Genomic DNA, 144,179 nt, shown 5'->3' with positions numbered 1-144,179 from the left:
ATAAAAACAAATTGTACTAATCAGACAGACTGCTGGGAGACTAATGCTGAAAGACTGCTCCTCTTCCACCTATATTTCTTCTATAAGTTCAGTCTTGTTCCTCTTGCTTTTTAGGACCCATAGATTCTATCTGAAATTATTGGAAGTCATCTAGAGTGAGGTTTTGACATTTATGATTGCTCTGTTTCTCCTTTTGTCAGCAGAAATGTGCTGTAAGTCTCAATGTTCAATGAACTCCATGGCTGATTCCGCATGGGCCAAAAACAGCAGTGTGAAAACAGTGTGAAAATGGTGTAAAAGGGTTTAAAATGGTGTAAAAGGGTTTATACTGTTGTCACACCATTTTCACACCACTTTTTTTTTGGCCCATGCGGAATCAGCTCATGAGTGAATAAAAGGAAGTGAGGTCTCTATTCAAGCCACATGTTAGCAGTGGGAAGTCTGGTTGTTTTGGATGGTGATAATTCTCCTGTGTATTGTGTGGCAGAATTTCACCTTAAAAACCATTTGTATCGCTTGGGGTGTTTCAGATTCTGTCATTAGTCCTAGAAAAGCAGGAAGCAGACCTGGTCACCATATTGAATACCTTGGTGTCAGTAGTCCAGTTGGCAGCTACTCTTACTTTTCAGAACTGCTGGGAAATGTCATTTCAAAATGCAACATTCTTTGTGTCAGCAGCATGGAGTCTCTGCTTACATATAACAAAACAAAGGAAAGGCAGTGACTATTGGATCAGCTCATGGCAGCTATTCAAATTGTCATTCTTAACTATCAGACCCCTAAGTGAAAATGAAGATATCAGACTATCTGAACAAGTGTGTGGCTGTATAACCTCCTCCCACAAATGCCTTAAGAAACTTGGACGTCATGCTCTGATGTGTCTGCATCTTATCTTTTCTGGACATTAGATTAACAGGATTTTCTCAGCACAAGGGTCCTTCTATGGAATTTCCTGCCCAAGGATGCTTAACAGCTCAGCTTATTCCTTGTTTGTTTTTTAAAAAAGGTAAAACCTGGTTGATTCTACAAGGTATTTGGGGGTGAAGTAAGGAGAATTTTAATTACATCAGTTTGCTTTTAATGTTTTAATTTTGTGGTTAATAATGTTTTATTGTGAGTTCTGTTTAGCTGTTTTGATATTGTCATTAGCTACACAAAGAGCTCTGTAATGCCTATATGTATGTATGTGTGTGTGTGTGTGTGTGTGTGTGTGTTTTTTGTAGGGCAAAACAAAATGATGCTGATCAGATTGATCTTATTTTGTGTGCAGCAATAAACATCTGGTTTTCATATAACTTAGGATGTTTCAACAGGGAAAGTGGGACCAACACCTATGAAATAAAAGCAATTGGTAGTAATTTAAAAGCTTCCAGGAGTTCTAAGGTCTTATAAAACATTATATTCAATATAAAAATATTTTATAGCATGAAAACTCACTAGGCATCCAGATTCAGATTTTAGTATCTGAATCCCTTCATCAGGCGTGTTTTAATCAAATTTCCTTCAGAATCATGAGGACTAGCGTCTTGATGTTTACAGGGCTCCCTGATAACATTCAGTAATACGACAAATGATGCTACCTAGCAAATTTCCCCTGGCTTTAAAGCTGCAACTGTATCCTTCCTCTGATGTCACCCTATGTTTAAAGGCCTCCTTACAGCCACAAAGCATTGCTCCCATTCTCAATTCTACCTGATTAAAAGAAAAATAGCAACTTAATCATTTCATTACTACAAACAAAAATCTGCTTGAACAACTCTGAAAACTGGTTACAATATGGAAACAGTGGTGCAAGAACATATCCCTGTTTAATACTGAGAGACTGTGACTGTTCCTGGATAGGGTGTAGGCAGACAATCTCTGCCATGGAGACTGGCTGCCAAAAGCGATTTACCCAACTCTGATGTTCCACATCTCATTCTCAAAAAGCCCTGGCCTTTGCCCCTGAAGAGAGTCATTGGGCCTCTCTTCTTCTTTCCTCTTCTATGTCACATTTCAGCTGGAAGGACTCCTCCTTGTTGTGATCATCAGAGAGTTCACATAATACAAAAGCAACAGAAGGGTGAGAACAATCTTGAGAAAGCATCTCTTGCTTCATTATCTTTTATTGTAAATCCCCATATTTCCTAAACACTTTACATATCCATTGCATCACACACAGTTTTGTTTCTGGAATTCCAGCTGTGAGTTTCATGTTCAGAATATGGATGCAGCTGAAACTGGCAATGGATTTAGACTTTTCAACTGTGCATGGCCTGGAAACTTCTCACAACATGGATACAATTTTTGTGTGTGTAAAGTGCTGCCCAGTCAAAGCTAACTTAAGGAGACCCTGTAGGATTTTCAAGGCGAGACTAACAGAGGTGGTTTGCCATTGCTTTCCTCTGAACAACAACCATGGAATTCCTTGGTGGTCTCCCATTCAAGTACTAATTATGGCTAATCAGTCATGAGATTGGGCTAGCCTGGGCCATCCAAGTCAGGGCATACAAACATCTGCTAATACTTGAAGACTAACTGGAGTAAATCATACAGTGACTGATTAAGAAGTTGGAAACCATTATTCAGACACTCAACGCTTATTTTATCCCCAGAGTTCAGCACTCTTAAATAATTACACAATGGAAAATGTTCCAAATGTTTATCCTAATCATTGCAATTCCTCTTAGATTCCAACTTGTCTTTAAAGAGTTTCTCACATTACGTAGAGTGCTAGTTTTCAAGTGATGAGGAAACAGATTACAGTTCCATTTGAATCTCATTGTTTCAGATTCAGCAAAAAAAAGTATTGTGACAAAGAGTTGTGGACAAGCTGGAATTAGGAAATCAGTCATGCAGCGGAAGTCTCATAGTAAAGAGGCGAAGATACTAAAAAAAAAACCAGCCTCGGAATATTCTTAGGTTTACCTGTCCCTGGGGGAATTTGCCAAACACAAGGACCTGTGTATAAAAGGAATACCATCTGGATGACTGTAGAGTAAGGGCTATTGAAGGTTGCTGTGGACAATTCAGGACACAAGTCTTTGCTCAGCAATAATCTTTTCAATAAGAGTTTGGATTTATCTCTCACCTTTCCCTTCCTCTCCCCACAACAGACACCGTGTGAAGTAGGTGGGTGAGAAATATGACTATCACTAATCAAATTTACTAGACTGGACAGATTGCAGATTCAAGCTAATATTTACATTATTCCACTTATTAACCATCTAATTCAGACTACTTCTGCCACAGGGTCAGGAATCAATGAGGCACAAAAGCTAAAGCATACAAAGTGCATGGCAGGAATTTATTCTAGCGCATTTGTATTCTGAGTAGGGGAAATGAATGTTGTACAGATACTTTTCCTGAGTGTTTCCAGAGACTGTAAGATTGCACCAATTCAATTTGTGATGTGGTAGCAAATAATAAACAAAGCAGACAAAATAATATTTCAGAGGATAGCTCTGTTGATCTGCAGTAGAACAGCAGATTCGACTCTAGTAGCACCTTAAGAGACCAATAAGATTTTCAAGGTATCTAAGAAAAAGAACTTGACTCTCAAAAGTTCATACTCCAAAAGTCTTGCTCTGTTAAGTGCTATTGGACTCAAATCTAGCTAAGCAAAAGAAGACCCTTTTTATAATATTACGGGAGAAGTCTAAGAATGACAATCTCTGGCAAGAGTGAATCTAATTAAAAAGTTGCCTTCAAATTTATTCTATAAGAGAAGCACAGTATAAAATGATTTATTGATGGTATCTCACCTCAAACATGGATTGAAGAAAATGTACCACGTAAGTGGATTTAAAAACTGGAAGTGCATAGGAGAGAATTTCAACCATTTTCATCTGTAGCAGAACAGCAGTCAAGTCCAGACTGCTGGTCCTTCTGTAATCTATATAACAAATTAATGTAAGACTTGATCCATAATTATCCTTTTGAATTGTTGGTTTGTGCATGCAAGGAAAGTTTCAGATTATGGACAGCAAATCTCTTATGAGCCTTGTGCTGTTATAGTTAAGAATGTCTGTTTAGGACTGAGAAAATGTAGGTTCAAACACATTCAGTTATGTAGCTCACTAGGTGGCCTTGAGCCAGCCACTCCTTTGTTCTGGGGCTGCAGTGTATGGAACTGCATGAGTTTAATAGCTGCTTCCAGACACTTTGGCTAATACTAAGTGGAGCTGTGCTGTTTTTGTATTGTCAAAGGCTTTCATGGTCAGAATCACTGGGGTGCTGTGTGATTTCCGGGTTGTATGGCCGTGTTCTAGCAGCATTCTCTCCTGAGGATCTGAAGGATGGATGCCAGCCACAGATGCAGGCGAAACGTCAGGAGAGAATGCTGCTAGAACACGGCCATGCAACCCGGATGTGAGGATTCATACCTCCGGGTTTGTAATTTTGTGTTTTGTAGATTCATCGGAAAATTCATTAGCCCAGGCATCCATCATGAGACAGATTCAGTTTAAAAAGTCATGGTCCTCAGTTGGAATAAGATATTGTAAGATATTTTGGAGGTTGCTAATGCACATAATGCACATTGTCGCCATCCCTTTCCCAGGGTATAAAATCAGACTCTTCAGGGTAGGCCAAGGGGACAGATGAGGGGACAGGTCTATGGCCTTTGGCAAAGTCAGGCACAACACAGCTCCCAGTTTTAGAGTTGGGTGTGGGGAGAAAAGTGCCCAACCTCTTCCCCTCCATTCAATTTGACCAGGCCACTCCAGAGCTTGCAGCACCTCAGGAGAACACAAGATAGGGGCCAGGAAAGAGTGGTGCATCAGGCACTCTCAGCCATCAATCATCACTAGCCCCCAAAACTCTTCTCTCCTTGTGAATGCTTAGAACACGCCCTAAAGACCCCCTCCCCCCAAAAAAAGTCTCACACAACCAAAACCTATACTAGGCCACTGTCAATGGGCAGTCCTTGAAAAGGGTGGCAGGGTGAGAAGAGAAAGAACTGGAAGGTCCTGCAGGTGAAGAAGTGGTCTGTGCTTTGGCCAGGGGAAAGAGGGAGATTAACAAGGCCAAGGACAGTCACCTGGGAGTCTCTCACTGCATAGAACTTGGCATCTTTCAACTTCTCCTTAGCACTCATTAGCTCAACCTCTTCTCTGTTCTCCATAATCTTGCCCAACTAAGAGCTGCAGCTTCCTCCTTACCAAGGGCTGAGGCTCCACTCTGAGGCCTGGGGTCTCCCACTCCCACCCCTCCTAGCAGCAGCCTAATCAAGGGAACAGGGCATGCAGCTGCAGAACAAACCATCTCTTCTGGGCAATTGAGTAACCACTGCTTCAACATCTTATCTGTCTGCCAGCACTCCACTCTGCCCACTGCCCAGGGCACCTGATCTCCCTGTTCCCCCCAGATCTGGGTACTTAAGGAGTATGACCCACTGGACCTTTCAGTACCATCAGTCATAGAATCCCTGTGGCCCAGGGGTAGGGAACCTGCGGCTCTCCAGATGTTCAGGAACTACAATTCCCATCAGCCCCTACCAGCATGGCCAATTGGCCATGCTGACAGAGGCTGATGGGAATTGTAGTTCCTGAACATCTGGAGATCCGCAGGTTCCCTACCCCTGCTCTATACACAGACACAGATCCTGACTACACCAAAGGTAGTAATCAAGGCTTATGTTATCATTCCAGCATACATACCTGTGCCTTTTGCTGCCTTCAATTAGTTTAATTTTCCTTCCATTGATTTCTTTCCCAGAAAGTTTTTCAATGGCATTCTTTAAATCACTATAAGAGGCGAACTCAACCACCCTAATTAAGAAAGGATACACAAATCAGCTTGACACAGGAATAAAAAACATTCTACACATCAGCTTAATTGCAGCACATATTAAGATCTACGCTGAGACACTCACCCTTCATTTAATTTAGGTCTATGTGCATCTGCAAAGGTTACCTCCCCAGCTTGCCTCATGAAGTCTTTGAGGTCCTAACATGAGATCAAATATATTACACAAAGAAACAGACAGTACTGATGTATAATATTAAAAATTACTACTGTAAGAGAAGATGTTAAGAATTAAAATGTGGCAGATGCCACACTTGTAGATAAGTCTATATTTGACAGAATTCATCAGGGCACGAAATAAATGAAAACAGCAAATTGCTTTAAGCAACATGCTCCATTTTAACATTAAGTTATTTTTCTATGCACTTTACTGAATAGAATGAAAGACAGCTTATTGTAACAAAGCATTCTGAAACAATGTTTTATGATTAAATATTACATTTACAAAAGCACCAATTATTTTGTGCCCCATATGCCATTAAAAATATAGTTTACTTTACCTTCATTAAAATTTCCCTAGGCTAGCCAAGCAGCAAACTGCATTAAGCGACCGAAGATACCGTCATGATATATGCCCGACTGGCTCTTCGCCAACCATTTGTAGAACACTACCCAGTCGATGGAAGCCTTTAATCGCACAGCCCTCCCTATTAGCAGACTACTTGCAGATCCAGACATTTTCTACTCTTGAGCAGTTACACCAAGGACCACTTTACTGCGATCAGGATTCCAACGACCACCTAATGCGTATCTTTCAACTCTCTTGATCAGGATCTCTTATTTCGAAGCGTTACAGGAGGAACAGTTCTCAACTTAGGAATCAGATCTCGTTAACTCTCGGGGATCGCCGCAACCCGGCACTTTAAGGAAGTGCATCGATTACGTCTAGACCGGCAAACACAGATCTAGAGGTGGCCAACTGATACACTGGAGGAGCTGACTGGATAAGTCAACCAGGCCCAACCAAGAGTGACCAAGACAGAACGATTAGGATAACCCACAGGCACTCCTCGTCATAAGGCCAACGACACAGATAGGCTGGCAAATAAAATGGATTTTTAAAGTGGTTAAAATGGATTTTGAAAACAAGATAAAATTACATTAAAATATTATTATTAAAACTACTTTTGAAAATATATTCAAGAATTTAAATATTAATAATTTTGATTAAAATTTTAACTTAAGATAAATTTAACTTTAGTAAAATATTGCATATATTACATACCCGTTAATCGAAGTCTAAAGAGAGATAACAAACCTGCCAGCTGACTCTGGATGACAAAATTTACTTTCTGGCTAATAAAGTCGATTTTTCTGTCACCGCTACAGGTGGAGCATTTTACCTTTGAGTGGGATAAAATTATAATTACATGAATCGATTGCGTAACTTCCTCTAAACAAGCCTCCATTCAGACAAAGGAAGATGACAAACTTTTGTTCATTTTGGTACAAATGCCTCGCACACCACTTTCTGCACAGAATGTGACTGAAGCCAGTCTCCTAGTTTCGCAGACTCAAGATCCAGATTCTGCTGCAAATACATCCATCCCCTACCCCAAAATCCATTCTGAATCTGAATTAAGCCATGGTTTAGAAAGCAAGTTTGTGTCTGAATAAACAAAATCTTGGTCTGACCTCTAGGCACATGCATTAAGGCCCTTACCAGAACTTGAGCTTGAAAAAAGAGGCACATCCTAAGGAAAGGCAACTAGTCATGGAGCGGACTAGCAGAGATTGCACAAGAATGAGAGCAAGCTAAGCTTGTATCTGTCACAGACCCCAAAGTGCTGAAGCACCTGAATGCAGCCACGCTACTAAATCTAGCAACAGGCACATACCTTCTATCATTTCGTGGTCGGCGGCTACTAAAACGGTCAGAGTATCGCCCTCTGCCTCGTCCACCTCTAGAACGGGCCCTGGCATGTTCAATCGTAACTCTAGAGAGGAAAAAAATCAGTAACTGAATTTCATTGCTCAAACTTCAATGAATAGTGGATACGAAACCTATCCACAAAATTTAGAACAAATACAAGTTACTTGGCTGGTAAGGCTTCATTTTGAAGAGTCCTTCTTGAATGTGCTTGTATATGCTAAACATTTTCTGCAGCAGAGAAAAAATAGTCTCAAGGTTTACCGTTCACTACAAAGTTCTTTTCCATCCAACTCATACACTGCATCTTCAGCATCCCTTGGATCTTCAAACTCCTGTGCAACAGAAAAAAAATGCATTCCGATTATATTGAACTGCAACTTAAATACAATTTTATATAAACAAATTAATACAGCATTGACTACATTTAACAGTAAAGAAAGCGCACTGGCTCTTGAAAAGAGCAATTTTCTTCTTGAAACTTAGCCATAACCATATCCCACAAAACATTTATGTTAAAAGAAAAATTATTTGAAGCACTCAAACACCGCTTGTGCTTTCCACCCACAGCCAGGCACTTCCACTTACCACAAATCCAAAGCCTCTTTTCAGGTCAATGTCTCGAATCCGTCCATAACCCTTGAAAAACCTTTCCACGTCCTTCTCTCTGGCTGCTGGATTCAACCTCCCGATGAACACACGGCAGCCGCTCATGGTCACTTAGGATCGATCCAGCTGCAGAAAACGGCAAAGGGTTGAGAAAGCTACACGGACACGCTCTCCGCCTCCGCCAGGCAAAGGGAGGAAACAAGATGGCCGCCGCAAAAATAGGTCAGCGCCGCTCCTGGCATCGCCCACTAGCCTGACTTTGCCGCAGTCCCGGCTCCGCCTTTCCTGCCGCAATTTGACATTAACGCAGGCTGAGCGCCAGGCAACCCCGCCCCCCTACAGTTCCAATTGGAACTGGGGACGAAGGACCACCCCTCTCTCAGCCAATCGGAGACCACACGGACCGAGCCTCCTTTTGTGATAACACGCCAACAGCCATATTTGCACCGCTACGCTGGCAACGGGTTACGCATGCGCCCTCACTTCCTCGCCCTTGGAAAACTCAGTCGACGCCATTCCCTTCACAAAATGGCGGCTGAGCCGCACCCATGGCTGCCGGTATAGCGCTCACAGTATGCCTCTCCGAGCATAAAACCGGCCATAAGTTACAGTCCGACTGATAGGCTCCCACGGACAGAGTGCGCCTTCAAACCCGCTCTAATATGGACTTTCACTGTCGTTCCCCCGCCCATCTGACCTCGCTCTCGTAGCAGAGTCCAAATCTGCCCAGCAATCTACCAAAAGTTTTACAAACCTGCACTGCGACTGCGAAATGTTGATCAAGATCGCTGGCTGCGCAGAAGTCTACCGACACTCGGCGAGGAAAAGCCTCGAATATCACCGCACGACGGCCGACTCTCGACTAACCCACCCAGTCGCTAACTGCGACACAAAATGGAAGCTCGTCCCACGTGACTCAGTTGACGTTCAACGATTGGCGGAAAACCTGGAAAACTCTAGGCGGGCCACGAAGGCGGGTGCTCGACTCCGCCTAAGTGACGGAAACAAACGAAGATAATCGGGTCAGATCGGCATGTGCGCGTGCGCAGTTGCAACCGTCAGGAGAGTGTGGCGGAGGTCACATGTCGGGCTGGGCGGGTCATGTTTTCATAAAGCGCAGCAGGCGGCTCCGAGTTAGGAGGGTCAATATCGCAGTGTGAAGCTATAATTCATGTCAATGGTGCACGTGTGGTTCCTTAAATGCTATTAACTGTCACTTAGGCCCCTTGGGCAAGTGAAGAATAAAGTACTTTCAATGCACTTTAACAATTGTTCGCAATTGGATTTTGCTGCAAAGTGCATTGAAATTGCATTATTCTGCATATGCAGAGGGGGCCTTAGTGTCTCACATATTCAGCGTTATATGAGCCACCTTCTAGCCCACTTGCTTAGTTCAGTTTCTTCACAAGTCTTCTTTTCACTTTGCAGTTGACCCATCAATCCTTACAGAGACGTTAATATTGTCCAAACTGCACCCTGGAGCTTTACAAACATTTGAACATGTCTAAATATTTAATGTGTTGCTTTAGCAAACATGTATGCTGTTAGCAAATATGTATCTGCCCAAACTGTTATCTCAGTGCATATGACACAATGCTCTTGGGCTTCTGGCCTGTAATGGGATAAGAAGAAGAAGAAGAAGAGTTTGGATTTATGTCCCCCCTTTCTCTCCTGAAGGAGACTCAAAGGGGCTTACAATCTCCTTGTCCTTCCCCCCTCACAACAAACACCCTGTAAGGTAGGTGGGGCTAAGAGAGCTCCGAGAAGCTGTGACTAGCCCAAGGTTACCCAGCTGGCTTGTGTGGGAGTGTACAGGCTAATCTGAATTCCCCAGATAAGCCTCCACAGCTCAGGCGGCAGAGAGGAGAATCAAACCCAGTTCCTCCAGATTAGATACACAAGCTCTTAACCGCCTACGTCACTGCTGCACAATTCCAGTTCTCCATGCAGGACAGGAAAAAGATTGTGTTATAATTTTATAAAATTTACATATTGAGACTTCCACATTGCCACAAGTTGTACATACTCCCCTTTTCCCTGAAACATCTATCTGAGGCCCAGTTTACTGTGCCTGAATAAATGTGGGAGAAAGTGGCTTTCAAAATGTGTTGGGGCCTGGTGCAGCTTAGGACCACAGCATGTGTTGGGGCGGGGGTGGTGGTGGTGCAATATCCTAGGCATGTGTATGTTGAAATGGGGCATATAATGCTCTTTCAAGGGCAGTTTCAACTTAGGACAACAGAGTGGGGCAAAGCTGAAGCCGCTTTCCTCCATACCACAATCCTAACCTGAATTGGGCCCCTGCAATGCCCTGCAGTGGATCCCTGTATCTGTGATGTGTCTAGGGATTCACATCAATTGAGTTATTCTGAGCCCCGGGAACCCACGTGATACATTGTTTTTGACAACATGATATATGGTTCTCATCCTTCAAGTGATGATCAAAGCAACATTGGCATTATTATACCATTGGGGAGGGGGGTGGAGACACAGGCAACCAGAGGCGTAGCTAAGGAAAATGGAGCCCGGGGCAAAATCTGAGCTTTGCGCCCCCCCCCCACATGGACAGCCACCCTTTCCCACCATGACCAAAGGCCACCCTCCCCCACTACAACCAAAGAACAATTTTTTGAACCAGGTCATCTCAACATCACCATCACATTATAGAACATGTCTCAACTCACAAATCTGAACACAGCAATGGGCCATGGTACACAGCAGAGATAAAAAAATGTTGACAACATTTTCAAAATGCTTTCAAAATGTTTAACAACTGTTATAACACTTAAAAGTATTTTAAAAGTATTTTAAGTGTCATAAGTATTTAAAAGTATTTTAAGTGTCATAAGTATCATCCAACTTAAAATGCTTTCCAAATGTTTTATTACCCTCCACTCATTCCTTTACATTTCTCCCAAGCATTGCCAGAAATAATAGCCAATTTGGATTAATATCAAACCTGCCCAACTAAGGCACAGTACCAGCAAGCCTGAATTTCCATCTCTTCCTCTGAATGCCTATTTCACACCTGTATCTACAAGAACTCCAAGCACTGCAGATTCATCCTCTAATTGCTAAGGGTCCTGCCCAAAGTAACCCCTGGAATAGCAAGCGGGAAGACTGGAAGGTTTAAAGATAGATCTTGTTCAAGTAGAATCAAGTATGCAGTGCTTACATCATATACATGTATATGCACAATTTTTTAAACTATATGACTTATGCATAATATTAAAAAACTACTAATTAAAACTTTGCAGGTTCAATTGTTCAAGTTTCATGGCTGGATGCATTCTAGCATTTATGAGATTATTTTGTAAACTCTTCAGATTCTGCATCTCCAAAGCTGTTTGCTGTTTGCATAATGCAATTTTATAGTGCTAAACCATTACCTAGAAAGGGATTATTTTCATATTCAATGCATTAAAGATCTCATGCAAATGCAATTCACAGATACCATACTGTGCTTATGCTGGAAGATAACAGGTAAAAACCAAAAACTAGCTTTTGTTTTGATTAGCCCCCTAGTGAAGCCCCCTGTAAAACTGAAACTAAAAGATCGTCTTTTCTTTTAAAACTTACCAATGCAATTTTCAGAAGGGCATGCATGATCTCTTCTCTACTCTCCTGACTCGGCTGGCTCTATCCCATCCATTTCTCATTCCTCTCCCTCATGAGGCAAAATCAAAAATGAGAGCAAATGAGAAGAAGGCTCACTTGCATGCAGGCTTTGAGGATGCTGGGGGATAGTTTGGGGAAAATATATTTTTGGAGAGGCAGAAAAGGATGAGGGTAAATTACAAAATCATGATTTTCAGATGCCCTGAGGATGCTGGGAAACTGTGTAAAATGAAATTGGGACTCACCATAACTGGAAAGGTTCACTGATAGTGGAGACATAAATACCCAGCTGAGTGAGTTTTTTTCAATATAGAGGGCAACGGAGAAGGAAGACGAGCAGGCAAGGAGGAGGAGACTGGAGAGGGGGCACGAGCAGGCAGAGGAGGGGGTGGGGCACAATAGGATGATTTTGCACCCCCAACTTGACTCCCAGGGGGAGCGCCTGGATCAATTGTCCCCAGATGTCCCTGTGGGAGCTACACCTGTGCAGGCAACAAGATGTCTGTGTAAGTTACTCAGGGCTTGAGTATGAATTCCAACACCTGTCTTTCCTGACATCTCTAACATAACAGTTTTGTTATGTTAACCACATGTTTTCTTTGAAAATATCTTTACCACAGGGCCCAATAAGCCGTTAGCTCTGGAGAAAACCAGACAAGGGAATAACTTTAAAACGTAGACATTATTGTTTAAGGCTAATACTTTCACCCATAAGCATTTCAACCAACAGAACAATAAAACATTTACACACATAGCAGAATGCAAAGGATGTTTACAGGAGAGGGGGCTATTGTTTATTTTGAGAAAAACTGAAATCCACATTATGGAAAAAATAAAGCAGTGCATTTGTAGTTGTCATTTTCTTTCCTCAAAGATGACACCACATCTGCTGTGAGGAAAGCAAACCAGGACCCAGAAACCTGGACCCAACTTAACAGCCTGGTTCATTATATGAGAGTTTTTTATATTCAATTCTTTCAAAGGCCGTTTCCGCACGGGCGTTTAATGGCGACCTGGGGATGGCAAAAACGCCGTCCCCAGGCCGCCATTCGCACAGGGGGCGCAGCTGCTTCGCAGCCGCGCCGCCCTCGCACTGCCCGCCTGGCCCGAAGCCGGCAATTCCACAGTGCACTTGGAAGCGCACTTGTTGTGGAAACGCTGGCTGGAAGCCGCTGCCGTGCGAACGGCAGCGGCTTCCAGGCGCCCCCCCCCACTCCCTCCCTGCACTTACCTTGTCCCCGGCCCTCCGGCGCGTCGCCGAGGCCTGGGGACACGCCCCCCCCGCCCGGTGACGCTGGAACAGTTAAGCGGGGCGGTCTCATCTCAGGCCTCAACGAGCGGCCAGAGGGCCGATGTCTGGATCGGCCGGGCGACAGCGCTCCACACCGCCGTCATCCCTGCTCTTTCTGGGACCGTTCGCATGAACTCTTTCTGGGACCGTTCGCATCGACCCAGCGTCGACCCAGCCGCTTCCGCCTCCGTGCGGAGACGGCCAAACACAAATTTCAGTACTATAAGTGCTCTGTTGGAACACTCTGGCCTTTAAAGCAGGGATGTTTGAGGAAATTCCCATTTGTTCACCCTGCATTCATACCTTATGCCTGAAGCTTAGTATTTTTGTCTTTAGTCATATCCCTTCCTATTTTAATAATTTATATTTACATCTTTGGTAGTATTTTGAGTTATTATAATTTGAGACAGGCAGCAGCGTCTGTACTTTTAAAAACCGAACAGAAGGAAGAATCCTATTGGTTCACTGTTAAAACAAAACAAAACCCTATGCTGGTAGAAATGTTCCTTTCTGTGAAAAGGGACATTTGATGCTCCAAACACTGGGAATTTTTTAGTCTGGCTATTATGCTATTTTTGCAGGGATTCAGATGTGTTTCTTCAAAATAGTTGTGTTGTGAGAGAAATCATACTTTCTCAGCAATAAAATCTAGAAAGGCAGTTAAAGAAAACTATACAAAAAATTTCTATGGCTGAACTTTATTGTTTCTGGCAGTTGATGAGGTCTTCTTTAAAATACACATGATTGTTGACAAGCTGTGGGTCACATCTATAAGCCTTGTTGAGAATGAAACCTGAGCTTCATTATTTGTAACATTGCTTAGAATTGCACTGTGTATTCCTAGAGTTAAGCCCTTTTCGTTCTCTCAAAATTAATGGCATTAGGGCCAAACTAAATGTGATGGCATCCTTGTGGCCACCATAAGGACATGACCACCATTTTAAAGTAATTGAAAATGCTGTGAGAGCCGATTCTGATTTGCCCTCAGCATGGCGGGTTGAGGCACTCTTGTATCATTGTCGACCTCCCACCCCCACCCAGTGACTTACCAAGTGCTAAAATAGCTGCACTCCACCCCCACAGCTATTTCAACGCTTGAAAAAGTGTGGGGGTGGGGAAGAGCTCCACAGCCCCCTTGGGCATTTTAAAATTACTTTAAAATGTCAGCAGTGTCCTTGTGACAGCTATGAGAGCACCTTCATGTTTCGCATGGCACTTAGGAAGGTCAGTGCAATCTTAAATAATTATGATAAATGTTTATGAAATATTTTGAGTTCATTAGATGCAAGATATTTCATGATGTTGTAGAAGTTTTAGATTACAATAATCAGGAATGGGATTAAATCCATCCAGAGCAGCAGTGAAATGATGTATCCAAATGTTATGCTTTGTATGTTAATATAGCTTTTATAACCAACTCTCTGAAGTAGATTGCCTCCAGGTACAGGCCTTCAACAAATCTGAGGAGATTGAGCCTTTTCTTCCTTATATGGAAAAATCTGAGCTCTTTAGCTCCCCCTAATGGACTCTGAGTTACACAGAGTCTGAGAAAGTGAGTAGAGCTTGACTTTTTAGAAATTACAAGTTTTGAGGGGACTTCAGCATTCATGCCAAGAATTCCTTGCTGGGAGCAGCTCAGGACAGAGGCAGAGAGCTCACGGGGACATGTGGGGGTCACATGTTCCCAGGCGCACCCCAGCTGGTCATGTCGGGGGGTGGAGAATTGCCCCCCACACCCCTCCCCTCAGCCCTGCCCCGCCAGGCTGCTCCTCCAACCGGCAGAGGCTCCACCGGCCAAAGGAATACAGCCTGGCTGGACCACCACCAGGCGCCCCTCAGCCCCAACAATTTGCTCCTTCAGCTGGCAGAGCCTTTGCTGGCCAAAGGAACAGCCTGATAGGGCTGGGCCAAGGGGCGGCCCACAGCAGGCACCCACTGGCTAAAGTAAGTGGGGCGCAGGGGGTGAGTGGGCGCAGCCAGGGGGGAGTGCAGGTGGTGGTGGGGCGCCTGGGGCAGGTGTTGCCCCAGGCGCCATCCCCCCCCCTCCACGCTTCTGGCCCAGGAGATAATAGATTACTGCTTTGGGTTGCTTTCAAATTATGACTAGCTCAACACACAAAAATCATACCCTGTTACTTAATTTCCTGCACTGAGCCTTTGATGGACAGTTTGGGCCCTAGGCTGGAGATTCACTTTGAACCACAGTTAAAGACAAGATGAACAGGGCTGCCACGCCCCACATGAAAGGGGCCCTTGTCAAAAGGTTAAACCCACAAAGGTTCATGAATCCTAATGGATTCCAGAATGCTTTGGGAGATTTTTGGTTCCAAACATATTCTCTGTTGAACCCATAGTGGAAGTTCTTTGGAGATACTGACAAGATTGCCCTTTATCGACCTCTCCTGTCCCTGTGACAACCCCTTCCCCTGGTTTACCACAGAGCAGGGTGATCTGAAAAAGGTTAGATGTCTAGAACAATGCTAGCCAAGAAATTGTACAGAATTTGACAGATCATGCTATAGAGCTCCTTATAAGATCTATGAAGCATCACTGCCAGTGGCAAAGAAAGGCCTAATACAACACCTGATTTTATTTGACTCGGGTTCTGTAATGGATGTTGGCAAGATTCTAGGATCTGTGAAGATCCTACTTGTACACTGGATTCTTGCCTATCCAGGCTGCTAAAATTGTGTAAGTACCACATCAACAACCCTTTAGAATCTATTATAAATCAGTCACTAAGAGCACCTGTTACCGCCAGGAAAATAGCCAAAATATTTTCCTGATTCGAGTCACCTGACTACACTGGCTCCAGGTCAGGACACAGAGACCTGTGTGGTTCAGAAACCTCCATAAGGCTTGCAAAGGACATATATATGTGACTATGTTTTGCATGGTTTCCCTCTTGCCTTTGCCCCTTTTAGGATATAATGAAAGCCCTTTAGTGTTGAATTTACTATTTGCCCATTGTCGAGGCTTATATTTTAGCTAGGTTTTCCAGTTGATTTAAGGTTTTGTTATTGTTAATTTAGGATATTCTTGCCTATAAGTATATGTGCTTGTACTCTTTAAGGTTTTTCTCTAATGTTTAAGTTTAGAAATATTGTTTTTGATATTTATGTTTGTTAGTAAAAGCAATAGCCTGTAGAAGCTGACATTAAGGGACAAGGAAGTTAGCCTTGGAGTTCAGCTTAGACCAACACCCAGCCGACTCCTCAGCAAAGACAAAGACCCCTTTGGTTTTGCAAATCAAATCTGATGACAGCACCCAGATGTCCCAGCCGTTGGAAAACATGTCGGGACCACCATTGGACAGTTTGAACTTTCTTTTGTTGCGGAACTGAGGCGCGGGAGCCTCCGGTCATAACTGAAGGAAATAGCCCGTCTGATAACAGAAATAACTGGGTGCGGTAGCAGGCCCACCCAGTTCTATGAATGGACTTTCTCCACTCTCCTTTCAGCACCATGGTAACGTCTCGTGGGACGCTTGACAGCGAGATTTAGTGGTCCCATTTACAAAAATTGTAACTGTATCTTTCTTTGTATTGATGTTTCTTTATTGGTGTTCGGTAAGGGACCTGCCCCCTTACCTGCCCCTTTGCCCCTTTTGATGTGTGTGTATAAAAGTTCTTGCGCTTGGTTACGAGGGTGCGATTCTCCTGCCCGAGCTGTCGCCACCACTTCTGAATAAAATACTTTGCTTTGAAGAACACCAGCTTCCTGCGCCTCACTACGTTGCCTGAGCTGAAATCACTTAATGTTACCCGAGCAGCAGCGGTAACACACCTTCCCTCAGTCACTCCATGACTTAAATAAAAATATCCCTACAGAAAAATGTGGCCAATTATTACCCAATCTATAATCTGCCCTTTCTGAGATGTTTGAGGGAACACAAAAGAGAGTGGTTGAGTTCTGCCTCAGGGAGAGAGCAATGATTGCTTAGGTCAGGAAAAGGAGCAAACAGAGTGAAGGGTAGCTCTGCCTGTTAGTGTGGCAGAGTGGTTTAGCTCCATCTGTGGGAGAGAAGAGTGGCAGGCCTGTCTCTGGTGATCAGCAGATCTTGTACAATTTAGTCTGACTGCAGAAAGGGCAGGCTAGTGTGAGTGGAAGCCTGTGTGTGAGAGAGAATCCAACCAAGGGGGTAGTCAGTAAAACTCTGCTTATGCCTGAAAACATTATAGAAAAGTCTGATGACTTGCTGACCTTTTTCAATTTTTATGCCTTAGCCTGGTTTCTGCTTTTTCTGCCTAGAAACCTGTGCTTCTGTTTTGTTCCTTTAAAACCAACCTGTAAATAAATAAATCTTAGGTATTTATATATTAATCCAACCTCAGTGATTTCAATAATCTCCTTGTGCACCACAAAACTTATCTCACAGCAGCAAACCCAAAGCCTATACGCTCACCACCTGAAGAACACCTGGAAACTGATGGGAAAGTTTATTGTTCAAAATGAGACATGATTCCCCAAACCTTAAGAGATTGTGTATGTCCTTTCTGCAGGAAAAAAGGACTTTTGACAACATGCTTTCTCCATTGTGGCCCTTACTGTATGGAATGGTCTGCACGAGAAGGTCAGGAAAGCTTCCACTTACTGCAAACTATGAAAACTGAATTTTTCGAGAGGGCTTTCTTACACAGGCACTGTACTAAATGATTCACAAGGTTATGTGCATAAATTATTAGGGATTCTGGCCTGTAACTTGCTGAAACTATAATCCTACTATGTAATTTTTGTACTGTGAATGTCATATGAATAGTTATGCTTTGCTTCAGTTGTGCTGTTTAGATTTCTGATTGGTTCCAGATTTGTACAATCCTAATCCCATTCCATTGTTCATTCACTGTCTTTTACTTATTGTATTGACTCACTCTGTATAATCCACCTTAAATTCCTGTCAAATAGGCAGACTCTTAATAATGTAAATAAAAATAAAGTTTTTTTTACATCAAGACACTAAAATTAATGACAGAGGGAGGAGCTGTAGTTCAACTGTAGATTTCATTTTTGCCTGGCAGATGTTTCCAGGTACAGATCTTGACATCTCTCAGAGACCAACTGTTACTTAAAGGACTTATCCAGCCTGCGATCCCAGAGAACTTCTGCCAATCTGAATATTCAGTGCAGAGGTAGATGGACCAATGGCCTGATGAAGTGTAATGCAATTTTATATGTACATACATATTTGGATCATTCATGGAATAAGGATTTCCCAGATGTCTTTATATCTGCCTACATTAGGAGTATACTATGATCAGTCTGTTACATCCTTTGCTCTGATTCATCAGAAACCACATACAAAGAACAGGTGAAATTTTTCCATTAAGCTTTTGATTAGATAATTTAATTAAACAAAGCTGCAGCCTCATGCAGGCTGTAAGAACTAAGCCCAGAATCACAGAAATTCTGTATTTATAATGACATGGTGCAGAGTTTGTTGCTTCCATAGTTACATTTCCAAAAGGATACGTAAGTATTCTCTGCAGTGCTCTTTGGAGAAGAGTTTTAACCAACAATCTGAACAGTGACGTTACATATTCATGTGTTATAAGGGTTAGTTTTAAAGGTGCTTTTTGGTAGCATAGTATTCCCTCGTGGAATTACCCATTCTCTAGTCCCTATGATGGAGAAAACAGTATCAGCAAATGTGATTGATTTTCAACACCTCAAATCCCTTTCCTGTATTGACTTTAATGAGATGACTGCTGGGATGGGTCTGTATGGACAGCAACCACTCTGTTCATGGAGGCAGGTGACACTTAGGCCCCTTCCGCACATGCAGAATAATGTTCTTTCAATCCACTTTCAATGATATTTGAAGCTGTGTGGAGACACCTCAGTGAAATAAAATACCACAGAGTCCACTTTCCAAAGTAGTCATTTGCTCAGCTGAAAAGATCTCTATCACTCGCCACCAGCTGAGGAAATAAATCTTTTTGTTATTAGGAAGATAGAAAGTCATTTTTTTCAACAGGACAAATGTTCAATGAAGATTTCAAATGGAGGCACGGCACATCCACATGTTAAACTCAGTAGTCCCACAAGGTTTAAACTTCTCACATGATCCTTCCTGCTTTGTATAAATTAGTAACAGCTGTTACCTTAGTATTTTCAAGATAAGAATGGGAGACCTAACGTAACCTCTTTGAGGAATCTTGGCAACAGAAGCCTTACATTTCAAACTCACTGATTCCCAGATGAGGCATGTGAGACAGTGTACTAATTTGTCTATTAACCTCTTTATTAGTCTGTTTATTCATTTTTCTCTATGTACTCTAACAGAATTAATGAATAAGCATTTGGGTAAAACGCGGAAGTAACCGGCTTGTGTCATAACCCAGGAGACCTATACCACTACAACTCAAGAAATTGACAGCAAACCTTATCCTTATACATAATTTCTTAAGGGATGGAGTTTTATTTTATTTTTTTATCATCATATTTATATACCGCCCCATCCCCTGAGGGGATGTCCAACAAACCCCCAGGCAATGGGCATGCAGGACTCCCAAAGTGAGTCCTGTGCACCCATTGGTGGGTGACATTCTGTCCCACCAGTCTCTCCATTCCCCCGCCCACTCCCAAGCCTCAATCCACCCACCCCCAGCTCAATCAGCAAGCCCGGCTCCAGGGCCACCAACCTTCCCTTTCTCTCACCCTCTCCCAGTTCCTGAACACCTACACAGCCCAGTGGGAGAGGGCCCACCATGCCAAGCTTGGCAGCAGCTGTTCCATCTCTACCCCAGCCCTCATCCACACACCAATCCTCTACCCAACCCATCAGGAGAGCTTCAGGCCTGCCAATAGCCATCTCATTCCCACCCCCCATCCCCGCCCTCTCCCATGCCCCAAACACCTACCCCGCCTGGCAGGAGAGCACCCTACACACCAAGCCCGCCAGTGGCTTTCCCTCCCCTTCAGCCCCCATACACCTACTTGGCTTGGTGGGACAGCACCCTCCATGGTGGGCCGGCAGTGGCCTTCCCTTCCCATCTCCCAGCCCCTATACATCTCCCACCCATAAAATGACCTTAAACTTGAATACATACACACACACACACACACACACACAAAATTTAGTACACACACACACAATTTAGAAAGGTATCAATTTTACCCATCTTGTGTCTCTTTTTCTACAGGTTGTTCTCTCATTTTTGAGCTTCACTTCACTGCCACAAGAACTAAAAGTCTAGAGTTGTTACTTTTTTCCCTTTTTAATGAAAGCAAATAAAAACAGCCCTTGGGAATTCCATGCTGCCAGGCCAACTGGCCATCTGTTGCCCTCTCGGTCATGTGCCAAACAAATGAACAATGGTGCTTTGTAAACAAAAGAGAAAGGACCTCCTCTATCCTTGTTTTGAGGCTGGTAAATACCCTTATATTTCTGCATTTAAAGTATGGATTGAAGTATGTCAATCAGTCTCAGTATTCGATAAACTGTTTCATCTATACTATGAAGAAAATTATCAGGCCCATTATGTATAATGAAAACGGTGTGGTGGTGGAGATGTTTTATATTAGTTTTCCAGAGCTATCCATGCATCTTTTTAATAACCTTTAGATCAGTGGTTCTCAACCTTCCTAATGCCGTGACCCTTTAATACAGTTCCTCATGTTGTGGTGACCCCCAACCCTAACTTTTATCCATTTTACAGATGGAGAACACCGATGCAGAGAGTCTTAGGCAACCCCTGTGAAAGGGTAATTCCACCCCCAAAGGGGTCTTGATCCCCAAATTGAGAACCGCTGCTTTAGATAGTAAGAAACAGCAGATACACCCGCCTTCTCTCCCCCCACCCCACCCCCCCGCCATGCTAGAGGAATATATTTACAGTCTGAATGAGAGGTTTTTTTTCCCAATTTAAATATCCCTGCTCAAGAACATATCACAGCAGTTTTGTAGCACCTTATTAACACACTGGGGAGCAATCACCTTTTGCCAACTATAGGTAAACTGAAGAGAAGGAGGGGAAATTTGGATTTACACCCTAGTTTTCTCAATCATAAGAAGTTTCAAAGTGGCTTACAAACTCCTTTCCTTCCTCTTCCCATAACAGACACCTTGTGAGGTTGGTGTGGCTGAGGGCCAAAGGTCACCCAGTGTGATGAAGTGGTTAAGAGCAGGTGGTCTCTAATCTGGAGAACCAGGTTTGATTCTACACTCCACATCAGCAGTGGAGTCTTATCTGGTGAATCAGATTTGTTTTTACACTCCTACATTTCTGCTGGGTGCCCTTGGGCTATTCACAGTTCTTCGGAACTCTTCCAGCCCAGCCTACCTCACAAGATGTCTGTTGTGAGGAGAGGAAGGGAAAGTAGTTTGTAAGCCATCTTGAAGCTACTTACAGGAGCAAAAGGCGGGGGGGGGGGAGTGTAAATCCAAACTCCTCCTTAACCACTACACCATGCTGAAAATGTTAAGTACTTCATCAAGAAGAAGCAGAGCATTCTCTGTAATCCAGAAGATCTTAAGGATAGTGCAGGATGAGGATGCATGTGTGAGTGCTGGGAAGTTGGATAGGGCAACTCAGGGAGACTTTAGTTGGTTTTAGTTCAGTAAGGCTCAGTTTTTGCAGGCTTCAACCAGCAACTGTCACAGTTGCAATCTGCTGCAGAATTTATGAATGTTGGCTGTGGCCCCCAGCCACATATTTGAGGGGGGGGGAGTTGCCTACTCTGTTGAATTTTCAGCTACTGTCCTGACCATTGTGCAGCTCATTGATGATTAAATACTTTCACATTTCTCTATATGCTGGCACTTTTCCTTTACAACACTAGATGGTGATATTTAATCACAGTAGCCTCAATACCTACCTTAGGCATGAGCAAAAAAATGCTGGTAAAATTCAGATTCCGGGTGGCTGCCTTTGAGTCCCACATGGAGTCCAGAGGCTGGGGCAGTTATATTCTGCCGGGCTTGCAGTTCTGTGCCTGCTGTGACCTCCCAGTCCACATGGAACCCAGACAGCACAGCAGTAGAGGGATTTGAGGAAAGGGGATTCTTTTTTAAAAAAATGGTGGCAGGGCTGAAGCAGCCTGAATCATGCTGGGAAAAGAATTCTTTTGTGCTTCCTTTACATTGCTGTCTTTTTTTGATGGAAAAAAACCCTGAAAAGTACTGTTAAGGTACTGGGGTGGGGGAGTATTTTAGTTTGGCTTTGCTGACTGGAACTCCTTCCCCCTATTTTAATATTTTGAAATGGCACAAAAGTTACACTGGGCATAGTTAAAATCCTCCACATCTTAGTGCATGCCTGCCTACCAACTTCTTCAGTAACAATCTGTGACCATTACTCTGATTACCTGGTTATATTTTTATTTACCCACTTTAGGTTTCTTAGCAATCACAATTCTCAGCAGTATTCCAAATAGAAGGGATCAAACTATTTACCAGACCTATTTATGCTGTTAAAAGTACATAAAATTGTTATAAATGTTATACTTTATCTTCAGTGAAATTCAGAAGCATGGATACTTTTCACCATTATTTGGCCTGGTATCCTCCTGACTCACTATGCAGCACATACATTCTCACACCTGTATTTGCTATAATAATCTGATTTTTGGGCAAGCTACAGTAGTATTGACTCAATAAGCAAGCAACCTCTTCATCTGGTTCTGAAATGGTTTATTGCCAGACTGGAACCTCAACTCTGCCTCATGAGGACATTTTCACTCTCTTGAGCCAGGGTCAAACTGTAGCACTAAAGCTGTCCTGATTTGGGCATTTTGGAGCCATTTGTTGGCAAACTGTGTGCACTCATTGGGATAGAGACACAAATCTCCTTCATTTTTTCGTTTCCACAGAGGATTGCAGAAAGTTCCTCTTTTTTAAAATGATGGACCTGCCCAATTGTCAAAATATTTTTGAAATTGAATGGTTGGCAGGATCAAGGTTTGCCATGTAGTCTCTGTGTTTCCATTATGCTACACACTAGTCTTTGTAGTATGCAACAGATTGTGGCTGCATAAAAGAACCATGATTTTTAACAGTTGCTTGCAGCAAGAAGAAACGGCCTTGCTATGTGACAATAGAGCGCGTGAAAGATAGCAGCTGTTAGGGATGAGTGCAGGGACTGAAAGAAAGCAGCTACCATCTGAAAGAGCGGAACAAGAGATTCGGTTCTAACTTCCAGGGTTTCTAATTTGCTCTGTTGCTTGCATTCCAAACATATGTGCTCAAAATTGTTTCTTTCCTGAAAGCCAGATAAAGGTTTTCGACATTGTGGGGGGAAACCTACAGGTACACATAAACAACATTTGGCAAAAGATCTCATAATTCAGCCAATGCAGCCCTAAGAACAGCTATATTTTAATGAGGCAGGAGAGGCAGGGGGGTCATGCATCTGACAGCTGGAAAACTAAGTGGGAAGAAATCTCAGAAGATCAGGAATGGGGTAGACAGACTGAAAAAAACATAACAGGAGCCAAAGGGAAGTGGAAGAGATGCAGTTTTGATAAAGAGGAATCAGGAAAGTAGGGGTTAACATGGAAAGATGCCAGAAAAAACAGCAAAAACTCTGAACATATGAAGCTGCCTTATATCACTGGTACTAGCTCTGTACTGCCATTTCTGCCTGGATCCTAGAGAGCCAGTGCCACTCAGGGAGAGGCCTCTTGGTATCTTCTACCTGGGATACTTTAATTGGAAATGCAGGAATTACACCTGTGAGGGCATTAAAGTCCTGCACCTTTAAAAGTTACACAGAATGAAGGACTCAACACTTTCCGTATAGGTTGGAGCCCTACTGTGTGACACGCCTTTGCTTATATACCAAAACGCCCTTGGTCTTTGGATCGTTTCTCTATGAAAATCCCCAAATACCAATAAGCTGAAGAGCAGCCTTTTCAAGGACATGCCTGCCCTTGGGGCCAGTGAGTAGGAGCAATTCTCATCTGGCAGCAGCATGCCTGTGAGCAAGAAAAACAAGCTCAGTGTGACCCCTTCTATAATGCAGGTCTTACTTGGCCAGCATTTCCACAATCTCCAGTTCAGACATGAAAGAAAAATTACAGCCAGCATACTGCCCTCCTCACCAAGTCTTCAAAGCCACGCGAACAGGCCAGTATGGATTGGTTTGATCAGGGATTATACAAATTCATGGCTCATCAATGACCACTAGCTGTGGCAACAAAATACAAGTTCAACTTCTTTATGGATGTTTAGTGATCTCTGGTTCAGTTCTACATTTCCACTTCAAAGTATCAGGCAGTAGGTGATGAGAAAAACCTTGTTTGAGATCCTGGAGAGCTGTGGCCAGGCAGTCAGCATACAGGCAATACTGACCTTTACAGACCAATAGTCTTACAGCATAAGGCATAGGGTTGCCAACCTCCAGGGAGTAGCTGGAGATCTCCAATAAAGATCAGTTGAGATGGAGCAAGTGGCTTGTTTGGAAAATGCACTTTATGGCATTACACTCCAGTGAAGTCACCCCCTTTTCAAACCCTACCCTCCTCAGGCTCCAGCCCAAAAATCTTCCAGCCCAGAGGTGGCAACCCTTATAAGGCTAAATAGAGCTTGTTTTAACAAGAAAACTCCTTATCCAAGTGAAAAAAATAAGATGCTACTGACCATCCTGTATCCTGCTATTTCCTTCCATACAAATATGTACCCAGATGAAATTTTCCACATGCAGAAAGTGCTTCCATCAGCAGAACAGAACCATACTACTTCTCCTCCTCCCCCTGCAGCCCCCTGATTTCCCTGAAGTGCGGTGTCTGGTTGACAGGGGACCCTCATCAATGGCATGAGGGCAGGATTTCTAACAATGCCTAGGCAAATACTAGGGGTACAGGCAGTAGTGTCAGGGAAGGATAGAGTCTGAGGAAAATGCAATGTCATTTCCAAGTGATGTTCTAGGAATTTTTCCTTTTCTCTATGGGAAAGAAAAGAGAGATTAAGGGAAATGCCTAGAATGCACAAAGCCCACCCCCAGTTTCTCAAAGGCAGGAGACTGGGTCTGATCAAATGGGTAGACTATATGAGGGGCAAATTAAGGGTCTGCCACAGGAAAGAGGAACTGGCAGAAGTTATACCTCTCCTTCCATTAGCTCAAAATGTAGTATGTTTTACGCATGTACGTAGAGACTGCTTTGTATCCTGCCTCATACTTTTAAGATTCGGACCTGAATTTTGAAAGGGCTTCTAGAGGACAGGTCTAGCTCATGGCAGGAATGGTGGTGAATCAGGCTTCATCAGCTTTGCTCACTAAGATTGGTTCCTATAGCAACAGGCCCATCTCATCTGCCAACCCATGAACATGAAGCTGTCTGAATGACCCATTCCGGTAGAATTCTCTCACTGTCTCATGTTCTTAGGTTCCTTGTTCCCTGGCAAAACCATGTTCCTTGGCAACACATCTTCCTCAGAATCTTGCCCTTATATGATCCACAGGATACTGCTTGCATTGGTGTTGCATGCACAACCCAGCCCTTTCATACTTGTATTCAGTTGTTGGAATGTGAAATCTGTTCTTTTATTGTGCAGCTGCTGAAAGCTGCTGATAGCTTTGGCCTCAGTGGGAGGATGGGGTTATATCTTGCAGGTGTTGGGCTTCTGCAGATGTACATCATAAGTTCTCTTGGGGTTCTGTCCTCTTCTTGGGGGGCTTTAAGCTTGAACTTTTAAGTGTCACTATCAACAACAGTAGTGAAATAACTGTCATCAGAGTCCTGTGTGGTCTTGTGCCATGGTTCATTGATTAGAGTAGGAAAACATTGCAATGTATGATAGCAGACATTTATTGCAATTTCTAGCTCAGAAGATTAACAACTGGATTTCAGTTACAGAGCAGACTTAGGCACTGATAAGTCTACACAGTTTTTTTAAAAAAAATTATTGATATTTTGGATTGTTACAGATTTATGTTATACATCTTTATATTTCATCCTCCATATCCTTTTACCCCCTTTCCCCCCCTCCCCCTTCTTTTCTTCTTTAATTGTGCAGCAGCAGGTCCATTCTTTCTAACCTTCTTTTCCAGTTTTCTTCTGTTATTCCAATTTCGTTTAACCAGTCTTTGAATTCAGTCCAGATCCACTTCATATCTTTTTGTTTTTCTTGCCATATTTGGTTTCTTGACATTATGTCAAAAATTTCTAATTGTATTTGTTCCCATATATATTCCAACCATTTCTGTATTGTCCAGATTCTTTTGTCTTTCCACCCTAATGCTATTACTGCATGGGCCGCTCTGATCATAAGTTTAAATGGCATTCTCTTTCTTTGTTCTATTATTGTATATTCCAATATACCTAAAAATAATAGATCTTTGTTTATCTTTATTTTTACTTTCACATATTTTTCCATATACATTGTAACATTTTCCCACAGGTGTTTTACCTCTGGACATTCTAACCACATATGGGTATAAATTGCATTTTTATCGCCACAATGCCAACATTTCGGGCTGAGTCCACTTATCATATATGCCAACTGTTTCGGAGTCTACACAGTTTTCCATCTACACAAGCAGTTCTCAGACTGTGGATCAAGACCCGAAAGTGGGTCACAATGCTCTCAGTTGCAAGGCTGGGAGAACAGGAAGAACAGGAAAAATTGACTCTGGGAAACTTCATGGCAAATTTGTATTTGCCTCTCTGTATAAAATGAGGAATATTTACAGATTCTAATAATTAAAAGATTTATAAATGTATTCAATGTGAGGAGAGATGTTGGAAAGGGAGAAAATAGCAAGTAGTTACTTTGCAGATTGTCATCTGAAAACAACAATGGTTTGTTTAGAAGTGGGTTCCACTTCAAGAAGTTGAAGCACACTGTTCTGGATTTAGGTTTGAGTTTTTCCTTAACAAATCCTTCCTTCCTTCCTTCCTTCCTTCCTTCCTTCCTTCCTTCCTTCCTTCCTTCCTTCCTTCCTTCCTTCCTTCCTTCCTTCCTTCCTTCCTTCCCTTCCTTCCTTCCTTCCTTCCTTCCTTCCTTCCTTCCTTCCGACCCTGAATCAGACAGACACAATTATCAGTTTCATCGAAATCATTAAGAGGCTTTCTGATGGGGTCGGGGTCAGGGAACAAGTTTGAAAGAAGAGTTCTGCTTCCTGAGGCTGTCCTCCATGAGAAGAACAAGGGAAAAAGAACAGCCTGGCTCTTCCTTGTACAGTTAGCAAGTTAACAGTTGCTCTCCTGCTCAATTTCATGAGATTACAGCAAACTCATTACTTAACTGAGAGAAGGGCAGATTACAGTTCCCTGCAAAAGTGACAGTGATAAATATCAACGAATATCAATGATATCAATGATTTCCATGACTTATTCCTGTAATGATCAACAAGTTGTGCCACAGCGAAGTTACTGTCTTTTATATTTATTTATTTCCCTGAGCAAACTTTGAGTAAAGAGTTTGTGCCTTTGACTGCCTGTGAAATCAGAATGCCCTGCTCTGACTACAGCTTCTGATTTCTTTTGCTATATAGACAGTTTCACTCTTCTCCTCAAACCAACTCATTAAAGCACCCCACCTTCCTGTTATAGATTGACAAATTGTCTTCAAGGCATGATTTGGCAGATAAAATCTGGATAATGACAAAATATTCCAACTGCATGTACTGCAGGAAACCCTGACTATGCACCAAATAAAGAGCTATAAAATAACCAAGTTTCCCTGAAACCACCCACACTACTTAAACGAAACTCGCTTATGCAGGAAGGAAGATCTCACAAACATAGTTACATATTATGAAAGAGTTGCATCAAAGGCTTTGGGGTGAAGAGAAGAAGCAAGGTTAAAAGGCTGTTTAGTGATTAGCCCTTGAGAAAGGTCTTAAGGGTCAATACCATAGGTATGTCACTATAGTGGCTTTATGACATCAGAAACATTTGTTTTTAAAGGAACCACAATATTCCTTTGTGTTTTCACAGCAACAAACCTACCCGCTTACCACTTTAGTAAGAATCACCTTGTCAATGCCACTCAGCATAATATTCATAAATTCATATGCATTTTGAGATTGAAAATAGGTCTAAAGGTACAAACATGAATATATAAAGTGGCTGCTAACATGCGGTGAAAAATATAGAAACATATAATGCTATATGCAAGTACAGAACATGGACAACTTGACCTCTCTGAGCAAATCTGGCTACTACAACTCCCTTCACAGCTTGTAGAGATTCATATTCACATTTGCCATCAAAGAGCCCTTAGATTCCATTAGAATCACCCATTCTCTTCCATTCCACATTGGACCATCCTGGTAGACAGAATCCCTTCTGGACAATCCAGTTCAGACCAGATTACCTATTTGCCATGGAACTTCAGAGCCATCACCAGGTGCTTGATGGAGCTGGGACTATATTGTGTGTGGCTTTGATCAGTAAAAGTAGACATTGTATATACCAGTGATGGCGAACCTTTTTGAGACCGAGTGCCCAAACTGCAACCCAAAACCCACTTATTTATCGCAAAGTGCCAACATGGCAATTTAACCTGAATACTGAGGTTTTAGTATAGAAAAAACAGTTGGCTCAGGAGTAAGCTTGGTGGTAGTCGGTGGCTTTACGTTGAAGCAACTGTGCAACGCTTCGAACGGGTGAATCACGACCCTAGGAGGGTTTACTCAGAAGCAAACCCCATTGCCAGCAACCGAGCTTACTCCCAGGTAAAGGATCATGCTTTCGTTCTTCCCATGAAAATCAGTGGGGTTTAACAGCGCTTAACAGGGTTACCTACACTGCTTCCCCAAAACTAGGTCTTAGGTTTAATGCTAATAATCTCCCTGAAATAATTACACTATCATCACATGACGAACTCTGTGCACTTGTGCCCACAGAGAGGGCTCTGAGTGCCACCTCTGATACCCGTGGTATATACCACCAACCCACATATATCTGCCTGTACCATTTTCAGCTTTCCCTCCATGAGACAACTCTGACCAAGTGGTGCAGGGTCAAATAAGGTGGATTCAAGTGTACAGTGGGTGATTACAAGAACTTGGAATTACCTCACTTTCACCTGTAGCGCCTTCCCTACGCTTTTTCCTCTATCCCTCCTCTTGGGAGCTACCCATATCCTCCCTTTTCCCTGTTTCCTTCTCTCCTTTCTACCCCTCTACCTTTTATTTCCCCCATCTCCAGCTATTTTACTTCATTTTATAGCACACCTTTCTCCTCAAAGGGAACCCAAAGCAGCTTACATCATTCTTTTCTCTATTTTATTCTCACGACGACCCTGTGAAGTAGGTTATTCTGAAAATGTATGGCTAACCCAAAGTCACCCAGTGACCTTCCACAGCAGAGTAGTGATTTGATTGTGGGTCTTCCAGATCCTAGTGAAACTCTAACCACTCCCATCACACTGTGAGCAGTGGCAAGTCACTGGGCCTTGGTGAATCACACAGATCACATGGTAACAAGTCACCTGGTGACTGCTGTCAGGCCTGATCCTGATGTGTCTTCCCTCTAAGGCCAAAATTGCGTTGGGAAGCGTCCTGATCTTTCTGGTGTCTTTTCCTTACAGAGACCAATGTTTGACAATACTGCTATGGCTGCTTGGCAATGACCACAGAGGGGATCAGTCTGTTAAAAAGCTACAGGTACTCTTTTTATTTTAAAACTACATATTTCAAGGTATCATTTTTTCCCTGCATGTAGTTCATCTTGTGTCTTAACAAGAAAAGCATACTGTAAATGGCACAAATAGTGGAAGGAGAAATACAGGACCGTACAGTTGGTCTTGACCCAGCCCATGATTTAAGTGCCCCTTATAGGGCAGCCCTTTAGCACACTCATTGCTTGTAACTTATATGTCAACCTCACCATTCCACTTTGCTTTCTGCCTAAGGATTAGGCAACTCTTCAGCGTACGGTGCACACCCTGAACCACCATTCACAGCCACTTTTAATCTTCTGTGGATTTGTGGTGTTTTTAAAAAATAGTTTTATCACCTAAACATCTTTGGTTGTGACCCCCCCTCTCCCAATCTACCTGTATAAGATAGGATTGAGTTCAATTTTTACTTGAAATCTATATGTCTCATTCTCATCGGGACCCCTTTAGCTGTAAAACTGAGACGTACTTCAGGGAAAACTACAGGAAAAGATCTAATGATGCAACATAACTCTTTCATGCATGATCTGCACCAAGGGTAAAGCCATGCCTGTAATCCGCTGGCAAAATTACATTTCCTAAAGAACCTTTGATACTCAACAGGAAGAAGAATATTAGGCGTGATTGGTCACTTTGGCTCTTGAGTTTTCTGTAGGAGCCAGGGATGCCAATTCCCACAGAATAGTCTGATGGATTTCTGTTCTAAAATCTCTGGATATGGCCATTATTCAGCTGAGAACGTTCAAGGTGGAAACACTCCTGTAGTCTAACAGATATTTTAAAAATAAGACAATTCACTTCAAAAGATTTTTTTAATTTAGAAATGCAGTTATATACATAGAACAATTGAAATTAAATTAAACTTTATACAAATATTAAAATACTATCTTCACACCCACCGCAATGTACAGGATACCAGAAAATATATATATATAAAATAAAGCAAAATAAAACTGATTGACATCCTGCACAGCATTAATTATGTATTTTTAAATCCCACATATATAAGAGTACCATTCTGCAAATAATCCCAAAGTGGTGCAACTCAAATTACAAACAAATAAAGAGCACTGAAGGCAACCAGGTTCTCCCCCGTGCATCTGCATCTCTACCAACCAGCAGCCTGCCCACTGTGTAATTGTGTGCGTGCATCTATTTCAATGGGATGTTTGGTCTGTACGGCATGAGCTTCCAAACAAAAGGGTAGAAAAGCAAACCATGACATTTCCAGCAGAACAAAATCCTCATCAGCTTCTAATGAGAAGTCTCATTCTCATTAGGAAAGAAGTCAATGGCAAGCTCTCAAGATACGTACATACGTATATATAAACACAGAAATGCCTGATTTTTCTACACACATCTCCTTGGAGCAAGAACTGACACTGTAATAAAGTGACAAAGGTGGCCAAGTTCAAAATCAAAGAACAAAACACACCCAGGCAAAGAGGAATGAAGCCCTGGAAAAAATCCATATGAAGCAGGATTCATACAAAATTACCCATGAAGAACTTGAGTATGCAGGGCCCTTTATGGGCATGTTATGTGTTGCTACTATAAAGCAAGAAAGAGAATAAAAGCTAATCCATGCTTTGACAAGGCATTGTGATTACAGTAAATGATGTAAAGCGTGTGAAGGGTAGACACTGCACCTCCCACTTGGTACATCCAGTACACAAGAGTTCGAGAGCTGCTGTTGTTCACAGCATCTGGCAGGTATCCACTACATGCTTACAGACACATCACAGCCCTTTACATTTTGTGTCACTACACACAGCTCCAAGAAAAATGCAAATTGGCCCAGACTCTTGGCCAGATTGATTAACTCTGAACAATGCGAGTCTTCTGTGGGTGCATCTCATCTCTGAAAGACAATTAAAACTTTAACAAACCTATAATGTCCTTATTCAGCTATCTGCTCCCAGGGTCTGCCAACTCCATCTGACACTGAGCAGCAAGGGTCATCAACGATAAACAGTAGCCTTTGTTGTGGACACACTCCCCAACAGGAATTCGATACTGTGTGATGCTAACATGAATTGTGCATGTGCTATTCTTTTACTGCAATTACTATGAGTGTCTTTGGCCTTAGGAATGCTCTCCCACATACCAAAGTAGATTTAAATATTACGACAAATACTGTGCAGCAAAGTAGTTGTACTTCTGACATGTTAGTCACTGGTGTCAACAAACAGTCACTTATTGTGGTATGAAGCATCCACAAAGACTGCCACAGAAAGCGTACGAAAAGTTGAATCAAGCTGTATGTTTTGTGCTCCTTACCCCCAGCAATTGAGGGACAATTCTCACATGGTATCTATGTACACATTTCCTGTGTTTATCATCAAAGTGGGCAGGATGGAATAATAGACACTTTTAAAGCGACACAAGCAGCTTATAACATGCATCAATACCTCCTGTTACATACAGAAAGTCTTAAAAGAGCTTAAAGCTGTATTGTGGAAAGTCACTCTAGTCAGGAATTTAGTGATGCAGCCTGCATCCAGACATCTAGCATGCTCCAGTTACACCTCCGTCTGTGGTTTGTTTTGTGTATTCTTTTCAGATTTTCAAAGAGATATATGCAATTTAAAAATGAAAAAGGTCCTCAGAGAGTCCTCTTCCCCATCCTAGCTTATTGTACATGAATGTTAACTTCAAAGCTGGACACTAAAGTGGGGAACATGAAAATCTTGCTTTGTTTGAGTCGCATAGACTCTCAAGTGTCAAGCTGTAGATTTTCCTGCCTCACAGATTCTCTCATGCGGTACTCCAGTTTAATCATCAGCTGTTCCAGAAGACACTGTTGCAATACTGGGGTTGTACATAAAACAGTAAGTATGGAGCATTCCAGTAACTATTTGTCATATGGTATCTTATCATGGGTTCACTAAAAGACATGGTAAGCAAGGTAATTGACTAAGGAGTGAGGGGAATCTTATTATTTCATATATTTTATAGATTTCTCTGGTACAAGAAGAATGATTACATTCTCACCCTTTGGCAGCACAATATGTACAGCTGGCTGATGAAGTAGTTGCTCGCTCACTGTGGTAAGTTTCCTTATGGTAAATGAATAGTCAATTCATGGAAAGGAAGCACTGTTTTTTTTCTTTTTTCAAAGCTACCATGTTTACTTCTAAATGAGCTGATTAACAGAGGGTCTACAGCTAAATGGTAGTTGACATGTTCTGCATGCAGAAGACACCAAGTTCAATATCTGGCATGTCCGGTCTAAAGGGGAAGGAAGATTTCAAGAAGGAGGGCTAGGAAAGACCTCTTCTAGTCAAAGATGACAGTACTGGGCTAGATGTACCAATGGCCTGACTCAGCATAAAGACAACTTCATATGATCAAACACCCTGGTACAGTAATGGAAAGACCAAAAAGACATTTGAGGTATTGTCCTAGCATTTAAGAGTCAAGGCCAGCCTGCAGAAACCAAAGACCACCCTTTTTTCAAATCACAGAGAAGACAGGATGCTTCCAGCACCCAGCCTTCTGTACACAAGGCTGGAAGATGAATTATTAGGCACTAACACAGCCAAATTCAGTAGCTCTCATATGCTTCAACAAATTATCACAGAATATTCCACTCACTTCTAGTCTAAGCAATAAGCACAGAAAACCTGAGCACTGTACCCAGTGGCTAATGCTATCCCTGCCTTCCATAAATTAACTTAAGAACTAGAGAATACTAAACAACCAGGAGCTCACATTCTTAGCCAGAATAGGAATCAGCCCATATTTTCATTCCTCAATCTTCCAGTTTATATTTTAAAAGGCAAATTGCTTAGAAATGCTCAGTCTCAACTATTCTAAAACATTTATTTTTAAAATTTATATCCCGCTTTTCTCACTAATCTGGACCCAAAGTAGCTTCCTGCATCATTCTTCCCTCCCAAACCTGATTGTGATGATAAACTTCCATGGCAGAGTAGGCATTCAAACCCAGTCATCCTAGCTCCTAGTCTGACATGCTCACAACTGTTTTTCAAGCCAACTACTTTTCAAGCAGGTCAGCTAATATGTCAATGCCAGAATTAGGGCCCAAGTCAAAGTGAATGGCTTCACATAGGTGTTTAATGACTAAGCTGTCCAAGGAATTCCCAGTGGTGCAGAGCATAAAACACAGACGGCTTATGCTAATGACCACATCATGGAGGAAATCCATACTACAGATTCAGCTGCCAAAGTATAATTTCAAGGATTTTAATATAGCACAACAATTTATGAACCATCCCATCTGAATGAAGAATGCAAATTAAGAGTGGTGTGACCATTGGAATGAAGTTACATTCCATGGTATGTATTTAGACACTGCACCCTATCCTTTAGGACTACCTCAACCATGCCACCAGAAGCTAGAGAGGGTTTACAGCTACCAAAAAGTTCATTCAGGAAGGCTGAGAATTCATAATCCTGAATATCATTAGAACCTGCAGTGATTTGTCCATTGTCCACAGAGGCCAAACAAAAAGAGAACAGCATGCTTGGGTCAAAAGAGGAGACAGCCAGCAATCATGCTCCCTGCATAGGGAAGCAGAAGCAGTGTGCAATGCTAAAAAGGGAGTGAGGTGGTTCTTCCATCAGGCAAGGCAGCAGCATGGCTCTTTCCATTCAAAATTATTAAGGCAGACTATAACTAATTTATTCAAGGCAATCAGGCACACCAGTTACAAGCACACTAGATTTCCCCCCCGTCAACTTGGTTTCTGATAGGTTAGAGAGAGACACACACAAAAGCCCATACTAAAAAATATGAGACGGGACAACAGAAATGCAAAATGACTTTCCGATTAATGTGGCTTGAAGCAAAAGGTGCAGCTACAGCACTGAACGCAATACAAGGTGGCACAGCACACTGACGGGACTCTACACAAATGGAAAGATGGAAGGCTTTGGATTAGCTAGGGTTCTGCCATAGTATTGCTGATGGGGAGGCTCCCCTAAAAGAAGGGCAATCATTCTGTTCTCCACATGAGCTCACACACACAGGTGCTCCTATGTTTTATGCAGGATAAATAAATTGCTCCAAGTTCTGTGTATTGACAAAGCTCCAAATTTTAGTCCTCAATGACGTTCAGAGATTAATATAATGAATGAACAAAGAACTTTTTTGTTTTAAAAAAGGGAAACTTGCAGAGGTACAGATATTTCGTCCTAGCAGGGGTGCTCTATTCTCTTTTCACTGGGAAATAAAGAAAAAGTAGCAGCCCAAGCTTGTCAGTTCTGGGTCTTGCCCTTAAGTTGGCTAGTTGTGAATCCTTTTCAACCAAGCCCATGTTGATGTGCAGCTATAATATGGGGTAGTTATATAATTCAGAAAAGACCTCAAGAGCTGTGGCAGGCTCTCTTCTCTCTCAGCCCATCCACACAAGTTCTGTCTTGCCTTCTATAAGATAAATGGAAGGACACTATTTGCACCCAACAAAGCAAGCAATTTTTGGCCTCCGCGTTTCTGTGCAGAAGTCCAGAAGCTAAGTAAGGCCTATGAGAAGCCGCCATAAGCCATTGTGAGAAGGAGCAAGGCACAAGTGAACAGCAGCTCTCCAGAGACTACACAAACATCTGGCTGAGGACAGGGAAGAGGCAGCAGGTGCTCAAGTCCATGAACCTTTGCCTCCTCATTTTAGGCCGATGGAACTGGGAGGAGGTGGAGGATGAAAGATGGCACCTTGCACATCCCCGTGGTGCTTCAAGGAGACATCCTGGTGGCACCCTTTGGATCTTCAGCTAAGGAGCGTTTTCTTGGAGGTTTTCAAAGCACAGCATGGGAGGGTAGGGGGAGCTAGCACTGAGTGCTCACCATCCCAAGGAGGAGCGTAGAAATGGAGAGAAAAGGCTAGACAAATCCAACAGACCTCATGCTTCTTTCAACAACGGAATATCTGTTAAAGAGGAACAAAAAATACAAGTTGAACTATACATCATGTTTGTCTTCACATTTCCAAATGCCACATAGAACAGCCTAAAGGTGCCTTTGGATTGTCTGTAAAGCCAGCTATCTCATGCTTATGTAACGAAGTTCAGCTTTTGGAAAAGCTAAATATACTTTCAAAAAGTCATCACCTTCCCTAGCAAGGCCTTCACAGATGGACTAGCAACAAAAACTTGAAGCACCCAACATACATCATACACGTGGCCTGTGGAGGCATGATCTGCGGCCCCATCATCTCCCCCAATCCCACTGTCTATTCCCACCATAGCACCCTGTTATCCCATTGAAATCAAAGGGCGAGTGCCACCAATTTTCATGTGACTGACTTGCAGAAGGAGGGCATCTCCCCCATTCTCTGCAATTTTACATTGGGAATTGCAGCACTTCAGATCATCTGAGAGGTGACATTTTATGCCCCAAAGAGAAAAACTGCTGCCTCCTGTGAGACAACCAGGCCTCCTTCTCTTGTTAGTCATCTGGGATACTGCCTCATAAAGTCAATGCAGATTTTCCTTTTGATGTCAGTGGAATAAACATTCATCAGCATTAAGGGATAAAACAAGCAGCACTGGGATTAGTTTGACTGCAGCAGAAGTCACCAAGAGTGCCCCATGGCACTTCAGAAGACTAGCATTACTTTGGAATAAATTGTACTGTACTGTACTGTAGAAGTTAGTAAAAACTGGTATTGAAATGGGCTTCAATCCTATGTATTCTTACTTGGAAGTAATCCTACTGAAGACAGTGAAATTACCAAAGCTTATTTATTCATCTTGGTCCAGAAACCTGTTTCTAATGCTCACCATGAAGCAGTAACCTGCTTACCTCAGGCAAGGAGCTCAGAATTTGAACAAATACAAAATGGGGATATTCTTCCCATATACTTCCTGCAGGAAGGGTCAGCAGGTTTAGAGGAAGGGACAGACAAAAGTCCTCTGCAGCCATGAAGGAAAAATGCAAAATTCTACACTTTGTTGACACTATCACTTTGCTGAAAGTTCACAACCATGAATATTTTCCACTGGGAATTCTACACACAGTTTATCCATTCTACAATCTTCTTTGAGAAGCTACATTTGTGTTGCAGGAAAGAGAAATAAGGTCCTTAACATTTTTATCCTTTCATAATGTTCTTCCTTGTAACTTTCCTGCTGAAGCAGCTTAGGACACTCTAAAATAAGGATGAGTTTTGAATTCTTATTCCAACTTGCAGAAGTTCATATATGATAGGCTTAATTGCTTACCATCTGTGTAGTCCTCTGAGGAAGTGAGCGATAGAAGGCTTTGTACATCACTGCTTTCTGAATCCGGAGCTCCTTTGTGCCCTGATCTACTACTAGTCATACCAGCTACCCAGGAGGAGGAGGTGGCTTGATGCACTAGAACAGCCTCGGAGCGGTGAGAACTGCCTGCTTCACATAGTCCAGAGTGTCCAGGGACTTCATCCTCCCCAGCAAAGCAGTCACAATCGGCTTGGTCCAGTGGGGGCTGCTGCATCTCACTTGCTCCACTCTGCCCAGCTCCCTCTGACAGTACAATCTGTACCCGTGAATCTGAGGGAGGGATGCAGTTCCCAGCGCTGCCATAAACTGCTTCTTCATAGGATGGCAAAGCCACCTGAACACCATCCACCATGATGGAAACCTGGTCTCCAGAAACACCTGGATCACGCCTGCATTCAAATTTCAAAGACATGCATCATGGTTAGCATTTTCAGAATGCTTTGCTGGTACCATTCCTAGAGTTAATGCTCTTTCAGACATGCAAACTTCCCCGCACCCTGCTCATTTCACAGCTGGAGCACCTTTAATTCAGTCAGTAGCAATTACACCAATATTTGCTGTGCACTGCCATGCAACTGTAACTCTCTTGCTATAGTAGGAAGATTTGCTGAAAAGTCTATTTAGTTCTCTTTCTTCTTGTTATTTCACAGAACACCTAGACAGGAATTACACAGAGACTGAAGCTGATTGACATGGAACACACTCAAGCCATTGCCTGAAGGACAAGACGATCATGTCAAACAAGTCACGAGCTGGGACCTTGAGAAGTAACCTCCAAGTCATCTGCACTGCAAAGAGAGCCTTATGCATTAGATGGCCAGCTCAAGTAGGAATATAGTGGGGCAGGGAAACAAGGGACAGCAAACGAGCTGTGCCTCATGCAGGGCTGAGTTGAAATTTTGAATCTTAATCTTTCCAACACAAAACAGGAGCTGATCTATTTTGTTCCTTCCAATGGGAACAGAGATCCTGCTTGCCACCATTACCATATACCCTTTTCTTCTCCCCTTTAGATACCAGAGGGCTGGAAGCGCACTGTGCTCTCTGTTAGGTTTTATAACAGTAGTCAGTGACATTTGGCTCTTTCTTACTGACTGATATTTTGCAGAACCCATGTAGGGAGAGCCCTGACCAGGATGACTGAGGCTAGCCTGGTCTCATCAGATCTCAGAAGCTAAGGAGGGTTGGCCTTGTTTAGTAATTGGATGGGAGACCATTGAGGAATGCCAGGGTCACAATACGGAGGAAGATAATGGCAGAGGAAGATAATGGTTAGCCTATTGCTTTGAAAACCTACTGGGTTACCTTTGTTTACCTGGTAAGTTGCTGGTCCTGCATCAGCCTTCCCTCAGCCCCTGAAAAGCTGCTGCTGAGAGTCAGGGATTTGAGACAAACTGTGTGACTGCAGCAAAAAGGGGCATTCAACTGTTGACATTGACAACTTTCACTGTGTGTGTGTGTGTGTGTGTGTATTACATGCCACCAAGTCGCTTCCAATACATAGCAACCCTATGAATCAATGTCCTCCAAAACGTTCTATTGTTAACTGCCTTACTCAGGTCTTGCAAACTGAAGGCCACGAGTTCCTTTATAGAGTCAATCCATCTCATGTTGGGTCTTCCTCTTTTCCTGCTGCCTTCAACTTTTCCGAGCATTACTGTCTTGTACAGTCATTTTAGCTTCTAACCTTATATTTATTCTACCGTTTGATTGCTGCAAGCCACCCTGATCCTGGTCACATCCAGGAAAGAGCAGGATGAAATAAATAATTAAATTAATAAATTATTGCTACCATAGTTCACTAGCTCTGCAAACTGTACACTTTGGGTGAGGGGACCACTTGTGTCACTATGATACTACACTGGAAGGCCTCGGCTTGTCACATCTATAGCCTATAATTTATAACACCAGCTATCTAGGCTGGTACCACACAACTAATCAGGACTCTGTGAACCCAGCCATGTAGATAAACATTTGAGTCTCAAATTTTCTCCCTCTACATGAGGCATAGTATGTAATTTTCATCCTGCCCTTTTGTCAAGGGGCTTAGAATGAAATACATGGTCCTCCTTTTTTCACCTCACAGCCGCCCTGAGAGAGAGGCCCAGCTGAGCAAGCAAGACAGGCTTCAGGTCATCCAATGAGCTTCACTGCCAAGTAGGAATCTGAACCCGGGTTCCCCCAGTTTAGTCCAGTGTACTAACCCCTCAGTTGCATTCAGTTAGAACACCTAGGCCTGAACACTAGAGAGAGTGCTGTTACATACAAAGGGTTTAAAGCACATCAACTAGAAAAATGGTGATGAAGCACAGAGTACAATCTTTGTAGGACAGTAGTAGAAGGCAGAATTCTCATCATTTCCAGACATTTGTCTGGGCCTCCTCCCATCCCACACACTTCTTTGAATGGAGGGGGAAAAAACCTCAGGAGGAATAAACTGACTTGAGAACTGAATGTTATTTTAAATGTTCAAGTCAAGCAGGAACATCAGCTTCAGTGACTCTGCATTTCATAGCTTATGGTAACTATCAGAATTCCTGGAACAAGCCAGGAAGTTGGGGTGGGGGGAGAGAAGAAGCCCACACACATGCTGATTCCTTTTTCAGGCATTAATCCAAAAGCAAAAGAAGAAAGACACTAGAGGACTACCAGGTCTGAACACAAGTTTAAGATCTCTGTACATGTAAGTGTACCATAGCCATGAGGTAACAAAGCAGTGCCTGCTACCCTGCTACCCTGGACTCACTGCCCACATTAAAAAACAACAACAACACAGATCTTTCCAGCACTCTTCACAATGGATTTCTGTGTTGTATCATGTGTATGCAACCCTAGCTTCACTTCCTCACTAATAAAGGAGTTGTTCTTGACCCACATATTGGACATGGGGAATAACTGTGCCCTGAACATGTATCTTAGACACTTGCTGTTTGCTTAAAAGATGGATTATTCAAGATGGCAAAGAACTGTTACCTTCTCTCCAGTCATGCCTTTTTTTCTCCAGCCCATCAAGAGATATGCTTCACAAGGAATAAGTCCCACAGACACGATTCAAAGTCTTACTCTAGCGCCACTACTGAAGTGACAGAAACTTCCATGGTGCAACTGCTGCTTTTACTAGCAATATTAATGAAGATACTGACACCCAATCCCTACAGCTGAGTCCATATCAGAGAACGGAAGTGAGAACAGTACACATGAAGAACGCTTTCTCAACAACCAACAAGACTGAACCTTCCCCATATATGACAAGAATGCAATCAGCATGATGAACCTCCACAACTTGAGGATTCTAAAACCAAATACAGACTTGAGAGCCCTAGATTTTTACAGCCTCTTCAGGCAACAAGGATGGGAGGCTTATCAAGCCACTTCCAGCCATAAAACATAGCTAGCAGGGTCTTGTTATCTGGTAGAGGACAGGTTCAGGTTCCATAGCCAACACTGTTTCTAGGAAAAATGTAGCCTAAGATTGAAGAGTAAGATTGTAAGAAGAAAATAAATAAATAGACACATAAATAAATGGTGGCTGGAAAAGAAAGTGAGAATGTAAAGTTACAGGATCCCCTGTTAAGTGACTACAATCACAAGCATCTGCCTTCCAGTGAAGGTCATCTCCCAAAACTCACCTGCTGTGATGAAAGGACTTCAGCTTTGGCTGCAGCAAAACAAACAGTACAACTAGGAGAAGAATGAGGGCCACTGAACTTGCTGTGGAAGCCACTATGGACAGAGTGGGCACGCCTATACTTGGAGGAGAATCTTTATCTGTAAAGCCAAAGCAAAAGATTTTTAAAGTGGATTCTTTTCAGGAAGCAGCTGTTTGCCACAAACATCACACACAAGTCTGCAAACTGGGCAAGCCAGCTGAATGAAAACCATGGTCCTGCTTTCACATGGCCAAGTTTAACTTCAGTTCTGGCCAGTCTAAGATGCATTCAAACAACCATGGGCAGAGTTGCATTCACTAGTCCAGCAACACTCATCACAGCACCATTTCATTGACATCACCTGGTCCCTTTTTCCATGTTGAGCCACCATGGCCATGTGAGCACCGGGTCTGGGTGACTGAACTGCTTCTTACGAAGCAGACTGGTGAAATAGTTTGAGAAAAAACCATAGACTCCAGTTACTCAGAGCTGCAATTCCAATATGTTGAATGCATTTTACTTTTCAAAAAGCTTAATGCTCTGTACCCTAAACATTCCTTTTAAATATCCAATTAGTATCAACACACTCTCCAGCTTGCAGGGTATTTTTGCTCTTTTTCCATGGACTTCTATTCACACTCTTCCCCTCTCCCTGCCCCAATACCTCGTGGTCAATTAAAACAACATGACAAATATTTTCCTGCAGACTTCTTGGCTTTCCTTCATGGGAAAGGAATTCCTATCCAACGCAGAAAAATCTTGCATGCCATAACTGTCAACTTCCTTTTGGAAAAGACAGCAAATAGTACAACAATACAACCTTTTCAGGACAGGCAAAGCAAAGAATTAACTGTTTTGCAGCACAAGGCAATCCAGAAGCGTCGGAATTTGCCCCAACATGTTAGTGACCTATTAATCACAATCTTCCTTTGGTATTTACACTACTAATTTAAAATGGCTTTAAGAGTACTTTGCTTCCCCAGAGACCATGAGAATTTTTGGGAGGGTATGAGAACCTAGAGATTGCTAGCAAAATTCTCACCAAAATACAGTTATTTGGAATCTTTGGGTAAAGCCAAGAAAAAAAGTGTATTAAACAAAAGTAAAAAAAAAAAGACAAAAACACTTATATATTAGTATTCAGGTTTACTCTAGGCACCTTTACTTGAAAAGTCTAGATGAGAACATAAAAAATTCATGTACACCGATGCTTAACTAACCTTGGCTGAGCCTGCAAGTCACCTCCATTACTGGATCCCATTTTCCATCCTTGCAGGTCAGGTATTTGTAGTCTCCTTTCAGCATGAAACCTTCTTCACAGAGATACTCTATGACACTGCCAGATGTCAGTGGATCTTTGCAGGGTGTTGGATGGCATATATAACCTCCATTCTCCGGTGCTGGTGGCTGTGGACAAGCTGCAAACAAAGAAAATACAATGTAAGCAGTGAGTACAAAGTACATCTGAAAGTCAGCAGGAAATAACTGCTCCTCAGTCAACACTGCCCTCAGACACTTTGGCCCTTTCTGCATGGGCCAAAAACAGAAGCTGTTTGCATGGGGGGCGCTGCTGCATCGCAGCAGCGCCGCCCTTGCCCCCCCCCCCCCCCGGCGCAAAGCTGCTGTTTCCCAACCTCGCTCCCCGAGCGAGGTTTTCCAGAAACAGTGGCTTCCAAACGCTGAATGGCAGCGGCTGGAAGTGTGAATGGCAGCGGCTGGAAGGCGCCATGTCCCCCGCACCATCCCTGAAAGCTTACCTTGTCTCCTGGCTTCCGGCTCGTCGCAGAGGCCAGGGGACACCCCCCCTGGCCTGCGACTCTAGAGCCATCGCTCCAGCCTGGGGGGGGATGTCCCCTGGCCTCTGCGATGAGCCGGAAGCCAGGGGATGAGGTAAGCTTTCAGGGACAGCGCAGCCTGTGCAAAGGATGCGCCACCACCTGCCGCCCTCCTGGGACCATCCATGTGAACGGTCCCGGGTGTGTGTGTCAGCGTCTTTTATGCCGACGCACCCCTGCACCGTTGCGGTGTGGAAAGGGCCAGAGTGCTGGTGGATGATCGCTGGGTTATAGATAATTCCCACCTGTCACTTGGGAACACCGCTGTTGCAAGTCCCATATAAAAATGCCCTCCTCAGAGTGTGAATGGAACCTTCTACATTTTTCTTGCCTCACTCAGAAAAAGAGGCAGAAAGAAAGAGAAGAGCAACATCTACAGGAAGTGGAATCCTGAGTTTGATCAGTCCTATGTGATCAAGGTGCAGGGTGATGAAGATGCTTGCCAGGAGGGGTGGGAAGACATACAGGAGGCCCTTGGACCAAAGATAAACCAACCACTTGTTATGGCTGAGCAATGGTATCTGGAGAAGAATCTCTGTACTTGCTGAATAAATGCTGAGGCAAACAGATCTTACTCTACAGTCCCGGATCTGTCTGCATTTTGTATGAACATTGACCATTCCTTTTTGTCAACCGTCTGTTTGCTCAGTCAGTCTGCTTGGATGTTCATGGAATCTTGGATGTGTTCTACTGAAATGGACCAAAAATGTATTTCTTCCCAAGAATGGATGAATTTGGCCATACTAGCTATTTGAAGGGTGCAGCTTTTGAGATAGGCTGAGTTGGAAGAAAGCCTTTTTGCAGCTACTTTAACTTGCATCTCCAGTAATAATATTGGGTCCAATATAACGTCAAATCTTTTAACTGAGTCAGTAAAGGTCAGCTGAATTCCATCAAAGATGAGGAGCACAATGTTCTTCAAGATTTCTGTCTTCCCAACCAGCCTTAACCTCTGTCTTTTCAGAGTTGAATTTCAACTGGCTCATTTTTAACCAGTTTACCACAGCAGCCAGGTAGTTATTTAGAACATTTACCACATCCCCAGGGATATGGATAAGGATATACAGAGTTGGGTATCATCATGAGTTGTGCCCATCACAATTTGATAGAGGTCCAAGGCAGTCAAGGAGACCATAAAATCCTGAGTTGGTGCTGGCAGCAAGATATCCGTGGCATGGATATGGACATCTCCCAGAACAATCGATTCAGGAGTCACCACTATCACATGTTAACTGATAGCTTCTTAAGAAAATTAGTTTTGGGTACCAGTAAAGCTGGTACCAGTAAATTGAAGAGATAGAAAAAGTGGAGAGAAGGGCAACGAGGATGATTGAGGGACTGGAGCACCTTCCTTATGAGGAGAGGCTGCAGCGTTTGGGACTCTTTAGTTTGGAGAGGAGATGTCTGAGGGGGGATATGATTGAAGTCTATGAAATTATGCATGGGGTAGAAAATGTTGACAGAGAGAAATTTTTCTCTCTTTCTCACAATACTAGAACCAGGGGGCATTCACTGAAAATGCTGAGGGGAAGAATTAGGACTAATAAAAGGAAACACTTCTTCACGCAACGTGTGATTGGTGTTTGGAATATGCTGCCACAGGAGGTGGTGATGGCCACTAACCTGGATAGCTTTAAAAAGGGCTTGGACAGATTTATGGAGGAGAAGTCGATCTATGGCTACCAATCTTGCTCCTCCTTGATCTGAGATTGCAAATGCCTTAGCAGACCAGGTGCTCAGGAGCAGCAGCAGCAGCAGCAGGCCATTGCTTTCACCTCCTGCATGTGAGCTCCCAAAGGCACCTGGTGGGCCACTGCAAGTAGCAGAGTGCTGGACTAGATGGACTCTGGTCTGATCCAGCAGGCTAGTTCGTATGTTCTTATGGCTAGCTTCTAGTCACACTTCAGTTGCCAAGAATTACAGATACTTTAACTAGGGCATCAGATTTCTCTTTCTTCCTGAAGTCCAAACACAAGCTTCCAAGCCTGCTATACATCAAGATGTCTTTAAATAAGTCCAGTCCCTAACACTACTAGTCTCTTTCTGCCCACTTATCTACTACTAGTGGTACCCAGCTGCATTGCTGTGGCAACTGTCCTTCTCATCACAGTCCGCAACCCACACAGATGTCCATGCAGGTCCAATGATCCCCAGCATAGCCTTTTGGGAGCAGCAGTAGCATAGTGGCTAAGAGCAGATGCACTCTGATCTGGAGGAACTGAGTTTGATTTCCAGCTCTGCAGCTTTGAGTTGTGGAGGCTTATCTGGGGAATTCAGATTAGCCTGTGCACTCCCACACACACCAGCTGTGTGACCTTGGGATAGTCACAGATTTTCGGAACTCTCTCAGCCCCACCCACCTCACAGGGTGTTTGTTGTGAGGGGTGAAGGGCAAGGAGGTTGTAAGCCCCTTTGAGTCTCCTACAGGAGAGAAAGGGGGGGATATAAATCCAAACTCCCTCTCCTCCTTTTCCTCCTCCTCCTCCTCTTCTTCTTCTTTTGGGGTGGTCAAATGGAATCCCTCTTTTCCTTTTCAGTTCACATTATTATATGGTGCTGTCTTGGTTTTTAGTATAAGGTAACCCTTTCCATTCCACAACGGAACTGTCCAGAGTGCGAATCTCGCTGTCCATGAGGCTGGTTGACACGCACAGTCCTGGCTTGGGTAAGGCAGAACTGGGGCAAGGAGGCTATCCCAGTCAGGCAGCAGAGGCAGGGTGGTAAGGCGCTCAGATCGAGGCCAGCTTCCTGGGTTTTTAAAGGGCCACATGCAAAAGAAGCAGAGGCAGTAGCATTGGTTCGCCCCCACCCCGCGGATTTTCTTAGAAGAAAAAGGCAAACTCCAGCTTGCTTTTAGTAAAAGAGAGCTGTGGCAAATATGGGTGAGGAAGTGGGTAAGTGGTAGCTGCATGTGAGAGAGGGCAGAGTGAGGTGTGTGAGGATGAGCTGGATGTGGATGAGAGTATGTGTGTTGTGTGGTAGTAGTGGGTGAGGCACAGAGAGTGAAAGTTACCTGCATGTGTGTGTGGGGGGGGGGGGGAACCTCACCTGACGTCTCACACGGCAAATTGTGTATGTGTTTCACTTCCACTCATATTACCTAACAGTGTTACCTATTTACTGTTTTCACTGCTCATCTCTGGCCATCTCTGCGAACATTCTAAGCCCTCATACCAATCCCTCAGGCCACAGACAGGCTGCACGAGCATTCTAAGGGTGACAGTTAAACAGAGCCAGCTTTATGGCCTGGTGCACCAGGAAAAAAACGTTTTACCTGGCTCAGGTATGGCAATTTGGCAATTTGAAGGTTCGATTACCTGCCTGCAACAGGGAGGGACATCATGTGAAAATTTGGGGGCGATCCGTCCAGCCATTTTGGCATGAGGGAGTCACCAACAAACGGATGGTTAGCTTTTTATATATATAGTCCTTATAAATGTGATACTCTCTAGATAATCTGGGACTGGTAAGACAAAATACCTGGTGGCACCCTCCCAAAGCATTCAAAATCATCTGTTACAAATTAGTGGTAAATTTAATTTACATTGAGAAGGTGTTACTTGGAACTCAAGTTCAAGTGTAGCTGTTCAAACTCAACAGCCCAAAATTCAACTATAAGGGCTTTCCCCTGGTTCTTCATTTCCTGCCCCCATACTTGGGAGACATCATCATGTTTCTTCTCTGAACAAGGTCAGATTTCTCTACCGTAGGAACAGATGGCTTCTGAAACCCCAGAAGGGCAAAACTGCAACAAAAAACTTTCTGCCTGAACTTGTCATAGTAGCTGGTGTTGATAAAGCTCAGATGGTTTTGTAGATGACTTTGCAAAGACTGTTAAGCTAAACACAGAGGTCAAGACAGATGTTTGCCTGTAACAGGAAAGACACAGTATGTTGCTGTGGTTGTGCACAAGACATTCTCTACAGTCAAGCAGTATGAATGTTTTACACAAAGACCATATTCATCTACATGTTACTACTTATTCCCATTCCCCTTTTGTAAAGAACCATTTTATTTTAAACAAAGCTTTTTTAAAAACTTCAGCCTACATTTTACTGAATTCATAGCCCAATCAAAATAAGAAATTTTTACTCCATCCCAGGTTTTTCTTCACATTAAGTCATGATTGGGAAATTACTGTTTCCCTGTCAGGGATACAGTTTGAAGACTATTTTTATATTTTTATATGCTAAAGTGGATAAACGAGATCACACTTAAGAAAAGGGATTTATCTATGTAATCACAGCTGCACATTTATATAATTAGACACAAGCATTTATATGGTGTAATATATTACATGCCTCGTCATTTCAGTCTTTTCAATTTTAATAAAAGCGTTTTAATAAAAGACACCAAAATAGGAAATAAAGTCTAATTACAGTCTTGCACCAAGACAGTCACCAGCTGGTGACTCACAAGCAGCACAGAGTTGAATTATCTTAATTGACATGCTGCAACACTAGAAATACTGTGTGCTTATTAACACTCTGCCATGACTAGCCTACCATGCAGAAAGCTTGCCAGCTCTGCCATAATTTGGAATACTGGATAGTTTTAAGACACTATTTTATAACATGCCATAAAATTTTCCAGTTAAAAGTCACATGATAATGGTAACAATTCCATTTTGTGAAGAACTGAGAAGCAGATTAGGACCTTCTTCTATGCCTGCAAGCAGTGCTAGCCTACAAAGTTAACACCTGCATTAAAGAAAAGGTTCAAAAGGTTCAAAATTTGTCTTTAGGCAAAAGGCAGATTAGATTATAATTATGACCTAACTGTGCTGCAGACCTGAAAGCACAATATGCCAGAGAAGTAAAACCTGCAATATTTTCCTCAAAGACCATTTGCTGACAAGTCTTCAAAAGCCCATTCAATTCTCCCCAGACATTTCACAAGGGAAAATGCTGTGCTTTCTTTCCAGAATACCAGTCACATCCAATCCATGTACTAAAACGTATTAAAACATCAAAAGTTGTTTTAGAAATTATATAGGCAAAAAATTCACAAGGGCCCATTATGCATGGAATGCTTGCCTTGGGGCTCTTTGCTGTGCAGTGGGGTTGTAGTGGGGTCTCCTCATGGTTCTGTTTACACATGAGGAGGCATTCCACTGCTACTGAGCAGCTTGCTTGCTGAGGTCTCTAGAAGGCTACTAGAATTCAAGGACTTTCAGTGAAACTGATAGGTAGTAGATTCAGATGGACAAAAGGAAATGCTTCTTTACACAGTGAGTAATTAAAATGTGAAATTTGCTGCGAGAGGGTGTAGCCATGGGAACAGGCATAGGTGGTTTTAAAAGGGGATGAGATAATTGAATGAAGAATAGGTCTAACGGTGGCTACTAGGTATGGGGACTAAATGGAATGTCAACATTCAGAGGCAGCAAATAGGAGGTGGCAACATCAGGAGGCCTCAGCATCTATGCCCTGTTGTTGGACTTCCAGAGGAACTGGTTGACCACTGTGTGAGAACATAAGAATGTAAGAACAAGTCAGCTGGATGGATCAGACCAGAGTCTATCTCAGTGATGGTGAACCTTTTCGAGACCGAGTGCCCAAACTGCAACCCCAAACCCACTTATTTATCGCAAAGTGCCAACACGGCAATTGAACCTGAATACTGAGGTTTTAGTTTAGAAAAAAAAAGTTGGCTCAGAGGCGTGCGTCACTCAGAAGTAAGCTTGGTGGTAGTGGGTGGATTTGCTTTGAAGCAACCATGCAACTCTTCCAATGGGTGAATCACGACCCTAGGAGGATTTACTCAGAAGCAAGCCCCATTGCCAGCAACCGAGCTTACTCCCAGGTAAATGATCGCGCTTTAGTTCTTTATATGAAAATCAGTGGGGTTCAACAGCGCTTAACAGCGTTACTTACACTGCTTTCCCAAAACTAGGTCTTAGGTTTAATGCTAATAATCGAGCCCAGATGCCAGGCCAGCCTAGATGTGTGGGGGGGCACTTTGTTTGCGCGTGCCCACAGAGAGGGCTCTGAGTGCCACCTCTGGCACTCGTGCCATAGGTTCGCCACCACTGGTCTATCTAGTCCAGCACTCTGCTACTCACAGTGGCCCACCAGTGAGACTTAATGCTAGACTAGATAGACCACTGGTCTGGTCCAGCAGGGCTCTTCTTAAACTCTTAAGCTGCCTCTGACCTTCGAGTTTATGTTAATGGTACATTTCCAAAATGATAAGCAACAAAACCAGCTTCCCCAAAAGTAGCTAAAGTACTTCTCAGGCCAAGTTCTCCAAAGTGAGGAGAACTCCAGAACATAAGGGCACAGGACACCCTGCATTCTACATTATCAAAATGACATTAAAAAATTAAGTTCATTCAGCTGTATGACTGGAACATTTATATTCTTCATATATAAGCTCTGACAATTAAATAGCAGAAACCTAACAGTCGCATCAATGCAATTAACATTATCCCAGAGTTTCCAAGTGAACTCATTACAGCGTAGTGTGTTGATAACACTCAGACCTAACAAACTCATCCACTCTCTTCCTGGCTATCAGGAATCCCTTTAGTCCTCTTTAAAGATTTAAACAAGCTTCCCACATGATTTCATATTGTTTCTTTGAAGTCACTAGGCCTAGATGCTTCTCTTACTACAAGAAGTGCACATTTTTATGATTCTACATGATCCATATCAGAAAACTGAATGCTAAAGATTGTGGACACAACAAAAATTCAGAGGTATTTTCAGGACAGTTGTCCTCAGACAACCCTTACCCCCCCACCTATTCTTACATGGCCTAAAGCATTTCAGCCATACAACTTTGCATAAAACAACTCACAGAAATTAGCCTTCTACTAATCATGAACTCTCCCTTTATGTACCTGAACATGAAAACAGATTAGACATCAAAGTTCAGTAGTTTATTCCAGAATAATGTGCACAACGCCTCAAGGCTGTTTCCTTGAAATAATCTACTGAACAAATTAAGAATTTTAGTCTGTTTTAAGATACACTCCTTGGATGATTATCTGGGGAGGGAGGTCACAGGTCACGCACTCTCTGGGGAACTCTAAATCTCTATAGCAGATGTGCTACCCTGCTATTATGACTCACCTCAGTCTGAGCTGTTCTTGCTCTTTTTTTAAAGAATAAATCTAACTGCAAAAAGAAACATACTCAATGCAAGCTGAATTTTCAATTAAAAACAGGCATACTTTAAGAATGCTGCACACTACCCTTCCCCCACCAGCCAGACCTTCACAAGCATTAAATAAACAAAATTACAAGCAAATAGTAATTTTAAGTACATTAACAAAAACAAAGGATGGAATTAAATATTTCAAAAGTAGTCCTTATTTAAGTATTAGGAACAAAAACTCAAACAAGAGTGGGATAACACAAACTTACACTAACAAACCTCTTGACTATTTCTTCCATCTGCTCAATGATTTCCTGTAACAGCTTCTCATGCATTTTAGCAGATATTTCAGTTTTAGATGCTTGAAATGTGAGGTTCGGGGTAGATTTCTTTGCCAGCTGTTTTTCTCTCTCTAAAACAACTTCTCAACTCTCCCTTTCATATCTGCTATGCCATGTTGATCAATAGGACAATAGACACAAAGCAGCTTTTCAATTAAGAGAGAGATAGCTTCCCTTTTAGAACCTGGGTTTTATGGTAATTCTCCTATTGAAATGCTAATGTTATTACAAGCATAGTACCAGAAGACAAGTGGCAAAGCCTGGGTGACAGAAGTTCTGGCTGTATACTTACACAGATGGTTTAATCAGGGCCTTTTATAAACCCTCTCCCCCCCACCTCATAACAGTGTCCCCTCTGGGTCAAGCTTGACTGGCTGGCCTTAGAAAGGGCAGAAAAGTGAGGAGGGTCTTCTAGGCATAATGAACACAAATGGGCCAATGGCCTGTAGTGTAAGAACAGTGGTTTCCAGTGCTTAGAGGGGTTCACATACAGGTCAGTACCGTATCCTGGCTTAGGTTATAGAGGGAAGCTTAGGTTGAGAGAGTAACTGTTTAAGAGCTACCTAATACATTTATGGCAAAAAGAAGCATTTGAACTAGAAGTCTCTTCACACTTTGCCCTATACGGTCGCAAAAATGCTGTTCAAAACTCTATTCTGAAATACAACAAGGATTAGGAAGGATTTGAGAATAATGTCATGAAGATTTTTCTCTTGCACTGTCCTTTCCTCTGTATTTGTACAGAGCCATGGCATGCTGCCCTAGAGCATTTTCAGAGCAGGACACTAGCAAGGCTGTTTCGATCGGAGATGCTTACAAGTTTTGCTGTGTCTAAATATGCTGTTCACTGAGAATGGGGCTTTAGCGGATAGCCCTGAAAGCTGCCACCAGGAGAATACCACTCCAGGATCTTGCAAAACAACACTGACATTAACCAAGAAACAAACACTTGTGCTTTCACCATCAGGTTAAATTTTAAAAGGGCTAACACCATCAAATGTGGCTGCTACAATTTCCCTGCCTAAAGCATTAAAAGTATTTCAAGTTATCTTCAAAAACACAGCAAACAAAGCCTCATGCTGAGTCTTCAGTCAAGTGGAAACTAGACTAACATTTATGAACATTTAAACAGACGAAAAAACACATTAATTGGCACTGTAACATGACGATCAAGCAACTGCACCCAGTGGATGAATATTTCAGTGTTCCAAAGTGGTTTCTATTCCACTGGTACATCCTGGCTGGACTTTGAGATGAGTGTTGAACAACATCTTGCCAAAAGCAAAAACAGTAAATAAAGGACTCAAAGAAACCATTTATCACAGATTAGTATTGCTGCAATGTTTGCTGCTGCTTCATATAAACTTCATATAAAGCAATACAGACCATTTGTGGTGCACCAATCATGAGAGGAAATAAATTCAAACAATTGTGAAAACTACTACACCTTATTTTCTATAATATTTTAGCTTTATTTACACCGTGAATTCCAAAACATTTGGATATAAGATTCCTGAGTTCAAATCTATCAGTTCATATGAATGAATGTGGAAGAGTCACTGGCTCACTTGTTTCCATGGCATTGATGCCAATGTGTTATTTGAGAGCCAGCATGGAGTAGTGGTAAAGGTGTTGAATTAGGTTCTGAGCAACTCCAGTTCAAATCCCCACTCACGCCATGGAAGCTTGTTGGGTGACCTTGGGCCATTTACACACTCTCAGCCCTGACCCTGGCTAATAATTGGATGAGAGACCAGGAACGTGATGTGGCGGCAGCCTATAGCAAACCACTTCCAGACAGCTCTTGCCATCTCACTATAAGTCAGCTGTGACTTGATGTCAAAAAATGTATTGTTTTGTGCTCTCTAAAAGGAAGGTCAGCACATGAACTGCCCATTGCAGTATCTTGCTATATTTACATCATTAAACCCTGCTATTCTCTCCTCTGGAAAGTTTTAAAGATCTGCCATTTTCTGCGTTACAAATGCCTGAACTCCATATCTATATTCTGTCACCTCCTTTGGCTTCTTTCAACAATCTGTAAGTTTCACATTTGCTGAAATTCATACAGCATTCCTGTCTATGTCACAAACCTAGTGTCTTAGATACACAAGGACACAGAGGTAAGTTTCATTCTTTTGGCTATTTCCATCTGGTGAATGTCTTCTACTAATGATTTTTTTCAAAGACACACACACCTTACATAATATGCATAGTTTGACTTTAAAGGGGTATTAGATATGTAGAACGCAGATCAATCATTAAGGATACCAGTCACAGTGACCACAGAGAACTTCCATATTCCAAAGAACTTCCAGAGGTAGTAAACTTCTGAATACCAGTGCTACAGGGCAACATCAGGAAACGCTCTAAGCCTATATGCCCTGTTAGTTGGTGCTCCATGGTAACTGATTGACTGCTGTGTGAAACAAATTTCTGCACTACATGAACCACTGGCATGATCCAGAAAGGGTCTTTCTATATTTCAATTGCTTACTAAAACAGAACTGGTATATGCTCCATAAGGACAACAGTACTATGGGGGAAAGGCTTTAACACCAATCACTTCCAGTAACTCTGTTGCTCTACCACCAAGAGATAACAACATTTGATTGGTATGCAGAAGGTACCAGGTTCAACCCCCTCGCATTTTCAGTTTTAAAAAAAGGTGGTAGGTGACATGAAATACACCTCCACTTGAGGTCCTATGGAGCCACTGCCAGTCTAAGACGACAATACTGGCTTTGAGGCACTGATGATCTAATTTAGTATAAGGTAGTTTCATGTGTCCAAGTGTACATTTATTTGCATCTCATGTGCCAGTCAAATGTCTTATTTTATTTCATTTTTAACTGTTGTGGATCTTTTACTTTCTGATGTGGTATGTAGAAACAGAAGCAAAAGTGGTCTGTATCTCTTGTAATTCACATGCAGTATACTTTGCTAGTTTCCAGGCTTTAAAGTTACTGGATACCAAGAACTGTAGCATGAATATGGGAACAAGGCAAATTATAGAGACCAGAAGTGCAACACTATGAAACAGCCCCAAGCAGAGGCGTAGCTACAATGGGGATATCCGGGGGGAAATGTTCCGGGCACCCACCATTGGGGGCGCAGAAAAAAATTGGGGCTCATTTCTAATTTTTTGGGTATTTTAGTGTTTTTACGTTGTCGGCCAGCAGGGGGCGCAGTGTTTAGGCTAGTGGCACCAAAATTTCAGGCTATCGTCAAGTGACACTCCTGATGATACCACCCAGGTTTGGTGAAGGTTGTTCAGGAGGTCCAAGGTTATGGACCCCCAAAAGGGGTGCCCCCATTGTTTCCAGTGGAAAGTGCCATCAAGTTGCAGTCCTCTTACAGAAACCCTGTAGGGTGTTCAAGGCAAGAGTCCACCAGAGGTAGTCTGCTGTTGCCCTGCCCTCTGCATTGTGACCTGGGACCTCCTTGATGGTCCCCTATCCTAACCAGGATGGACCCTGCTTACCTTCCAAGATCTGATGAGATCGGGCTAGCCAGCAATATGAGGGGCGGGAGAAAGTAATTCCTTTGAATCAACCTCACTGGACATAAGGTTGCACTGTAGTGTTAAATACCTGCTTTGTCCATAGCTTTGCTGCCCAGTGAACACTTATTCTAAGCCTTTGTGTAGTTGTGTGAACAAATCCCAATGTTCTGTTTTGCACAGCTTTAAGTCATCTCCTGTGATGACAGAAAAACCTTGAAAAAGCCTCTACTTTTAATATGTAGTTCAGGATAGAGCTACATGTGAAACAGAAACAAATGAATGCAACACAAAATATACACTCCTAATCCTGTCTCATTTTAATGTTTCTTTGGTGACTCAGCAGCAAAGAGCATGCTGAGGATTTATGCAACCCAGGGAGAAGGGGGAACTTTCAGAAAGTTAGGTCTGGATAAAGCAGAGGCTGGATACAATTTCAAGCATTTCTCAAGCAAGCTAGCTAGCTGCTATTATGGCTGCTAACACACCTGCTGAGGTGTCATCTTTATTGAAGCCAGTCTATGCCAACAGTGACTCACTACAATCTTCAGAGCTCTATGAATATTTTAGTATGACCTTCCATACAACTCATTATTTATTATGTCATTCCCATAAATAGAACTGTTGGACATATCATACCTGACACTGCTTACTAAAGCTGCTCATCTATATCCCATTCAGTATTCGTATCCATACAAAGACAACTCTCAGTAGCAACTGACAAGAAATTCTTTGTGGGAAGGTCTTGTACTCATATGCTCATTTCTCCAACATGTACTTGAGTACTTTTTAATTTAGAAAGCTAGAAAAAGAATTGTTTCAGAAGAAACAACAGTTTCCCAAGCATACTTACCTAGCTCTCAAATCCTTAGCAGATTTATTAGACTGCTGTGACGAATGCATTTATCCTGCATTCGGGTTACAGGGTGGAGCTGCCCCTGAAAGAGTTAAGCCCTGGCCAGCCCTGATTGGCCAGAGAAAAATACACAGATACTATAAATACTGTCAGCGAGAGTGCTGAAGGGTTCTTGAATTTTGGTTCTTCTTTTTTGAGTCTTTTGACTTTTTGGCTCGGTGTGAGCTTGTGTGCCCTCGGGTACTTTTTGTAGCAGCGTGAGGAGAATCCACCAGATCTCTCACTGCTGTGGTTTAGGAATAGCTGAGGAAGCTATTCAGTCACCTAAAACCCTGAGTTTGGAGGAGAGTGTCCGCCCTCAGGTGTTTTGTTTGTGAGGGAAACCTCTAAAAGTCTAAAAGTCTGTCCTCCACAGTGAACATCAGTCTTGGGAGGCCCAGTCCCTGGGGCAGAGAAGCCAAATTTGGGATTGTGGGAGAGGGAGGCTGTTATGCCTGAATCCCACTGGGCATAGACTGGGTGTTTTATTTTGTGGTGAGGAACAGCGGACTGAAGTTTATATTTTAAGAGGGAGTGTGAGACCTCCAAAGAAACATCTTGACTGAAACATCTTTGAAGTAACATCTTAAGTGAAGGGACACCTGCGAGTGTTCATTCTTGTAACTTAAGTTAAGTGCCTGCAACCATTAAGCTTTAAGAAACAAACTTACTCTGCAACCGTTAAGCTTTAACAAACTTTCTCTGAAACCAATACGCTTACATCCTCTCAAAATTACCTGAGAAGCCTCTGTTAAGCCAGCAATAAAAGTTTTGAGTTTTGATCATTTTAAAACCCGTTCCAGTCTTTTATTTTTCTGTCTGTGTCCCCCAAACAAAAGGGAGGTGGTGTCTGTTGAAATCAGTTTGAGTGGGCTATATTGGAGAATATATATATATATATATATATATATTGGTGGCAGCACAGTTTAATAGCCCCTCACGTGACAACTGCATAAAAGGAATGACATTACCACAGACGATCCTGGTTATTAGATACCTAGAACATTTAGTACACCACAGCAGCCATCAAATAAATTCATTCAAACACAAAATACCCACAAGCAGAGATACGTCTTGGATTCCACACAGGATTTCTGTACACTGAAAGGGGGAGGGCATTTTCACCAAATTGCTCCATGGTGTTCCTAGCATCCATCTTTCTCCAGGAGGACCATTTCAGGGGATATTTAGGGTTGCAACAGAAGAGAGAAACCTTGCAGAAATCCTCCATGGGATCCAAATCACAGTCACTTTCTTCCCTCGAAAGACCCTTTATATTTGGCATTCAGTAACAAGTAATTAATTATCCAAACAAAACCAGTAAACAATTATCTAAACCAAGTCCTAAGGCAAACCCAGTAAGATCCTAAGACAAAGAATGGAACTATAGGAAGGAATTACGGGAGGTAAGTAGCCTTCTATCTCCAAAACACAGGAAAGCTATGATTATTCAATGCCGCTGTGGCGAAATGGGCTTGCTGTCCCGCTCCTAAGTTTCAAGCGGAGGAGCACCCTTTTACAGAAGAGTGCTCTGTAGCGAATCCTACCAAAGTCATTTGAAGTCAGATACAAATCAGGATACATACAGAAATTCGATTCAAGAGTTCATGTCCTTCCCAGAAAGGAAATCAGCAACCACACTGTTGCATCCAGCAATATGTTCAATCTTTATGGTGTATTCCTGAGTCATCCATGACCGCCTCTGCAGATTAGAGTTCAAGTTCTTCATGGTCTTCAGCCATTGGTGGGATGAGTGGTCTGACAAGTGGGTAAATTCTTGCCCCCACATGTAAGGTCGTAATTTGTCTAGCACCCATACAATTGTCAAACATTCCTTTTGCATTGGAGACAGGTTTTTCTCCCAAGGGATGAGTGCCCTGACCCAGTCCCCACAAAACCTCATTGATCCACTTGGTTTGGCCACTAAGACAATAGGGCTGCCCATGAGTTGAGTGAGGGCTGGATCTCCCCCCCCCCCGCCTCAACAGCTCTTACACCTCCCACTGGACATCAGCCAGTACCCACCCATTTACTTGGAAGGGGGGGCACTGGATAGGCCCATGTACCTATGCCATGCTGATCCAAGGTTGTCCTCCCTGGCTCATTCCTAAAAACATCCTCAAATCTGTGCAACACCGACAGGATTAGTTCTTTGTCTACTGCTGATACACTCACAGGCCACACTAGCTCCTCCCACTGAGCAGGTTCAGAGAAGTGGGCCAAAACATCCACTAAGGCATCATCTGGTTCCTAACTTTCTCTCTGGGTATGTTGCCACCACCTGATCATTTGAGGACTGCCTGCTGGGGAAGATCAGGATTTCCCAGCTTCCTTTCCAACTGTGTGAGGCCCCTGCCTCAGTTTCCCCTTGGTTCCCCTCTCCTAGATTCCACAGGGTAGACTGGAGATCCTGGAGAAAAAGCTGCTCAGCCTTCCTCTACCTCCTGTTTAAATAGCGTGTGCAAGACAGTGGGGCATATGTGGTACAGAGAACTGTCCTCCACATCCAAGGTTTTAAAAGTATTTATTAAAAAGAAAGTGGTTACCATATGTTTTAGAACAGAAACAGATTTAGCAAGGGTTTCCAAAGAAAAGGCGATATAAATGCAAATCCCCTGCCCCTACTACTAATACATACCCTGGCTAGGAGATGGTAGAAAGCAGGGTAGGTCCTTAAAACTTAAAATGTTGCAATTGGCAAAAAGCTCACATTACCCGGCACATGGTCCAGAAAATGGCTGCCGCCTTCCCAGTTCAGGCAAGAGCTCTGCTCTCCTCCAGAGAGTCCTGAGCAAAGAGGGCCTCGCCTCTCTCTTCCCCTCAATTTATCAGATCCCAGACCCCACACTCCTTTGACCAGGTCAGGCTGGGTCAAGATATCATTTCCCCCTAGGTTAGATAGCATTTCCTGATGCTTCTCTGGGATTTCTAAGTCCTCCAAATCTCTGGTACCTGGTTGGAGAAGGGGAGGAGGAAAGAGAAAGAAAAGGGAGGGGGGGAAAGGAGCCATTTCTCCACAGCCACCAAAAGGGAAAGCTGCTCCAGGGAGCACACCTAGACTTACATGAAAACTAGAAGAAACAGTTTTGTGGATCAGTAGTCTATTGCAGGCTATTGAAAGGATCCATTGGATACTCACCGTGAAGGGTCTTTCTACTGTAGGTTAGTGGGGCATCTTGTATGGGTGTGTTCTCGACCAATTGCAGAGAGGCAGGAAATGACAAAACTCTTCCATGTACTTCCTGTGTAGGTCTTGGGGTCACTTTACCTCAGTACCCCCGCCTGGCATAGTAGTATTGAAACTTAAGTAACAGGAACATATAACAATAACATGGAAACAAATCAACGGCTCAACAACAACAACAACAACAACAACCCTAAACAGTGAACAGTCTGAAGACATAAATTTAGATAATGACTAAGAGAGTAAAATCGGGAAACAAATGGAACTAGGGAGGGCCAAGATGCCCCACTAACCTACAGCAGAAAGACCCTTCACAGTGAGTATCCAATGGATCCTTCTACTGTAGGTGTGGGGCATCTTGTATGGGACCTCCCCAAGCAGTGTCCCAAGTTCGGGTGGGTTTCATTAGTCCCCGATGATACTCTCCAGCACCCTTTTGCCAAAGGCCGATTCTGCCGAGGCTAAGGACTGAATTTTATAGTGACGGACGAAGGTGGAAATGGATGACCAGGTTGCAGCCTTGCAGATGTCTTCCACCGATGCATGATTTCGGAATGCTGCATTGGCCGCAGCATTGCGAACCGAGTGAGCAGTGACGCCCATAGGGACAGGTAAATCAGATGCTTTGTATGCTTCACATATGCAGGCTTTCAGGGTACTACTGATTGCTGCCTTGGACATTTGCGCTCCCGAATTGGGCGGGCTAATGTTTATGAACAGGCTCCCCGTCTTACGCACATCCTCTGTTCTGATGATGTAAGCTTTTAGGGCGCGTCGAGCGTCCAAGGTGTGCCATAATTTTTCTTTGGGATGAGAAGGGTTCGGCATGACATTTGGAATGATGATCTCTTGGCGCACGTGAAAAGGAGAGTTAACCTTCGGGATGAAAGTTGGATCTGTACGAAGACATACCCTGTCCTTATGAAAAATACAGAATTTTGAGTTTATTGAGAGGGCTCGTAGTTCAGCTACTCTTCTGGTCGATGTTATTGCGATCAGGAATAGTGTTTTCATCCTTACCCTTACCCATCCTTACCCAGTTTGTATGGGCTCGAATGGGGACCCGGTGAGTGCTGACAGGACTGCGTGCAGACGCCAAGACGGAAACCTGTGGACTACTGCTGGTTGTGACAATTTGACCCCTCTCAGGAAGCTCAGAACATCTGGATGTCTGGTGATTGGGTTGTTGTCCACGCAAGGAATCACAGTAGAGAGAGCTGCTAGCTGTCTGCGTAAGGTGGAGCATTTAAGTCCCATCGAGTAGCCCTGTTGTAAAAATTCCAGGATAACTGTAATGGATGGTTCCATGGGATCGTGTCGTTTGCGGCAGCACCACCTGACATAGGCCTTCCATGATGAGTTGTAAATATTGACCGTAGATCTGCATCTGGCCGTTAGGATTGTAGATGTGACTTCTTCCGAATAACCTTTCCTCCTTAGGTTCGCCCGTTCAAGAGCCATGCGGTCAGCTTGAACCAAGTGGGATCGGGATGCACGATGGGGCCCTGCGTCAGAAGTTCGGTAGTGACTGGTAGTGTCAACGGTTCTGAGATGGACAGTTCCAGGATGGTGGAGAACCAAGGTCTCCTGGGCCATCTGGGGGCTACTAGGATCACCGAGGCACCTTCGGTTATGATCTTGCGTAGAAGCCGGGGAATCAGGGGAAAGGGGGGGAAGGCATAGAGGAGAGTTGAGGGCCATATTGCGTTCAAGGCGTCCGTTGCTACTGCCTGTGGGTGGTAGTGATGGGCGATGAACTTTGGTAATTGAGAGTTCTTTTTGGAATTGAAAGGCTTGCCCGGCTTGTTGCTTGACTTTTTCCCCCCCAAGTCGGATCGCACCTACTCACCACTCTATAGACTTCAGACAAACACAGACTGACACAAACAGAACACAAATAGGGTTTTTTGCCAGAGCCAGAAAAAACACGTCTGCTCTCTGCAGAGGCAGGAAAATACTGAGGTAAAGTGACCCCAAGACCTACACAGGAAGTACATGGAAGAGTTTGTCATTTCCTGCCTCTCTGCAATTGGTCGAGAACATACCCATACAAGATGCCCCACACCTACACTAGAAGGAACAATTTTAATGTCTATTAACTAAGTGAAGTTTTCAGGGATGGGGTGGGGTTAAGTCATTTATCAACAGGCATCATAGAATCATGGAGATGAGAAGGGCCATGCAGGCCAGCTAGTCCAACCAACTGTTCAATGCATGAGACCAGCTTGTGGCCAAGGAAGAAGAACTGCACTAAAATGCAAGGCTGCAAAAAAAAGAGGCTGGTCTAGCATTCAGAGTAGCTTTCTTCCCCACTCTTCAGCTTAATGCAGCATTTTACTGAATAAAGGAATTCATTCATCTGGCCGATCCCACACAAAGAATGTAGTAAGAGAAATACACCCCACACAGATTGCAATGCCTCCCACAACCCCATCTGATGGGTGAGCCTGAAATCTTTGAGAACCTCTACAAGTAACGAGATGAAAAAGCCAGAATGCTGCAAAGTTACACTCTGCCTTGTCCCAGACCCACTAAAAACAGTGTTTTATATCTCTCCCGAACAGCCAGCAGCATATGGAAAAAAGCATTTCTGGGGTAAAAAAGTAAAAAATATTAAGAGTTGCTGAACTCCAGTCCTATCTACCCACAAAGCTTAATGAAAGCCATCCAGGATTAATGTGGCCACATTCTGGGTTCTGTTTCTCAGTCACACTAGCAAGCAACTCCAAATGACTAGGAACCAGCTTTCACATATCCAGATATCTAAGCTGTGATATTTGGTAAGAAGTACTGTGATAGTTACTACAAGTGACCATTCTCTGTGTCCTGCCTTTATTTTTTACATAAGTAATATATATATATATGTCATGACATATATATAAAGTCATAAACAGTGGCAAAATTATATGTGTGTGTGTGTGTGTGTGTGTGTGTGTGTGTGTGTGTGTGTGTGTGATGACAAATCTATCTGTGCCAACAGTTATTTTTACTTGCTCTTTGATTAACTAGGTAGAAAGAGCTTTACTCACATGAGACCAGTCCTTCTGCCCCAGGAGTACTGAAGATGACCAGCGGAAAAAGTAACCCATGACTGAACAAGGCAAGCAGTGAAGTCGGGGTGCTTTTTGTCGCTACCATTCCATGGCACATCTTTTAGTCACCAAAAGTCTAATCTTTTCCACCTTCCAATATTTTGGTTAACTGGAATTCGTTACCTACAACAAGAAGGAAAAAAGGTTAGCAATTTTTGAGGACTGGGAGCAGGAAGGAAATAGGGAAATATGAAAGATTCCTGAATGAATAAGCTCCTGCCTCCTATAGGGTTAGAGAGAAACTGAACAAAATTGAGAGATTTGTGAAAAAGAAAGGAAGCTCGTAAGAAGGGATGAGAGGACTTTGTTCTTGCTTGAACTAATTTTCAGGGACACTGCATGTAAAGCGTAACCCATCAATTTGTGCTATCTGTTAAGGAAAAACCTTGGCAGACTGTCTTATCTGGAGATTTCATCTAAGAGACTTCAGGTAAACCAGTTCTGCAAAACAGGCGCTTCTGGGGTTGTTGTTGTTTTAAGTGCACAGAAATGACAGTCAGAACAGACTTGGCAGCTAAGACAAATAAATCAAATTCCTTCATAAGCAACATGGAGAAAAAGATACCACAAACCCACTATAGAAAGAATTCTGTAGACATAACTGCCTAAAAATGAATGCTTATTTATGATAAGAAACAAGGCAGAGAAAACAAGCAGAGGCATTAAAACGTCATCCTTGTGGATTACAAAAGGGAATGGCTATTTAAATTCAAGGATGTGACTTCACTCCTATGGATTATTGGTTTCAACTAGTATGCTGTGTATGTTCGGAATCTAAGCCAAAGGCAATCCCTGCCCTCTGGCAAGATGACAGTGCATCCGTTACAGCTACACACAAATCAACACATCCCCGAGTTACAAGAGCTGCTTAATCTCTCTAAACCACCAGCTTCTAATCAGTAGACAAATGTCCTGGTGTCATCTATGTGGATCTGCATTTCAGGAAATACTAATGGAAGGATTGTAATTGTCAACCATTAGAGGACACTTAAAGAACTTTGAGATAGGTCTTAATGAGAAATCACCATGGACAATTTGGCTGATTCACCTTGATTAAATACTTAAAAGGAAACTGACTTGGATATTGAATAATGTGACTGACTACACACTGTACCAGTTTTTAACGAAGTCCTTAAAAGTTCAGTACTAATGATATCTCATGACCTACATGTTAACACACAATCAATCATCAATTTGCTGGAGATGTAGAACCCACAATAGAGATCCTCTCTCTCGGATTATGTTCACTTAAAGAAATCCTGGAAAGTGATACTTGAAAATGAAAGATGGACTCCAGTGAGAAATCACAGGGGTAGTGGAAGAGGCAGGATAAATTAGGTAAGCACCCCAGTCTCCACTCTGCACCATCACAATGCAATGCTGCTGAGTTTCATGCTCAAACAGTCGTAAACCTCAGCAGGTAAGTATTATACGGATGAAATATTATACGGATGCAGTATTATCTCCATTATCAGAGGAGAAGACCTATTAGGTGCTGCGGAACACAGGCAGGACAATGCTGCTGCAGTCAAGACAACTTTGTGGGCTTCCTAGAGACACCTGGTTGCCTACTCTGAGAACAGACGGTTGAACTTGATGGGCCTTGGTCTGATACCATATGGTTTTTCTCATATTCTTATGTCAAAACACTCACAAGCTGTAATCTGTGGAGGGTGATCAGCAAGTTCCTCATCTAGATCTGAAGTACACAACAGGGGGCATGGTACCTGCTCCCTGTTGTGTACTTCAGATCTAGATGAGGAACTTGCTGATCACCCTCCACAGAGGAAAACTACTGGGTTATAAATGAGTGCCTCATAGCAAATATTGTTCAACCTTATTTCACCATCTATTTCAATTTACTAAATAAGCTATTAAAGGTTTACAGCACAGAGTTATAGTTGATGCTGATCTTTAAAGCCCTAAATAGTTTGAAACCAATATATTTGAAAAACGACCTACTTACTTATGTACCTTCCTAATCATGACAATCAGAGACACCACTTCAGGTGCCTCTGTCTCGTGAGATTGGGCTGGTGGCAACTTGGTCATTCAAAGATAGAAATGTTTATGGGCTAAATGTTTAAAGAGCTCCACTTATTATACCTATCAATGTACTTATACTATAATACAATAAAGATTCAAACCGCCACAAACATAAATTTGGAATAATCTTTTATACCAACTTAAACCTGTAGCTTCATTATATTTCCTATAAATAGTACAACTTGTATTACGATAGAAAAACCATCATATAATATTACAAGGGACTTAACAAAAATGTCAGGTTTAGCTGACCACTAAAGGCCCTGAGAACAAAAAATAATCAAGGAATAATAGATGATACAAGAGTAAATAGAACTTTGGAACCAATGTATAAAATAATGATCAGAGCAGTACACGCAGTGTTAGCGTTGGGCTGGAAAGATAACAAGAAATGGAGTCTCAAAATGGTTAGAATATATTTGGGAAAAAATACAACTAGAAATTTTTGAGAGACTGGCAAAAAATACACTATGGCAAGAGAAATTAGAAGAAACTATGAAATTATGGACATTGTATGAGAAATGGATGGAAGAAGCCGGATTTAACGAAGAACTATGGAACAAGAGAATAAGAAGAATGAACCTTCTGCTGCTTGCTTAAATAAAGAAGGGGGGGAGGGGGGAGAAAAAGGAAAAATGTATAGTTTGAATAAACATATTGAAGTAACAAATATAACAATATTCTATACAATAAAAAATTATCAAAAAAACAAATAATAATCAAGACGAATGCTTGTAGTCAAACACTAATAGTGACATGTTGAAACAAGAGCATTTGTGGACCTCACACCTGAGAATCACAAGTGGCCCATACAATATTATGAAATTGACACAAACTCAATATAACCACTCATAATATTCAAGCCAACCACTTTGAGCCCCAAGTGATGGTAAAAATCATGCTAGTCACTTGTATTCATGTATGAATATACTTAAATCCAAATGTTTCTGATCCTTAAACATAAATCTGAGGGCAGAAGGGCGAGGTATAAATTTTGTAAAAGAAATAATCGTTATCTGCACCAGTCCCGTTAGTTTCCGAGTGATCTCAACCCTAAGCATCAAAGCAATGATTTAAGTAATAAACCATGACTCAGAAGAAGAGTATCTGTTTTGATTCAAACAAATCACACCAGCATCTCTAAAGAGTCTCAGATAGGTAGCATGACCTCTTCCTGCCAGAGATCCTGAACAGCCACTACCAGTAAAAGAATTAGCTAGGCCAGTGTGTGTGTGTATCATCAAATCAGAGCTAACTTATGATGACCCCAAGGCAAGAGACATTCAGTAGTGATTTTCCATAGTCTGGTATTCCCATTCAAGTACTGACCAGGGGTGACTGATTATCTTCTAAGAAATATTAGGTTAAAATTATCTTGTCTGTAATAGATCACTAAAAGCATCTTCCATTTATTCTCTTCAATGTGTTGCACCTTCCATTCTTCAACCTCTTCCTTTCTCGGGTCTTCTCAAAGACCAGCACGCAACTCCCTTTGTAACTGCCTTATACAGGAAACTTCTTCCAGGAATACTGCCTTTGTACTCTTAGTCACAGCAATCTAACCAGCAACTGTTGTAAGGATAACTGCAACACTTAAAAAGAGAATTCAACAAATATCTGACAAAGCAATGGTCATGCTCACAGCATTCTGTCCAACACAAACTTTATTAGAAGTGAAGTGGAACTTTGCAAACTGTTAGATCAAGTGGCAGTACTTTCCCAGTTACCTCCCAGAAAGTATTGTCTTCATTAGTTCCTGTTCTTAAATGGAAACTCAACTGTTGTTAGTGGTATTTTTTATCCACTTATGTCAGAAGCTTCTCTGAAGGTTGCTCCACACTGAAAACATACGTCACAGGCCAAAGGAAAGGGGAGGAGGGAAAGGTTCCTGTTCACATTGACTAATCGTTTGCTGATCACTGCAGCTCACATGGGCAGAACTCCCAGATTAGAAGCCAAAGAGCACCTCACCAAGGAATTCAAGGACAAGAGAAAGACAGGGCATGCAACAGACACGCCCTGGTGCTTTAAGGACACAAGGCAAGGCAGGCAACGCTGTCAACCAAGTCTGTCTTCTCTCATTTGTTGCCCAGCTTTCAAAAGGTCTACAAAGGCTCTTGATCTACTGTTCAATATAAAATGCATGGACCACATTTTAACTTATCAGAATGCTTCAGATGGGTATTTATAACTTAATGTTCCATGTACAGTGTCATGTAGCAGAAACTATTTTAAAGAGAAAAGAATCCTGATTAAAAATAGACCTACCCTCACTCTGCATACGCCGGCTAAGGTCGTACTTCTGCAGTGTTTACATAAAAGCATACCTGTGGGTTACTCATGTGTGCAAAAGATTTCAACTTGCCATGGCCGACAAAATTCAAGAAGCCTGTGCAAGCAAAAACCATGCATTATAGTGCTATAGATTTTAACCAGTAATTTTCAGTGTTCACAGAAAGGACACACGTGCAGTTCTGTAAGATCGGGGCTACAGCAAGCAAACTGTTATAGAGAATCCTGAATGAATCGAATGAATTTATTTTAACAGTCAATGATCAGAATAGTATACATAACAAGATCATCAGTATAAAACAACCACAGGACTACAATATCCTACCCCGATTTAGCTGCATATTAAGCAAACTTGCTAGTACAAATACTGATGCAGACTTTCAGGCCAGACCATATGATTGTCTTTCCCCAGATTTAAGTAGTCAGGGGGGACCCTCTATGACCCAGCTGCCTCCCAATTTTTCCTATATTTATCTAAAAGAAGGAAAAACCAGGTGGCAGTACCTGTAATACAGTGGTCCATACCCAAAAGCAGGTGTTCCAATTTATACTTGTTGTTCCTTCCAGGCAATCTAGCTAGCAAAGAGCCTATAGTTCTGTTACAGATCTTGCCATAAAAGGGACATCTGAGAAACATATGCTCAATTGTCTCAACTTCCTTCAGTGGGTAGACACGTACCTTCTGGTCATATGGGATTTCCGTATATCTACCTCCCAGGACCAATGAAGACAGAGAGTTACCTCTTGCTAGTGGGAACGGTCCATTGGTAGACTTACCCTGAAGGGGCCTTCTCCTGATCTACGCAATTTTATGGCATCCTGATTGCGATTCCTAGCCTATTCTCAGGAGGTAGACTCCTTAATTGTTGTCACTTCCTGGTGATGTGGGCTCAATCACCCTCCAGGATCCAGTGCATTTGGATTAGCTTTAGTAGTATAGAAAGGCTCCACATATATGCTAAAAAAGAAAACGCTAGAAGTAAATAACATTCAACATTGTGAAACTGGAGACAACAGGCCTAAAATGCGTCTCTAATCTCTATGTCTACCATGACTAGTGCATGGATGGAGTGCTTCATGGTCTTTGGTACAGCCGCGTGAATCGATCTTCTTAGGTAATAGATGCCCGCCGCCGCCCACAGGGAGAAGGCCCCCCAGGGTAAGCTCCACAATGGACCGCTTCTGGAGTGTTTGTGTCTTCGCATCCTGATTGGGACTCCTCTCCTAGAGCAGTGTCCCTACCGGTGGATCATTCAATCTAATATGTGCTCTAAAACCTGTAATGGCATGTCGATCATTGTCGGGCGCTTTGGATTGAAGCCTGTATGCCTGATGAATGATGTGGTGGAGGACCACGCACGCTTTGCAAATGTCTTCTACTGGGATTTGACGCCTGATGCGCGCATTGGCTGCGGCACTTCTTGGTGGAATGCGCGTGATTCCAGGAACTGGGATGTTGGCCGACGGTAGGCTTCGTAATGCTGGTATCCTGATATTGAGCTAATAGCGCTTTTGACATCTGGTGTCCGGCTAGGGGAGAGACGCTTATGAACAGGGACTCGGTTTTTCCAGTCCTCAGCGAATGGTGTGTACTTTGAGTGCTCCGACGCCTAACGCTGCGCTGTATATCTCCTTTGATGCTTGGGCTCTTTGAAAGAAGGACGGAAGTATAATTCTTGTCTGAGGTGGAAGGGAAGATCTCACCCAGGGACGGGTGGGTCCAGGGATGAACTACTTTGTTTTATGAAAAACGCAGAGCTGGCGAAGTTGACTGGAGAGGGGCATCGAAGTTCGATACTCTCCTGGCGGAGGTGATGGCTACCAGGAACAGGAGTTTCATCCTGAGCCACCTCAGGGGGATCGCCTGAATAGGTTCGGTCGGATGTTTGCCACGCGCTGAGCACGGCGTTTAGTTTCCAATTTCCAGGGGAAACGTATGAATTACCGGAGGTTGTGGGCCTGACGGACGCCTTTAGAATTTTAGGATGTCCGGATGTTTGAGGCAGTGATGTTCTTTGTAGTCGATCCACCGCGGATAGAGCTGCCATCTGTCTCCTGAGAGTTGCACTTCTGAGACTCCTCGGTCGGGCTCCTCTTGTGTAGGAACGCGAGGACCTGACAATAGCTTAATCTTTAGCTGAATGGGACTGAAGGGTGATTGGTTTTTGCCCACTTGCTAAAGGCTTCCAGAGGAGTCAGAGATGAAGAGACCCATCAGCTTCGGCTAGTTGTAGGTTTCACCTCCTGGCTTTGATGAAGGAGGTCGCTAGTCTTTGGATTTTGGAGGGCCTTTGAGCGTATGAAGAGAGCGCTGGCTTGGGGCAGTCGAAGGAAGCTCCCAGGTGTTCCATTCGCCAGGAATGAACTTCTGCAAGCTTACCAAGAAACCATAGAGGTCAGCTGCTTCATCACAAGTTCCACGGGCCCACTAACGCTTCTGTTCCTGGAGGCTGATCAATTAAGATACCGCCCAGGTAGGGATGGACGCGGACGCTCTTTCTCCGTGCGCGGTGATGGGTGCTAGGAGGACCTTCGCGGAACCCCGGGGCTGTAGCCAGCCCAATGGTAGGGCCCCGTATTGGTGCAGTGCTGGTTCTACTGCAAACCTCAGGAAGCAATCGGCTGTCGTAGGCTGATTGGCACGCGGAGGTATGCCTCTGCAGCTGCAGTCCGAGGTCGAGATGGTCTCTGGCGGATTTCCACGATGGATCTGAGGGTTTCCATCTTGGTCAGAAATGGGATGGTTCTGTTGATCGCATCTTGTGGGGCTTAAAATGGCTCTGCCAGTCCTCTCGCTTTTGGGACGGTAAAGAAATGGGAGAGAGACCCGCAGAAGCTGCCTGGTGATCGCACCGGGTTCGGGATGGCTTGAATTCAGGAGCAGGGTGGTGGATAGCCTGCGTTTTGAGCCTTTGGATGATTCCTCGGAGGGGGGAAGGCTTGGAATCTGGGTTTTGGGATTCGAAAGAATTCTATCAGGTGGTCTCCAGGGTGACCACCTCTTGTGTCCATTGGTCGACATTGGGGCCCGGCCCATCTGTGTTGGAATTTTTTTGGAGCCGGCTCACCGGGTGGGATTGTGGTTGTCAAGGATCGGCTGGGACGGGTCAGGCTGTGGAAGGGTTTGCCCCTGCCTGATCTGAAATTGGGGGGCTGCGAAGGAAGACTACAGTTAGAATTGTTGTTGTTGTGCTGGGACGTCTGCGTGATGTAAAGGAACTAGACCATCGACGCCCGTCTCTGGGTGCGCGCGCCAGGGTGCGCTGTGACCTAAAGGTAGGGTAGGACTTTGATGTCTGGTCTGCTCTCACGAATTTGGGCATGGATTTCCTCGTTTCTTTAGACTCACTCAGGAATGTAGGCCTGTGTCCTTGCCGAAGAGTCTGGCTCCATGATAGTCGAGGTGGAGACTACTAGTTTTGAGTGGAAGTCGGGCTTCTGCCAAGCCCTGAGCCAGGCTTGTCTTCTGACTACTGGCACCGCAGGGCGCAGGACTCGCGGGAGGTATTTAAAGGCATCCAGGTTGAGTCTGCCCAGAAGGAGACTGGCCGAAGTAGCATTCTCTCCATGCCCTCTCCCTAATTCCTGCGTGTTCTGGGTGATGGCAAGGATAATGCCTTGGCCCATATAATGGAGGCTCTTGGCCATGGTGGCAGAGGATGCCAGGTTCTTAGGATAATCGCTAGCCATCATGCATTCTCTTAAGTGTGACCTCCCCTTCTGGGTCAAAGGGATCCTTATGGGAACCTTTCGCCGCCTTTTGGTGACCAGACCTCCTGACTGGACTGCTACCACCGGGCGTCAATTACAGGGGGGTTTGCATAGGTAGCCTGGGACGTGGTCTGGGAAGCACGTGAGAGCTTTTGAGGACGGGTAACCTTTTGTTGATTATCCAGGTTGAGCCATTCTTTTTTTCATCATCTTCTCGGAGTATTCCAGGAAGAGGGAAGGTCCTGGGAGTTTCCCCAGAGGAGGGGAAACATGTAATTTCGGCCCTTGGGGCATCCCCTTTACCGGCTTTTGGATCCAGCTCGCGTGGATGGCCCCTCATTCCTCTGTGTGGAGTGCAATTCGAGTGCGGTACTGTTCTAAGCCATCATAGAAGTGAAGTTCTTCCTGTTTGAAAAATCTCTTACATAAATCACTGTCTTTTCACCTGGAATTTCCTCAGATTCTGAGAAATGTTCTATTGGCTCTAACCCCTTCTCCCTCACTACTGTCCTCCTCTCTATGTTGGAGGGATCCCTATAAGTGGATGTGGGATGGGGTAGGGGCTGCTGGATTGGGAGGGAACTGGACCCACTGACCAGGTCTGCTTCCCTATGCCTGGATCTGCTGAAAGCGCCCTCTTGAAAGACTTCTTCTGTTTTGTTTTTGTTTTTTGCTTTTTCTATCATGGTCTAGGGATTTCCTGTCTCCATCTTTTGTGTAAAGAAGCTGCACCAGGGTTTCTGGGAAGTGTTAGCCCAGGTGCAGTTGTATCCTGTGAGAGAGATTTTCGAAAAGGTTCCCCCCCCCCCTTTGTTTGGGCCTGGATGCTGGGTCAGGCTCCTGAATCAGACACACAGGCTGAATGGATCCTTCCTCCAATGGCTGAGTGTTGCGCCCGCCTCCTGCAGTAGCGGAGCAGGAACGCTTCTCTGCCTGCGTTTCTGCTTTGGCTCTGGGCGGGGCTATGAGCCGCGCTGCGGGCTTCATCCTGGTGTAAGGCTGCCAGGCCCGGAGTGAGAGACGAAGCCTCCGTCTCCAGTAGCTCGGCGTTTAGAGCCGCTGCATGGAATTCAAGCTGGGCGCCTGGGGTCAGCTTTGTTTTTCATGCTTTTTTTTCCGCCCGAGGAGGAGGCGGGAGATAATGGTCAAGGGTCTCCTTGTTCTGGGCGGCTCGCCTCCGGGCTTGGGAACCAAGTCTCGCGGTTGGAAGCTCCGTGGATCCGGGCGGGGCGCTGCTGCCCGAGCGGCGGCAGCTGGTTCCTTCTGCCGCTGGACCTAGGGTGATTACTCCACGCTAAGGGAAAAGGAGCGAGTGAGGCCATTGTGCCTTTGGCAGCTTTGCCTCTCCTCTCCCAAAGGATAGAGTGGGGAAACGCCAAACAAACACTGACACTTACACTTAAGTAGACGAGAGAAGATACAGGAAGAATGAAGAAATATTTGAAGCTGAGCATAATGCCTATGGGGCTTGGGAGCACTAAACATGCCCTGCACTCCCTATCTAGGCAGGAATAATGCACTGATCCTGGAGGGGTGATTGAGCCCTCCTCAGGAAGTGATACAATACTAGGGGTCCTGCCTCCCCTGAGCACGAGCTTAGGAATTCACCCAATCAGGATGCCCTTGTTCTCAGCTTCCAGGAGAACACATTAATTTTCAATTCCTACCCACTCTGGCAAAGAAAGTATAGGTATGCTGCCATGACAACCTTGTATCTTAAGTTATCTGGACAGAGGTATCCTGGAGTGATTGCTAGGTCTGTTTGTCTCTATATCCAGGATTCTGCACTGGAACAGTGTTCTTGCCTGTTCCAGGCCTTGGAGGGAAAGTCCTATGCTTTGATTGTCAGTCAGTCTTTGGCACAGATTCTACTAAATCTTTATCCCAGATTACACATCAATTTCCATTCAAAGGGACGGGTTGGCAGCTTCTTTCCTTTGCCTTCTTTGTTTGGCAAAGTGGCAACTGGGTCTCTGTCCTCCTTTCCTCCTTCAGCAAATTTTCCTCCAAGCACACTCCATCTCCAGAGTTGACTGGACCTTGAGGTAGTTACATCATTTCTGTTGTTGTCAATGGATCTGCATTTATCTGCGGGTAACTCCCATGTCTTGATCTGAATGTCTCTTATTGGTTCTCAACTGTTTCAATCATTGTTCTTCTAGTCTATCCGTGGTTTCCACCTGATTCTCCAGGGGTATGGGGAGGGTAGCCCTGAGAAGGAATTTAATAAATCCTCTTCTATCAAATTCTCTAGCAGGTGTGGTGCTTGTTTTAAATTGGTTTGTGGGGAGTATAGAGGATGAGAAGGCGAATTGTCCCAACTGATTAAATCCTGCTGATGACCCTTTGCCAGACATTCTCTTAGGGCTACACCCCTCCCCCTCACTCTTGAGTCTTTATATTCCATAGTGAGGATATTAATGGGAGTATCACTAGATTCTCAAACACCCTTGCAGGAAAAATTATTTTGGAGCACAGAAGGGCTTTTTGACATACAGACCAAGGGAATATTGGGGCCTCTAAAAGTCAGTATGATCCCTAGAAAATCCTTTCTTTCCCAGAAGCTTATAATTCCTCAGGAAGCTAAATGAAGTGGGCAACTCCTCGAAAGTCAGCTTGCCCAACTTGAGATCATCTTCGCACACAGCCACAGGAAAGTTTTAGATATGTGTTCCAGGGTACCTTCTCTTTTCGTGCAGGGTAAAATATGTGGCTCTATAGATCTAGTCAATACACCAAATAAAATAGCTGTGAATCCCAGCACATGCTAAGATACTTCACATAAGGATTCCATAACACATAATTAGGTATCAAAGTGTCTCCTTAAGGCAAATTTCTGAGCTCTATCACATTTGCTTGCATAGAGAAAGCGTCTAGCACTCTAAACCTTCCAAGATTACTGAAATGATGAGGGCAGTTACTCCTCAAGCAGCAGTTCATGACCACAAAGCTTTACTTTAATTAAAAAGTGCGCTATGCTTATCACCTACAAATCATTCAGATAATCAAAAAAACTATTTCTGTATTTGCCAAAAGAATGAAGCCTTTAAAAATTATTTTGTAAACCCGTAGCTAAATACAATGTTTCTATGGTTTATTCAGCAGTTCTGATCAAATTCATTTATATCTCACTTTTAGAATTTAATTATTAAAAATTAAAGCAGCTGAATTTCATGGAAAAATGAACTCAGTTTTAAGATCGTTTGACCAAAAGTGAAGTTATCAGCTCTAACAGGAGCTTCCAATAAATGGGCTGTCTCCCAAATCACAGGGAGATTTTATGGAGAAATCTCTACCTGTCATGAACTACATACACAATTCACCCCATTTTAGGGCATTATTTACAGATCTTACATGCATTGCATCACAATTTGGCAGAGCACATTTTGAATTTATGAGTCTTTTGGACTAAAGGTTTCCAGCCTCAGAATTTCTGAACTTAAAATGGATGAACCAGAATGTATTCCAGTAGTATTTTCCATTAAAGTGCGTTTTATACACATGTGCTGGCATAAGTGACTAAACATAAAACCAAAGAGCTCTGTGCATTTTAGAAGCCTTTGTTTGTGCTTAACTTGCATAATATGGATAATGGATAGCACTTAGGATTTACTTGTAAAATGGCCTGCTAGGCCATATATAGATGTGTATTGCTTGATTGGTGGTAGAATAGCTGTGCCTTTTTTGTTCATTTGGTCCAGGCAGAATTGCTATGACAACTCCACAGTTTTCAAGACAAAGAAATGGGTGCTCCTGAAGTGGCTTACCATCACTGCCATCTCTTCGAGTGCTTGCACCTTGGACTTTGGTGCTGATCTTCAACCCAAATACTAACCAGGGCCAATGCTGTTTCCAAGACCTGATGAGATTAGGCTACCTAGGCTGCGGATCTTAAATTATATATTTGTTGGATCAGATCTTTCACCCCACAGATCTGCCTCTGCACACACAGAGATGGCTCCAACCAGATTTTCTACTAGTGAAGAAGAGAGAGAAGACCTCTTTGAGGATCCAGAAGGCTATTCTCAAGATTATGGTATTTGCATAGACAAGAGACCCACTGGTCTCATCTTGTAATAAGAAAGAAAGCTGAGAAATATTGAGTGAAAATAGTGGCTGACTCCAGCCCACGGTCTCCACTCGACTTCACTGTTCCTGCCTCTGGGTGAGTGGTCTCCCCTTGGCACATTTATTTGATTCCTATCCCACCCTTTAAATGCATCCCAGTGAAGATTACAACAACCTAAAATGTTTCTCATATTCCAATAAAAACAGCATTATACAGAGATAAAAATTCCTAAAAACATACCTAAAACATACCCCCCCCCCCAACCCTCCCCAGGTACAAGTGGAGAACTAGTCCTGAAAAAGTCCAGTGGACTAGGGTAGATGGCATCAGTCATTCAACTTCCCGAAAATGATGGTCTTAACTAGGTGCAGAAAGATATATAGTGTTGGTGCCTGTCATACTGTAAGGAACCTCGAAGGACCCGAAAATAAGCAACTTGGAATAGTTCTTTATTTCATAAACTTCTGGAGTCACATACACGGGATGCAGATTCTGACTGTTCCCAGGCTAGCGGCCTCTTTTAAGGGCAAAGGCAGCTCCCTCCCCTAAACCCCAATACAATTCCCACGATAGAAAAGGAATGCAAGCTTCAAACATATATATGATAAGCTTAGATAGCAAGGGTTGAACTTCAGCGGTTATCCCACACAGCCCAGACCGCGGAGTATGTGCCAGAGGACTGCCGGCTGGCTGAAAGGCACACATCAAAACACACAACCTATACCTCTCTAGTGCGGGATTAGGGGAATTCTAGTGTATCCTCTCAGATAAATAGGAACTACAATTCCCATCAGCCCCTACCCCTACAGAGGCTGATGGGAATTGTAGTTCCTGAACATCTGGAGAGCCGCAGGTTCCCTACCCCTGCTCTAGTGGGAAGAAATTCCATAAAGTACAGGCTATTACAGAGAAAGCCCTCTGTGTAGCCCCCACCCCACTCACCTCAGAGGGGGAAGGGATTGCCAACAGGGGCACCCCCTGTGATCTCAGCAGTTGGGCCGGTCTGTAAGTTAGAACCACAAGTAGTGTGGTTTCAGGCCATTTAGGGCTTAATAGGTCTTAACCAACATCTTAAATTGAGCCAGCAAACTGGAAGCCAGTACTAACCCTTCAGTTCCAGCATAATATACACACAGCCAGAGGTGGTTAGTAGCTCAGCAGCAGCAAGCTGCACCAGCTACAGTTTCTGGACTGTCTTCAAGGGTAACCCCATGTAAAGTGCATTGGAGTAGTCCTACTTGGAGGTCACCAGAGCTTGGACAACTATTGCCAGATCATTTTGATCCAGAAATAGAAAGAGCTGGCAAACCAGCTAGTGATGTTGGTAGGTCCCCACCAGCCGCAGGTGCACCCTGAGCCTCCTTAAACAGTTGCATATCCAAGAGGATCCCCAAATCTCTCATCCAATCCTTTTGAGGCAAAAAAGCCCCATCCAGGTGAAATACTGGACCTCTATGAACTAGACCTTAGCACCCAGCACAAAGAGCACCTCTGCCTTGTCAGGATTCAGCTTCAATCAATTCACCCCCACACAATCCATGACCACCTCCAGGCAGCACTCTTTCAAGAGTTTGCAACCCTAACTGCTATACAATACTAGTTGTATCAGATACTGGTGGGAGGAGGACCAAGCTCTAAGTCGTCATTTCATTGTGCGTTGTGAATGTATTATCTAGTTAGTTCCTCGGTGCATTATCTAATTTTGGCCCTCAACCTTCTGCCCCTCATAACTGAATGGTTACTGGAGCACTAAACTAGAGATCAAGGCGCAACACCCACAGGAAACAGGAAGCTGTTAACTTGTTCCTGCCTCCTTGGATAATTGGTGGGAAAGACCTATAAGATGACCTTCTCAGAGGGAGAATTGTCACAGAATTCCTCTTTACTTTGGAAATATTGATTACTGTTCTCAAGTATTCTTTATACATGAGACTATGCACCTAGAAGTATATGCTTAATCAAAGTCCTCTCCATTACTCAATGCATTTTTGCTTCTTGGCAAGGGCCAAATAGCTTGCATAGATAAACTGTAAAATGAACACATTTCAGCAGCAACTTTCACTGCCTGAAGGGATTAGCAGATGCCCATCTGTTTAATTTTTAATTGCATAAAGTTGCTTTTTTTCTCTTAGCAAAGTATAACAGTGTTTGTGGCTATAGTGCTGCTTTGCTAGCAGTGACTCTGATTACATTTTGCTTGCCAAACAGTAAATCTATGTATGTAGCTTCACAATTAAATAGAAACCAATCCCTGAATAAGGGAAAATTACTAGAGGTACAACAGAACACAGAAGTGAGCATTTCAGAACCACTGATTTCTATTAGAAAACGAATACACCAGATGCTCAGCTAGTTAATTTAAATCAATGGCACCTAGGGAAGTTAAGCACTTGCCTAACTCTATTTCCAACAGAAACTGTAGATAGTGTTAAGTCTGCTTTCTCTCTTTAGGAAATGAGAATTTATACTAAGCTACCAACACATTCACAATTTACATGTGCTTTTTTAACCGTCCTGCAGATCAGCATCAATGAAACTGAGTTACCTGAATGAACACATAAAGTCGATGCAGTCTGAGGTAGGAATCCCAGGAGTCTAGGGGTGGGGAACCTCAGCTCAGGGAATTACATTCCCATCAGCTCTTCTGGTCACGGCATGGCACACTGGCCATGCTGGTGATGGGAACTGATAAGAGTTCCTGAACATCTGGAGAGCCGCAGGTTCCCTACCCCTGGTCTAGTGGTTACAATAGTGACCATGATTGCAGGAACCTGGGTTCAGATCACTCAGTTAAGAAATTCAATGAAGTACTTTGGACCAATTGCTCAGTTTCAACCTAACTTTTCACACAGGCTATGTAAGCACAAGAGGGGGCTTGTGAGAAGAAAAAGGGTCATGTAAGCCACGGTGAGTTCCTTGGATGAAGGACAGAATGAAAATTAGTAACACAAAAAATTCTTGCACAACAGGCCAACCCAATCTGTTCACTATCTGTTAGTAATGGCTTCATCAGTACTAACTAGCAAGGGTGCTTTTAATGGTTTGTTAGTCTTAATTTAGAAACACCACGACACTTCATTTGGGATATACAACAAAATGCAATTCAACAAGGGTAAGTGCAGATTTCTACATCTGGGTAACAAAAATGAGAAGCACACATTTGGGTTGGATGATAAACTTCTGGGTAGCAGTGTATATGAACAAGATCTTGGTGGCACAGGTGGACTGTAAGATAAATATGGGCAGTCAGTGTGATGCAGCAGCAAAAAAGGCTAGTGAAGTCTTAAGGTTTCTATCAACAGAGGCATAAAGTCCAAATCATAAGATGCCACAGCTCTGCTGTACACTGCATTGGTCAGGCCACACCTGTAGTACCGTGTGCAATTCTGGAGGCCTCACTTCAAAAGGGATGGGGACAGAATGGAGTGGATGCAGAAGAGAGTGATGAGGATGATCAGAGGACTGGAAACCAAGCCCTACAAAGAAAAGGTCAGGGAGTCAGGAATGTTCAGTCTGGAAAATAAGAGGTTGAGAGAGACCATAATTCCTCTCTTCAAATATTAGAGGAGGGCAACAAGGAGCTATTCATGTTGGCAATAGAGCAGGGGTCCCCAAACTACGGCCCGGGGGCCAAATGTGGCCCTTTGAAGGCATTTATCCAGCCCGCCAGGCATGACGGCGATGGCTCCATTCATGTGCAGTGGGGGCTCGAGGGAGAGGAGGAACCGGCCCCAACGGCTGTTGATTGCAGTTACATGATGGCACCCCCAAATCTCCATGAATTTTATGACCCAGAGTTGGAAACCTTACATGTGGCAATGCCTGCTCCACCCTTCCCTCTTGGCTACTCCAGGTGTTGCTCTCAGGCTTTCTGTTCTGCCTCACTCCCATTGGCATCAGCCAGGCTGGCGAATCGCTCGCTGGCTGCTAGGGAGGAAAGAACCGAGGAAGATACCTGATCCTGGGTTAGATGGAATGTGTCATTGGGAAAGTTCTGCTTTTTTTTTTTTTAACAGGGGAAGGTATTCCACAGCCTCCCCAACAATATTTGGAGCCCACCCTGTACTTGACATACTTTGGTCACTGTTCTAAAAATAGACCATGACAGAAAGGCTGAAAGGTGAAATCAAACATTTTACAATCATTTGTGCATAGGAATTTGTTCATAGTTTTTTTTAGTCCCGCCCTCCAACAGTCTGAGGGACAGTGAACTGGCCCCCTGTTTAAAAAGTTTGAGGACCCCTGCAGTAGAGGATAGGACTCACAACAAGGGTTTTAAATTACGTGCAGAAAGGTACCAAATGGATATTAGGAAAAATATATACTGTAAGAGCAGTTCAGAAGTCTTGGGAGGTGGTGACAAACGCTTCTCAGGGATGTTTTAGGCAAGCCTTCCCCCCCCCCAATGTAGTGCCCATGGGCACCTTGGCACCCACTAACACCTTTTCTTGGGTCAACTAAGTGTTTTCACGAAAGGGGTGGAGCGAGGTAGGGCTTTTTGCTCAGCAAGGCTGATCGGGTACTGGAGATTGTATTGACTGCATAGACGTTAAGCTGCGGCAATCATTTTGTGGCTGACTCCACCTCCTGAGGCAGCCATTTGGCTACTGTGCCCACTATGCTGTGTCAGAATTCCAAATATGCCCACTGGCTCAAAAAGGTTGGGGGGCCCTGTTTTAAGGTTGATTCTGCATGTGAAGTCAACTTTATACAGGCTTGTTTGGGGAGTTTTTAGCTGGAAACAACTTCTGCACACATATACAATTTGAAGTGTGACCAAGCATGTGAGAAGAGGTTTTCACTTTCACTCCTTGTTCCAGCCTGTAATGGTCCCTAAGAGAAACTATTTGTACTGTAGAGGAAACTTGCATATTACAATCAGTACATGTAAGTTTCTCCACTGGGCAAACTAAAGCTCCCTGGGAAAATGGGGGTGAGCCTTAAAACTCCTTTGCTTTGTACACCATGGTTCAAATTTGCATTGAGCCCATTTGCTCCTGGGAGCTTTTTCCCCAGAATGGAAATTCCGGGTGCATATAACATGTAGGCTCTTAGATGTTACCTTTCCTTGTTGAGAGGAGAAGTGTTACCATTTCTTGTTGCAAGTGAGAGTTGAGGTACATTCCCTCCCATTCATTTAGCTAAACTCATTCTTGCTTTGTTTGAAACTTGTTTGCATAGTATCGCTATAGTCATTCTGAAATCTTCCACCTGCCAGGACTGCAATTACATTTCCCAGAGAACACTATTTGTGCAGGGATTTTTCTTTATAAAATCTGCATAATGTGACCTTTTAAGCAGGTGAGGGGTGGGGAATTCATCATAAAATTGCTGTGTGCCATTCAGATGCAGATTGAAGGCCTCATTAAAGATAGGATCTTACCTTTTGAACTTAGTCTCCTGCTGCTCTCTTCTACCTCCTCCCCTTTATGTCTTATGCCCCTATTTGCTCTAAACATGACAAAAACCCTTACTCACAGCACACAAGCTTGGCCACATCACAAGAAACTAATCCAAAGCCTTACTAAAGGAGTTTTCAGGGTAAGATCTTAGGGAGTTTTTGCTCTTATTTCTGACATGTATCAAATCCTTTGTACATGTGCAAAATAACTCTGCTGTTCAATTTAGAATGTATTATATTGATGGAACTAATGCAAAGTATTGCAGGAGTAAATAAGTGATAATTCTGGGGCATGTAGCTGTAACTAAATATCTTTCAAAGAATTCTCCAAAATCTAAAGAGTCTGGGTTGATACAGGAATGAACAAGGGAAAACAGGAATATCAGCCCTATAGGCCTAAGGCAATTAAACAGAGCCTATCTTGTGACTTAAAATGAAACAGTGGTTCCATTCTAATCTTTGAAATCAGCCTATGTAGAATTTGCCTTTAAGCTGCTGCTACTTAAATTATGCAACTCTGGCTGAACATTTGACATTTGATTGCTCCCTGCAAGTCTGCTATCCAGAACTGTATTGCCTGGAGATAAGAAGCCAGTGGGTCTGATATTAATTTGAACAGCTTCTTTTCTTGTCCATTTTCCCTTCAGTACACAACATGCACAAGGTGTTTTTTGTAAACAATTTATGTTAAGCATACAAGCAACTCCCCCTTCAAATCTCTTCTCAAAATCCTCTTTTTCTGAAGTCCTTCGTTCTCATTCCCTATTGAAACTAGGCCTGACTCTTTCCCTCTTCATGTTAACTTCAACAAGTCCTGATCTTCAGGTTCGAACACACAAAAATACACAAGAAGTTTCACATAGGCAAAAACAAACAAAAACCGATGAACAAATAACCATAAATAATACTGGCAAAGATACAGTGATGCTTCAAAAGCTAAAGGGAACACACACAACTCAATGTTGTCATTCTTTATACACCCCTGACTAGGTTCTCCTTCTGATTTGCAATTCGGATATTGTCTTTCAGTATGTTGGCTGCAGCATTTAACAGCATGAAGTGATATTGAAAGCCAAATAAAGGTGAAAATGAAGTGGAAATCTCAAGCACCTAACTGTTTGTATAGAGGAGACCAAAACAAAATACTTAAATGCAAAGGAAGTAGATTACCACTATAAAATTACAAAAACAGTCCAAGGATTTTTCAAGCCCCTAGACTATTTCTCTATGTAACTAAGAAATGTACAGAATTCCAGAAAACTGAAAAATCTTAAAAATCAGGATTCTTTTCACATGAGCAGAACACTTCAGCAAGTCATTTAAGCATTGCTTAAGCAGCATTCCACAAGTATTGCTTATGAGCAGAAATACATAAGCAGAAGGAATATCTTGAGAAAAACAAGAAAGAGAAGCCAGTCACTTCTAAAACTTGTAAAACACGTGGTAGAACAGTAATGCAACATCCTTTGAAACACTGTTCAAACTGCTCCATTCTAGAAGTTACTCAGGCAGGTTTTAACATTTTAAAAGTATGAAGCCAGATTTCTTCTAAAGAGGCAATAAAAACCGTACCAAAAATGGAAGAGGGGAGAATCCTTGCAACTGTGTGTTAATCAGACTGTCCAACATACCGTATATACTCGTGTATAAGCTGACCCATGTATAAGCTGAGGCACCTAATTTTACTGCCCAAACCTGGAAAAACGTATTGACTCAGGTATAAGCCGAGGGTGGGAAGCCAGGAGGCAGAGGGAGCTCCTTATTTGGGCAGTTACATCAGGGGTAGTCACTGCCCGAATAAGGAGCTCCCTCTGCCTGCCGGCTAGCTGAGCTTTGTCAAACCCAGCCGGCAGGCAGAAGGAGTTCCTTATTTGGGCAGTGACTCCCCCTGATGTCACTGCCCAAATAAAGAGCTCCCTCTGCCTTCCAGGGTGCATCCCTGCCAGCCAGGGTGCCTCGGGGTTCCCCCTTCACCCTCCGAGGAGGGCAGCAACAAGCAGCTTCTAGGTGGCAGGGAGGTTGTCCCGCCCCCCACCCCCAGCCTCCTTGTGATGGATAGAAAATGGTGACTTTTCTCAGCCTTTAAACAGGGCTGAAAAACTCAGGTTATAAGCGAGTATATATGGTAACTGAAAAGCAGAAACAATGAGGGGAGAGAGGAGTAGCTCCTCTTTTTCAAATGCAAATTAGGGGAGGGGCAGAAAATGGATTCCTTCTGTATGTTTTGACAGATTAAGGTATATCCAATAATGTTGTATGAGGACCAAGAAGAAAAATGCAGTAGTTTAAGGGTACCACAGAACAAAACCATATGATGGGTCAAATGTGATCATCACAACAATCACCCTCTGCTGCAGGCAACCGATCCTTCCCTCATTTCGTAAATTGTGAATCTCTACTTAAATGTTCTAACTCCAACCACCTGCACCTCCTTCTCCTTTGCCTCTCTCCTGTCCTTATCCTACTGCGTCTTCCTTGATGCTGGTGACCTTTGCCACTCCCTCAGCCATTTTGCCAAGCAAAAGTATAACCCAGCTTGTAAATGGCAGGTACTGGTGACAGTCATTCAGTGCACTATAAATGTTTGTATATCAAAGTATCATGTTAAATAATGCACAAAATAATTGTTTTGACAAAGGCGGTGCTTAAAAATGAATGATAATTTACATGGAAAAAATGGAGGAAAAAATCTTAAACAGAGTTTGGAAAATCTGAAACACTTTCCTTTTATTTTATACCTCTGACATTCCAATTAAAAAAAAGCCTTGTTCAGAAAAAGAGGTACAATGACCTCCCAAGACAAGAAGCTAACATAGAACTTGACATCATCCATCTGAAAATTGCATAGGACAGTGATGGCAAACCTGTGGCACTTAGAGCCCTCTCTGTGGGCATGCGCAAACAGAGTTTGCCCCCCCCACACACACACACACATCTAGGCTGGCCTGGGCTGCTGGGCTCGATTATTAGCATTAAACCGAAGACCTAGTTTTGGGGAAGCAGTGTAGGTAACCCTGTTAAGTGCTGTTAAACTCCACTGATTTTCATGCAAAGAACTAAAGCACAATCCTTTACCTGAGAGTAAGCTCGGTTGCTAGCAATGGCACTTGCTTCTGAGTAAACCCTCCTAGGGTCGTGATTCACTCTTTGGAAGAGTTGCACGGTTGCTTCAAAGCAAAGCCATCGACTACCACCAACCTTACTCCCGAATAACGCACACCTTTTGAGCCAACCGTTTTTTCTAAACTAAAACCTCAGTATTCAGGTTAAATTGTCGTGTTGGCACTTTGCAATAAATAAGTGGGTTTTGGGTTGCAGTTTGGGCACTCGGCCTCGAAAAGGTTCGCCATCACTGGCATAGGATGTTTCAGCCTCAGATTAGTACAATCTGTGCAGAGATTTAGAATATAAATGCAAACTCTAGAAGAGAAATATTGTCTAACTTAGACCAAGCAGAAGTTCTATTCACACTAAAATCAATTCATTGCAACTGAGGGCCAAAATAGACTTTCAGGGGAAACCTAGATATCCATTGAGAGTCTCAGAGAAACATAAGCCATATGAAAGAGCTTTCTATTGTCTTCATTTTTGCCCTATTTCTTTATCATTAAACCTTTCCAAAACAAGATCAGCAATGACCTCATCACCTTCTACCCTAGACTGCTGTCTTATGATTATATTACCAGTTGGTTTTTGAGGGCTTTCATGGGAGTAGTAGTGCGGACAGTGTTTTATAAAACAAAATTACAGCTATAGTTATATAAGGACATTTAGTAGGTAGTTAGGTTGAAAAAAAACCCTTATTAACTGCTTAATTTGACTCATTTTAAGGTCACATTGCCAGCAAGAACTTAATGCTTCTTTATGGGGCTTTCACTCTCCATTACATAAAATTTTTAATCAACGATACAGAAATTTTCTAAAACAACTACACACAAGCCACAAAGAAAGTCCCTGCCCCCCTGGGAGGCAGCAGCTGCAAACAGCTATTAAAATACAGCTGAGCATGTGGGAGGCATTTTCCAAGGCCCTCAACCCTCATCTGTCCAATGTAGAGCTTTTCCTGAATCTAGTCAACAGCAAGCACGGGGGCACGATCTAAGACTAAACTGAACACCCAGAGCATGGAGTAATAGTTTCTCCATCCCCATTTCCTTGCTTTGTACAGGAAAATTCTCAAGTCTGCAATTAACCCAGCAGAAACACCCTGTGGGGGAAGGCACATGTTTTGCATGTACAGCCACTTCTTCCTAGCATTGTCCCACTAATGCAGAGTCTGCTGCTTGGATTTTTAAACACCACTTCTCTTGATCAAGCACCTTGTACTTTCTGACAGTAGGACTAGACAGACCTCTGCCTCATACTCTGGACAGTCACATGCTGTGCAAGTCACAATTCTCAGTTCTGGGTTGGGTTGATCAACCTGACTACAAGGTCAGCATGCAAGCAAAGAAAATCCCAAATAGAACACATTTTATATAGAATACATTGAGCATAAATTCCATCATGCAGCAATCTAATTTTTAGACACCATCAGTTGGCAACCCTGGAATTTTCCATACGAAGCACACTCCTAAAAATATGTCCACCAAGGAACAGGAAGTTTGGACTTTCCAGTGGATTAGTGAACACTTTTTTTGGAGAGGAAATGAGTGCACCTATGAATCATGCTAGATATTTATGCATTTGAACCCTACATTGATTTCTGCAATGAGAAGGGATTTCCATCTGCAGAGATTAACTTTCTCACCTCCCCCTCACAGTTGCTATGTGTACCAAATTATTTCCAGCATCTATTCAACCTTCAGTCTCATAACATTTTATCCCCTGGTTCCTATACTTAAGTGATTACTGCTAGGAAGCTACAAGCCTACCTTTGGAAAAGAAAAGTTAATCAGACGTTGAAACCTACAGAAGTAAAATGCAACATCCCTGCACTGCAACTTAGTACACATTTGCTTCAGGAGACCAAAATGAATTTTGCCGTGTGGAAGTGGTTTATATTAGCAGTCCTAATCTTGTGAAATGCCCATTTCCAATATTTAGTTAGTTGTTTACAGTCTGCCTTTCACACTGAGACATATGGTGGATTAAGTCAATACAAACAAAATATTACATCAAAAGCAGTGCGAAAGAACAGTGCTTTTCTTAGCTTCTATTACTGATTTCCTTTACAGGTAGCCCCATCAAAGGGGGAGGGGACTGAAAGAGCCTGTGGAAATGGCAGGCTGTCATGCCAGCGCGTGACTAAGTCTCCCCCAGGCACTTAACTCTGCGGAGGGGCCAAACGTGCCAGAAGCAGTGCATCCTGCAGCTGCAGAGCCTGGGAGTTCAGGTTGCAGCAGTGCTGTACTGGTGTCCTGCTCAGACACCAGCATTGGGGGCGGGGACAGGCTGGGGTATTCCAGGGGATGGAGCCAACATTCGTTTGAGGGCCAGGGTTGAAGGCCGGTTGCGCAGCCCACTGGCCCTCAGACATACACTGCCCATTTAGCGGCGTATGTCCTTTCAACTCTATGGGGTTTTTCAGCAGCAGTGGGGTTCAGGGCTTTTTCCCGCCCCTCACCACCACTGGAAATCTCTTTTGGGAAAGGTGGAGTTGTGCTGCATCGTATCATGATTCATCACCTGGGGGGGAAGGGGGTTGGATGGGGCTGTAAATCATATGTGAGTGCTGTTGGCCAACTTTTACAACTCTTTTGTGAACCACCTGAAACCATCTATTGCATGCCAAAAATTTTCCTAGCTACACCTCTGACTGGAGCCCTTTCATTACTATAGAAAGGGGTGGGTGTTATTTTCAATTCTGACTACCAATTAATGCCCTTGATGTAGAAAAACCATAAAAAAGAAGAAGCTGAAGAAGGAGTCATTTGTCATTATACCTCCGTTTCTCTCCTGTAAGGAGATCCAAGGTGGCTTACAAACTCATTTCCCTTCCTTTCCCCACAACAGACACTTTGTGAGGTAGGTAGGGCTGAGAGAGTTCCGAATGAACTGTCAAACAGCCCAAGGTCACCCAGAAGGAATATAGGAGTGGGGAAACAAATCTAGTTCACAGATGAGACTGCCACTCATGTGAAGGAATGGGAAATCAAACACAGTTTTGAATATTAGAGTCCACCTGCTCTTAACCACTACACCATGCTGGCTCTCACATAGTAAATGCACCTAATAGCACATTAAAAATGCACTTTCAGCCCGTCACCATCTTGGCTTCCTTCCAGCGTATGTATTCTTGTATTTGCTTAAAAAGCAATGTTTGTTAACTGTTTGCCCCTCCTTCCTAACATGGGCTAATGGAATTACCAAACAATTTGAATATTGCATAAAGATACAGTTTCATGCCACGTAATTAAAAACGAATCCTTTTTCATGATAAATAACTTTTGGACTATAATGTATCTTTAATAGATTTTCCCCCATACAGCATTGTATTTTTTTTAAATCCATTTAAATCAAAAATCTAATTTACATTTTAAAATCCCATTTTTATTTATTTTTTAAAAAACGGATTTTTATCCACCCTGCTGCCTACGTTACTGCCAGCAGTTCTCGGCAGACAGAACACATGGGAACAAAAGAGGATCAGGCCATGAGAAAGAAAAGACATGTCTTGAGATAAACATCTGCTGATTTCACTAGAAATACCATATGGCCTACATCAGAAAGATCAGCTTGATTTTTTTTTTTTAAGAACAAAGACTACTACATAATTTCTTCGGAGCTAGAGTTCCTTTTCCTTCCAAAGGGACAAAGTGGTGATGTCATGGCATCTGGAAGAAGGCACAATAACTACTGAATTCTGCTCAAAACCAAGACTAATAGTACAAACCTGAGCAAAGTTATATACTGATGTCAGTGGGATTAGAAGGGTACAACTGTTTAGGATTAACGGCTTGATTCTTCTTTTTTTTAAGTCTGCCTTTATAAACAAACATTTTCTTTCTTTTCTGCTTGATAGACAAGTGTAGGATTGATTGCCCAAGGCCAACAATGGAGCAATTCTGTTTTCATGTTGCTTATTCCTTGTAGTAGCAAACCAGGGCAACCAAGCACATACAAAAAACATTAACTTGGACAACATATTTACAGTGTTTTCACCTCTTTGCCAAAAGCAAGGACACAAACAGCACAAAATAATCTCTGCCAGATGACTGCTATCAGTTAACCAAATCCAAATCCAAAAACCTTTATTAGGCATAAAACCAGTGCCAAGAATTTCAAATACAATAAAAAGATCATTATTGCTCAACTTGCAGTACACCGAGCAAAAACATAGCAACAGCTTCAGATATTTCCACACTAGAGCTATTTAGAAGCTTAGCCATTTTTGTTTTATCAGAGAGGAGCATAAATCCTGTTGGTAACACAGTTCTCAAGAGCATTGGTTCTGGATGTTTGTTTTCGTACTTTGAACAATGGAGCAGAATATGAGAAAGTGTTACAGTTGTATCAGGACAGAATTGACAGCGACGCTCATCTTGTGGAATACCAGAGAATCGACCTTGAAGATGTGCTGACGGAAAAGAGTTACACCTTGCTCTGGTCATGACCCATCTGCTATTGTAATTAATAAGTTGTTGCAGATATATAGCAGGGCTAGTTTTCTGAGGGATAATCCCAAAGACTATTGGAGAGCAAAGAGCTTTGTGCTTTGCTCCAGGAGAAATTGGTACTCTTGATCAAATAATCCTAGAGCTTTTTGTAGCGATATGGTAAAATCTCCGAGCCCGGTGAGCATTTGTAGGGACCTCCCAAGAGAAGCCTGCAAGGAAAAGATCTTTTTTTCAATATGCTTAGCCCACACCATTTTCGAAAGCTGAAGCTCTCCTCATTTCTAACTGGGACAAACTGTTAGGGTCCAGTGCAAAGAAGCAAAGACGCAGCCAAGAAACTTAAAAAAGTTAACAACTCCATGCCCTCCTGTTTTCTAATAAATGTTGCCCTGGATTCCAAAACAAAGAGAACACCATAGGGGGACTGTCAAATCGGGGCTGCCAAAAGATCTTACTAAAGGAAATTGGATTGGATGCTTTCCAATTTCTGGTGCCATGCTTGGATCCAGATGGTGATACCATACAAAAGCTGCTGGGCCACTTTAGTGTTAAACACCTACAACGCTCCTGGTATGAATCTACCACCAGTGATGTTAAAACACTTCAGTCCTGCAGAGGATAAATTTTTTTACAGGCTTTATGTATGGGTGTTTATCTCTGTGTGTGGTCCAGGTTGACTTATGATGGAATATTATCCCAAGGTATTTGAACAATTTAACTTGCTCGATGTCAGCACCTTGGAGAGACCATCTTGAAGGTCTAAAAACATTGGAAAAGACCACATTTTTAGACTTGATTGGGTTAATGACCAACCTGTTGTTTGAACAGTATTCACCACACTTAGTCAGCATGTTTCTGAGACCAGATCTTGTTCTTGATAATAAAACTGCATCATCGGCATAAAGGAGAATAGACAGAGGCACACCGTTCAGATAGGGGCTATCAGTTAACCCTTCCTTATGGGGATAAAAATAATATCGTTAAAAACTCGTTATAAAATGTAAGAAAAACCTTTGGTACAAGCAGTCCAGTGCCACCTCGCCACCCCCAACTGAAGACCAATATTGGGCACATGTGCATGTATGCGTTCAATTTTTACTGGGAAGCAAAATTATGAGCGACCACCCCGACCTCTCTACCTATGACAGGAAACTGTGAGGTCCACAGTTTTGAGTGCATTTGGCCTCTTTACATATTCCTAACCCATTTGGTAAATCAACAGTGCTAAGGGCAGGTTTGCAGTTCATCACAGACACTCCTTTGGGACATTAAACCATGTCAGGAACTCAAATGTGTAAGACTGGCTGAAAGGGTTTTTACTAAATGTAAAATAGTGTTTATACAAAAACAATACTTCTCAGTGCTGCTATACTGAAAAGCAATTGGTTGCATCAGCAGTACAACCACACAATAGATGTCATGTAGATATTCAAAACAAGCTGAGACAGCAAATGCTCCCAAAGCAATTTCCCCCTTTCGAGTCAGACTCTGGTCCCTATAGAAATCAAGAGTGGTGCACAGCCAAGTTCAATTATTTGAGTTCAAGAACCCCACTGCAGCATTTTGCAACGATGCCCAAAATGCTAGCGCACCCCTGAAGTCAGAACTTCAAACAGCTTAAGTTTTCATTACTTAGCTGCAGAAAGTTAACAAATAGTTTTTAAAACATGATCTCATGTAGACCTGAAGTAAACATGTAGTTTTAAAATTTAGGATTTGTGCAAGTACATTCAATTTGTCAATGCTGTGCAGTGCTATATTCAATTGTAATCTGCTGCTTTACATGACAAGTCTGTGTGTGTGGCTGCCCTTACCCCTTTACCTTGGAGTCTTAGTCAAATGAGATACACACTCAGAACGCAACACAGGCTTAACTCGAAGCGAAAAGGTTAATTCAGCAGAGGCATATTGATGTATACTGCAATTTCAACAGTAGATTAGTCACTTTTGCAGTTTGTTCACACTGCAGCCTCACACAGAACAAAATTACAAGAATGTTCACAGGGTTTGTATCACTGGTGGGATTCAAATAATTTAACCGGTTGTTTACAAGCACCATTTTAACAACCGGTTCTGCCGAAGTGGTGCAAACCTGCTGAATCCCACTACTGGTTTGTACCATCTTTAAAGTTCCCTACTTTCTTTTACAATTGAAGCCAAATCTTACACAGGTCCAGGGCTCATTAAGCAGTAAAATATATCCAGGCAATGCCTTTGGGTTCACCCATGTCTTCCTCTTTACATCCTGTTGAGGGGGATTATTAATGCTCCCTGGATAGATGTATAACTTTTCTTAAGTCTCAAGAATATTGCATTAAAATCTGCAGGAACACAAAGTCAAGCTTGCTGTATTCTCAAAACTCCAGTCTTCAGACTACTAGCAGGGGGAGGGGGCTGTCAAATGTTTGAATTCTCCCTAGTGTGCAACAACCCTCCCTCATTCAAGAACAACTTTCATCTCTACAAGATTCAGAGCTGCCAAAATATGTGTAGCTGCTATTTTAATATATAATTCCTTCTTTCCAATACACCTTGCCAACAAGATGGAGGAGTGGCCATATCAGAGGAAGCCCCTCAGGAAAACTTGCTCATGTAATCCACATCAAGACTATCAAAACTTGAAGAACAGATTAGACTTAAACATTTTTCCCTCTGTGGATCACATAATCAGTATCCAAACCCAACCAGCGAACAGTGGACAATATGCATTAAGGGCAGTTTAAATGACAACCAGACTTTAAAAGTAGATAGCAGTAGAAGAAAGCAGCAGAGAAGATAAAAACTAATATTTTAGCAACTTCTTAGAAAATTTTAGGAATGCAGAAGAGACACAAATATATTTCCCTTAACATCTGTCAAGAGTTCACATTTCATCATACTCTTTTATGTTCTTCTATATTTCTTATTGTTTACAACTATGCATATCTTTCTAATTACAAACACAGTAGCCTCCATGGGTCCATCCCAAGTGATCTAATATTCACTTCATTATCTAGGATCCCTTGTCTAGGTATAAATTTTTTGTACCTTGCCCCTTTAAACTCACCTGCAGCTCTCCAGGCAGGCATTTTCATAATGCAAAATGCCTTCGTATTCCATCCAAAAAGATGTTCTTAGTGGAATATACTGCTCTTTCACACACCACTTTCAACAGTGACAGGTTAGAAATCCGCTTCCAGAAATAAGATGCTTCAATGGGTCCACTTTAAATAAAATTAGGACTTTTAAAAGGGGTTTTAACCCTCCCCCACCACCGATAGAACACAGCAATTTTTTAAAAAATGTAAATTATCCTGCAGCATCATGGTTAGCACTATCAGGTTTCTTAGCAACCCCACACAACTGGATTTAAAAAAAAAATAGGGGAAATGGTAGTAGGGTGGTTGAGAGGAGAAAGCAAAAAGGTGGCAGGGGCAACAGGAGGGTGAAAGGAAGAACTAGTGACAAGATGAGATGTGGGAACCAGCATGGGTATGTGATTTGATTTTCCCTCTTCTGTGAGATTTCAGGCTACCAACTTGTTAGTTGTATTTACTACCTGTTAGTAAGTCCTTTCAGCTTTCACTACATTGCCCTCTTGACAACTCTGTTCACTCTCTTGGGACTCCAGATGACAGACTCTGATAATCCTGTTTTTAAACAAATTAATAGCTTCGTGTACAAACAAAACAAGTCCACCAGGAAAAGCATCCATTTTAGGGGGAAATCTTCAGCAATAAATCATATGGCTGATCCGATTGCTCATCCGTTATCCGCCGTGTTACAAGGCAGCTGCAGCATTGTCCTCCACCACTCAATTAAGTGGGTGTGGTTAGGAGCAGCAGCAGCTCCTCACCTGCTTTACCCCCTCTGGTTCCAGAGGCACATTCCAGTGAGACAGCTGAGTGAACAAGACTCTGACTGAGACGTTCAGCAAGATTCAAGTCCAGTAGCAGCTTGAAGATCAAAAAGTCCCAGGATATAAGCTTTTGAGAATCAAAGCCCCCCGGCAAAAATCTCCAAAACCCTGTTGGCTTCTAGACATGAATCTTGGTCTTCTACTGAAGACCAACACCGCTACCTACCTGAAACCTGACTTAGTTACTGTTTTCTACTGTAGAGTTTGGAGGAGGACAGGGAAAATACCTGTTGCCACTTGCTGAAGCAGCACACTCACCCTGGTAAGGAAATTCTCCTACTGCTTTCACTGCCGTGGTTACCCAAAGGAAGCAAGCAGATAAAAAAGCAGCTGTGCTCTATCACTTCTGCCTCATTACCAACCCACGCATGCAAATGAGCAAGCAGTTGCTGTCAGTTACTCCCTGCCCACCTCCCTCTGGACAGATGAGCCAGGCTGCCACCACTTCTGAAGCAGGTGAACAGCAGCAAACAGACTTGCTAGAGAATAAAAGCTGAGTAGCCAAGGCAGAGACACCCATCAAGGACAGGAAGAGTGTCAAGAAAGGAAGGCACAATCTCATCACCACTGTGTCAGGTCAAAGACTAGCTGTGGGCTCTGACAGGTGCAAACAGTGCGAAACCCTGATGCCAACTCATAAACTCATCCTTTCTCTGTTTGACTATATTATAAAAAAAATGGGGAGCTTCACTTAAAATTGTTATCTAAAAAATGGTTGTATTCTGTCAAGACATCCTGCAGGGCAGAAAACAGTGTCATGGAGTCAATAAAAGTTAGGAGTGTTTAATAGCTATCCTAAGACAGCAGAAGCAACTGCTGTCTTAGCATAGCTATGGCTGGAAAGGCAGATGCATCTATTGTGCATACCTGTGATTAGCTTGAGAGTTAGGTGAATACATGTGGGAATTCCATATTCAAGGTGGTATTCAGCCTTAAAAGTTTAGAAGGTAAGGTTTCAGCTTCTCTCAACAGCAGGCCAGTGGTGCAATGTTAGTTTTTCTCCTATACACAGAAGAATATTAAGAGTCCATATGAAAAAAAAGCTATATAATTCATTAAACAGAAATACCAAATATAAATACTGAAACTATACTAGATGTATCTAAAAGAACATCTTATATTTCCATATTTCAACCCAACAAAACAAGATATCTCTAATTTTACATTTTCCTCTGGTTTTACTTTATTCCAATAAAATAAACAATAAAAGGCTTCCAAAAAGTTTGCCTAAGTGTCATTTATACATTGTGATTTTGTCCAGTAATAAGTCAAACAAACATCTTCTGAGTCAAGTCTCCAACAGCTATGCTGTCTTTTGGATCCAGTATTTAGCAGAGAAATCTAGTTGTGCAGGGAAGGCAGCATGGTATAACCCAGTCTCATCAGCTCTCAGAAGCGATGCTTGGCAGGGGGACCAACAAAGATTACTCTGCAGAGGAAGGTAATGACAAACCACCTCTGCTTCCCACTTATTTTAAACGCCCCCTGCTACGGTCACCATAAATCAGTTGCAACTTCATGGCATGCAAGTGTGTAGTTTAACTACAACTCTTAAATCTACACTTACAAATCTACACTTTTAGTTGTTTTGAGAAATCTATACAGTAACAATTGCAGTCTAAATGTCCAACATAATTACTTTCTGGCAAGCTTTTCACCCCCTCCATAGACTTTACTGAACTTTTCTTTTTAAAAAAAACCTTCCAGGAGAGACTAGGGAGAAATCCTAAACTTTTTCAATGGAGTTACTCCCAGGAAAGAGTTGTTCAGATTGAATTGTATTTTTAAAAATTAATCAATGTGGCATTTTTCTTTGTCTTTCGTATTTCTACTTACTGTTTGGGTATTCTCACTTCTGGAGTTATCAAATATTAATTCATATATTCACATGATATCAGAGTATTTGATTTTTTGAGATTCTCTCAAACGTTTGAATAAACTCTGTGCTGTTATTTGCATATGCAATATGAAAAGGCAGTGGAAACCCAATGATCTAATATGATTTCTGGATACATAAAAATTTAAGAAGATCATCAATCTCCAACCTTATGCAAAAAGCAGACTATTTCTAGGTCTGATGTATCTGGTAATAACCATTCATGATTATCCAATTAAATATCTTGAAAACTGCATTCAAAAATACAGAAGGAAGAATCACAAGGCAAGACAATAATGTCATTCTCAGTCTGCCATTAGTCACAGCTCGAATAAATGAGTGCTCATGGCTAGACAGCAATGCAGTAATGTCATAAACTCTACCAGGCATCTGCATGGATCTTTGAAATCATCACTAACACTAAGTTTTATGTTCTGGAAGACAAAGAGTTCCTCATTTCTTACAGTCATTTTTGTGCAATGGCCAGAATCTCCACTGGTACACAGGAACCAACCCCCACCATGGAAAAAATGGTGCATTTGAGAAGGTCAATGTGACAATCTAGACCAGGGGTGTTGAACTCATTTGTTACAAGGGCCAGATATGATATAAATGTGACTTGGTTGGACCAGGGGGATGTTGCTTCGGCTAGCAAGACTCCAAGCACCCTGCAGGTTCGCCAGACCAGGTCAGCACAAGGGGGAAAGGGCTGCCTGCAACAGGCTTGTCAGTTCAGATCAGAGTGGGGGATGGTGGCTTGCAAGGTCACATTGGAACTGGAAGGAGGGTGGCTGCCTGCACTGGCCAGCCCGCAGTGGGCTCCACAAGCCAGGTTGTGAGCAGGGTGGGATGGGTGCCTGGACTGGCCAGTCTCCGGGCTAGATCAGTAGCCGGGGGGGGGGGGGGGGACACGGTAGCTAGACTGGCAAGCCCACAGGAGGCTGGCCAGGCCAGATTGGGAGCAGGGTGGGTGGGTGCCTGGTCTGGTAAGGTGGAAGCAGGCTCACCCGGCCAAAATGGAGGGCAGGTGGTTGTGGGCTTGGTGGGTCAGTTTAGGAGGGAGGGGTGCCTGGGCTGGAGAGGTCACAGCAGGCTTGGCAGACCAGAGCAGGATGGGTGGGAGAGCTGACTGGCCAGCAGGTAGCAAGCTTGGCAGGCCAGATTGGGAGCAGAGTGGAGTGAATGACAGGGCTGGCCAGCCTACAGCAGACTTGCCAGGCTAGATTGGTAGTGTGTGTGGTGGTGAGTGCCTGGGCTTGCAAGCTGGTAGAAGGCATGCCAGGCGAGATCGGGAGTTGGGGGTGGCGGCGGGGTTGAGAGGTCAGATCAGGAGTGGGGTGGGTGGGTGCCTGAACTAACGAGCTCATAGCAGGCTGGCCAAACCAAAGCAGGTGAAAAGGGTGGGTACCTGGATTGGCAAGGCTACAGTGGGCTCCCCAGGCCACACTGGGATCAGGGGCCATACTTGGTCCCCAAGCTGTATGTCTGACACCTCTGCTCTAGACTAGCACTCAAGATTTGTGATCTAGAATGTAACACAACAATATGCTCATTTTTGATCTTGTCAATGAAAGAGGCAATTAAGAACTGCCCTCTGTTCCCAAAGGCTTGTCAATAAGCCAAGAGTCTCAAGCGACCTCTGTCCTGTAATCAAATACTGGAGGATCATGAGCAAGACATGGCTATTTTCTGCAAATCTTAAATTGTGTGAGAAACACCTGTGGTGGAATTCCTCAAGTGTGTGTGTGTGTGCCCACTTAGAAATCATGCATGTGGGTTAACTTCATAATGTATTTATTACCAGCAGGATGCTGAACAGAACTGAATTGTCCAGCCCAGGGGTAGGGAACCTTTAACACTCAAAGAGCCATTTGGACCCGTTTTCCACGGGAAAAGAAAACACTTGGAGCCGCAAATAAGTTTTGGCATTTAAAATAAAGATAACACTGTATATATTGGGGTTTTTTACCTTTTACTCCGCTCATTCTGAGAAGCGCATGGATGCGTCCACCCTGCTGCCTGCAGGGGAGGCAAGGATGGGGCCAGTGGCTCGGCCTTGCTGGCCGCCGGGAAAGCACCCGCCCCGCTCCAACGGGGCAGGCAAGAGGGGAAGTCCGCGGCATGGCCCAGCCGGCCGCGGGCAGTTGGTGCGCCCGCCCTGCTGCCTGCAGGGTGGGCAAGGATGGGGCCAGCGGCTCGGCTCGTGGAGCCGCAGTGCAAGGGCAGAAGAGCCGCATGCGGCTCTCGAGCCGCAGGTTCCCTGCCCCTGGTCCAGTCAGACATGCTGTGCATGAGGCTTGCTCTTGATGTCCCCACATTCAGAAATGATATGAGCGATTTCTGGGAATAGGACATTTTCTCTGGTGGCACCCAAACCACGGAAGTTCTCTCATCAGTCACTTTATGTTTTACACACCATTTACACACCTGAGCAGCCTCTTAGCCTTGATTATTGCACACATAATTCATTGTTATTGGTTTATATTCAACAGTTTTATTTGTTTTAGCTTTGGTTGGAAGTACTCTGACCTGGATAGCCCAGGTTAGCCCGATCTCATCAGAACTCAGAAAATAAGCAGGGTTTGCCACGATTAGTAGCTGGATGAGAGACTACCAAAGAAAACCAGAGTTGTGACACAGAGGCAGGCAGCGGCAAACCATCTCTGTTCATCTCTTGCCTTGAAAACCCTACTGGGTTGCCATAAGTCTACTGGGTTGCAACTTGATGGTCCTTTACCAAAACATGGTTGCAAACTGTCATTAGTAGCAATATCAGTGTCTACTATACAGAAATACTAAATGGATGTAGCAAATGAGAAGCAACATCTTACAAGTCAGAAAAGAAAATTTTAACAAATTTCAGTTGTTTTAATAATTTCTTAATTCAGCAAAATAATATTTGCTCATTTACAATAAACGAGCCACCATTATAAATAACAAGGGTCTTGATGCTTAGAAAGTGAAGCTCAAACACCAATGATTTTCTTTGCCACAGGGCAGATTCACAGAATAATGTAATGGATTCAGACACCTCACATAAGAGTGACAACTGCAGCAGATGGGCTAACATTAAACAGTATGTCAAAACTAATAATCTGAGAGTTAGGTTTGTTGTTACATTTCAAGATGATTTTTCCAGCTTTTAGTGTCTCTTATACACAGCTGAATCTAGGGTACAGATCAGTCTTCTGCCCCAACTGCAGTACATACAGTCTTTGTGTCCGTTGTCTGAGCTACTGTCCTCTCTCAGACTAAGGGCACAGAAAAATCCAGGCATGGCCACTTGAACCACCCTGTGCACCACAAGATCTCAGCAGAGCAACAGATCTGCCAAGTTTTTGTCATGCACCAGAAAGCATACAGATAGCTAGGCTGGGCTGTTAGACTCTGTCTACTTCCTGTTATGCAGCAGACAAAAAAGGGAGAAAGTGCAGTTACTAGCTGCTCAACAACACCACTGCCTGGCCTTGCTGAGAAAAGGAAATAAAAGTTCCCTCCTCTATCTGTAACCTTTAACTGATATCAGGCTGTGTACCTGACTGGAGAATACCTTCTGTTTTAAAGTACAACTCACTCTTAGGGCAGAAGCCAAAGATGAATATACCCAGCCCCAGCTTGTTCTCCGAGGCCCTGCCTCAGCTTGCTCCCTAGGGACTCCCTGGAATGGGCATGTTATTGATCTCAATCAATTGGGAAGCGGCATATCTGTCCATATGTAGATTCTCTCTGGCCCAGATGATTTCTGAACTAAATAAATCATCAACTTAAATGGCAAGCTACGTATTTAGCACTGAACTGACAAGAAGAATCCCTCTCCCCTTAATATCTAAGAAAGATGGTTTTATTAATGATATTTGCATGGGGTAGAAAATGTTGACAGAGAAATTTTTCTCTCTTTCTCACAATACTAGAATCAGGGGGCATTCATTGAAAATGCTGAGGGGAAGAATTAGGACTAATAAAAGGAAACACTTCTTCACGCAACGTGTGATTGGTGTTTGGAATATGCTGCCACAGGAGGTGGTGATGGCCATTAACCTGGATAGTTTTAAAAAGGGCTTAGACAGATTTATGGAGGAGAAGTTGATCTATGGCTACCAATCTTGGTCCTCCTTGATCTCAGATTGCAAACGCCTTAGCAGACCAGGTGCTCAGGAGCAGCAGCAGCAGAAGGCCATTGCTTTCAGCTCCTGCATGTGAGCTCCCAAAGGCACCTGGTGGGCCACTGCAAGTAGCAGAGTGTTGGACTAAATGGATTCTGGTTTGATCCAGCAGGCTAGTTCTTATCTTATAAAATATTTACCGTAGTTGTTTTATGTTGTGTTTTTAAGCTGTTTTATATCACTGTTGTTCACCGCCCTGAGACCCTAGGGGGAGAACTGTCTATAAAATGAATAAATAAATAAACTGCGATATGAGGTTTATTGTTTGATCCATTGTCCCCAACTTCAGATTAAAAATGAAAGGGGAGGGGAGATGAACTGCTAAGACAAGAGGCTGCACTAAGTAAAAATCCAAGTACACATTTCTCTATGCAAAACATGACAAAAGTTGGAAGTAACCAAGGTTGCAGCAAAACGGTGAGCTCCATCAAACACAGAGGCCAAAACAACCCTGCTGCTTCAGATATACTTACTACTATAACAGGAGACAGAAACACTGTAAGTCAGGCAGCTCAAATTCACCTCAGCAGCATTTAGATCAAGGGCAAGCCTCCCAATAACCCAATTTCCTCCACACTGCCGCATGAAGATAAGAAAAATGAAAATATTTATGAGATCCTAGAAATCTGCAAACAAATATTCAATTCAGAAAATCCAAAACCAAGGGAGAAGGGCTACAAAAATTGGGGGAAATTGTAGTGGATTACACAATTCCTACACATTTGAAAGTTTTAGCAGATTATGAGATCTATTTGGCACTAAGGTAGCTGGGAAGAAAAGCAGACAAAGACATTCTTGAAGAGAATAAGACTAGACAAGACAAAGCACTGCCAGTCTGTGATCACATCTGTCTCATTAAGTTGGTTTTAAAAGCAGCTGGCATGGAAAATGCAGTCCCTTCCCTTCTCCCAACATCGTTGCACTTACACAGCTATTTCTCATAAAAGATCTGATCACGGATCTCCAATGTCTCACCTTCTGAGTCTAAGCACAAGGGGAAGTGTTTGAGATCCATGACAGTTGCAAAAGAAATATAAAACAAAATGTTCATGCACTTCAATCACTGAAACTCCACCTAGACCTAGTTTTCAGAGTCTAGTACCCATGCCCACGCGTTGCTGAATTTTCTCTACAGTATGCCCTTAAAAATTAACAAGTTTAGATGGTCAAACTTCTAACTAAATATGGAATAAAGCTTAATTTGTGAATTGAAATGCGACTGAATTTTCTATTTCCCAAAGTTCAATGTTCTGGTTCCCCCTGAAGGCTTACATTTACCACAAATTACCTGCATCCTTCCTGCCGAGCTCCCTGGATGATGCTTTTGATTCTATATCCTGCACAAACTTTGCAGCCTGCATGAACAAGCTAGGCAGAAGTCAGAAAGGGAATGCCTGGCCCCCATCAACCAATGAGAGGTAAGCATTTTGCAGCTCATGAGCTCAACGGCCAGTGCTACTCAAGTGGAAGTGGGAATGTATGACTTATCTGCTTCCTGTGGGTAATTTACAGGAGCTTAGCACTAACTACCTCAATAGAAACATGTTGCATGTTCTTGAGGAAATCACCTCACTGCCAACATTGGCAAATAGCAGTTCCCATCAGGCCCCCAACTGCTTTCTGTTCACTTTAGAAGTCTACATTCCTTCCAGTGCCTCAGCATGAAGACAGGAAAGCAAGCTGAACTGTACAGTCCTAGCCCTATTGCCCAGCCTAGATCAAGGAAATTAGATCAGTGCTCTTCTCTACCATTCCTTATTTTCTCAAAACATATGGAAGAAAAAGCGAAGGCTGCTTCTGTTACTTCTGTGAATGTAACTGCTAAGGACAAATGCCATTTCTGAAGCAAGGACACTCTTATGAAATAATGAAGTATTTTAAACTTATAAGAGACGCCGTCAATTTTTCAGGTACCTGGGATTTCCCCCCAGATTTACCTTTTCTGTTCTCAGCAGACTCCAGCCAATAATGAATCATTTAAATATTTATTCCAGGATCAAACAGATAACACATACCAGTTTGAACGGATTGTCTTTTACTAAGTTTGCCAATAATCAATACTAGAACCAGGGGGCATTCATTGAAAATGCTGGGGGGAAGAATTAGGACTAATAAAAGGAAACACTTATTCACGCAACGTGTGATTGGTGTTTGGAATATGCTGCCACAGGAGGTGGTGATGGCCACTAACCTGGATAGCTTTAAAAGGGGCTTCGACAGATTTATGGAGGAGAAGTCGATTTATGGCTACCAATCTTGGTCCTCCTTGATCTGAGATTGCAAATGCCTTAACAGACCAGGTGATCGGGAGCAACAGCCACAGAAGGCCATTGCGTTCACATCCTACATGTGAAATCCCAAAGGCACCTGGTGGGCCACTGCGAGTAGCAGAGAGCTGGACTAGATGGACTTTGGTCTGATCCAGCTGGCTTGTTCTTATGTTCTTATGTTCTTAATGCTCCTTTCAATTATTATGTTGTTGTAAGTAAGCACACTTTACTCAAGCTACACATCACACAATGTTATGTGCAGCATTCTCCTTCCTTCTTGCCTTTTTTCTTTAAAAAAAAGTTTTCCCTGCATCTCTCTGACTACCTGCTATATGTCTGAGCACACTTCATAGCCAGACACAGAAATGCCAAAAATAATAAGAATAACCTTCATTTACCTTCAAGGAAGCACAAAGAAACTTCCATTTGAACCTCTAGGACATTAATTCACTAGCACTAGTAACCTGCATATATCAGTTGACAACAGAAGAGATAATTCATCCCCATACCTACCGGTAGCATATTTTTGTTTCCTGTGATAAAAAACAGTGACGATGCCAAGATAGGCCATTTACTGATTAGAAATAATAGTGCAAAAAATATAATGGGCTCTAGAATAGGACAATCTGCAAACACCCCAGAGCTTTAAGAAGTGTTACCAGCTGAGTGAGAACGAGTTTGGAAGTTGTAGTTCCATCAGCCCCTATGTACATGAGAAATGGTGCCATCTGGACTATATCTCCAAGAATCCTTCATATATATATTTTTGGTTTGTAGTCAGGAACACGCTGCTCAATTATATAGTAACATATAAGATGGAGCTGATGGCTAGAGGAGAAGGATTGCATCATGTAGCCTACTATTTAATCACTAAAAATGCTATGTTCTTCTCCATTATTAGTAACATGCTAATAAACAGGACACCTAGTCAGGTGTCAGCTGAGGTTAAAATAAGAGCAAGGTAGCATGCTCTTTTTAGCATTGCTCTTGGATTCCAACTGTAAACTAGCTTTGTTGTCAGAACCCCGGGAAGCCCTTTCAGGATGTACAAATTCCCCTAGAAATGTTAAATATAAGGAAAGCTTGAACAATTTGTAGCATAAGGAGGAAGTAAATGCAAATACTGAAATTTTAACCATCTCAATAATTTTCAGCAAAAAACAACTTAGTGACACAGGTTTAACTTTCCTCTCAAAATGTTGCTCTCAAAACGTATCGCATCTGCCAAGATTCTATACCACCATCCATTTACTGCTGAACTTCTTTTTTAAAAAAAATTAAAAAATTATTCCTGTATCTTGTTTTAGATACACAAAAACAAATTTTATTTATACAGATTCTGCTCTAAGGACAAGATCTGGAGACTGTTCTAATAATAACCAGACAAAAGTTGACTACTGTCTAAATTCTAAATGCTCTTCCACTTTCAAATCACTCAGTCATAACGATACTCCAAGATAAACGTCTTAGAGCATGTGAACCTCGTCACAGGCGAAAGGTATAGTAGCAGCAGGGAACTACAGACACAAATTATGCTAATATTCTCTACCTTTCTACTGTCTGAAACAGTAGTCACTTTACTTCTTCACTGTTAGCTGTGTGATATATTAGATGCCCAGACAATACCCATGAATGACAGTCAGTGTGACCCCCATGAAACTTTTTCATGTGTCAATCCTTGTTTTAGGCAGGCCACTTACAATAAACCTCTCACCTTCCATAGTTTGTGTACTAACAATCTAATATTAATTATAATTGATACTGACATTGACCCAAGAGATAGTGGAATTTCAAAGAGAATCCAAATTCTTGTGTACTACAACCAAAGAGTTGGGCAGCACACTAGAAGTAATTTTGATATATTAAGTGTGACCATCCCCTTTAGATAGTCCATTAAGTAAAGCAACAACCTTGGGTCAGTCACATACACTCAGCCTTGACCTTTGTGAGTATCTGGATGGGAGACCTCCAAGGAATGCCTTGGGTGTGACATGGAGGCAGGTTATGGCGAACCACCTCCAAAAGTTTCTTTCCTTAAAAAACCTACAGGGTCACCATAAGTCAGCTCTGACGTGATGTTTAGTTAAAAGAGACATTTTCAAAAGATTACACAACTTTCTGGATAGCTACTAGAACAACTACAGTGCACCTGTGTCAATTTAGTTCAGCAAGGAGTAGACAAGTTTTAGAAGACATTAAAATTACAGGATGCCGAACAGTTTTTAAGGCCTGAACCTGTAGCCTATATTTCTTTATGTAACTGCTTCAAAACTGGAGCTCTCTAATTGCTGTTAAAGTTTGTGTGTGACTTCTATTATACAATATAGTGTAGTTTTCACTACTTGCTGGAGTAGAGAAGAATAAAAATGGAATAAAAAAGCATTCTGGCTTTTAAAGTTAAATGTTATCACTAGTAGTATTGCAAATTAATGAGCAAAGTTTTCTGCAAATCCATGCTCATCTTCAGAACTCCCTGAGATAGACCATTATTTCCAGATTATAGGAGGTCAAATGAGAATAACTTGCTCAATACCAGAAAACAGATCTCTGGTTGAGACTGAATTAGAATACCGATTCAAGCTTTAATTTTATAATTGTATAGCAGTGAACTTTTGACAATTTCTTGATCGACTGCCTTAACACTGACATGAACATTTAACTATACATAATCCACAAGTGTTTTCAACTCAAGTTGGACAGATGTACCGTATATACTCGTGTATAAGTCGACCCGAGTATAAGTTGAGGCACCTAGTTTTACCACAAAAAACTGGGAAAACTTATTGACGTGTATAAGTCGAGGGTGGGAAATGCAGCAGCCAGCGGCACAAAGCAGGGCACCACCGCCATTCCCCCTCTGCCCCAAGGAGAAGGCAGCTGCCTTTTCTCTGGGGCAGAGGAGTTCCTTGCACAGAGCAGGACGCCGCCGCCATTCCCCCTCTGCCCCAGGGAGAAGGCAGCTGACTTTTCCTTGGGGCAGAGAGGGTTCCCTGCTCAGCCCCCCCCCCCGTGGCACCCCCCCCCCAGTTACTTTAACAAATGGAGCAGGCTTGAGAAGAGGCCTGCTGCCTCTGTTCCCTTCCAAGAAGTCATTTGGACTTGGTGGGAACCACATTTCCTAGGGTCTCCTGGGAAATGTAGTTCCCAGCAGGCCATTTCAGCCTGGAAGGGAACACAGGCAAGGCCTCTTCTCAAGCCTGCTGCGTTTGTTAAAGTAAGTGTGGGGGGGCGTCGGGGGGGGGGATCACTGACTCGCTTATAAGTCGAGGGGGGCATTTTTCAGCCTTAAAAAAGGGCTGAAAAACTCAACTTATCCGCGAGTATATACGGTATTAGTCCACAGCAAATACAGATATCTTAAAGTCTAAGAGTTGGATGTTATGACTCCATTCTACCAGGTCTGCCTCCAACACATTTTCCCATATCCTGGAGCTTTTCTTCATAAAAAAAAATTCACCAGAGGATGTCTGTGTACTTGACTTCATAGTCTACACAAAGAATCCAACTTAGAGAAAGGTACTGCAGTGTCTAACTTTAGCAGAAGGTGTATGGAAAGTATTTTGTAGTCAGGGTTATAGCAGCAATGTAAAGAAGGATATCTGTCCATTCTCCCACAGTCCTCCAGAAAAACCATTTGCTGACCTTGCCAAACCTTACTTACATGTTCCACAATCTTTCACAAACATCAGAAGAGATGCTCTAAGCATTTCTATTCAGAACTTTTTCCAATTTCCAACTGGCCTACTTCTAGATCTAAGACACAGTGTGTAACAGACTTCTCTCTGTGATACACCTCTGAAGATACCAGCCACAGATGCAGGCAAAACGTTAGGAACAAGATCTACCAGACCACGGCCACACAGCCTGGAAAACCCACCACAACCAGTTGAATCCGGCCATTAAAGCCTTTGACAATACAAAGAACAAGGTTCATTATACTATTAGATAAGATAATTAGGCATAATCAAGTATTTTAGTTTTCCCAGTCAAAGAACAATTTAACTTATTGACTATGTGCAGTGTAATCCTATACAGAGCCATTTAACCAGTGATATCAGTGGGCTTAGACTGTAGTAACTGCACAGAATTGCAGTTACTCAGCTAAGAAAGTGTTCTCTGAGGTACACTGGTATACACAGACCCTAAAATCTTGTCACCAAGAATTTCAACAAGTTGCATCAAACCTGAAGCTTTTTTTTGCCAAACTGTTTTCCCTACACAAACCTTTTAAAATACTTTTAAAAGCATTTCCTCCATGGAGTTCTGCATTGTTTTTCCCCTTTACACTCCAAAAATGTTTTATTTCCAGCCTCAAACAGTATTAAATGAAACCCTTTTGAAAATGATTCCTTAGCCTGAAACGTTTTCAAAACTTTTTCACTTGCTGTGCAATCTATTTACTATGTTTTCCATGCCTCTGTGCCATCCCCAAACCTTCTCCTCAGTGTTTTACAAACATTTCAGGTGATTTGTGCAGAAAGGACCTAAAATAAACAATAAAATCACTTCAACACCAGTTATTTTTCTTCTATAGTTAGAAATAAACACTCCCCATCCTTTAGAACAGGGGTAGGGAACCTGCGGCTCTCCAGATGTTCAGGAACTACAATTCCCATCAGCCTCTGTCAGCATGGCCAATTGGCCATGCTGGTAGGGGCTGATGGGAATTGTAGTTCCTGAACATCTGGAGAGCCGCAGGTTCCCTACCCCTGCTTTAGAAGATATCAGCTTTTGGAATAAAAATGAAATTACCTCAGTAAATACCCTACTACCTCTATGCCACATATCTACATGTCTGTAGACTGTAGATTTATACAATATAAAGAGATCCTAACGCCAGCAAATAAGAAGTAGTGGTTTATCAATAGTCTTGAGCATCAAACTGAATGGCTGTACCTGCCGAGGCTATACACATGACAGAGACAGATACCGTATAAACTCGCGTATAAGCCGAATTTTTCAGCCTTTTTTAGGCTGAAAAATGCCCCCCTCAGCTTATACGCGGGTCACCCCCTCTCCCCCGTGCAGAGCCACAGCGCTTACTTATGAGTGGCAAAGCCTCGTCCCCCTCATCCCCCTCACTAACTCACGCTTTCTTTCTTGCAGGATCAAAGTTTAAGGCGTTGTTTCAGGGAAGCTGCCGGCTTTCTTTCTTGCAAGCTCTAAGTCTACAGGGAAGCGGCCTCTCGAGGCAGCCTGTCTATGGTTTTCTTAAAAGTATTGCCCTTTTAAGAAAACCATAGACAGGCTGCCTTGAGAGGCAGCTTCCCTGTAGACTCAGAGCTTAGAATCCTGGCAGCTTCCCCGAAACAACGCCTTAAACTTTGAGCCTGCAAGAAAGAAAGCGTGAGTTAGTGAGGGGGAGGAGGCATTCTCTGCTTCGTTTTCTCCTGCTTTCAGCCACTTTCCCTCACCCCAGACCCGTGCATGCCGCCTCGCCCCTCCTTGAAAAGCCTCCCAAAGGCTTTTGGGGCACTCCTTTCCTCCAGCTGTGACTCCTTTGCCACAGCTGCCTCTTGATGGATCTTTCTCACCCTCGACTTATACGTGAGTCAATAAAATTTCCCAGTTTTTTGAGGTAGAATTGGGTGCCTCGGCTTATGTGCGGGTCGGCTTATACGCGAGTATATACGGTAGATATCAAAAGAACAAAACTACTTTGTCAGTAGACAATCTTGCATGACAGAAGTATCAGGAGCTGCACAGTGAGGGTTGATGTATTTGTATAGTGAAATATTTTTTTTAACTTCTAGCCAATCCTAGGCACTTATTAAGCTATCAATCCCCTCCCGAGTTCAACTGCAGTACATCTACACTGCCCAATACAGCACATATTTACACCTGAGCCCCATAACTGGATTGCAGACATCTTCAAAGAGAGTGAATAGGACATGGTTTTGGTGAAAAGCCCTAGACCTCATTGCAATAGCCCATGATGTAGCTTTTCCTCACCACAGCACACACAGGGCAGCCCTGGCATGTGAATCAGCTTGCTTTATATGGGCTACTTCCATGTGATCCAGATTGCTAATGATACCCAAATGGCAAAGTATGCAAACCAACTCAGAGGTGGATCCCAGAACACACATGATTGCAAAATGTTCTCTCTCTTGGCATCTACACAAAAGGAAGGGGGTAAGAATCCTGAATTTCTACCCCTGGGTTTTAATTCTTTGTTATGGACAACAATTGTAATGTTATCTTTTGAGCTGCATCCCCGGAGCCCCTCGGGGATAGGGCGGTATAAAAATCTAATAAAAATAAATAAATAAATAAATAAATTAAACATGTTTTCCATGGAAAGACAGTACAAAAGTAATCTAAACAAAAATGCTACTAATGTGATTTTAATGGGTGATGGCCATGCATGTTCAACCACATATCAACAAGTTATTACCAATAATACACACACCCTTTTCTGGCCCCCTGGACCTTTCAAACAATTTCTAACTAATAAAATACCAGTATAAGTAGAAATGTGTATATGAAAGTTGAAATTGTAAAAAGAGTAACAGAGGATACCATACTGCACAAAAATGTTGCCAATCCTTGGCATCAATTTACAAAATACTGTTCAATTCATGAAGGAAAGAAGGATTTTAATTGCTAGCATCTCTTTAAAATTACAGAAAGATGAAGTGAAAGTTTTTATCGTGACACAGAAATGAGGAAAGCAGCAAACTACAGAAACGACAAAACATGAAACAGACTATTCTGGTCACTAGCCTCGCATCATTCCTACAAATAAACTCACATGTCTATGGACCTCTAGCTTAAGGCATTTTTAAAAAAGTTAAAGCTTATGCTATTGCTTTGTATTTTATACAAAGATTAGGCCCTGCCTACATAATTTTTATAGTTCTGTACATATTTACATTTTATTTTTGACCTTGTTTGTTTGCTTCACTTCTAATTCGCTGTTCTCAGAGATGCATGTGCATTCTCTCAGCACTTTGAAGCTGCAACATGCTACTGGTGGTTCTTGCTTATAGACCTTATTATAGACCAGCACATCATTGCTCAAAGCCAAATAACTGGAACTGAAGTGACATTGTATATTTCAATAATGGCGGATTTTATACACACATAAGCTTATTGAAAAGGGAGATGCCTAATATAGACACTCAGACACCAGTACCAAGAAGCTGAGATTGGTAACGATGAAGCTATTAGCATACAGCAACCATCTGTGATAATGAAACCCACATCAATCAAGTTTCAGTCATCTAAGAAGTTGAACAGGAAAGATTCTCATACCTTGTATGAGAATACAGCATCAGGTTACTAATACGAAAAACAGCACACAGGAAAGGTATGTTACTATTTACAAAACTGACACCACAGCTGACAACAAATATTCAAACAGACTGTATTAAAGATTCTCTATTGTTCTTGCACTTGTATTTCCATAGATAATTTGTCAATGCAAAAAAAGTGCTTTTGGTAGCTTTCTTTACTTTACAAATTATGTTGATTGTAAAATACATTCGAGCTGTTAATAGAACTAAATAGAAGCACAACACAATTTTAAAGTAAAGTTTTGCAGTAAAGAAGAACTTTACATGAAACTGATGTGCTCCCTTTCTCTCAATTAGACAATAAACTTTTACTCTGTTTAGTCATATCATTCCCTCTTTCCATCTCCTCATAGGCCACTTTAAAACCAACCCAAGAATACAATTTAGTACTTCATCTTTGAAACCTATTTTTTGTCCCCATTAACAAAGAACATCATGTTTCTAGAGACTACAAAATTCAACCTTTTTTAATGTAAAAAAGCACGCTGGAATAAATCTGGTTAGTTTTAAAAGTGCCACTAGGTTTCTATTTTATTTTGCTACAATAAATTAACTCTAAGAGAGAAAAAAACACCCCACACACTATTGCAGTCTCAAGGAAACTCAGCATTTTTAAAACATTACCCAATCCGGTTACAGACCGAGACACAAAGAAATGGCACACCACCAGACCTTAACTAAGTCTTTCCATCATCACCCACTCAAGCCCTAGGAGGGTGGATTTCGCCTGGTATAAACCAGGACTCAAACCAGTCGGTCTCTTCACCTGTGGTCGCAGAGGCAACCTCGGCACAGTCCTGTCCCACATAAACCTGCATTTGAGACACTATGACCTAACTAGTCCATCCTCCAGGAAGTGCTCGACTATGGTTTAGGTAGCAGCAGCTGAAGCAGCCTTGTCCAGACAAGTTTTCCAATTTTCCCAAGCAACGGGGATTTCCTCAGTCTTCTTGGATGCTTACCAGGACTTCCAGCCACATCCCCTCCCCACCGACACAAACACACACACACACCAAAAAAAAAAATTTCGAATTTCTCTAGATCTTCTCCAGGAAGCCTCGCTTGCCCCAGGTACTCGGATTAGGTGTGCATGTTTACGAAGGGAAGAGCCGAGCAACGTTGACAAGCTCCTACCGGAGTAACCCTTAGCTCCCTTCCGCTCTGGTCCTCTTGGCTAACAAAGAACTAACCGGGGGGGGGGGGCGCGGGGAGGAGAGGAATTGGACCCGCTTGAAGCCTCTCAACCCCCGCTCCCCCTTGCAAAGTAGCCGGACTCCCTTTCTCACCCTCCCACTCTACTTACCCGGCAACCTCTCCACTGGGTCCAGGGCAAGGCAAGGCGAGCGGCTCCTCTCCCCCGTTCACTCCAAGGCACTGCGAGGGTGGGCTCTTGCAAGGCCCGCGTGCCCTCGGCTGCCTGGCGCTGAGCACGGCGGGGGAGGGGAGCCGACTCTTCTTGGCGCAGGCTTCGGTGAAGGCAACATCCGCGGCCGCAGGGACCCCCGGGCGCAAAAGTAGAAACGTCCGGCGCCCGCCCTGCCCGGTGCTCCCGCCGCTCTTCCTGCTTCCTCCAACTCCACTGCTGCTGCGGCTGCTGCTGCGGCTGCTTCTTCCTCCTCTGCGCCGCCACCTCGCCCAGCAGCAACAGCCGCCCCAAGGTTGCTCCGCCCGGGCTCTGTCGCGAGCTCGCCTCACGCGCCGGGCCTGGCGAGGAGGAGGAGAAAGGGGCGGCCCGAAGCCAGCGTTTAAAGGGACAGCCAACGCAGGGCTGCGGCAGTGGAGGGGCGGAGATTAGACCGGCTCGGGGGTGACGGCGGAGAAACTCGCGGATGGGAAAGCAGAACGGGGAAAGGGAGGAGTCTCGCCAGTCAAGCAGCCGGCCGGGCCGGCCTACGCCGGGTCGCCGCCTTCCCGCACGTGGGCAGCCGCTGCTAGATCCCTCCTCTGCCGGGATAATACGGAAAGAGTAACCCCCCCCCCCCCCGCTTTGTGTCATGCACCGCAGCAGGGAATGGCACAGACACAGCGGACAATCCTGCTTTTGCATCCCTTTCGGCCTCTTGCGTTGTTCACTGACATTATCATGAATCCTGAACGAAACGAGGTTTAAACTGTGGCATGCGCAGGGCTGGATTGCTCTGGGTTTTAAACCATCTGACCTGTTCCGAGTGCACGCTGTGTGCATGCCCAACGAATGCACGTTTCGGGATGAAAGATGGTTATTCTACAAGGGTGGCACACACACACACACACACACCCCTAAAAGACTTCTGCCTGTCAGTCAAAGTAGGCGATACTGACCTTGATGGACCAATGGTGTGACTCAGCATAAGGCACACACATAATACCTGGCCACTCACAGGAGTGATTAGATGGCCCAAAATGCGTATAATTCTAACATTACATTTTTTTTGTATTCATTCACAACATCAGCCCTAAACTATAGCTTACTTGGTTTGTACATAAATTGAGTCCTACTCACTGCAACCTCCTCTCCTTTTTCCTGCCTTTGTTTTCTCTTTTGCCACTTTCTACCAGTTTCTATTAGGAAGTTTCTTTGTATAACATACTGTCCTGTGAACAGGAGTGGATGGCCTGTGGTTACATTTCGTCCTCCCATATAACAAAAAAAATCATTATCATTATTTACTGAATTTGTAGACTGCTCTCCCCATCAAAACAGGCCCAGAACTGTTCACATCGTTATAAGAAAATGGCACAACAGCACCCACATGCATGTATACGTGTGTGTATGTATAAAATAAAACAACTGCAATTCTCATGTTCACAGACCTTTCCAAGCCTGCCTAAATGGACTCTTATTATGCACTTCACTTACCATATTTTAGAACTTCAAGAAATTCATTAGATAGTGGGGAGGGAAGGGAAGGAAGGGAAAGTGGCATAAACTTCTAATAAATATTAGGTATGATTGCATCAGTCTCCTCCCCTGTAAATTGCCTGCCAACTGAAAATTTAATCTGAGGCCCTGCTCCAAGGCCACTTCCTCAGGAGAAAGAAACAAGTCTTTCACAGTGATGCATTAGGACAGATCATTTGTTGTTTTCATATTCTCAGTTTTCCTGAGCACTTAACAGCTTTCATCTCTTGTTTATTTTTACTAGTATCAATTTTAGACTGGTTTTTATTGTTTTTGTGTTGGTTATAATATCATATTTATTATATGAATTAGTAGATTGCCTTGACAAGCATGGGAAAGGGTTTTTAAAAATGTTTTGTTTGCTAATTTCTCATATTTTCATACAGTAACAAGGTGAAAGCCTCTAAGGATATTCTATAAGCAGAAGTGTACCTACAGAAAATGGTGCCTAGGGCAAGCTCTCAAATTGCTCCCCCCCCCCAAAAAAAAACCTGACAGATAGAGAAGTGCCACATTACAGCAAGATACCATCATTGCACCAAATAACCTGGACAAGCCATGACAGCATGACAAAAACTCCGTAGTCATGAGAAAACATTCACAAAGAATTCCTGTGAAGATCTCATTCTTCCCAGGTCCAGCAATCCTAACATATGCTTTTCCAGGGTGGAAACTCCACTGAATCCAGAGACAACTGTTCTTGAGCATACATGCTCAAACAGAGGCCAGCAGACAGGAAGACAGGCAAGTCAGAGTGTGCATTGCTGATGGGGAGGGGACATACCAAAGGGGATCCTGTCTGTCACTCTAACTCTCCCATGAGATTTTTTAGTTAGTCATCCATTTTACACACCTTGGTAGAAAGCAATATATCTTCACCTGTGGAAAGTCCCATAAAGTTATAGCCAACCTATGATGATGCCATAGGGTTTTCAAGACATGTGGCATGCAGAGGTGGTTTGCCATTGCTACCTCTGTTTGACAACCCTGAGTTTCTTTGGGGGTCTACAATCCCAGTACTAACTGTCTAGAACTGATCCTAAGGTCTGATGAGATGGGACTAGCCTGGGCCTTCAGCTTGAATAGGGCAAAGAACAACTCAGACATAAGAATTAGTTTGCCCTGATCTGGATGGCCCAGGTTAGTCCAACCTCACCAGATCTCAGGAGTTAAACAGTGTCAGCCCTGGCTAGTACTTGGATGGGAGACCAACAAAAAGAATACCAGGCTTGCTATGCAGTGGAAGGCAATGGCAAACCGTCTGTTAGTCTCTTGCTTTGAAAAGTCTACAAGAGGTCACCATAAGTTGGCTGCGACTTGATGGCACTTTACATACACACATTAATTAATTCATAAAAGGGTTTTTTCTCACATCCTGACTAGTGGTCTTTTAATGCTATGAAGGTAACCATATCCTCCTCATCTTCTCTGTCAGCCAAGCACTTAATGTACATGAACGAGAAATACTGTTTATTTGTTTCTTGACAGAGAGGCCAAGTTTGCAGATGATATTTGGTCTACATAGAGATAACAGCAGGGTTACATGTATGCTTGTCCTGGGAATACCACCCCAAATGGCATCCCTGTGGTGATTTCACCTCCTTCTTGACATAATATCTAGGAGTATTCACCATGCAAATCAGCAGTGTCATGTTGAAATTTTTTCTGCTCAAAATATTAGCAGCAGTAGCGTAAAACAGGTGGGATAACTCACAGCTTGATTGTTCTCTGAGACATGGCAGATACTCCCAGGAAGAAAGAGAAATTGCTTCAGGGATGCCAATTTGTGTGGAATCTCCATGGTGGGTAGAATACTTTGTTCTGGCCATGCCTGGTGCCCCCCCCCCCCACCACCACCTGTAGGCTCTCACCTGGGTTCATGCTTCCCCCCAGCAGAGTGAGTGGCAGGGGGTCAGTTTGAGTGGTGCCTGGGGCTTAAGCTCCTTCATGCCCAGGGTAGCTACACCCATGTCTATAAGGGTATAGGAAGGGTGATAAATACCCCAGAGGACAGGGTCAGAATTCAAAATGACCTGGTAAAATTAGAGAGCTGGGCCCAAACTTATAAAATGAATTTTAACAGAAACAAATGTAAGATATTACATTAGGCAGAAAAAATGAAATGCACAGATAAAGGATGAGTGACACCTGGCTTGACAACAATACATGTGAAAAAAATCTGGGAGTCTTAGTAGACCACACACTAAATATGAGTCAGCAGTGTGATGTGGCAGCTGAGAAAGCCAATGTAAGTCTGAGCTGCATCAACAGGAGTACAGTATCTACCTGCAGCTCTCCAGATGTTCATGGACTACAAATCCCATCAGCCCCTGCCAGCATGGCCAATTGCCAGCAGACCCAATTGGCCATGCTGGTGTGGGCTGATGGGAATTGTAGTCTATGAACATCTGGAGAGCCATAGGTTGCAGACCCCTGATAGATTAACCGATATAATAATACCACTCTATTCTCACTGCTCAGACCTCACATGGAATATTGTGACCAGTTCTGGACACAACAATTCAAGAAGGATATCGACAAGCTGGAACAGGTCCACAAGATAACAAAAGGTCTGAATGCATGCCCTATGAGGAGTGGTTTAGGGAGTTAGGTATGTTTAGTCTGGAGAAGAGAAGGTTAGGGGTGACATGATAGCCAAGTTTAAATGTTTGACGGGATGTCATATTAAAGATAGAGCAAGTTTGTTTTCTGCTGCTCCAAAGACTAGGACAAAGAGTAATGGATTCAAAGTACAGGAAAAGAGATTTCACCTAAACATTTCGAGGAACTTCCTGATGATAAGGGCTGTTTGACAGTGAAATACACTGGCTTGGTGTGCGGTGGAGTGTCCTTCTTTGGAGGTTTTTAAACAGAGACTGGATGGTCATCATAAGAACATAAGAACATAAGAACTAGCCTGCTGGATCAGACCAGAGTCCATCTAGTCCAGCATTCTGCTACTCGCAGTGGCCCACCAGGTGCCTTTGGGAGCTCACACGCAGGATGTGAAAGCAATGGCCTTCTGCTGCTGCTGCTGCTGCTCCTGAGCACCTGGTCTGCTAAGGCATTTGCAATCTGAGAACAAGGAGGATCAAGATTGGTAGCCATAGATTGACTTCTCCTCCATAAATCTGTCTCAAGCTACCTTTTAAAGCTATCCAGGTTAGTGGCCATCACCACCTCCTGTGGCAGCATATTCCAAACACCAATCACACGTTGCGTGAAGAAGTGTTTCCTTTCTATTAGTCCTAATTCTTCCCCCCCAGCATTTTCAATGAATGCCCCCTGGTTCTAGTATTGTGAGAAAGAGAGAAAAATTTCTCTCTGTCAACATTTTCTACCCCATGCATAATTTTATATAGACTTCAATCATATCCCCCCCTCAGACGTCTCCTCTCCAAACTAAAGAGGTCCCAAACGCTGCAGCCTCTCCTCATAAGGAAGGTGCTCCAATCCTTCAATCATCCTCGTTGCCCTTCTCTGCACTTTCTCTATCTCTTCGATATCCTTTTTGAGATGTGGCGACCAGAACTGAACACAGTACTCCAAGTGCGGTCGCACCACTGCTTTATATAAGGGCATGACAATCCTTGCAGTTTTATTATCAACTCCTTTCCTAATTATCCCCAGCATAGAGTTTGCCTTTTTCACAGCTGCCATGCATTGAGTTGACATTCCCATGGAACTATCAACTAAGACGCCCAAATCCCTTTCCTGGTCTGTGACTGATAGCACTGACCCCTGCAGCGTGTATGTGAAGTTTAGATTTTTTGCCCCTATGTGCATCACTTTACATTTAGCTACATTGAACTGCATTTGCCATTTCTGAGCCCACTCAACTAATTTATCAAGGTCCACTTGGAGCTCTTCGCAATCCTTTGTGGTTCTTACCACCCTACATAATTTGGTATCATCTGCAAACTTGGCCACCACACTACCCACCCCTACTTCCAGGTCATTTATGAATAGGTTAAAGAGCACTGGTCCCAAAACGGATCCTTGGGGGACACCACTCTCTACATCTCTCCATTGTGAGAACTTCCCATTTATACCCACCCTTTGTTTCCTGTTCCTCAACCAGTTTTTAATCCATAGGAGGACTTCCCCTCTTATTCCTTCATTGCTGAGTTTTCTCAACAGTCTCTGGTGAGGAACTTTGTCAAAAGCCTTTTGGAAATCCAAGTAGACAATGTCCACTGGTTCCCCCTTATCCACATGTCTGTTTACACCCTCAAAGAACTCTAGTAAGTTTGTAAGACAGGACTTGCCTCTACAAAAGCCATGCTGACTCTTCCTCAGCAGGTCTTGCTTTTCTACATGTTTTATAATTTTATCTTTAATGATAGATTCTACTAATTTACCAGGAACAGATGTCAAACTGACTGGCCTGTAATTTCCCGGGTCCCCCCTAGACCCTTTCTTAAAGATTGGTGTGACATTGGCCATCTTCCAGTCTTCAGGGATGGAGCCTGATTTCAGGGATAAGTTGCATATTAATGTGAGAACATCAGCAATTTCATGCTTGAGCTCTTTAAGAACTCTTGGATGAATGCAATCTGGGCCAGGGGATTTGGTAGCATTTAGTTTATCAATGGCTGTCAGAACTTCTTCCTTGTCTACCACTAACTTCGCTAGTTCCTCGGATTCACCTCCTAAGAAGCTTGGTTCAGGTGCAGGAATTTTCCTCACCTCCTCTTGGGTGAAGACAGATGCAAAGAATTCATTCAGCTTCTCTGCAATCTCCCTGTCATCTTTTAGCACACCCTTTGTTCCTTTGTCATCTAACGGGCCTACCGCTTCCCTAGCTGGCTTCCTACTTTTGATGTACTTGAAGAACTGTTTGTTGCTAGTCTTGATGTTCGCAGCCATGCGTTCCTCATAATCCTTTTTTGCCTCCCTTACAGCTAACTTGCTTCTCTTTTGCCACCATTTGTGTTCTCTCTGGTATTCTTCATCAGTTAAGTTGAACTTCCATTTTCTAAAAGACATCTTTTTTTTCCTAATAATTTCCTCAACCTCCCTTGTTAACCATGGTGGCTTTCTTTTGGACTGGGCGCTGCCTTTCCTAACCTGCGGAACACATTCCAGCTGAGCTTTTAAGACTGTGTTTTTAAATAACCTCCAAGCACCTTGGACATCCCTCATGGGTGTTTTGATTGTGTATTCCTGCATGCTATGGGGCTGGGCTTGATGGCCTTTGTGGTCTCTTCCAACTCTGTGATTCTTTATAGAGGTTTTAATCTTGTACTTATGCAGCATAGAAGGACCATGAATCTATTCCTCTGTTATGATTTCCCATGAATTCAAACACATAGTGTCAGGCTTTAAAATCCTGTACGGAGAAAGCCCACTGTGATTCGTCATGTTCTGCTTCAGATCAAATCAACCCATGTGACTATGTTTAGGATTAATGCTTTGATGGTTGTGATCATTTTCCAGTTTTCCAATCTGTAGGAATTTTTTACCAGCTTGAGGCTGGGGGGTAGGGCTGGGGGGCAGACAGACATATTAAACAAGTAACTCTCCTCTTCCACAGTCTGAAGTGATTCAGCCTATTGTATCTCTTCAAGGTTCCATAATCTGCATATGTGGACAAACCTGACCCTAGACAAGATGGTACTAATAGTGTTTGGGGATGCCAATATCATAGAGGATTGATCTTATTTTGGATACCCTGAAAATATTAGTTCTTGGAACAAATGTGTTTATTTATTCTAAAATATTTGTATTTCACTTTTCTTGCAAGCCGCAGGACTAAAAGCAGATTAACAGTTAGGAGATACTTTTTTGGGTTGGGTTTTTTTGTATTTTTGAGAGAGATAAGCATATGTTGTGGCAAAAAGTGCCTTTTTTCTGATGCACCTGCTTAAATTATTTCCTTCCCTTATAGATCCAGCAAATCTGATCATGCAACACAAACTTTGCTAATAGATTACTGTAACATGGTCTTCATGGGGTTGTCCTTGAGACAATCAAAATTTGCTTTTCTAATTTTCATCTGTGAATAGGTTGTGTCTTTGTCAATGGTTTGCATTTGTTATATGACTGGACTGAGCTCATAACAGTTGATGTGTGTTAATGTGGTATTTGTTTTAATCTTTTGTTAGTCATAATTTTGGGAAATGTATCAAGTATGTTTTATGTTTCTGTGTATTACAATTACTTGCAAGAAAACATGATGTGACCACCATGTTAAAATGTGTTTGAACTACTACTGCAAATCAGTGAAGGGTATAATGATTATTGAAAAGGCAACACAGCTTTGCCCGGACAAAAAAAGGACGATTTTTAGCTGAAACACTTGAATATTTTATTTTAAAAACCTAATGTGCATATGTTTCAGAATGTAGTGGCTATATGAGTCCTCAGGGTACGTCACCAAATTTCAGCAACATCATGTGCATCATAGCCTGTCTGATATAGGAACTAGAATGTGGAACCATGGATCCTGGTAACATAGTTCTCATCTGAGAGCTTGGTAAAAAAAAAACAACCCTTAAAAACCACAGTCTGTGATTTTATTACATTCCTTATTTTTTAAAGAAAATCTTTGTCAGTCAACAAATTGAAAAAGTTCTGGTTCCGGTTTGCATGCAGGCGGCTGTGTGAGGGATGAGCTCCATTAAGGACAGTCAAATAACTCTATTTTTACATTCCTGAATCCCTTTCCAAGCCACTGAATTATCTACTCAAAGCAGGCTGTTATCCAAGTGCTGCGGAGTGTTTATTTTACTATCTTCTTACCTCTTCCTTTTTACTTGAGAGGTTCCAAGGTCGACACAGTAATTAACGGCTCCAATCCTGAGCAAGCGTAAATTTCTATTCTATCAACTAATTTATCTCTGCCACCCTGTCACTCAGCAATTAGTCATGACTATTAATTAATCCAAATCCTGCATATCAAAGAGGAAAATAAGCTCAGTGTCCCCAGCTGTTTCAGACCAGCCTAAATTAAAACAATGCAAAATAACCTCTTCTGCCCTTTTAACAACACCAGATCAACAGAATGAAATGATCTGCACTACTGAAATGACCCACACTACTGAACTCCCAGAGGGAGAGAAAGCCTCTGAAATTGGCTGCAACTCACAGCTTATGTCTGCACCCAGCCAAGAGCTATCTGCAGGCATAACTCCAGAGCTTCCTGGCCACCCTGTACCCCCTGAGGAAGAAACTGCTGCTTTCTCCTCCACTGACTTTTCCTCCAGGGTGCTTTTTGAACTTGCTGACCAGTGCCTTTTAACTGCTAAATCTTTACAAATGGTAATGGGAAAGCTGGATATGATAAACAAGAAACTTGACAATCTCATGAAATCACATACTCAATTATTGCTCTCCCATGAGACTTCCAACCAGTTTGTCAAATCTTCTAGCCAGCCTCTTACTGCCTGCTCTGATCTAGAAGTTTCTGCCCCTACTCCTATTGGGTCTACAGTGATTCCCACTGATGCCCACAAAACTATATCCTCCCTTCCCAGTGGGATGTTGCAACCTATGAATCACTGTGGCATTGATTCAAGCTGCAAGGAACTTGCTGCTTCTTATCCTCTCACCCACTATGATTGTCTTAGATGTTTTTAAGCACAATGGACGGACCTAAAACTGGGAAAGCTAGTTTTAATCTTAATTCAGTTTTTCGGCTCTATTCTCAACCCACAGTGACTGCAGTTGAAATTTTATCCCGGACAGACCAGAGGTGGGATCCAACCAGTTCTCATCACTTCTCTAGAAGTGGTTACTAATTTTTTCTGAGTGCCGAGAAGGGGTTACTAAAGCAACCTCCCTGCCCAAGAGGGACTGGAGGTGCATGTGTGCGGCGGCGCCACTGTTTGAATCCCACCACCATCGGAACCTGTTATTAAAATTTTTGGATCCCACCACTGGGATGGACGTATACATGAGATATCTGCTTAATTTCTCCAAGCTAACCCACCAAATTTTCTAATGAGACACAAGTCTGTGCTAAATGCCCATGATGTGATCCCTCATCATGTTTTCAAAAATCCTAACGTCATTCCCTCCTTCAAAATGTTAATAAACTCCAAGGCTACCAAAAATCAACTCAGTTCAGCAATTCTCAATCCCACTCGGTTCTGATGATCTCACAAAAAGACTTGACAGACTTCTCTATGGAAACCGAGACTGCAGACACCAATACAGATCCTACGAGGGCATATTTGTCTCCAATTTGCTCACGCTCCACTGCAACTAACCCAAACTTCTCTTCTCCATCACCCTATGATAATATAAATGCAAGCCAAATTTTAGCCACCAAGATCCAGTCTGAGGTTGGATTATCCCACCCTTTGCAACCCCTACACATGAAGAACTCATGCATTTTCCATGACACAGAGGGTGTTTTTACAGACAATTGTTCCATCAGAATGACCATCCATAGCGTCTGAAACCCAGCCCATTCTTTGTATGTCATGGAACATCACCGGCTGGCATAGGCTCACTGGGGACGAAAATTTCAATGATTTCTTGTCTACTTTTGACCTCATTCTTCTGCAAGAAACCTGGTGTCCTGAAGCAATCTATATATATAAAAAGCTAACCATCCATTTGTTGGTGACTCCCTAATGCCGAAACGGCTGGACGGATCGCCCCCAAATTTTCATATGACATCCCTCCCTGTTGCGGGCAGGTAATTGGATCTTCAAATCGTCGAAAGTCCATACCTGAGCCAGGTAAAATGTCTTTTTCCTGGCAAACCAGGCCATGAAGCTGACTGTGTTTAACTGTCACCCTTAGAATGTTCATGCAGCCTGTCTGTCTGTGGCCTGAGGGCTTGGTATGAGGGCTTAGAACAGTGGTGGTGAACCTTTGGCACTCCAGATGTTATGGACTACAATTCCCATCAGCCCCCACCAGCATGGCCAATTGGCCATACTGGAAGGGGCTGATGGGAATTGTAGTCCATAATATCTGGAGTGCCAAAGGTTCGCCACCACGGGCTTAGAATGTTCGTGCAGATGGCCAGAGATGAGCAGTGAAAACAGTAAATAGGTAACACTGTTAGGTAATACGACTGGAAGTGAAACACATACACACTTTGCCATGTGAGATGTCAGGTGGGGTTCCCCCCACACACACATGCAGGTAACTTTCACTCTCTGTGCCCCACCCACTACTACCAACACACATACTCTCATCCACATCCAGCTCATCCTCACACACCTCACTCTGCCCTCCCTCACATCCAACCACCACTTACCCACTTCCTCACCCATATTCACCACAGCTCTCTTTTACTTAAAGCAAGCTGGAGTTTGCCTTTTTCTTCTAAGAAAATCCGTGGGGTGGGGGTGAACCAACACTACTGCCTCTGCTTCTTTTGCATGTGGCCCTTTAAAAACCCAGGGATCTGGATTCGATCTGAGTGCCTCACCACCCTGCCTCTGCTGCCTGACTGGGATAGCCTCCTTGCCCCAGTTCTGCCTTACCCAAGCCAGGACTGTGCGTCTTGAGTCAACAAATCCTAAAGGTTGATGATGATAAGTCAACAAAAACTAAAGAAGTCTATTTTAAACCACAAAAAAAGTTGCAAGGAATTCCCATTTATGCACAACAGCCCATGACAAGACATCTGCATCACCTGAATGTCATCTGGTGAGTGGGAATGTCCACAGAACTATACATTAAAAAAAAAATAGCTGAGGACACAAAGTGTGAAATTCTTAGTTCCCTTTTCTGGTACAAGCCTTCATAACGATTTCTTCTTCCCTCTGATGCATACCTTTTGTGCCCAAAACAACAGTGCAAAAATAGTGTTGAAAAGATGGAAACAACTCCTAGATTATACAAAGTACATATATAACGTCACCTGCCAAATATACCCTCAGAAGCCATGAACAGCTCTTCCTATTGCATTGTGGTATTTAAATTTATGGTATGCTGTACGATGACCTCATGCACAGCAGACCTTTAACTCACGCTGTCATCCACAACTGAGCAAACAAGTTCCCCAGTTCTCATCTCCATTTTATTCAAAAGAATCGATTCTCAGCTCAAGCATTTTTTTTTCCATAAATGGTCACAGTCAATCGAGTCCAAGGTGATATTTAGGTCAAAGAAGGCCACAAATAATTTGTCCCTTTTCAGTTTTGTATATTTCTCCCTTTAAAAGGATAGGACAATGCAATGATCCAAGGTGGTTCCTCCTTTCTTAAACCAAATCTGCTCAGATGTTTTTTGTTGCACCCCAATTTGTAAGTCTGATGGCGAAATGCTTGCCTAAAGCTTGCCTACAAAAGATAGCAAGCTAACATGACAAGCTAACATGACATGACATGGCTGATCAATATTACCTTTTCTGTGAATTGGAGTTATCATAGTATTTAGGTATATTTCCAGTTTGATCAACAAATGTGAAAAAAACATGCCAACAAGTTTGCCCAGCAGTCCTTATGATGTAAAAGAAGTTCAGGTGGGATTCCATTGGGGCCTGGAGACTTTCCTGCTCATAATGATCATAACAGCATCAGTATCTCATCTACCTGGTATATTTGTATAATTTATTATTTATTTGTTTGTTTGTTTGTTCGATTTGGTATACCGCCCTATCCCCAATGGGCTCTGGGCGGGGTACAACATAAGACATCATACATAAAATCATCATAAAACACAAGTATCACAGGAGGAGTGAATAAATAACTAGTCAATAAATAAGCCTATGGTTAATGCTCAAGCTCCATGAACTATAAAAATTAATCCCATTAAAACAATGGTTATTTCATAACACCGGCGTCCCGCGATAAACCCTTACTTGAACCCTCCCAAAAAGGAGGAGGAGGGGAACAGTGGGTCCCAATGATGTTAAGGGGCCCATATGAAGCAGAGAGGGGGGGGGGGCACACTCAGCAACTGGTCTTTCCAAAGGCCTGGTGGAACAACTCAGTCTTACAGGCCCTGTGGAAATCGCCAAGGTCCTGCAGGGACAGCTGGAGGAAGAGTGTTCCACCAAGCCGGAGCTGGAGCCAGAGCCGTAAAGGCCCTGGCCCGAGTGGAGGCCAGCCGCATCATTGAGGGGCCAGGGACCTCCAGTAAATTGGCCTCTGCCGAACGCAGAGGCTGAGCCGGGATATATGGGGTAATGCGGTCCCGAAGGTACGAGGGTCCCAGGCCGCATAAGGCCTTAAAGGTCAACACCCACACCTTGAAGATGATTCGGAACTCGACTGGAAGCCAATGCAGGCGGCGCAGCACAGGCTGAATATGATCTCGAAAGGCGCCCCCTGTGAGCAAGCGAGCCGCCGCATGCTGAACCAGTTTTAACTTCCGAATCAAACGCAAGGGAAGGCCCCCGTAGAGCGAGTCTAAAACTTACCAATATAAACATAATTTTCTGTAAGAAGAAATGCAAGTATACCCAACACTTGAAAGAGTTGCAAACTACAATGGTGTATATATCTTTAAATGTTGCTATTTGAGAAGTAGGTAAAGATGATCACCTGTACAAGCACCGGGTCATTACTGATCTCTGGGGTAACATCACATCACATTTACTGGGCATTTATTTATAGGGTGGTTTGCCATTACCTTCCTGAGTCATCTCTGTTTCACCTTTAGCAAGCTGGGTACAAATTTTAGAAGGATGGAAGGTTGACTCAACATTTACATGGCTGCCTGAAACGAACTTCCATCAAGCTCAGGTGATGAGTAGAACTTTGACCGCAGTACTGCAGGTTACCACTCTGTGCCACGGGGCTCCTCATCTGACAAGTGGGGGGGGGGGGGAAGCTGAAGGTAGAAAACAAATTCTGTACTTATAGAAACAACATGAACATATATCATTTGGACAGAAACTCTCTCATAGAATTACAATAAGTAGGACTGCCAGCATTTTGGGATGTTAAACTATATGACACTGAAACCACTGAACCCTTCAATAATGAGCTGTCATTAAACACGTAGAATTTTCATTGTTACCAAAATTATTTATAATTCAACAAAAAAAATTCTTGAAAATATTGTATATGTATCCAATACAAGAAGTTTTTTCCCAGTGGTTCCCCAGATTCCTCATTTTTTTCCACTAGAAAAATTGAGAAAGTCCTCAGACATTTTCATGCACCACATTTTAAATTCATGAGTTGCTTCATAAGACAAGGCTTTTCTCACCCAAGAAGAGAAAATAGTTCATAGGATTTTTTTCCATGAGGAAAATAGAAAACAGCTTTGGCAGAGAAACTATTCCCCTCCCCATTTCCTCTGGGTTTTTTTTTATTCACGGGCCTTCACATCTCTAGGTGGGAATGCTTCTGTTTGAGGCTGGCTTCCCCCCACCCCCCAACTCAAAACTGTCCAAACCAGCTGGTTTTCACTGCTAGGAGAAAAGAATCACGATCCCCAAACGCAGCTTCCAATACTTCGGCTAGGCAGCCAGCCCAATTTCTGCCAGGCATGACACTCCTTCCAACCTTCCCTTTCTCCAGAAACAGAGCTCTACCTCCTAGCAATGATACCCATTCTGGGCAGGAGAACTGCTACCAGTGCCTTGCTGTTGAATGTGTAAAAAACATCAGGCACACCTAAACTATAAAAATCATCCAAGGCAGAAGCTGTTCAATTATTGCCTGTTGTTTAAAAATGGCTATTTGTGGAAGGAACCTTTTGCATTTGGCAACCATTAAAATGTCAGGAGTTTTCCTTTGCCTATCTCCTAAGCTGACAGAAGAGGAAAAGCAGTGACAAGATAATGAAATGCAATGAAATGCACATAAAACTCATGTGCGTAAGAACCCAGAACATATCTTCATTGTTATCGTGAACAACACATTACCTTTTTTAACACTCCCTGTATAAACAACTTTTCCACAGAAACAGGAAACAGATGTTTTATCAGCTAGACAATATACACCAAGACAAGACTGGTAAAAGATCCTGAGACACAGACGCTGATTATACATTGGTGCTTTGCCCCACAGCAAGGGTAAGTTTCCTTTGGGGCAGAGATTTCATTGCAGACATGAACCGAAGATCCCAGAAGCCCTATGGTTCCTGAAAGCAGGGAAACCCCAATATTTTCTCTTGCTTCAAGGTTTCTGCTTCTTCTGGTCTCCCCCCACCACTTCTTGCAAGTATTTTCAGGGGATCAACAGCTGGCTTCTCCCCTAAAAAGTTAATGATAATGAGCCTGCATAATAGAAATATGAGAAATAGATACATGAAATGTAAAGACTCAACCCCCCCCCCCAAAAAAAAAAAAGCCAGCAGTCTTGCAATCGATAGGGAGTGATCTGAAAATGGGGGCAGGCAAGCCACACAGCAGGGTATGGGGCACCTCCTCATGTGTAAACAAAGAAATGCAAGGAGACCCACTGCAATAAGTGTTGTGGAAAGAACTCCATGCATAATGGGCCTGGGATAGCCACATGGGATTTCTTCTGATATTTGCAGATTTCTCCCATGGTGAATTTTTAAAAAAATTCTATAACAAACCTTGGGGATTGTCTGGGAGTCCATATGGGAAGGAGGAAGACAGCAGGGTAGGAGAAACCTCTGCTGCTGCTATAGACTCTCTAAGTCTGCAGGACAATATTTGGGTGTTAAAAGGACCTCCTGTCGTAGTCCCACACACTCCAAACTTGCACACTGCCAAATAATGGCAGTAGCCATCTGGGATGTTAAGCTGAAGGGAAGCACACAGCTCAGACATACTGAGCCCAAATTCTTATCTTTAAAAACCCTTTAAGCTGCTGGGAGGAGCGCGGGGCAGCAGTGGGGTGGGGAGGTGGGATGCCACTGCAGATCCAAGAATTACTGGGAGAAGGAGAATTGATCTCAGATGACCTGCTTCCTCTCAGACCAACACCCCCCCCCCCCCCCCCGAGATTCCAAGAGGCCTAGAGAAAAATACTCTGTTCTTTTAATAGAGGTGTAACATACATAGATGGTCAAGTGAAGCTTTTCATGGCATGGAGGCAAATAACATCCAGGGACAACTTCAGCATGTGTTGGAAAGGTTTCCTGACAATAAGGAAGGGGGAATCTAGAAAGAAAAAATCCTTGATGTAGATGCTGTTTTATGGCCATTTAGTAACACCTTCTCCCATTTTTCACCATATCCATTTTAAAATGCATGGTATGATAAAGAAAAAGCCATCCTCTAAGCGTAAACTGAAAACTGTTCCTAAATCCAAAATCCAGTGGCAAGGAGGCTTCCCATGCAAGCCTAAACCCTAGCATATCTCTCCTCAGAACTAAACACTGTCCCCACCCTACCCCAACAAGGGATGCCAGCCTTCAGGTGAAACCTCGGGATTCCCCAGAATTACAGCTCTTCTCCAGGCTACAGAGATCAGTTCCCCTGGAGAAAATGGATGCTTTACAGGGAGGGTTCTGTGGCACTGTACCCACTGAGGTTCCCCCTCAGGATACATCCCAAAATCTCCAGGAGTTTCCCAACCTGGATCTGGCAACCGTACCCCCATATCCTGTGTTGGTGACCAGAAAAGACCTGGTAACCCTATCCCAGCTCACACTAAGGCTACTGTTGGCACAGGAGTCAAGCTAGTGTGTAAAGCCCAATGTAGGCCCAACATGGCTCCCAGCGTCATGTTAGGCAGATTTGATCCAGCAAATGTCCTTTTGTTGCTGCTTTTTAAAAATCAGAAAACAAATGCTAGAAATAACCAGAATCATGTGGAAGAGCCCTGTTCTTGTCTTTTCCAGCAATTGTCCCAAAAGCAAAGCACCTGGCCAGACCCGTTTTCTTTTGATCAGTTGGCAATTTCACTTGAAAACATTCAGAAAACACAGTACAAACAGTTTTAACATACTTTTTAAAAGCAGATAGCTCATGGCATTATACTTGTTCCTTTAGTGTTTTGACATCTTTCTGTGTAGGTTTCTATGGGGCTAATTCAGACCCAGAACTTGTAAGAGAAACTAAGTAAGGGGGTGTTGTGTGGTTTCTGGGCTGTATGGCCATGTTCAAGTAGCCTGCATCTGTGGCTGGCATCTTCAGAGGATCTGATGGTAGTAAGGCAAGTGGAGTATATATACCTGTGGAAGGTCCAGGGTGAGAGAAAGAACCATTTGCCTATTAAGAATTGTAAAGGGTGCAATTAGCAAGCTTGATTTGCATGTGTTGAGTGGGATCCACCCATTTAGCATGTGAGTAACCATGAAGACAGCATAATCAATTAGTGAGGGCATCTGCATTGTAGTAGCGTGGCCTTTTGATCCAGATGCCCTCACTAATGCTATCTTCATGGTTACTGTGAACACATACATGTAGCAATGAATAGTAGTTTCCCTGAGTTCAATTAAACAATTTGTTCTTGCTTATAAAACTTTGTAGTGAATTTAGACCCACTTCTCAAGTCCACCAAGATTCAGTATTCTATTCATCCACTTTTGTTTCAAAATGATCCAGTTCCCACAAACTGAACAGAGCAATAACGAGACTTAAATCTGCAGCTTGAAAGATATAGCCTTTGTACAAGGTGACAAGAGCCCAGAAAAATGTATCAAGCTCCCCAGCAACTAACCTTTTCCTCTGCTAGATTCCATATACTGACTTCACCACAACTAGGCCAAACTAACTATTCTTGGCGGTTACCCAGGCACTTCTAACTATCCATGCTGAGTTTTGCCAGTGAAGGAAAGAAAAAAATAAAACAAACACTGATCAGATTTATTTTCTGTACCAATTTTTAGGGTTGCTGACTTCCAAGTGATGTCTGGAGATCACCAAAAACTACAAGTGACCTTTGGAGGACAGAGATCAGTTCCCTTATGGTTTGCCAGGTTCCCCCAGCCACCAGCAATGGATGGGGGAATACAGTTGCCATATCCAGGTTGGGAAACTCCTGGATGTCCTGGGCACAGAGCCTGGGGATCAAGGGTGCAGTGAAGGGGGAAGGGCTCAGCTGTTGGGAGGGCGTGCAGCAAAGCCCAGGTGCCATTTTTCAAAATGATGACCCTGCTGGGGAGGGTGGGATTTGGGTAGGGGAGGGACCTCAGCAGGGTTTAATGTCTTAAAGTTCACCCTCCAGAGCATTCATTTTCTTCAGGAAAACTGATTTCTGTAGTCTGGGGATGAACTGTAATTCTGGAGGATCCCCAGGTCCCACTTGGAAGCTGGCATCCCTAGGCCCTTAAAGAAAAAGGCTACTTTGCTGGATGACCTCTATGGAATTATATCCTGCTGAGGTCCCCACCTAAACCCCATCCTCCCCAGATTCAAACCCAAATCTCTCAGAATTTCCCAAGCTGGCAGCCCTATGTTCTTTCTGCATCCTGAGGAAGCATAACTTAGATGTGACTTTGGCTTCCAACCAGATGAGCCATTTGAATACTATTGCTGATCAGAATGTACAAGAAGAGTTGCCAACTACCAGGTGGGCCTGGAGCAATCCTGAAATTGTAGCTGGTCTCTAGGTTACAGCAATTAGTTACAGGGGAGAAAATGGCAGTTTTGAGCATGAACTCTGTGGTATCATAAGGAATGCTCCCTAGGCACTGCCCCCAAAATCTTCTGGAATTTCCTAACTCAGAGCTGAGGGACTTTGAGAAAATCAAGCCACAATTTGGGAGCGAAGGCCCTTGACATTTTCCAAGGAAAGATTTTCTGTCCCATGGTGAAGTTGCACAATGACTTTTCAATGACCTAGACTTTTCAATGACCTGGTTGACAACTTCCCAGTGGTAGTTGGAGATCTCTCCGTATTACAATTAATCTCCAAACAACAGAGATCAGTTTACCTGGAAGAAATGGTCACTTTGGTAGGTGGACTCTATGGCAGTATACCACATTGAACTCCCTCCCTCCCCAAACCCCGCCCTCCTCAGCCTCCACTCTTAAAAGCTCCAAGTATTTTCCAACCCAGAGCTGGAGGTATGGCCAGTTCAAACCAGTTTTTGTAGTATTTAAGCCCTTTCCTTGGGGCAAAACACAAATCCCTGGTTCAGAGCTTCGGCCTTTTTGTTTTGCTTGTATGCAATTTATTTATCCTCTGTCACACAGAGACACTGGTAAGATAAACAGAAAAACAGCAACAAGAAGAAAGAGAATATTCTATGATCTGAATCAAAGGAAGTCAGTGTTCTTTACTAAAAGCAGATGAAAACACTGATGCATATTTCTGCTGTACTGCTTAACCTGATCCAGGAAGCAGTCATCGTGGGTGTTGTCTGTGCAAAAGGGCTCCTAAACCACAGCACTCCCACTGTGTCAACATAGCATCTATTTTTATGTTGGTAGATAGAGATTCATATAGACACTTGACTTATTTAAATCTTAGTGTGGCTCTTTTAGTAACAGGAGAAGGTCCTAAAATTCTCAGGAGCACAGGAGTTTGGAGGTGTTGCAGGCTCTTGAAACCATTAGTTTCTTGTTTGCTTAAGTTTGCTTAGGTTGTCACTTTCCCTGTACTTTTAACAGCTGCATGCAACAGGCACAGATTTTCCCAGCATGTTGAGTTTCTGCCAGCCACCTAGTTACGAACAGAACAATGCACCTACGGAAAAGATACGGTGGCAGACTTACAAGTTGAGAAGTCTGTTTTGGTAGGAACACTGAATGTGGAAAATGAAGTCCCAGTAAATCCCTAAGTGGGAAGCTTTCTCTAGGCCAGGGGTAGGGAACCTTTAACACTCGAAGAGCCATTTGGACCCGTTTTCCACGGGAAAAGAAAACACTTGGAGCCGCAAATAATTTTTGACATTTAAAATAAAGATAACACTGTATATATTGGGGTTTTTTTTACCTTTTTCTCCGCTCATTCTGAGAAGTGCATGAATGCACCCACCCTGCTGCCTGCAGGGCGGGCAAGGATGAAGCCGGCGGCTCGGCTCGTGGAGCCACAGTGCAAGGGCAGAAGAGCAGCATGCGGCTCTCGAGCTGCAGGTTCCCTACCCCTGCTCTAGGCAGACTCTAGGATGACTTTTCCTTTTTTCCCCAAAAAACAATAAAATTGCAGGTAAAAAAGGAACATCTAGCTATCAAGACGAGGCTTGATATCTTATCATGTGCATATTGGTAAGTAAAGGGAAGTCTTTACTTTTCAGACTCATAATCTTTTGAGAACTCTGCAGAAACAAGAAAGATTCAATTTGAACAGAGCAGAGTTAGTCACAATTTTCAGCCAGAAGTACTTATCTGGGTATTTTACCAACATTTGAAAACAGAATGAACTTGTATCCAACAAAGAGGTCTCAGAAGTATGTGGAGGAGGGGAGAATGATGTTCTAAAGGAGAAGAGATGATAACGATAATAAGTTGATTTGGGTCCTCATTAGAAGAGGAAGATGTCACCCAGAAGGTGTCGTTTGGAGCAGTGGGGAATCAAACCCAGTTCTCAGGACTAGAGTCCACTGCTCTTCTTAACCACTACACCAAGCTGACTGCAGCATGAAAGAAATGCAGGGTATAAACGAAGTAAACAAAAAAAATGCTTTGAATCCTCATTGGAGACAAAAGTGGGATATACATGAAATAGTTAAGTATGTGACAACAAATGACTGGATGCCTTCAATTGTTAAGCAGCTGAGTGCAGGATGCAAAACTGGCCCCGACTGGCCAGACTTGGAATAATAACTTGGTTTATAATATGCATTCCAGAGACTACAGGCTGCAGTAACTCATTCCCACAAATGTGCACACAGAAGTCCACATGACTTGCCAAAATTTAAAGAAGCATAGGAAGATTCTCATTTTACACTATGCTTACAATTATAAGTACATGTAAGTGGAATCTTGTTCTAGTTTTCCTTTCAGTCACAGTCATACTTGCTGACAAGTGGGCTCTACCATGTGAAAGTAGCTGTGCTGTTCATTGCAGTACATGTGTGCAGAAGACAATAGTGATATTGGCTTCCAGTTATGCAAAACAGAATGCAAACGTTACTCATGCAGGCATTCTTGCATTGCAAAATAGATGCATCATCAATCACAGGCACAGATGGGATTTAAACAAGCAGTCTTCAAGAAAAGGTGTTAGCTTTCGCTGCTTGGATAACAGTTTGTGAGGTCACGCACAGTTATCATTGTCTATGCATATGGCATCAAAGCTGTCATCTGTGTATTAACCCTATCTCTTTACTCTCAACTGAAAGTGGATATGCTACTATTAGTCAATGAAAGGCATATGGCAACTGCCTACTACATCCAGTACTATGCATTATTGGATATCAGAGATCTTGCTTTTTGCATCATATGTCTTTAAATGCCTGCCATACGTAGCTCAATTCCAGGTTCTGTAAAACTCCAGCTTCTGCTCAACTGCGGATTTTGTAAACTGCCTTGAATATAGACTACAGAAAGGCAGTGTATAAATTATTTAAATAAACAAACAAATGTTATAAGTCTAGTCCTGGATCCATCTGAAGACATTCCACCTCATGTGCCATTGATGACAGAAACCAGGGGGAAAAAACTGTGATTCAAGGTCAATCTATGTTTTTAGTGAGTACTTTCAATTGTTTTATGGATCAGTTCCTTACCCTTCCCACCCCTATTTACAGGATTATACTTTTTTGCATGCCACCACAAGCTTAGATTTTCAGGCAGATGCAGGCAAAGAATTTAATCTCGTATATAGCATCAGTTGCCCCTGTTTCTCAGTCTATGGGAAGGGATCCAAAATGTGCTGAAACTGTAAGCTGTCACCATGAGCCAAACGTTCATATGAACTGGTTCTGAAAGATGGGGGGCAAATATTTGTTGAAGGAATGTAGGCTGAGAATGCATTGTTTGGTAGCTTTAAGATTCAGAGTGAAAATTTTCCATAATACCAATCTGCCACTAAGCAACTCTGAAAAGCATTTTGCAGCTGCTTAGAGATTTGGGTAAGTCATTGTCATGTACTCAGAGTTACCTTTCAGTCCATCAGCCAACATTTCATTTCACTTTCAAGGCAATGAGAATCATTTTCACAATAGCCCCGGCACCTGAGAAGGAAAACACAATGCAAGACTTTGATTTAACAAGGCCACACAACTTTACTGACAGAACTGCAGCATAGTTCAAACAAAATGTTGACACATTACAGCACTGCAGGGAACAGAGATTAGAGGCAATGTCTTTAAGATGTCAGAATCTGTCAGAATGTAGCTATCTGTCCAATAGGACCCAAATGTCAGGATTACATATTGTGCTTTTGGGTGACCCACCACTACGGCTGGTGAAAGAAGATACTGGCAAAATATATGCCTCCCAGATGCTGATCACATTCAGAGCACCTCCAGTCCCCAAGGATCCTGGACAACAACAAGCTGGCCCTATGAAGCCTTACCTCATCCCGGTCTTTCCAAATATATCTTTAGCCCAATTTACTGTTCTGATCACTTTTCCCGTGCTCCAGAGTTCTGCAAATTACAAGTTGTTGTGACCAAATAGACAGTTCTGAGACTTAATTCTGCAGCCCCCATATAACTGAAAGAGCTCTGGAAACAGTATGGTGTGGATAAAAAAAGCAACACCCTATGCTTCTAGAAAATCTAGAGTGAAAGAAGGTAACAAACATCTAACTTGAAGCCAAAAAATTCCCACTTTGTGCTTGAGCAACCAGCCTGCATCCATACTGCCAACCTAACGGTAAGGAGGGATGGGTAATCTTGAGTCCACCAGTGAACAGGAACATATGGAGTGCTCTCTGGCATCAGACACCCCTGACTGAATGCCCCCCTGGGCAGGCTTGCTATTGCATGTCCCTTCGCCAGGCTGATGAGCAGAGAGCGCACTTTCATATAAAACCTGGAGGAATATTTTTCTGCCTGTAGTGACAAAATCCAGATCAGAGAAAGGCAGGCGGAAGCCTGGATGTTCTGTCAGAACATATTTTGTCTAGGTTTATTTTTTAAAAAAAATCTGATGCCACTAGTTGAGAGTTTGTGGGAACAATTCTGAGCGCAAGTCAGTATGAAGTTATCAGTATGTCAGTTACTAGCAAGTGCCCTCTAGTGTCAAGAAATATTTAAACTACATATTAGTACAATAGCCTGTTCACATTTTCCCAGCATCTCCATTTGGGCCCATGGGTGAAATCTGTGTGTGGATTTGACAACAGGTAATATATGTGCCCACAAAGCAGTTCTGGCCATCAGACCAAAGACTACTGGTGGTTGCACCACTTAGATGAGTAAGAATTGCCACTGCTCAGCCTTAGTGTTTTCTCTGTAGCTGCACCTGTGTTGTAGAATGGGCTTCCTGGGGACATGAATTTCAACTCTTCACAGGCTTCAGAGGGTTTGTAAAGTAGAGCTGTTTCACTGTGTTTCAATAGCTCATGAATCACGTTGCCAGCTATGAAAATGAACAGTTGCGGTTTTTAAGGTATGATAAAACTGATATTAAAGGGAGCAGTAGAGGCGCTAGTTCAAAAGTTGGCAACTCATGAGTGAAGTTAGAGCTTGCTCTATTTTATCTCTGCTTAGGGCTCAGATGGGTATAACTGTCCTCAGGTTGGCACAGTTATTCCCACAGACGTGTGTAAAAGATTACACCCTTATAGCCCAATTGGTCTATGGAGGGAAGTTCCAGTGTGGTGTAGTAGTTAAGAGCTGTGGACTCTAATTTGGAGAACCAAGTTTGATTCCCCACTCTTCCACATAAGTGGCAGACTCTAACTTGGTGAACTGGGTTTAATGCCCCAGTCTTATATATGAAGCCTCCTTGGTGACCTTGGGTTAGTCACAGTTCTCTCATAATTCTCTCAGCCCCACCTAGCTCACAAGGGGTCTGTTATGCGGAAAGGAAGGGAAAGGAGTTTGTAAGCCACTTTGAGACTCCTTACAGAAGAGAAAGGCCGGGTAGAAATTCAAACTCTTCTGGATTTGCGCCACCCTTTGGATGGGGCTGATAGTCTTCTTAATGGGACACAGGATACTTATTTTGTCACATGAGAAACCACAATTTGAAACCAAATAAGGTAGGTAGACTATCAGGCAGCAGCATGGTCAGCATACAAACAAAAACCCTAATCTGTCCCAATTGTCCATCAATAGATTTATATCACAGATGTGCTGGAACAGATCAGACAGCAAAAGCAAAAAGAAAGGAATTTGTGTCTACAGATCTCTCCACAAAATATATGGGAAGAGTGTATTTATTATTAGGTAACTGTCTTTAGCCATTTATGGCAGCATTGTAAAAGTGGCTGCATCCACAGCAACACATGGATGATGAACTAATTTTCTCTCTCCATTGAGGAAACTCAATGATCTTTTGAAAAACCCAGGATTTTTCAGAAAACCTCTGAATTTTACAATTTTTGTTTTGGTCAAGCCTAATCAGTCTATGACTTAGGACCACAGTGCTTTCACAGTGGAAACCATTTGGAGGTGCTGGAGTGATTTGTATATATCACAAATTCTGCAGTGGTGGGGAAGGATGGGTTGCAATTAATTAATTAAGGATGCACATGTTTGAAAGAGTGTTAATATGAATGTATAAAGTGGAAACAATGCAAGATACTCCACCTTGTGGTGAAATACTGAAACAAATATGTTGAGTTACTGATTTAGGGGAAGTAATGCACACACTCCAACTGGGACCGCATCTGGAACACATGAAGCACCTTATACAGAACCAGGCCACTGGTCTATTCTGACCTGCAGCAATTTGCCACAATCTTAAGCAGAGGTCTTACACCACCTATTTGATCCTTTTCAGTGGAGATGGACAAAGATTGAACCTGGAACCCTTTGAAGTTAAAGCAGATGCTCTTCCATTGAGCCATCCCATCCCATGGCAATAAGCCCAGACACTGCACACTACTGAAGATTCATTTTGGGGCAGTCATAAGGATAAGCACAGATGTCTGTTATATGTGCAATATATGTCTGTTACATGTGCAATTTGATGTGCATACTACCAGGACATTATGGAGGGGGTGGGTGGGTGTTGAGCTGTCCTGTACAGTCCTCCAACTTTTGGATGTGGTTGGGTTTGGGAGTTTGACAGCTCCATCCACACAACTGGGCACCTGAAAGCTGTGCTACAGCCACCCCGCTGCACCATTCTCAGGATGGTTTTCTGACAGCATGAGGAGCCAAAATGGCAACAGAAACCGTCCACTGTCATAAAGCCCTCCATGGGGGCCCTATGGACTTATGCCACCAAAAAAATGGCATAAGTTCAGCAGCCGGGCACCGGTGTTTCTGACAAAGAAGCTAGGCCACACCTCCAGAATGGCAAAGAAGCTAGGCCACACCTCCACATCCCTGGCCACACCTCCAGAATGCCCCTATGAAGCTGGCACAGGCAATGGGGTGAAGGAGCATTGGTGTGGTGTGTGTTGCCACATCCAGCCATTCCAGTGGACCCTGATGGCCACCTGTCAGCAGATCCACCCATCCACTGGGACAAGTGCCATAGGTCTGTACCACCTCTGACACCAGATTTCGCCGCCGCCCCCTTTGGATGGGGCCATTGGTTTAAACTGTTTTATGGTTTTAGGATTTTACAGTGGTTTTATTATAATGCTGTAAAACATTTTTATGGTTTTTATTGTAACCTGCCCTGAAACTGTCATGAAGGATGGGGAATAAATCTGAATAAATAAATAAATATGTGGCAGACATGGGTATAATGAAATAGTTAAGTTCTAATGCTGCAACCCTAATTCTATTTACTAGGAATAAGCAAGCCCCAGTGAATTTCATGGGACTTCCTCCTGTATGGTGTTGAACAATTGGAGCTCTTCATGACATGGAGGTAAATAACAACACCTGGAAAATAATATCCTATTACATCTCTATTAAAGGGATAGGGCAATTTTCACTAGGCCAATTCTTAGGATTCTGCTGAGCTTAGAAAAAAACTGTTAAGAGCAGCAGAATTTATGCTTTAATCATAAGCACAGATATTAGGGAATAAGTCACACTGAAAATTTTATTTGTTTCTATGTAATTTATTATTTCATTATTATATAATTCATTATTATGTAAAATTATTTTTATGTCATTTAGGATCGCATAATTACAAGAGCATTGGACTAGGATCTAGGGGACCCAAGTTCAAATCCTCACTCTTCTACTGGGTGACTACAGGTCAACCACCCACTCTCAGCCTAGCCAGCCTATCTCACAGGATTGTTGTCATGGTAAAATATTGGAGAGGAGAACAATGCAAGTCTCCTTTTAGGGAGGAGAGTATGGTATAATACAAATAAATATAATTTAAAAGTTTTGCAGTATCTTAAGAGTTTAAAAAGTATTATGGCATAAGCTTTTGTGAACTAGAAACTACCTTACCAAGTGTACAAAGTGCATTCTCTGTTGGCAGATATACACTCTGCAATATAAAAGAAAAATGTAAACATTGGGGTCAATAAGCAATAAAATGCAAGAGATGAAACAGACACAGATCACCTGTCTACACACTGACTTCCAAAATGGGGAGGGAGGGAGGGTATGAGCACATTAGCCCCCACTTCCAATTGCTGAGTGGCATCAGAGTGTGAACACACGGAAGAAGAAAAAGAGGGAAGAAGAGGACAAGGAGTTGTTTGAATTTATACCCCACTTTTCTCAACCTTAAGGAGTCTCATAGCAGCTTACAAATGCCTTCTTTTCCCCTCCCCGCAACAGACACCTTGTGAGATAGGTGGGGCTGTGAGAGTTCAGAGAGAACTGACAAGCCTCCCAGCAGGCTTCATGTGGAGGAGTGGGGAAACAAACCTGGTTCACCACATTAGAATTTGCTTCTCAAGTAGAGGAGTGGAGAATCAAATTCAGTTCTCCAGATTAGAAACCACAGCTCTTAACCACTACCACATGCTGGTGTCCATAACTATGCTCCCTGTGATTAGCTACATTTAGAAAGCAACATTACAAATTATGGTAGGGAATGTAGGTGAGGACACGATCCCCACATGTTTATACAGTGTACAACTTTGCAAACAAATGCGGGGGAGGTGTTGGGACCAAGCTTGCTAGTGCCTGCTCTCCCTTCATGCATGGCCAGTCAGTTAATGGATGGATCATCTGTACCGGTTTAAAGTCTGTAACATTTCTGAACAAAGCTCAGATGTATCAAAGTTAAGTACAGTGAGCATTCACAACAGAAATAACAGGTGATAATAGTAGAGTCTTGCTAGACTTGCTAAGTTAATTTAACACCTGTAATTTCTGTGAACTGAATTTAATTTCCTGCCTCTCCTCACTAAAAAGTCAGCTTGGAGAAAAACTAGAGTTTCTAGCATTTACTAAATCTCATACAATAAGAAGTGAAGCTTGCAATAGGCTAGTACCTCATTTCAGGATCTGGAGAGCCCTGCTTCGCCTTTGCCAGTCAGATCAAGACTATCTGTCTGTCTGTCACCTGCTTTTCTTCCTGATGGGGGCCCAGTGCAATTTACAACAGTACAAAGATGTAATATACATATTCAAACAAAATAACCAGCAATGGGGGGGGGGGGGGTTGGTTACCCAAGGCCACAGGCTAAAAGTCAAGATCCTTTTGGCTCATGCCACCCTAGCTCTATGCCTGGAGAAGGAAAGGAAAACAAAAGGTCAGATACACCCAGAAGTTATGTGTTTCCAAATCTTCCCCTTCTGCTTGCCCCATTAAGGTGAGACATGATGTGGTGGCCAAGAAAACCAATGCGACTCTGGGCTGTTTCAATGGGGGACGGGGTATAGTGTCTAGATCGAGGGATATAATTGTATCTCTCTATTCTGCATTGGTTAGACCCAGTGGTGGGATTCAAATAATTTAACAACCGGTTCCGGTGGTGGGATTCAAATAATTTAACAACTGGTTGTTTACAAGCACCATTTTAACAAACGGTTCTGCCGAAGTGGTGCGAACCTGCTGAATCCCACCACTGGTTAGACCTCACTAGGAATATTGTGCACAGTTCTGGGCACGGCAATTCAAAAAGGATATTGAGAAACTGGAATGGGTCCAGAGAGGAGCAACAAAAATGGTAAAAGGTCTGGAATCCATGTCCTACAAGTTGAGACTTAGGGAGCTGGGTATGTTGAGTTTGGTGAAGAGAAGGTTGTGACTTGATAGCCATGTTTAAATGTTTGAAGGGATTTCATGTTGGTGAGGGAGCAAACTTGTTTTCTGCTGCTCCAGAGACTAGGACCAGGAGTAATGTGTTCAAGGTGAAGGAAAAGAGATTCCACCTAAACATCAGGAAAAACTTCCTGATAGTAAGGGCTGTTTGACAATGGAATGCACTACCTCAGAGTGTGGTGGAGTCTCCTTTTTTTGTGGCTGGATGAGGCTGGATGGTCATCTGACAGGAGAGAGGCTGGATGGCCATCTGACAGGATGGCCATCTTAAAGAGAGGCTGGATGGCCATCTGACAGGAGTGCTTTGATTGTGTGTTCCTGCATTGCAAGGGGTTGGACTTGATGGTCCTTGGGTTTTTTCCCCAGATCTATGATTCTATGAACTCTGAGGTGGTGGTAGTTAGGAAACTTGACCATGATTATTCCAGTTGAGTGTGCATCTCTATGGCTATTATGTGTATGTCTATACAATTTTAGCCTCAGTAAATTCTCTTGAAATAATTTTTTTGCAAATGAATCTTGACAATATTTAAGGAAAGGCTTTTCAGCTTTATGGTATATATGGCGCTTGAGTGGGTGGTAGCTACACAGCTTCTGGTAGTCTTGGAAGAGACATATTGTCTAGACTCATTTCAATCTGAATCCAGGCTTGATTTCAGGGTAGAAATGGCCTTGGTTGTCCTGTCTGATGACCCTCACCAGAAGAGTGATAGAGGAGTGCATCCCAGTTGATTCTCCAGAACCTCTCTATGGCATCAACCATAGTATTCTGGAGGGACTGATTGGACTGGAAGTAGGTGACACTGTGCTTCAGGGGTTCTGCTCTTAATTGACCAATTGATCCCATGAAGTGGTCTGGGAGAGTCCTGCTTTGCCCTTTAGCATTTATGCTATTGGGTCTTGCTGGGTTTCATCTTAACCCTGGGTTTCATCTTAACCCTCATTCTATTCAACATTTGCATAAAACCACTGGGAGAGGTCGTCTGGGGATTTGGAGTGAGGTGCCACCAACTTGCAGATGCTGCTCAGCTCTATTTTCCCCCCACAACTAAGCCAGATAGGTCTGTGGAAGTCCTGAACAGTTGCCTGGAGAAGTTAATGAGATGGATGAAGGTCAATATACTAAAGCTCAGTCCAGTCAAGACTGAGGTGCTGCTGGTCAATGAAGAAGCTACTCAGGGGACTGTGGAGTCAGCTTGTCCTGGAGGGGGTTGCACTCCTTTTGAAGGAGCAGGTTTGCAGTTTGAAGGTACTACTGGATCCTGGATCACAAGTGGAGACCTCAGTCTCCTCTGTGGCATGTGTGACCTGTCTCCAAGTCTGGATGGTTTGCCAGCTTCAGCTGCTCCTCAAAAAGTAAAGTCTGGCCACAGTGATTTATGCTCTGATCATCTTTCCACAAATTTGCAGCCCTTAAAAACTAAAACCAAAAATAACAGCTGAAAATAAGAATCCCTGTCAATAAAAAGATACCAAATTAAGAAGATTAAAATAAAGTATGCAGGCAAAGGTTCTTACAGTGCCATCCTAAGCAGTTATGTTTTTCCACCCCTATTGACTGCAATGAATTTAGGGCTAAACTACACAAGACAGCATCCTTGTGTTTGCCAGGGAGATGCTGCCACCATTTTAAAGTGATTTTAAAATGCCATGAGGCCATGTGCAGCAGGTAGAGGCAATCTTGTGTTCCCCACCCCCACCCCTTTTCAAGAGCCAAAACAGTGACATGGGAGGACAGAGTGCAGCAGTTTTAGTGCTTGAAAAGATGTATGGGGATTAACAAGAAAACCTCAGCTGCTGCACTGCAGAACTGATCAGGATTGGGCACTTTGGGCATTTTAAAATCATTTTAGGATGGTTGCAGAGTCTCTGTGACACACAGAGCAGGGCTACCAGTGTTGACTTCGGGGGGAGGGGGGAAGAGGACAGGACAGAAGCATAAAGAGGGCAAGTTAGTCCTTCAGATACTGTGTCTACTGCCACTTATAAAATCCTCCATCTGGAAGCATCCTAGCTGTCACTGGGAAACGTGGGAAGGGGCACTAACTGCAGAAGCAATCCCAGTGACTGACACACTGATCTGAACAGGCTTAGACTGGAGTAACAACATAGGGTTGCACTGCAAGTAACTCAGGCAATGTTGTAGACCAGGTACATCCCCAAAGTAAAGAAAAACCTAGGAAATCAGCTTTCTTTCTCCACAGATTAATCTTTCAACACTGTAGACAGCAGGTTCTATTTATTTATTTTTAAAAGCCCATAAGCATGTCGCTTTACAAGAAAATTGAGGCTGTTCTTGTTTACAATAGCATAGCAAACTTTCAATTTCTGATCATACTGTAAAAGGTTTACACGTCAGAAATCTTGAAGACAGACTTTTTCAGTCAGTTTCTTCAACATTGTTATTAACAGAATCAATTAAAAATGTGTGTAGTAGGTATCAGCTTTTCTTTGGGTTACAGTCGGATACATAGTCAGTGGCTAATGAACCACATGTGGCTCTTCAACATGCTATCTGTGGCTCTTCTGAGCACTGTTCCCCAATGTGGCACATGCCCCATTTTCCAGAAAAGTGAGCAAGGACACTCTAGGGCAGGGGTAGGGAACCTGCGGCTCTCCAGATGTTCAGGAACTACAATTCCCATCAGCCTCTGTCAGCATGGCCAATTGGCCATGCTGGTAGGGGCTGATGGGAATTGTAGTTCCTGAACATCTGGAGAGCCGCAGGTTCCCTACCCCTGCTCTAGGGTTCATAGCAGACAAATGTTTCCCCCCTTGAAAGAGCTGCCATCATTGGGCCTGGAGGACAGGTAATCGTTGAGCTGCAGGCCTCGTGGCAGGAATGGAATAAAAGGTCTGTCTGTTAGATTTCGTTTAGAGTCATGGATGTGCCCAGTAGTGTGTGTGAATGCAGTTTGTAGAAACTTCTCCAGAGACATAAATGTAAAAGGTAAAACTTACATTTATTCAATCATCTTCAGTTCACAACTTTGTTCCAAGAAAAGGTAAATAGAAAGAACCCTATCTAAAGAGATTACTTTCCCTATGACAAGTGGGCACAACTAACGCGCCATCACGTGTGTGGAAGTGAGTGGATGCTGCAGTGGCAAAGGCCCCACTGAGCAGGCTGCCATTGACCATGCGCTCGGTTCAAAGGCTAGAGCAGAAGTGAGACTAGCATGGGGAAGAAAGGAAGTTAGTGGGCGGTCTCCTGGCCCAGACAAGGAGGGCAAACAAGAGAGGCAACATCACAGTTAGAGTGAGATACATAGCACCCCCCAGTGTCCAGGCATGCAGAAGTCGCTTATTCCAACACTCCCTCTCGACACTGCATGCTTTCCAGGTATACAATGTTCAATTTGTCACGCAGGCTTTGGAACTTGTCTCTTGGCAGTGGTTTGGTCAAGATGTCTGCTGTCATCATATCAGTAGGACAGTAGCAAAGTTTCACAGTTCCTTCTGCCTGTAAGAGTCTTACATATTGATCCTTAATTCCAATGTGTTTAGTACGTGCACTGTTCTTTTCTGAAAGAGAAAGAGCTATACAACTCTGGTTATCTTCTAGCATTTGTACAGGTAAAGGTTCATCAATACCAAAATCTTCTAACAACATTAAAAGCCATTGTAATTCTCTACATGCCTCAGAAACTGATACTAATTCTGATTCAGTAGATGAGTGAGCAACAACACTTTGTTTACGGCTTGCCCAACTTACAGCACTTCCTCCATAGAAAAACACATAGCCACTGGTAGATCTTAGATCTGTTCTTTCTCCAGCCCAATCTGCATCAGCATATCCCAATAGTGTGGGATCTTTAGTTGCTGGCAGTTTCAGTTTAAAATCTAAAGTACCTCTTAAGTACCTTACCACTCGTTTAACAGCAGTCCAGTCTCTTGTGGTGGGTGTGCTAACCCTTCTGGACAATATACTCACGGCTGTAGCAATGTCAGGTCTGGTTGTCACTGCTAAGTACAAGAGCTTGCCTATTGCAGCCCTGTAATCATTATTGTCAGGTAACAAGTCATCAGGTAGTACTTTGTAGAAATCAGAACTCATTGGGGTAGGCATTGGATTGACACCTTCCAGGTTCAGACTCTGTAGCAGTTCCAATATTTTCTGCTTCTGGCTAAGAAGATAGCTTCCATCTGGTTCACGCTCGATTTGGATCCCCAAGCAGAAGCTGGCATCTCCCAGGTGCTTGACTTCTACTTCCTTGTTGAGTTGGGATATAATCTCAGCACAGTCAGTTTCATTTTCATGGCAAATAATCAGGTCATCAACATATGTCAGGATAAATGTCCATCTCCCATTTCTGTGCCTGCTATAAAGACAGGGGTCTGCATTGCCTTGTTTGAAGTCCTGACTTAGTAGCATCTTGGCTAGCTTATCTTGACCAAGCTTTTAGCTGCTTGTTTCAATCCATAAAGTCCCTTTTGAAGTTTACAGACTAAATGCTTATTATGTTCATCTATGAACTCTGGTGGTTGCTTCATATAAAGCTCTTTTTCAATTTCACCATGCCAAAAAGCAGTTTTAACGTCCAGATGCTCAGTTCTCATGTTTCTAGATGCAGCAATGCTTAAGAGCATCCTAATTGTAGAATATTTTACAACAGGTGCAAAAGTCTGATCATAATCTGTTCCATAGATCTGAGAGAATCCTTTAGCAACAAGTCTGGCCTTATATCTCTCAATCTGACCTTCCGCATCTTGTTTAGCTTTAAAAACCCATTTACAACCAATACGTTCTTACCCTTAGGTAGTTCTGTGAGAGTCCATGTTTGGTTTTTATGTAGTGCAGCAATTTCTTCTTGTGCTGCCTCTTTCCACTTCTTTGCTTCTGGTTCAGGCATTCGCTGTAACTCAGCCCATGAAGCTGGTTCATGCAGTGACGGCGCCCTTGCGAGGTAGGTAAGTTTCTCGGCTGGAACTCCCTTGTTAGGCCGCGATGAGCGCCTGAGGGCCAAAGGTCTGTCTGCCTCCGCAGTAGTCTGTGACTCCTCTGCCTCACCTGTCAAGTCTGGGATTTCCACCGCTGCTTTCTCTTCAGGTTGAGCATTTGCTGGCATCTGCACGGTGATGTCATCCTGGGACTCTGGGCGATGTAGGATCAGCTGGTCGCTATCGCCATCTCCCTCTGAATGGTCATCCATCACAGCAGGCTCGCCATCTCTGGGTTGCTCGTCAAACTGCACAATTCTGCTTACAGTAATTTAGTTTGTTTCTGGATCAAAAATCCTGGATCCTTTACTTTCCGGAAAATAGCCCCCAAATATGCCTGCTTGGGTAGCAGGATCTAGCTTGGATGTCTTTTCTTTTGGTATGTGAGCATAAGTTTTACATCCAAAAACTCTGATGTGTTCTACATTTGGTTTCCTGCCATGCCACAACTCATATGGAGTTGCTTCTGTGGCTTTGGTTGGCAATCTATTTTGCTGGTAAACTGCAGTCATTTCTGCCTCTCCCCAGTGCTTACGAGGAAAGCCTGAATCAATGAGCATGCACCAGATCATATCCATTATATAACGGGTTCTTCTCTCAGCAATTCCATTTTGTTCTGGAGTATGGGCCACAGTAAGTCTGTGTTGGATCCTATGTTTCCTCAAGAAATTGTTTATAGATATGGAAATGTATTCACCTCCTCTGTCCGTTTGAAAACACTTGGGTTTCCTATTAAACTTATTAGATACCATAGCAACATAGTCTCTTAATTTCTGTTCAGTCTGAGACTTTTCTTTTAGCAAATAACACACAGTGTATCTCGAGTAGTCATCAATAAAAGACAACAGATAGGTGTTATTACCAGTTGATGCTGGTTTGATTGGTCCACATAGATCAGAGTGAATTAAGTCAAGAGGCTGCTTAGAGCATCTTTGGCTTTGCTTTGGGAATGAAGGCCTAGTTCCCTTTCCTCTTAAACAACAATCACACAATTGGTTATCATTGGGACAGTCTTTTATAGAAATACCTGTTACCAAGTCCTTGCTTTTCAGCTTCAGGATGGCCTCTTTATCACGGTGGGCAAACCTCCTATGCCAGAGCTCCAAAGACTGCTGGGTAGAAGTTGCCTTGGCTGTGCAGGCTTGTGGTTCCTCACAGTCCAGTTCAAAGACTCCATTTCTTAGGGTACCTGTGGAATATAGCTCACCAACGCGCGAGATAGTGCACACATTATTCTCAAAGTGAACAGCAAATCCTTTTTCTGATAGTGTGGGGACGCTGATCAGATTAGCCGCAAGGTCTGCAATATACAGAACATTTTCTGCCACAATCTCAGTTCCATTACCATCCAGTTGGCAATGTAAAGTAACTTTGCCCTTTCCATTCACTGGAATCTGTTTTCCATTGGCTAAATACACATTGCATCCAGCATCTCTGTCTAATTCATTGAACAAAGCAACATCTGAAGCCATGTGCCTAGAAGCACCGCTATCAATAATCCAAGGCTTATATTTTTCATTAGTTTGTATCATGTGGGTTGTGCAAAAGTTGAATGGATTTTTAGGGGTAAAATCCCTTTGTCTGTGTGAATAAGCAGTGTGAGATGGCTTGCTGCCAGTCTCAGCATTCTTATTGCATCGACACTCCCTCTGGAGGTGACCAGGTTTATTACACTTGAAACAGATGGGTGGGCTCCTCCTTTCCCCTGTGGGATTGGATTTTCTGTATCCAAATGATTTAGTTCCTCACTTCGCCTCTGGCTTCTTGGGCAATGTAACTTGAGCCATTCTTCCCTCTGCTCTCAGAGAGATACTCTGCTGCTTGCGAAATTCAGACCTAGTTACTCCTAGAATTTCCTCAAATGTGCAGTCTTTGCCATTTACAGTAGAGACAAAAGCTGAATATTTCTCAGGCAATGAGCTTAAAAGCAGTCCAATTTTCAGTTCTTCCTCCAGAACTGTGCCAGTGGTTGCTAACTTATCAATCAGATTCAGCAATTTCTCTATATGGCAATCAGCATCTCCATTTTCTTGTAATTTGATTGAAAATAGTTGTTTGAATAAACTCACTTTGCTATTTCTGTCTTGCTCTCCAAAGACCCTTTTTAATGCTTCTAGCATGTCTTTGGCAGAATCTTGTCCTTTAACATACACCAGTTGTGAGTTTGTGAGAGTACTAACAATTAAATTCATGGCCTTTTCATCTGCTCTTTGCCATCTAGTCTCTTCATTTCCACTGTTTGGTTTTGGTGTAGTTAAAACAAAACCTATGCCCTCTTCCTTTATTTGGGATTTAATTCTGTAGAGCCATGAGTTAAAATTCAGGCTTGTAAGCTTCTCAAGAATTGCCTTACGCTGAGCCATTTTAATGCAAAAGGCTTTTTCTGCAATCTCAATGAGTCACACACACAAGAAAGAGGAAGCAAGCCTTCAGGCTATGCAACCTTTTGTTACTTGCTGGCCTGTTAGAGCCAGGTGAACAAGAAAAAACACAAGAACCAAGGCAATGGCTGCTAAGCCATGCAAGGAAAAAAAAATCTGCTCCAACTTTAAAATATCTGGGCTTCAAAAATAACCATCAATCTCTGCTACCATGTTAGATTTCGTTTAGAGTCATGGATGTGCCCAGTAGTGTGTGTGAATGCAGTTTGTAGAAACTTCTCCAGAGACATAAATGTAAAAGGTAAAACTTACATTTATTCAATCATCTTCAGTTCACAACTTTGTTCCAAGAAAAGGTAAATAGAAAGAACCCTAGACTAAAGAGATTACTTTCCCTATGACAAGTGGGCACAACTAACGCGCCATCACGTGTGTGGAAGTGAGTGGATGCTGCAGTGGCAAAGGCCCCACTGAGCAGGCTGCCATTGACCATGCGCTCGGTTCAAAGGCTAGAGCAGAAGTGAGACTAGCATGGGGAAGAAAGGAAGTTAGTGGGCGGTCTCCTGGCCCAGACAAGGAGGGCAAACAAGAGAGGCAACATCACAGTTAGAGTGAGATACATAGCACCCCCCAGTGTCCAGGCATGCAGAAGTCGCTTATTCCAACACTGTCCCCTCCAACAATCCCCCACACATCTCCATATCATCTGTCCTCTCACTCAGCACCTAGGCAACTACCAGAAAGAGAGCAAGATGGCCACAGTGTGTGTGTGTGGTGTATGGTTTTACCTCCATTTCTGCACAGCCAGAAGTCTCTCTTCCCATTCTCGAGCTACTGCTTCTTGTGCTGAATAGAGGCTGAAAATCCCCACCCCCTCACTCCAAATAGACAAAGGTACTGGGAAAAGGTTCAACAATAGTGGAGAGAGACAACGCTGCATACTCAGAAGTAATCTGGTAATTTTAAAATGTTGTTATTATACATTTAATATTAATAGTTATAGCTTGTGGTGGTGTTTGTGTGTGTTTGGTGAGGTGGCACACAGGCCGTGCAATAGTCACGTGGCTCTTCTGGTTGATGGTGAAGACAAAAGTGACTCCCTGCTAACTGCGTAATGAGTACCACCAGGTTATGGACTATATGTCTGGTGGTGTCAGTCCTCCCCCTCCCCATGCAGCAAATGAAACTGCAGGCATGAGGAAATCTCCAATTAACATTAGAGCAAACCTCAGTGCATGCTAATTTTAAGGACATCACATTTAAACTCCAGCCCACTGACTTGTGCATTTCTAGGGATTAACTCTTCAGCATCTGGCACAAGGGCTTATACCGAACATTAGAGTTCAGAAGATTTTCCTCCAGCAATCTCCAGTGCTGGCAGCATTCCCAGATATCTACGGAATGAAAATGCAACATCTGCACACACACATCCATACCAGCCAAAAGAAGAAACACTGACCTCATTTGGAGGCTGGGGCCACACTTCTCTTGAAAGCTGTCTTGCATAAGCCCCACTGAAATCTGTAGATGATGCACAAAACCATCCAAGTACAAATAAACATAATGTCCTGAAACTGAATTAAAAACTTCTAATGTGGCAATAAAAACATGCATGTATATTTGGTGGACAAGAGTCATTTTAAATATTACATTGGTTCAGTGCTTTTCAGTGACCTCTGCCTGCCCCAAACCTTCTGAGGTAGCCTGAGAGACAGAAGAGGACTAGGTCCTGCTATGGATACCAGGACTATACCCTGTTCAGGATAAAGATGGCAGGAGATTTGTGAATTCATCAGCCATTTCCTGACCATCTTTGTTCTAGAATGCTCTTTTTGGGTTCTAGTACCTTGAGGACAGAACTTGGTAGGCATTAGAACCCAAGAGGAGCATTCTAGAACAAAGTCAGTCCAAGAAATTGCGGATGAATTCACAAATCTCCTGTCAATTTTATCCTAAACAGGGTATCGTGCAAAGTATTCTCAATGGGACTGTTCATGAAGACAGAGCAGAAATTTTAATCAGTTGGAAACGAGGCAATGAAATCACAAGCTGGGGTACATATTTTATACTAAATTTGAAGTCATTATTATGGCTGCCAATCTTACATGATCAGTTTTAAGGTATGAGTTTAAACCTGTGAAATCTTTGGCTGACTGGAATTCTAATATCCGAGCAACCCCACCCCCCAATGTGGTACTTTTGATCATCACACCATAATTTATTGGGTTTCTGTGGGCATATTCTGACACATTTTCTTTAGATACCTCCTGCTATTTGCCTGGCATTGGCTGGCAATCAAATGGCTGTATTCAGGTTGATACAAGAAGTAACAAGCAGTATTCTCTGCACATTTTTATTAATCTTAATGTTAAAAACTGGCTGTCCTCACTTTTTTCCCTACACCAGGGGTCTGCAACCTGAGGCTCTCCTGATTATTATTGATTAAATTTAGTATACCGTCCTATCCCCAAAGGGCTCATGGCCATGCTGGCAGGGGCTGATGGGATTTGTAGTTCATGAACATCTGGAGAGCCTCAGGTTGCAGACCCCTGCCCTACACTAATTCCTGAAACTGTCATTGTATCAATTGCTGCTTGGAAGAATGAATTATCTCATTTCCAGTAAGAAATTAGTTTGAATCTCTGGCTTACAATGCTAATATCCATGGATGTAATCCAGCCCTGGTTAAATTCTGCATCAATAGGAGTATAGTGTTTAGATCAAGAGACCTCATAGTACCCCTCTATTCTGCACTGGTCAGACCACACCTGGAATACTGTGTCCAGTTCTGGGTGCTGCACTTCAAGAAATATATTGACAAGTTGGAGCGTGTCCAGAGGAGGGCAACAAGGTCT

At 43.0% G+C, this 144,179-nt stretch overlaps 2 protein-coding genes across 2 annotated transcripts; both read right to left on the bottom strand.

Moving 5' to 3' along the window:
- Positions 1-5,613: 5,613 nt before the first annotated feature.
- LOC125427159 (serine/arginine-rich splicing factor 5-like) lies at positions 5,614-9,177 on the bottom strand. Its single transcript, XM_048486261.1, has 7 exons — positions 9,021-9,177; positions 8,246-8,392; positions 7,922-7,992; positions 7,626-7,724; positions 7,046-7,127; positions 5,855-5,928; positions 5,614-5,750 (listed from the first exon to the last, which is right to left on the bottom strand). The coding sequence occupies exons 2-5, from the start codon at positions 8,369-8,371 to the stop codon at positions 7,073-7,075; spliced, it is 351 nt and encodes a 116-aa protein (XP_048342218.1). The 5' UTR covers positions 8,372-8,392; positions 9,021-9,177; the 3' UTR covers positions 5,614-5,750; positions 5,855-5,928; positions 7,046-7,072.
- A 21,358-nt stretch (positions 9,178-30,535) lies between these two features.
- Positions 30,536-106,868, bottom strand: SUSD6 (sushi domain containing 6). Its single transcript, XM_048484944.1, has 6 exons — positions 106,450-106,868; positions 60,501-60,686; positions 41,834-42,031; positions 40,593-40,731; positions 36,925-37,352; positions 30,536-35,630 (listed from the first exon to the last, which is right to left on the bottom strand). The coding sequence occupies exons 2-6, from the start codon at positions 60,619-60,621 to the stop codon at positions 35,605-35,607; spliced, it is 912 nt and encodes a 303-aa protein (XP_048340901.1). The 5' UTR covers positions 60,622-60,686; positions 106,450-106,868; the 3' UTR covers positions 30,536-35,604.
- Positions 106,869-144,179: the final 37,311 nt, after the last annotated feature.

This window comes from Sphaerodactylus townsendi, linkage group LG02 (genome assembly GCF_021028975.2).
Source record: "Sphaerodactylus townsendi isolate TG3544 linkage group LG02, MPM_Stown_v2.3, whole genome shotgun sequence".
In the NCBI taxonomy this organism is placed as follows: Eukaryota; Metazoa; Chordata; class Lepidosauria; order Squamata; family Sphaerodactylidae; genus Sphaerodactylus; species Sphaerodactylus townsendi.
This window is presented reverse-complemented; position numbering and strand designations above follow the sequence as displayed.

Bases quoted from the DNA above. Each gene is read 5' to 3' on its own strand.
- LOC125427159 (XM_048486261.1), bottom strand. From the start codon at position 8,371: ATGAGCGGCTGCCGTGTGTTCATCGGGAGGTTGAATCCAGCAGCCAGA. The intron at 7,993-8,245 runs GTAAGTGGAAGT...TCTGTTGCACAG, and splicing joins AAAGAGGCTTTGGATTTGTG to GAGTTTGAAGATCCAAGGGA. The intron at 7,128-7,625 runs GTATGTGCCTGT...CACTCAAAGGTA, and splicing joins CGACCACGAAATGATAGAAG to AAATGCTCCACCTGTAGCGG.
- SUSD6 (XM_048484944.1), bottom strand. From the start codon at position 60,621: ATGTGCCATGGAATGGTAGCGACAAAAAGCACCCCGACTTCACTGCTT. The intron at 40,732-41,833 runs GTTAGTTAAGCA...TTGGCTTTACAG, and splicing joins GACTTGCAGGCTCAGCCAAG to ATAAAGATTCTCCTCCAAGT. The intron at 37,353-40,592 runs GTGAGTTTTGGG...ATTTGAATGCAG, and splicing joins AAGTCCTTTCATCACAGCAG to GCGTGATCCAGGTGTTTCTG.